The sequence below is a fragment of the Durio zibethinus genome, chromosome 26 (genome assembly GCF_047325235.1).
Source record: "Durio zibethinus cultivar Kanyao isolate XHJ-2024 chromosome 26, ASM4732523v1, whole genome shotgun sequence".
NCBI classification, from domain to species: domain Eukaryota; kingdom Viridiplantae; phylum Streptophyta; class Magnoliopsida; order Malvales; family Malvaceae; genus Durio; species Durio zibethinus.
Window position 1 is genome coordinate 17944382 of NC_143187.1, and position 144179 is coordinate 18088560.

At 30.5% G+C, this 144179-nt stretch overlaps 10 protein-coding genes, 1 long non-coding RNA gene and 1 pseudogene across 28 annotated transcripts; 3 read left to right on the forward strand and 9 right to left on the reverse strand.

Moving 5' to 3' along the window:
* Nucleotides 1-10656: 10656 nt before the first annotated feature.
* On the forward strand, nt 10657-12714 carry LOC149511397 (uncharacterized). The gene is made up of 2 exons (XR_016334278.1): nt 10657-10973; nt 12450-12714. It is a non-coding gene; the product is annotated as an uncharacterized LOC149511397 (long non-coding RNA).
* A 3917-nt stretch (nt 12715-16631) lies between these two features.
* On the reverse strand, nt 16632-31488 carry PUM5 (pumilio 5). Of its 11 annotated transcripts, none has more exons than XM_089755729.1 (10): nt 31335-31488; nt 27753-28542; nt 24975-26377; nt 24740-24881; nt 24519-24626; nt 21626-21838; nt 21407-21517; nt 20440-20634; nt 18678-18849; nt 16632-16960 (listed from the first exon to the last, which is right to left on the reverse strand). In XM_089755729.1, the coding sequence occupies exons 2-10, from the start codon at nt 28395-28397 to the stop codon at nt 16935-16937; spliced, it is 3015 nt and encodes a 1004-aa protein (XP_089611855.1). In that variant the 5' UTR covers nt 28398-28542; nt 31335-31488; the 3' UTR covers nt 16632-16934. The 11 variants fall into 11 exon arrangements, with proteins under 11 accessions (XP_089611855.1, XP_089611853.1, XP_022716409.1 ...); XM_089755727.1 differs by having other exon boundaries at nt 16632-16994; XM_022860674.2 differs by having other exon boundaries at nt 16632-16994; nt 21626-21877.
* An 8079-nt stretch (nt 31489-39567) lies between these two features.
* LOC111275352 (conserved oligomeric Golgi complex subunit 4) lies at nt 39568-46042 on the reverse strand. The gene is made up of 2 exons (XM_022860682.2): nt 44221-46042; nt 39568-40389 (listed from the first exon to the last, which is right to left on the reverse strand). Exons 1-2 carry the CDS (start codon nt 45841-45843, stop codon nt 39760-39762), a joined length of 2253 nt encoding a protein of 750 aa, XP_022716417.1. The 5' UTR covers nt 45844-46042; the 3' UTR covers nt 39568-39759.
* A 989-nt stretch (nt 46043-47031) lies between these two features.
* Nucleotides 47032-56376, reverse strand: LOC111275353 (long chain base biosynthesis protein 1-like). Of its 5 annotated transcripts, none has more exons than XR_016334048.1 (14): nt 56156-56376; nt 55034-55233; nt 54850-54944; nt 54015-54106; nt 53449-53542; nt 53049-53121; nt 52810-52942; nt 51317-51491; nt 49605-49745; nt 49431-49526; nt 49146-49287; nt 48674-48751; nt 47505-47632; nt 47032-47395 (listed from the first exon to the last, which is right to left on the reverse strand). XR_016334048.1 is itself a non-coding variant. In XM_022860683.2 (13 exons), exons 2-13 carry the CDS (start codon nt 55158-55160, stop codon nt 47213-47215), a joined length of 1479 nt encoding a protein of 492 aa, XP_022716418.1. In that variant the 5' UTR covers nt 55161-55233; nt 56156-56376; the 3' UTR covers nt 47032-47212. The 5 variants fall into 5 exon arrangements, 3 of the variants coding, with proteins under 3 accessions (XP_022716418.1, XP_089611345.1, XP_089611344.1); XR_016334049.1 differs by having other exon boundaries at nt 48948-49287; XM_022860683.2 differs by lacking the exon at nt 48674-48751.
* Nucleotides 56377-62168: 5792 nt separating this feature from the next.
* LOC111275356 (uncharacterized) lies at nt 62169-67259 on the reverse strand. Of its 2 annotated transcripts, none has more exons than XR_016333969.1 (5): nt 67125-67259; nt 65220-65480; nt 64024-64175; nt 63112-63422; nt 62169-62673 (listed from the first exon to the last, which is right to left on the reverse strand). XR_016333969.1 is itself a non-coding variant. In XM_089755059.1 (5 exons), the coding sequence occupies exons 2-5, from the start codon at nt 65471-65473 to the stop codon at nt 62506-62508; spliced, it is 711 nt and encodes a 236-aa protein (XP_089611185.1). In that variant the 5' UTR covers nt 65474-65480; nt 67125-67259; the 3' UTR covers nt 62169-62505. The 2 variants fall into 2 exon arrangements, 1 of the variants encoding a protein (XP_089611185.1); XM_089755059.1 differs by having other exon boundaries at nt 63286-63422.
* LOC111275354 (pentatricopeptide repeat-containing protein At3g20730-like) lies at nt 67255-72625 on the forward strand. 3 transcript variants are annotated; one of them, XM_089755057.1, is made up of 4 exons: nt 67255-68122; nt 68588-69914; nt 71312-71543; nt 72081-72625. In XM_089755057.1, exons 1-2 carry the CDS (start codon nt 67405-67407, stop codon nt 69679-69681), a joined length of 1812 nt encoding a protein of 603 aa, XP_089611183.1. In that variant the 5' UTR covers nt 67255-67404; the 3' UTR covers nt 69682-69914; nt 71312-71543; nt 72081-72625. The 3 variants fall into 3 exon arrangements, with proteins under 3 accessions (XP_089611183.1, XP_089611182.1, XP_089611184.1); XM_089755056.1 differs by having other exon boundaries at nt 71312-72625; XM_089755058.1 differs by lacking the exon at nt 71312-71543.
* A 296-nt stretch (nt 72626-72921) lies between these two features.
* On the reverse strand, nt 72922-74000 carry LOC111275355 (golgin family A protein). The gene has a single exon (XM_022860686.2). The coding sequence runs from the start codon at nt 73850-73852 to the stop codon at nt 73067-73069; it is 786 nt and encodes a 261-aa protein (XP_022716421.2). The 5' UTR covers nt 73853-74000; the 3' UTR covers nt 72922-73066.
* A 1278-nt stretch (nt 74001-75278) lies between these two features.
* Nucleotides 75279-79502, reverse strand: LOC111275357 (DNA-directed RNA polymerases II, IV and V subunit 12). The gene is made up of 4 exons (XM_022860689.2): nt 79369-79502; nt 79145-79216; nt 78973-79065; nt 75279-75665 (listed from the first exon to the last, which is right to left on the reverse strand). The coding sequence occupies exons 2-4, from the start codon at nt 79182-79184 to the stop codon at nt 75643-75645; spliced, it is 156 nt and encodes a 51-aa protein (XP_022716424.1). The 5' UTR covers nt 79185-79216; nt 79369-79502; the 3' UTR covers nt 75279-75642.
* Nucleotides 79503-81914: 2412 nt separating this feature from the next.
* On the forward strand, nt 81915-90775 carry LOC111275358 (V-type proton ATPase catalytic subunit A-like). Its single transcript, XM_022860690.2, has 20 exons — nt 81915-82252; nt 84224-84350; nt 84529-84584; nt 84690-84746; nt 84926-85037; nt 85116-85153; nt 85794-85895; nt 85993-86049; nt 86370-86441; nt 86512-86613; nt 86698-86760; nt 86842-86974; nt 87173-87279; nt 88231-88425; nt 88672-88758; nt 88895-88999; nt 89300-89397; nt 89516-89594; nt 90117-90205; nt 90326-90775. The coding sequence occupies exons 1-20, from the start codon at nt 82175-82177 to the stop codon at nt 90438-90440; spliced, it is 1872 nt and encodes a 623-aa protein (XP_022716425.2). The 5' UTR covers nt 81915-82174; the 3' UTR covers nt 90441-90775.
* A 101-nt stretch (nt 90776-90876) lies between these two features.
* On the reverse strand, nt 90877-92597 carry LOC111275359 (protein HYPER-SENSITIVITY-RELATED 4 pseudogene; annotated as a pseudogene).
* A 1404-nt stretch (nt 92598-94001) lies between these two features.
* LOC149511398 (7-dehydrocholesterol reductase-like protein) lies at nt 94002-96050 on the reverse strand. The gene is made up of 3 exons (XM_089755101.1): nt 95792-96050; nt 95564-95722; nt 94002-94469 (listed from the first exon to the last, which is right to left on the reverse strand). Exons 2-3 carry the CDS (start codon nt 95712-95714, stop codon nt 94207-94209), a joined length of 414 nt encoding a protein of 137 aa, XP_089611227.1. The 5' UTR covers nt 95715-95722; nt 95792-96050; the 3' UTR covers nt 94002-94206.
* A 1057-nt stretch (nt 96051-97107) lies between these two features.
* On the reverse strand, nt 97108-105959 carry LOC111275360 (7-dehydrocholesterol reductase-like). Its single transcript, XM_022860692.2, has 13 exons — nt 105720-105959; nt 104045-104267; nt 103793-103848; nt 103129-103231; nt 102980-103045; nt 102215-102328; nt 101348-101474; nt 100773-100873; nt 98864-98989; nt 98702-98766; nt 98233-98314; nt 98061-98143; nt 97108-97301 (listed from the first exon to the last, which is right to left on the reverse strand). The coding sequence occupies exons 1-13, from the start codon at nt 105866-105868 to the stop codon at nt 97235-97237; spliced, it is 1362 nt and encodes a 453-aa protein (XP_022716427.2). The 5' UTR covers nt 105869-105959; the 3' UTR covers nt 97108-97234.
* Between the last annotated feature and the right edge of the window lie 38220 nt (nt 105960-144179).

Here is a 144179-nt window from a genome sequence, read left to right on the forward strand (position 1 = left end):
ATTTATATATATTAAAGGATTTAATTAATAAAATTTAGGTCAAATTAATCAAAAGTTCTGATTGTTAGAATTTAAATTTTAATTTTTTTAATATAATTCATATAACTTTAATTATTTTATTATTTTAATTTAATAATTTCAATCTAATCATAAAATGATGTTAAAATTTAATAGTTAAAATTATTAACGTAACATTTGATTTATTAATATGTATATTGACTTAACAACGTGACACATTAATTTGTTGAGATTAACTCCAATGATGATATAAACTTAAAAATGTCATATGACATTAAATTTTCCCCAAGCCAGAATATGAAATTTTTTTTTTTGGTAAACCTAAATCATTAACTTAAAATCTTTATTTTTAAATATTATTTCAATGGGTGTTTTCTTCTCTTATCTTCTAGAAAGGTTTTCGTTTCAGTTTTCCGAGCTATTGACACGGCGACTTTATTTGCGAAATTGGAACCTCCGATACAATCTTACCAATATTTTATTTGGTATCATCTTAGTAATTTAGAATTGAATAATATTAAATGCTGAAATATCATCAAATTATGATTCAAAGATTACTGGACTTTCTATATTCATGAAGAATATAGAAATAAAGTATCAACCGGCGATCATTCTCCCCCACCTTCACAATCTGGTCATAATCATTTTAATGAATTGTGAATGGACAATTAATGAACGATTCAAATTAATATTTTTCAAGTAAAATTACAATAGTAACTAAAAGGGATAATTCATAAACTACCCAAAACCCAACTCCGAGACATCTATCAAACAACAAAGAAAACAACACAATCAACCCAAAGTTCTAACAGCATGTTCACGATAAATAGGTATGATAATTTAAAATATAATATAATAATATAATATAAAAATAAAATGATATATTTTAAAATTTTAATAATAATTATATATAAATTTAACAAAAAAAATATATTTATATATTTATATTATTATAAATTATACATAATTTTTATATAAAATATATATAAATAATAAATTTTAATATTTTATACAACACAAAAACACATGTCTCCAGGTCTACCATTGGGAAAGCAGCTCAAGCTATAAAATAAAATAAACCAAAATGAAATAGGGATAATTTGACAGCATATGTCTAGAGGTTTTTGTGGGTTTTTTGTGTTTTATGAGGAAGAGAAAGATGCCAAGAAAGAAGAAAGAAGAAAAAAAAAAAGGACAAGAAGAAAACCACCATGCACGGCAATTGGGCAATGCGAAACGGCGGAGAATAATTTTTGGGAAATTAAAAAGGTGAAAATGAAGATGAGGGGGAGGGGGAGGGGGACAATATAGTAAAATTTGAGGCCCTTTTGGAGACGTGAAAATGGAGTTTTTGGAGGAAGAAGCTGTCGGTTTTAAGCCTGGATCTAGGAGTTTTGGTTATTCTTGAGAAAGTCCACTTGATTAGGAGGAAAAAGGGGAAAAAAAATGATAATTGGATAAATTTTGGGAGCAAAACGATACTAATGGCTTGATAGAATCTGGAAAAGCAAGACTACCGATTAAATTTTAAGGAGAGTTTTTAGATTGTTTTTTTCTTTTCTTTGAGATTTGTTTTTTTGTTTCAATTAGTTTATTTTAGTTTTTTTAGATAAGTTTTGGCTCCATGTCATAGATATTTAGATTAAGTTATGACATGACATGTCATTTAATCTACGATCGCATTCTTCGAAATTTAACTCAATCAAATGTCACGTCATTTTAATCAACAAACATTTAAGTAACTCAAATACTACGTTAGCATATTTTATGAAAAAAATTGGATTGAAACTATTAAATAAAAATATTTAGATGATAAATTTTATATGAATTATAATAAAAAGAATAAATTTTAATTTTTTGTATAATACATGAATCTTCGGATAATTTGACCTAAAGGTTACATTTTAGCTATAATTTTAAACTTATACAGTAAACAAGTTATACTCATTTACTAAGTAATCTTAAATTAATTACTTTAAAAAAAAATTTCTCAAGAAATTATAATAATAAATAAGTTGATTGTGTTAGGTTGTTATAATTTAAGATAATCAAATTATACTAGTGATAATTCACAAAAAGTACTTTCTAGAATTATTAATTATTATATACTTCTATTTTGTTAAGTGTTAAAACATTATTTATTTATATATATATATATATATATTAAAAAAATTTAGCATTATTTTAACAGGATTTAATTTTAAATTTTTTTTATTAAAATTTATAAATATAAAGAAAATAAAATTTTAAAAAATAAGAATAAAGAAAGGAAATAAAATGGTAGACCTAAAATTATTATTTTTTACTATCACTCAAATTTTATTTGCTATAAAGAAATAAAATTATTAAAAAAAACTAGGTACCATTTTTGTCTTTAATTTTAAGTTGAATTTTGAAAATAAAGGTAAAATGATAGTTCTCTTTCATTTGTAAAAATTTTAAAAGTTTTATTTATTTATTTTAGTATAATAGTAAAAAGTAATAATTCTTGATCTATTATATTAAGTTATAATTCTCTCTTATTTTTATGCAAATTTCATCAAATGATCACATTGATACTATTTTAAAAATTTTGAGATTATCATGAAACAATTTAAAATTAAGGATCAAAATGAAATCCAAATAAAAGGTTTCAAACTATAGAATGCCCTTTAGCCTAATTAATTTATTAATTTTATAAATATTATCATATAAATATAACCTTTTAATTCTTTTTATAAAATCTATACTATATATTAAAACTCTTTTAGGAGGTTAATAGTTTGAGACCTGTTTAATATATTAAAACAACCATTTTGCCCTTAATAAAAAAAATAAAAAAAAATTGAAAATGTAAACAATAAGAAATTAAAAATAAACGAAAATAAAAAACATATTTGTAAATTTTTTATATATAAAAAACCTATATCTGAATCCAACAATTTCTTTTAATATGAAATCTAAACCACCAGCCCTCACTACTATCAACCACAGCCGCACTCACCAAAACAGCCAATCCTAAACTCAACCACCAATGAAAAATTTGAATCGAAAACTATCACCTAGTTAAAAAATATAGACAAAACAAAATGGAAAAAAAAATAATAACTAGCATCATTCCTTCAATAGAGGCAGCCATAAAAAAAAAAAAAAAAAAAAAAAAACTATAAGTAAAAAATAACAATACAGATAGGGGGAGTTTTGTTTTTTGGGAGATTTAGGAGGTTTTGAAATTTGAAAATTAAGAGAAAAAAAAGTCAAGGGATGGTGAAAAATATAGTAAAAGATGAGGTTATTTGAAGTGACAGAGGCAAGCATTTTGGGGGGGTTTTTAGGCTGTGACTTGAATTGTAGATCTAGAATTTTAGGGATTGATTTTGGAAAATCCAAGCTTGGAACAATGGCAAGGGGTTGGGAAGGATCTGTGGTGAGATTTTGGGATGTAAAAAATTTTGATAAATAATTTTTTACAATAGAAGCTCTAGTTTTAAAAAGAGGAAAGGGAAAAGTGAAAAAAAAAATTGACTTTTAAAAAAGCACCAACGGTGTTTAAGAATAAAAATGAAAAAAAAAAAGATAAAAAGATAAAAAAAAAATTATCTTACAGTGAAGTGCAAGCTAAATTGTTAAATGATTTTGTCATCCATTTATAAAGTATTTTTCTTCTGTTTTTATGGGGTTAAATTTTAAATTCTTTTTTATTCTATTAATGTCTAAGTTTTTCGTCCAAATCACCTCAAGACACAATGATTTGTTTTTTCCAATATGAAGTTTTATGATTTCACTTTCTTTTTTTTTTTTAATTTCCTACAGTATTGTTGACCCCACCTACTCCATCTACAGTACTTACCTAACTTACCTGTGGGAAAAGCATTACGTCTTAAACCAAGCCATCTTCAAGTGTAGAAGCTTTTCATGCCATCTGAGCTACAAGTTTAGTTTACTTGGTTAAATGAAAAGAGTGAGAAGATGAAACATTAAGTTATCAATTTCCTCCAAATTTGATAAGGAAAACTCAATTTCTCACCCGAATAAAAATAGGTTTGGATAGTGAAATTAGAGCTGATACGAGAAATCAATTTTGATAGAGAACTTAATTTCTTACCTCGATAAAAGTGGGTTTGAAGTGTAAAATTCGAGTTGATGGGAAATATCAATTTAAAATATAAACTAAACCCTAATTAAAAATAAAAACAAATTAAAAAAGAAATAGAATATGTGAGTAAGTGACAATCTTTTAATTTTATTTGTGAAATTAAAAATTTACACTATCAGTATATTAAAAATAAACTCTTAAAATATACTTCATCCAATTTTTAAATGTAAAATATTAAATATATTTTTTACAAAACTATAACTTATAAAATATATGTTTTAGTAATTGATTAATGGCTTGACTTTGTTCTTATTTATAAAATTTATTTAGTGAATTTTTATAGTTTTAGATTTATATTTGTTTACTTGTTTGCATTTTGTATGAAGGAACTTGATATTATACTTTGTTGTTATTAGAAGTTTCATTTGAAATTGTCAAAATTTTTTTATATGTACATTGTTGAATTTATTGTTAGTTAATTATATTAATTCAATATAATGAATTATTAAATATTTGTCCAAAAAAATTATTAAAAATTGAGTATTTATTTTAATTTCTAAAATTTCAAAAATATAAATGGGGAATAAGGATTTCTCATCCCAGGTATGATTCATGTGGAAATAAGGATGAGCAAGGACTTCTTCCTCGAAACAATGATTTAACGGGATGGAGTATGACTATAAGAAGCATGGTCAGGGATGGGGAATCTATCTCCTACCTAAAACTTTTTGGTTTGATATCTTTTTTGATGAAAAAGTGGAAAGAAAATAGCTTAATTAATATTTGTAAAAAAAAAAGAATATAAAAGATATGATAATTTTGCATTACATTCATCTATGAGCTCAACCCGACTCTAATTAGATTTTGATATTTATTATTTAAATAAAGCTCGTGATATTATTTTATCAATACATAACTATTTTTTAGTTAATTTTAATTCAAATTTTTACTTAAAATATCAAACTATTAATATAAAATATTTTTAATATTTTAAGATTTAAAAGCATCAACTAAGTCTAACCCAATCCTAGTCTCCTCGTTTAAGAGGAGTTGAGTCTTGGTTTCCACAAGAGTTTTCCCAAGGTGTTCTTTTCGAGGTTTTTGGGGGTCAGTCTCTAAAAGGTTTGACTGCTAGTAAAGTAAAGCTAGTGGTGAGTGCTAAGGATGGTGAAAGAGTTAGGACTTATAGAAACACTTATCGTTCACGGAAGAGGAGTTGGAGAGGGTTCAACCAGTAGAATGGTTACTGGCATGTGTAAACACAAAAAAAAAAGATATGGATGGTGGGCAAGCTTTTAACGTCAAAATCGTTCAATAAAGAAGCCTTGGTTATTACATCAAAAGTAGTCTGGAGACGTGTTAAAGAGGTGGAGATCATGCAACTAGAAGAGAATCTATTCCTATTCAAGTTTACAATGAAGGCTAATAGGAAAAAGGTTTTAGTGGGAGCGCCATGGACGTTCGACAAATACCTTCTATTGATGGAGGACTATAAGGCGCGATTTTACCCTACCGATTATAGGTTTCATAAGGCAACCTTCTGGGTTAAAGTTTAAGGCCTCCCATCGAGGATGAGATGTCAAGATATTGCCATGTACACAAGGAAAAATGCTGGAGAATTGATAAAGAATGATGGACAAGATATCATGAGGAGGTTAGGGTATGAAAGATTACCTAACTTTTGTTATAGGAGTGGTGTAATCGATTTTATTGACTCAGAATGTGAAAAGGAGGTCAAATCAGACGATGAGAGGGAGCCAAAGCTGTAATATGGAGATATGTTAAATGGCATCAATAGTAAAAAGAAGACATACAAAAGGTGAGTCTTGGAAAGGTAAGGCTGACGTGGGAAGGTGAAGGAAAATGAGAAGAATCATCAGTAGAGAGAAAGCTAGAATTCATTAGGGATTTTAACAAAAATCCAAAAATGACGAAATTCAATTGAGGGATGAGAAATCAGGGATAACTAGTAATTTGAATCACGCATTGATCAATTCAAACCTACCTATTAGTCTGTGCAATACCACCTATAAAATTATTACAAAGATTGTAACCCAAAGGCTCAGGTCATTTCTTAATAAAATCATATCTCCTTTCCATACCAATTTTGTACCAAAAAAGAAAGGTTATGATAAATACATTATTATCCAAGAGATATTTCATGCTTTTAAAAAATGTAAAGCAAAAAAGAGACAAATGGTAGTCAAATTGGATTTGAAGAAAGCTTATGATAGACTTGAGTGGAGTTTTATTAAAAAGGTTTTATCTTTCTTCGATGTACCTACATCCCGTATTAACATCATCATGAGCTGTATCTCATCACTTTCAATCCCAATGCTTTTGAATGGAAGAATGCTCAAAAGCTTTAAACCTTCAAAAGGCATAAGGCAAGGGGACCCTCTATCCTTGTACTTATTCATCATGTGTATGAAATTTCTTACCTTGAAGATTTTGGAAACATGTGAAGGAAAAAGATGGTTAACTTATAAACCATCTAGAAACGGCCTTCCTTTTTTCCATGTTATCTTTGCAGATAATATAATTCCTTTTGGAAAAGCAAATAAGGGTACTGTTAAAGTAATGAAGGAGGTGCTTAATTCCTTCTGTACTAATCTGACCAAAAGATCAACCTTAACAAGTCACATATTTTTTTTTCGACCAACACTAGCCACAGTCACAGGAAGAATGCAACAAATATCTTACAAATTCGTAAAACTGAAGACTTAGGCCAATACTTGGGGTTTCCAATTCATAAGGGCCGAGATAGTAAACATGAGTATTCCTTTATTATCGATAAAGTTAGGGCCAAGTTGACGTGATGGAAGGCGGGCTTGCTTTCTCCTGCAGAAAGATTACTGTTGATCAAATCTGTTATGCAAATGATCCAGTCCTATTATATGCAATGTTATGCACTACCTTCAAGTCTTTACAAGGAGCTCGATAGAATCAATAAAAAATTTTTATGAGACTCAAAACAGAAGAAGAAAATACACCTCATAAATTGAAAGAAAATAACCAAGAATAAAATGAGGGTGGACTAGGATTAAGGGATGCCAATATACAAAACCAAGCCTAACTAACCAAGTTGGTATGGAGGTTTATCCATCATAAAGAGGAACCTTGGGCCCTAACCATTCAAGCCAAATATTTGAGTAGTGAAAATCAAAAACCAAAACAAAACCCCTCAGTAACATAGAGAGAGATGAAGTGGATGTGACTTGTCCTTGAAAGAGGTTTTGGTTAAGTCATTCGAAATGAGGCAAACACCAATTTTTTGTATGACAAATGGATGGGGGGTGAAACAATATAATCTCTGGTCCAGGACCCCTTAACAGAAATGAGGAAGAAATTAAGGTTAAGAAAATTCTACACGTTTTTCATCTTCAAAGAGAGTGTTTGATCTCCTTCCAATTACCGTCACTAGTAATAGAGGCTATGAGAACTATTCCTGTTCAGGTATATGGACAAGAAAAAGACATACCTCATTGGATAGCTTTTGCAAACGGAGAATTTACTTCATGCTCAGCTTATGATCTTATAAAAAGAAAAAGTGGTAGTGCTAAGAAAACTGAGTGGAATGGGATTTGAAGATTGAAGATTCTACCTAAACTCTAATTTTTTTTCTGGCAATGTATGCATGAGATTTTACCTATGAAAGGTTTTCTCATGCAACATGGAATAAACGTTCAAAATAGTTGCATGTTATGTGGTCAAGGGTAAGAGGACATTCAACACCTTTTACGTGACTGCCAATGGACTAAGAACGTGTAAAGGAACCAATGGGAGGTTGCAGGCCTGTCTCTGGGTGACAATTTTAGGGTTTGGGTCCAATTCACGCTACTAATAATATAAGATCGAAATACCATTCTATTCCCTGAGGCTTGTCATTCGTCAATATCATATGGGAAGTTTGGTTAGAAAGAAACCATAGGACTTTCAAAGGGAGCAACAAAAGGGTGGATATTATCAAACATGCGATTGAGAAAGCAGGAAAATTCTATGCCTTAAACCATATAGAGGGGAGAAATGTCCAAGTCTCTTTCATTCATATTAAATGGAAATCGCTTGAGTGTGGACATTTTAAGCTTAACACCAATGGGTTATTTATAGGAAATTCAGGAAGAGCAGGGGCTGGAACCATCATTAGAGACCATACAAGAAAATGGGTGGTTGGCTCTATCAAATTTATAGGATATGGAACGAATATGTTGACTGAATTATGAGCTCTTAGGGATGGGTTAATGCTAGCTAAACATCTTAATATTTCTAACTTGAATGTGGAAATTGATGTTGTTGCTGTCATTTCTTTGATTAAAAACCAATCCACTCTTAATATGTGTTTGCAACCTTTAATTGATGACTGCAAAAAGTTGCTGCTGGAAATTAGTTGCTGCAAAGTCATGCATACCTTCAAGGAGGGGAACATTTATGCTAATGCTTTGACTCATTTTGGTGGTGATCACTTTGCAATGTATGAATATTATAAAAATTCTTTTGTGTTTTTTCAAGAGTCTCTTAATTTTATTTTGAACCTATTTATCTATGATGCAGGAAGAAAAATTTTGTATCGTACTATTTTATAATCTTTATCTAGATTCAGTTTACTACCAAAAAAAATTTGAATCAGAATACGAAAGAAATGGAGAATGAATATTCTTAATATTATCCTACGCAAACTCACGTGGAAAATGGAAAGGAGACGTCGAAGTTTAATCGTGGAAAGAAGGAAATATCTGGTGGGCCTACAACTATAATAAGCCAAACGACCAAACCCTACAAGTGCCTAGGTGTCTAACACATGATGGGATTGAGACAACTACTGTGAGACAACTTAAAACCATGACATGGGAGATATCACGACAGTTGGAGAGTTATTTAACGCGGATGCGACAACAATACCAGAGCAAAATACGATAGTGCACGAGCTTCCTCATAAAGAGAACAATAAGGAGACAAGGAGAGAGGGAACGAAAGGTGAAATTGTGCATGGGAATAAAACTAAGTGGAAAAAGCTGGCACGTAGTCGGAACCAAGCCATGCAAAATACTGCTACAGTCATGGGTTTGAAGAAGGACCAATTGGAAGCTTCACCTGATGACTTTATGGAGGTTAAAGTACAAGGGAAGAAATGTAGAAGCGGAGGGGCTGAATCATACCAAAACAAAAGTATAAGAGCGGAGACTGGCTTCTAGTCCTGCCGAGACCAATGAAAACCTTAGCATGGAACTGCTGTGAGCTTGTGAACCCAAGGACAGTTCGGGCCTGCCACACGATAGCGAAGAGGGAAGATCCTGATATTATTTTCTTGAGTGAGACATTAATTAAAGGCAATGCTTTGGATAGAATAAAGAGGAGATGCAATAAAAAGTCAATTTTTGGTGTTGATGTTGTGAAACGGAATTGAGGTCTTGGATGACATGTAAGGAAAATGTGCAGTTGTTGGAAAGATTAGCTGAACAATTCGCAAGGTCATGGCTCTGTGTAAGGGACTTTAATGAAATCTTATGGGAATCTGAGAAATGAGGAGGCAACACCTGTTCAGCCAAGAAAATGGATGAGTTTTAGTAGGCTATTGAAGGGGTCGGACTAGAGGATTTGGGGTGTAAAGGATTATGGTATACATCGGGAAAGGGGAAGGAAGCTCACTCGATGGTTAGAGAAATATTGGATAAAAGGTTAGGAAATAAAACTTGGATAGAGTTATTCTTATTGTACACGATAACAAACCTGGCATCCTTGGTGTTAGATCATAATCCTATCATTGTACTAATGAAAAATGCAAGGTTACGAGGACAAGAAGGAAGAAAAAGTCAAAGTTTTATTTCAAAACTGCATGGGCAAAAGAAAAGGAAACAAAAGAAATAATAAAGGGTAAATGGACCGAGCACATGCATGACGGGATCAATGTGAAGTTATGTCAAACCAGATTAGGATTAAAAGCATGGAATAGAATACAGACCGAAAGCTTCCAGGGTATCATTTCCAGACTAAGAAAGGAGTACGCCGAATTAAAAAACATGAAACCCAAGAGTGATTGTCTAAGGAGGGCAGAAGTGGTACGAAAGGAACTCAATGAAGCTATGGAAAAAATGGAAACAGACTGATCTCAACAAGCAAGAGTGAACTGGCTAAGGGAATAGGACAAAAACATAGCATATTTCCTTGCCCAAGCAACTACCAGAAGGAGGAATAATGTGATTAGGAGGATAGAGAATGAATAAGGGATATAGATTGAAAAAGAGGATGGTATGCGAGACTTAGCTATTTAGTATTTTTAAAAGCTATTTGAATTTTAAAAACCTAGTCATTTTGAGGACATTTTGAAGGCAATGGATGCTAGTAGGGCTGAGCATTAATCTGTTTCTACCGAAACAATCGACAAAAAATTGGTATATAAATTAAATCAATTTTGATTTTTTGATTAAATAAACTAAATCGATTGATGGTTCAATTTATTCGGTGTTGGTGGTCGATTTTTGGCCTTAATATTCAAGAACCAAATCGACCGAAATACATACTGTTAATATTTTATATTTTAATTATTTTATTTTTTCAAAACCTAATTCCTCTTTGACTTTTTCTCCCTCGAACTATCGTCCTCGCCCTCGCCCTCTCCCTCGCCCTCTTTGTCTCGCTCAGGCCCTCGCCATTGCCTACTCGATCTTGACGCCCCACGCCTCAACCGACGACCACTGACAATCATTCAAGTACCAAACCTCACCTCTATTTCTCTTCTGTCCTCTCGCCTCTCACCACCAACAAAAGGATATTAATCTTCATCTATAGATCTGCTTTCTCTTTCGTCTCCAACAAATAGTAATCGCTTTGAAGCTTTGTTCTTGCTTTTTTCTGTAACTCAAGTTAGCTGTTCATCATTAAGGTAAGATCCTTTCCTTTTTAGGATTTCTAATTATTTTCAGGCATTTTCTCTTTCATTTTCTTTTGACTCAAATGATGATTATAATAATCAAGCATATGCGTCTATTTGGAAAATTGAAGGGCAATATTTACTCAATTTCATTTACATTGCAGAGTGCTACTAGAATGTTAATATTATGATAATTAAAAGAATTTTTTTTTGTATTTGACACTATCAAGCTTTAAACTATAACCACTAGATCTAAAAATCTAATACTTTACCCTTGTCCGTTTTTTTCCATTTATATATGAAATGGTACCAATTTCTGGCACCAGCAAGAAGGAAAAAAACAAATTTTGGTTGTTTAGCCCTAAGATAGAGGTATACGAGCATTCAAATTTGAGATAATAGTCTTTGCAAATTGCTCGTTGTGAAGGGTAAAGACTTTTTAGCATTTGGAGTTGGACTTGGATAGATGGAATTTGGAATACTTGAACCTTGTGATATAGGTGAGAGGGTTTGTTGTATGAATCCTTTAGAGTTATAGAACTATTATGCCATTTGGATGGACATTTTTTATATGAAGTGGTTTTGGTGATATTCTAAATTATCCAATGAATATGGATGTTGTAAGAGATTTAAGGAGAAGAAAGAAGTGGAGCCTGATGCTGATCTTGAAAGGGACCAGAGAATTATTTTTGCTTACCAGTTAGATGCATTGCACTTTTTGCTTTCATCTTTTAAGGTTTATTTAGCATAAATGTTAAACCTATGTGTCTTCAAACATGCATTTTTTTCTTTTGCACTAATGTTTGATTACTGTTCACCTTGAATTGGTTGATGAGAGATGCCTATAAAGGCAACTGAGAGAGATGCCTATGAATTCTTCTCAAAAGCAGGCAAGGTTAGTTAGGTTTAACTTGGTTATTTTATTTCTTGTTTAAAGGTTGTACCATAATTTGTCCACCATATCTTTCAAGTATGCCAAGATTCCACATTAATTGGTTTGGGAAAATTTTAGTGGCATGAATTTGAAAATTTGAGGGTACATTTGAAATACTAGGTTTATTTTCATTATAACACTCATTTTTTAGATTTCTAGTATGTAATATGTAGCAATCTCATTTTGCATTGTCTGCTATATTTCTTCAAATTCATTTACATCTCTATATGTTTATGATAATAGCTACAAGTTGATGCATAAAACAATGTTTAGAATGATATGAATGGATAATATTGAGATACATCTGCTTCCTCTTCCAATATATATTACTCTGCCTTCAGTTCCGAGTAGTATTATGATTTCTAGTGTTTCAACATACTATATATGTGGGGTGAGTTAAAAACACGTGTTAAAGAATACAATCTTATAGACACCCTTTGATTGGTGTTTCATCATGAAGCTTGAAAGTCTAGAATCCCCCTGGATATTTTAAGTTTTTGAGGTTATTATTTTCTTTTTGATCTCATACTTTTGTTTTCCGTTATCATTTTCAGGTAGGAGATATGCAATTGATCATAGATAGAAATCCAAAAAGATTAAAGGGAGTTGGGTCTGTGCCTTTATGTTGAGCAAAGTTATACTTTCGTAGTCTTATGAAAAAAGTATTAGCAGCTTTGCTTTCAAGAATCAAGTTTAGCTGTATTCTTAAATGCATTAGCAATGTGATAATGATAAAGAATGATGGGAATAACACTTATGTTTAATCAATTCATGCTGCGTACACAGGGTAGATGATATAAACCTGAATTTTTTTCTTCTCGCCTTTCTTCTGCTTTGATTTTTCCTTGCATTAAAGGCAATTGATAAAATGATAAACAATATATCAAAATCAACTAAACCAAGAAAACCGACTGAGACCAAATGGGTTAAGTCGGTTTTCTTGGTTGTACGGAAAACTTCGGTCGGTTCGGTTTTATCCTAAGATTAAATTGGTTTTGTGGTTTTTACAATTGAATTAACCGAACTAACCGTTTGCTTAATGCTGAAGCGACATTTGGGATGAATGACCATCTAGTGGCAGAATTCAAGGCTGAAAAGGTCTATGAAGTTATTAAACAAATGCATCTAACCAAAGCGTCGAATCTGACAATATGCCTGCACTATATTACCAGAAGTTCTGGAATATTGTAAGTAATGATGTAACTAGCTTTTGTCTACCATTTTTGAATGGGACAGCTGATTTGGAGTAGATGAACTGTACCAACATTGTTCTTATTCCTAAAGTTAGAAACCCTAAAAAAATCACCAACTTTCGACCCATTAGTCTTTGCAATGTTATCTAGAAGATTATTGTGAAAGTCCAAGAGAACTGATTTAAATATGTTCTTCCACATTGTGTTGTAAGAATCAGAGTGCATTTGTACTCGGAAGTTTAATCACTGATAATGTGCTGATTGCATATGAAATGATTCACAAGCTCAAGATGAGACGCAAGGGTAGGGAAGGTTTTGTGGCTCTTACATTAAACATGAGTAAGGCATATGATAAGGTCGAATGGCCTTTCTGGAGGCCATGATGCATAGGCTTGGATTTCAATAACCAGTGGGTGACGCTTATCATGAGATGCATTACTTTTGTATCTTACTCCATTATCTTAAATGTGGATATTACAGACAAGTTCATCCCAAAAAAAGGTTACGTCAGGGAGAACCCCTCTCGCCTTACTTATTTCTATTATGTACCAAAGGTTTCCCAACTTTGTTTACAATATACTAACGAGAAGATCAGCTAAGTGGCGTGAGAGCTAGTAGAAACGGGCATAGAATCACTCGCCTTTGTTCGTAGACAATAGTTTGCTATTCTCTAAGGCAAACCAGTATGAATATGGAAGGATGAGGAGTGTGCCATAGAGGTATAAAGAAGGTTCAGGCCAACGGGTAAACTTGGAGAAATCTTTAATTTACCTCAGTAGGAATGTTAATGAGGATGGTCAAGACGAGGTGCGACAAATTCTAGGGGCGCATGAGATTTCAGACCTCGAGAAGTACCTAGGGTTGCCAACTATAGTGGGTAGAAATAAAATGAGAGCATTCAGAGACAAAGGACAGAATTCGGGCAAAAATCGAATCGTGGAGTAGGCGAACATTATCTATTAGTGGTAAACAGATATTCATTAAGTCAGTCCTACAAGCAATACCATTTTATAGCATGAGCTGTTTTCTACTTCCAAAGGGCCTTTGTCAGGAAATCAACAGCTTAATTAGCAACTATTGATGGAGTGAAAAAAAAATGGGAAAGGCATTCACTGGCTGAGATCGGAGAGGATGCATACGAGCAAAGAAAAAGGAAGCATGGGGTTCAGGAACTTTGAATATTTTAATCGGGCACTATTGGCCAAGCAAGGGTAATGGCTGGTTAGAAATAAATACTCCTTAGTATACAAAGTCCTCTGTGACAAGCACTTTCCAAATGGTAACTTCATGGAAGCCAATCTGAGTCGAAATTTGTCTCTCACTTGGAGGAGCATATGGTTGGCTAGGGAGGATTTACAGCTGGATTACGGTGGAGGGTGGGCGACGGAAATCAAATTAGAATCTGGAAGGATAAGTGGCTACCTAACAACAGGCTTACAATACCAGAAAGTCAAGCACAAAGTCTCATAGGAGACGAAGCATAGGTGGCTGAGTTTATTGATACTCAATCAAAAGGGTGGAAGAGGGAGCTAATCAACCGGTTATTCACTGTTGAAGAAGCTGATTTGATCTGCTCTATTCCATTGAGTGCAAACAGCCATCCAGATGTTTCAACTTAGTCTAGCAAAAGATCGTAGATTCTCTTTGTGGAGTGCTTATCATATGATGGTGTCTGCTCACTGCATAAATAATAGGGCTCAGATGCAAGGAGAGGAACCACAAACCGATCAGGAAAGGAAGACTTTAAAGAAGTTATGGCGAGCAATGACTCCTAATAAGATCAAGATGTTTGCCTGGAAGCTTGACAATGGATTCCTACCAACCTATAGTACTTTGTGGAAGAGAGGAATTGACGTCCAAGTTATTTGTCCAAGATGCGGCCAACAGGAAGAAACAATAGTCCATGCCGTGTGGGAGTGTGAGTGTAAAAGCTCATAAAGTCTAGCTAAAACAAAGTGGAGAAATGTAAGTCATATTGCAGACAAAGGATGGCTCGACGAGATTGCTAAGTAGGTGCATACAGACAGTTTGGAACTTGGACTGGTACTCAGTTGGGCATGTGGTACAGCAGGAACCTGGCCGTTAAATCAAAGGAAAGTTGATCACCAAAAATGGTAGTGCATTTCACCAAATGTTACCTGCACGACTTTCAGCAGGCAAACGAGAACCGGTTGGAAACAGGTGTTGTGACTGAAGTGGGATGGAAGCCACCACCTCTGGGCTACGTCAAGGTCAACTTCGATGGGGCCTTTAACCTTGCAGGAAATGTGGGTGGTATCGGGTAATAGTAAGGGATGACAGTGGAAACTTTCTGGTGGCTGCTACGACTAGGGTGAATCATGTGAAGGAAGCGAGTATTGTAGAAACTCTAGCTTCTGCAAGAGCGATGGAGGTGGTAATTTACATGAGGCTGGAAAACGTCCTCCTTGAAGGTGATGCATTGTAGGCAAATAAATGAGATCAGATTAGAAACTAAAGACCTCTCTGATGTGGGCAATATTCTGGCAGACATCAGGAACAAAGGGAAGTCCGTTTGCTCTTTTCGGGTGGGACATGTCAAAAGGGTTGCTAATGTTGTTGCCCATAGGTTAGCTAAATATGCACCGCAAGCAAGTTCAGATGAGATGTGGTTAGGGGAATACCTCTCAAACATCCAAAGCCTTGTTAGCTCTTATTACCAACTTCATTAGTAATATAACTCCTTTACTTCAGAAAAAAAGAAAAGTCAAACCCAATCATTGAACATTTCTATTTTTCATTTTATGCACATAAACATACTATTTCACATTAAAAGAGTGGAAAAGAGAAGATGAAAGAAGTGTGAGTCAGGCGCCACAAATTTATAAGATTATTCATTTTTTTATATTTTTTATTAATTTCATTTACAAAGAATATAACGATAAAATAATATAATATTTATTTCTTCATTTCAATTTTCAACTCTACAAGCAATGGATGAAAATAAAGTTATTTTTTCATTTAATTTTTTAATTTTCTTTTAAAAACGCCAGTAAAAGGAAAAAAAAATTTATCTTTACAGTCATAAAATTTTTTATAGCCTGAAGGACAATTTGACCATGACCAGGTGTACTTACGAGGTTTGCTTTGATACTTGGCATTTTATGTTAAGATTTATTTTTATTCGGAGAGTACCCCAAGGATGAAGCTCTAGCAGAGACCAGTGTGGGAAGGTTGTCAAATTAACTTTAAGAGAAACAATCATAAAATGGATATTAAGTCTTGGATTAATAATTCTATAAAGTTTGAATTATATTTATAATAAAATTATTTACAAAAATAATTCCAACCAATTTTTAAAAATATTATCTATCATATCTAACTTAATTTTGCAATTATAAACATTTAATTCTTGCATACATCAAATTTAAAATAAAATGAAATTATCTTACCCACTTTGATTCATTATCTTATGTTATCTCATCTTATCCATTCCCATAATTTTGTAAACATTAAATAATAAATTTAATTAAAGTAGTTAAATTTTCTTCTGAATTTTCACCAAAAATTATTAGCCAAATGATATGCTACAATCAAACTATAAGTTAATATTAAGATTGAAAGAGAGTCGTAGCTTTTATGCATTTACACCACTTTGAATTTGTATCAATCCCCAAGCCTTGAGTTGTTAATCCTATACAAAGAAAGATGTACATAAATACAGTCTAAAGATACATTTATACCAGGCCACTGGCAACAGAACTAGGTTGTTTACTTTTCCCTATGAACAGGAGGAGTTGTTGCCTTTCCACTTGCCGAGAGACCTCCTATACCCACCAATTAAATTTTAACAACATGCTTCTCCAACTATTGCTCCATTGATTGCTGCTAATGCTCCTCACAGGCATCACTTTCTGCATGATCCAATCAGCATTAAGCATTCCTTTACTGCTTGGTTATTTTTAGTAAAATCAGGCAAAAAAGAGCAAGACAAAGTTTGGGTTTAATGCAGATATTGAAAATGCCTTTTTTTTTTTTTTTAATTTCCATTAGAATCAGAAATAACACAAGCAAAGATCTGAAGAAGGATTAAAAGCATTCAAAGACTGAAAAAAACACCTTTTTTTTTCTTACGTGATAGGCAAACACCATCCTTGCAGCAAATCCTCCAACGGAACTTACAACTCACAAAAAGGGTATTCTCCAATAATCTTATTTTCTTCCGCACTAAAAGATGTTCTTTTTCATTTTTGGTACTGAAGTTCCGGAAAACCAATGTGCATGAAAATGAACACGCATGGAAATGAATAGAAATACTATATGAGCAAGAGTTGCAAGAAAACTTGGCTTCATGGTCTGCATATTATTCTTCTGATTTGCTGGACAGTAAGATTGCATTTGAAGTTGAGATTATTAATGAAAAAAGTGTGAAGTTGATCTAGAGGAGATTCAAGAGGCTCAGGAAAAACCAATTTAAGAACCAGTTCTTGACATCATTGATGATAAAAGGGGAATGTCATTCTAAAATCAATTGCTGACATCCTTGTCAATTGTCAAGGAGCAACAAGTGCAACATCATCAACCACTTGAAGAACTAGTACAACCTAATTTAAAAATTGAAAAGCCGAGAACATTGAGCTTGGCCTCGAATATGTGAGAGCTTCAGGAAAATGAGAACTTCAATGAGGTAATACCTAGCAAAGATCGTTCTGTTGACTATATTCTACTGATTATTGAGGTGTAAGCCCATTGCTATTGATGATAGTCCATGAACTTCATTTCAAGACTACAAAAATTGAAGTGCTGCTTTAGTCAAGATATTTGTACCACTAGTAAGTTCATATTTGACATTACTCATGGATCTTGCTGGAAATTAGTTTTGGTTCGGTTTTTAAGAAGTTAAGGTCAGAGTTTTCTCCCTCCAGGGGACAATGAAGGTGGATGGACTATACTACTTGAGGGACTACTTAAACTAGGACTTTATTTTATATTTTTTGGTTTCGATTGCAACTGTTACACATATTTAGATTCTCTTAGATTTTTTAAGTTATTTTATATTAAATAGTATTTTACTTCTTTCCAAGTTTTCGTTAGGGGTATATTTAGTATTTTGCATTTTATTAGGTTTAAGAGTTTACTTATAAATACCTATGTTATTTTATTTTGGAATAGATTTTGATTATTGATATTTTAGACAGATTTTGAATTGAAAAAAACTATAAATTAGAGTTCATGCAATTGGGACTTTTAGATTATTATTGAGTGTTTTACATCAAAATATTCGACAAATGTCAGAGCCAAGTTAGAATACAGGAATCTGTCTGTTTATATATAATTTTTCTAAACTTTTGAAGTTCACCGGAAAGATCGAAATTAAAAGAGATTTTTATTTATTAATTTTGTCAACGAAGGGAATTGGATTTGCAACAGCTAGTCCTCAGAGTAAGGTTAGTTAATAGAGCTAGCAAATATTTCATCAGGTAACCAAATACACAAAGAGCACAAGCTACTTATCTTATTTTTGGTTCCCAAATTATAAGGTACTTTGGCAGGCAAGACATCAACAAGTAGAGGAACTTATCTGTTTGTTAAAAATTTTGTATGTATATGATGAATAGAAAGTTTACGCACCTTCATCAAGCAGTTGTTCAAACCGAGCAGCTATGTGTTTCCCATAAGTATATTTCTTCAAAGCATTAAGATGAACTCTTACACGATCCAGCAATAGTTCCCGCTGTCTCTCATTGCTTATTTCAAGAACCTTCTGGACCACATAATTTGCAAATTGGTCCTTCATCATAGTCTGATATAGAAAAGTCAGAACACAATATTGTGAGCAAAAGAAGGGTTCAATTTGCATTTTAATGAATTTATAAAACATCAGGAAACTAGAAAAGATCCCCAAACCTTCATGTTTGTCAAGGCATCATAATTTCTATAGTAGGTGCATAAAATTTCATATTAGGGACAAACTGAAGAAAAGAAAGTAAGCAATACGTCTAATTCCAAGTGTAGCAGCACATTATCACTTAAGTCAAAGAAAACTATGATAGTAGAATACCTAGGGCAAATGTATCCAAATATCTCACTAACACAACTAACATAAACCATCTTTTTCCCTCTGTCATTCAATTGCAAGTTCTATTCCTTTTTCTCAGTTGAAAGATGGGAAAGCCTTTTTAGTGTAGGAGAGCTCCTGAATTTCATTATCGCCTATCACCTTTTTCCCACTTCATCTGCAGAGCGGATTTGCAATTACTTATGGCAGTTTATGGACAAGAATATTATGTGAAAAATGATCAGACCATTAGTATTGTACACCCTCACAACCAATGTAGGGCGTCAGATCTAGTCACAAAGCAAGGCTTCTCAACATATAAACATAGCATGGAAGTATTGATGATAATTACTAAGGGGACCCTAGCTTAAACTCCTTTCCTTCTACACCCAGGGGAATGTCGCCGAGTAAAGGATGTTACGAACACCCATTACGGGCTCTTCTCCCTTTTACTGGGGGACTGTCACTTAGTTTAATACAAGGACAAACTACCCAGATATCTCACTCACAAAACTAACATAAACCATCCAGTTCCCTCCATGATGATTCAGAATCTAGTGATGCATTATATTAACTCCAAATATAATTGTACACATTTTGGAAAGAAAGGAGAGCCGTATACTAGGTTTACTGAGCATGATGCATTCCATTTAGCTTCAACAAGAAACCCACTAGTTTTATAGCAACACAATGAGAAACAAATAGGGAAGGAAGACAAGATACAAATTTGAGTTTAGCAAATTTGTAGAAAGCCCAAATATACAGCCAGTACCAACAGTTTACGCAGCAAACAAAACTTCCACACACATGCAAAAACTAAATGCACCTAAAAGAAACTGCTAGCCTGCTATTATTTTCATCCCCACATAATTTGGTTCAATCCAAACCCAGCCTATTTATTAAATGTTTCATAAGAAATTGGTTAGATCTTCAAAATTATATGAAGGTGGAAGCAATAAGGTTCAAGCTGAGCAAAAAAAATAAATAAATGATTTATAGTGAATGAAGTAACAAACTTGGAAAAACTAATACAGAAATTGAAAAAATGGGTAAAGTTGAGTTATTTTGATGTGGGGTCAATGAGAAGATTTCATATGAATAGCCTACCAATGTGTAATCTACTTGCATTTATTTGTGCATGAATCCATAAGTACACATGCATTATAGTAGGAGCATGATAAAACTTGGCTTAAGAAAATAGGAATCTTCAACGCCAAGCTTAAAGGCCAAAAGAATAAAAAGAAAGTCCAATGAGAAAATATTTTTAGACCTTGCAAAGCACTGAAACTAATAGTTATAATGAGTTATATGATAAGTACATTTTATTCAACTCACCAATAAAGTGTCATTTTCATCAGATTGTCCGATTATCTCCTCAACCAAAAGCTCTCGTTCAGCACTATCACCATGCACCAAGCACTTCTCAACAACATTTGATGCATATTTATGTTGACTCATTTGTACAATTTTCCCAGTCAACTTGCTAATAATGTGGCTTCTTTCATGTGGCTTTCCCCTCTCCAAAACATGCTGCAAGTAGTAAAATCAAATAGAATGTTAATTACAATAGAGAGACCAGAAATGAAGGTGACTGAAAAAGATCAAAAGAAAAATCTTAGGAACCAACTTCTTAGACTGACTGAAACCACACAACTTAAATGCACAGAAAGGAAAGCTCATATAACATCAATCAATGTTTTCGATGTCATCGCTTGGAAGTTGTCCTAGTTCAAGGAGGTGCTCCATGAACTTAAAGGTATTATTGGTTACCAGGCAATTGCCATCATACCCTATTCCCACAGATATAAACATAAAAATGTCATCCAAACAGCCATAGAGGCAATAGCCAGCTAATAGGCCTTGATTTGAGGTTCTCCCATCTAGTTTCCCTCTAATCAGTATTATCAGTAAGGATAGATTTACGCTACCACCAACTTAATCAGTATTACAATTACCAATACAGCAACCGTCAAAAACCAGGTTTACCTTGCTCCTAAAACACTAGCTATTCTTTGCCAAGCAACTTTTACATTGGTGACAGTTCTTGTATCCCCTAAACCCCCCCCCCCCCCCCCAAAACCAAAAAACACACCCTTACATGTTAAAAAAAAAAAAAGAATGGAAACTTACAAAAGAAGCTAAACTAGAAAAGGAATAACAGACCATTAGCAGGTATGCCATGCACATAAGTTGTGATGAGCCCTCTGAAGACAATGCTTGATTTTGAGAAGCAAATACAGTGTTTAAAGAAATTATCTAATTAGCCATCAATACAACTGACAATCATAAGTTAAAAATGAACCTGTGTAACATAGTTTCCATACTGATCTTGAGAAAGGCCAAACGCAGCATCCAAAATTTCATCCACTATGCATTGACTTTGCAGTTTATCTGAACAATTCTCCAAAACTCTCTGTCATGATCCAAAAGAATAAGCAGATGATAAGAACATGGCATATAAAATAAGACTTCTTCTAACATTCAGCCAAAGACTCTAGAAAGCAACAAAATGTAATATAACCTGAATCACACGGCAACCATAGGGATGAGTAGAAAGTGTTGCGACTTGGCCACGAAAAGCAGAAATAATAAATCCAATTCTATCAGTAGGGACACGCTCTATACACTTTTGTATCACATGATTCCCATTTTGATCATGCACACATTTCATAATGTGACCATCAAGCTCCTGAACAAGTTGTGTTTTTTGATCAAGTTCAATCACTTCCAACGCCTGGGAAAACCGTTCAAATAAAAGATCAGAGTAAGAAAACTGCAATAAATTGATGAACAAGCATGTCATCTCATCTATAACAGAAACCCATTTAAAATACTTACAAAAGTTTCATAAAAGAGATACAAACTAAAAAGATGACAGCTACTATTATTATAGATTTCAAGAGAAGATCAACCATTATGACCCCAAGGAATTAAAGAAAAGTAATAATAACCACAATCTACAAATACATGGACATACCTAGATACATGCATATCTACGAGAACTACCAATTACTAATCCAACACATTAAAGAAAATATCGGGCTACCAAGCATCAGAATTAGATCTTTCAATTTTGGTCCGCACTTGACCCAACTTGATTGATCATAAAAGTAAAAAGCTTAAACCAGAAACTGAAAACAAGTCGAAACCAAAATGACCCGAAAAATTAACTTGAAATAACCTAAGAGTAAATTAAATAGAATTTTATTTTAAAATATTAATTTAATAAAAATAATAAATATAACACAAATAAAAATAATAACTATAACACAAATGATAACATTAAAATTATTGAAAGAACAAAATTAATATATGTTTTTAATATCAAATTAGTATAAATTATATATATGTTCTGTTACTTCTAAAATTTTTTATAATTTATAATATGATTTAAAATAAATTATATATTTTTTATTATTATGAGTATACATATCAATGTATCATAATAAATTATATATCTTATAATTATACATGGGTATCAATTATCATGTATTTTAAAATAAAGTATATAAAACAAGCCACTGATCTGTATATATAAATTATGTTTATGTTATAATTATATTATTAATTTTTAATCATGTAATTTAGAATAAATTATATAATGAGCTACAATCATAATAAAATCCAAAGTAAAAAGCTATTAAATAATGAGTTACAATTATACTAAAATGATTATTTATATTATACTTATATTACTAATATAAAAAATAATTACATACTAAATGTGTATAATAAATAAATATTTAAAATAAGTTTTATATGATTATATTAAATATGTAATTGTGCATTATTATTAAAAGTTTAAAATAATTTTTATATATTTATATTAGATTAAAATAAATAAAAAACTATTAAACATGTCAATCGTGACAAACATGTTTCTTGTGTGTAATACATGTACTTATATGGCATGCTTTAACTAAACGTACTTTTTATCTTACGTGTCAAAATTTGTGCTGACATTATTGTTAAACATGGAACAGATTTTTCCAAAACCTATACAATTTTTTCCATATCGTTTTGATGTCATATCATTGTGTCGTATTTAAATTTATCAAATCTAATCAAATCACATTTTTCATTATATAAAATTAACTTTAATTTAAAGTATACAAATTACAATATTTATATTTATTTTTAAAATATTTTTTTATTTTTATCTTTTAATAAAATTATAATAAAATATGACTTGAATTGATCAAATAATCTATTTGAATTTAATCTAATTTGATTCTAAGATTAATAAATTGAACCCTAAATTAATTGAATCCGAATGACCCGAACCTAAAAAACCCGGGTGTCAAACTCAAAATACTTGAACTTAAATTGACCAAACCCAAAACAACCCAAAACCAAAAATGACTAAACTCAAAATTGACCAGATTTTTAAAAACCAAAAATAACCCAAACTGAATTGGCCCAACCCAAACCCAGACCGACTCCCCCAATTGATAGGTCTAATCAGAATACATAACTGCCTATACAACAAATTTATGTGATCATATAATTCAATGAATGGATGCAGAAATATTCTTTGAACAAAGAAGCCGAAGATCTCAATAGAGGGGATATGGTCATATCAAGACTAAGAAATTTAAGAATTTATGGCATTGTTGAGAGTCCAGCTGTTGTAAAGCCTTATTGTTTCCCTCTTACATTGATATTCCAATAGTTTACAAAAGAACATATGACTCAAAAGAGAGCAGAGGCATCCTTCACTGTTGTTCAAAATTACATTAAAAAAAAAGATTACTTATGTTTTAGCCTCTTAAGCAACAGTACACTAAAATCAGGATTTATATAAGGACAAGCTAAGTAGATGAATACCAGTTGTGTTACTAAACCACTCAACCAAAATGACCTTTTGGCCAAAACAATAAACCAAAATGACTAATTAATCTAGTCAGTTTCATCAACTTGAATTTACACTACCTAATAAATTTCAACCTGACTTGGAACTCATGCCCAAATTTTGTCAATGTTTAAGTTCCAGTCATATTAAAAAATAATTAAACTACAAGTAAAACATCAACCTGATATCAGCCTATTCAACGGACATAGCTTAGTCAAGCTAAGCTTGCCAAGAATATGATTAAAGAAAACTCAAACTGCTAATTGAACAGAATGAGTCATGCTTGCAAGCCATGTCAAAGATTGCAATTCTTGGAGTTTAGACAATTTAAAAGCCTCTTTGCATGCTCATGCAGTTTCTGGTATTATCTTGATGATGCAATAGGATAATATTATCTTGATGATAAATTTGTTTTAAAGATTATTTTTTTTATTGGGTCTAATTTCTAAAATGATGAGGTGCAAGTTATTATAGGACACGGAAAAATCATGCTCTGCCACTGCAAACATCACATTTATCAGCACAGTTAAGGTGCATAATCCTCATAAAAGGTTCCACATACCTTCTGTATTACACGACAACCATACATTTGCAGACTAAAGTTTAACATATTTCCAACAAGCTGATCTGCAAGTTCCTTTCGCTGCTCAGAACTTCCATGCTCGAAAAACTGCAACACAGCAACAAAATTCGGCAACCGAACAATACATTATTCAAATCGTTTACAATTCCCATCAAAGTAATTTACTGAAAATATTCATAAAAGCACATTTAAAACCATACCTTTTGAATAACATAATTACCGAAAACATCGGTCATTAATCTTGAAGCATGTGGAAGGACTTCTTTGAAAACAGACTCCTTGTCCTCAACACTGCAATGTTCCAGCTTCTGCTGGATAAATCGACTCCCATGTTGATCAACACTGAAGTCAAACAAGTATTAAATATTTCTCCCATTGGAGATCATGATCATATTATATATAGAGAATGAAAACAAACTTGATAGAGAACACTACCTAAATTCAACTATATGCCCAGATATATTAGAGAGTTCAAATTTTCTGGCATTGCCAGATTTCAGTTCTTCGAGAAAAGAATGCCTTTTGGAGTCCTCAAAGCTGTTGACTCTCTGTCCTTGCCATCCAGAATATGGTCCTCCTTTTGGAGGAAACCTGATGTCACTTCTGCGACCTAGAGGACTCATTCCACCTACCGGTGATGATGGCATCAGTGGACTAGCAAGAGGCGATGTTGGGTATTGGGCAATGACACCCATACTTGGGTGACTTCCATAATAGCTACCACCAAAACTTCCAACTTTCCCTGGATTTGGAATGCTTAGCCTTCCATTAGTTGGAGGCTGAAGTTTTGGATCACCCATATAAGCAGCAGCATTCGGCTCTTTCTGCACAAAAGAATCAACTTGGCCCCCAGAAACACCAGTTGATGCCAAATGACCATGCTGAACTGAAGCACCATAGACGTTGCTAAAAGAATGGAGGTATTGCACATGAAGTGGATCGACTAAGGAAGGTGGCAGCACTAATCCCTGCTGCCCATAAAAGTGGCCAAGATGCTGCAAGTCACTTGTATGTGGAGTGCCTTCCCCATTTGAAGCACCAGAAGTTCGATTATTGAAGCTTGAACCAGAAGCAGTAGAATCAAAAGGCATGGGAACAACACCATGAGAAGGGTATCCTCCCATAAATGGAGGAAGAAGTGCAGGATTCATAGCATATCCACCTACATTGTATTGTGGAGCATATAGACCAGATGGCTGAAAATTAGGGTAAAGTGGATTTCCAGAAGTCATATATGCTGCTGCTGTTGTATACATGGTAGGTGAGAGTCCAGAAGAAGGCAATAATGGTTGTGACCCCACAGAAGAGAACTTAGGATGGCTATACAGATGGCTCAGTCCTTGAGAAATGGACTGAGCTGCAAGCGCTTGGGCCTGATGTGGGGAACCTTGTTGAGTGGATGAATAGTGTTGAGGCATATTCCTTCCACGAGACTGCTGTGCTTCTTGTTTCTTTTTCATTCTGGACTCTACAGTGGAGACAACTGACTGTGGAACATCATCAGATGCATCAGTATCCACCTTAAAATCTTTCATGTTTGTATCTTCTTTTGGAGGCGTTGGTAATCTCCCCACCTGTTCAGAACACAACGAGCTTGGAATTGAGGTGTCTAAAGAATCATTGGGTGATATCAAACCAATAGTATGAGCATCCAGGGCACTTGTATCCCTGCAAACATCAGGAGAACCTAATTTTGATTCTGGAACTTTTGAAGCGTTAATAGAAGAAATATTTGACGAGATTGCATGAACATCATGATCTATTGGCTCTTCTGCTGTTGAAATGCCTGATGAACGAGACTGATTATATACAGGCGAAGGGGTGCGGGGGAAGTCTTCCTACACATTCACCAAGAAAATGAAGCACAACATCAATATAAGATAACACAAACAAAAAAATTCATAGGCAAAGTGTTGAAAACTACTTAATGGACACAAACTAATATTAAAAAAACAAGCATGCAATACATTTAAAGCCCAACAGCTTTAAATTGAATTTCACAGGAACATCCATTGCAGCATAAAGTACATTCATAAGAGGTTAAGTTTGAATTTGATCCTTCCACTAAATCAATTCAGCGATTTTGGTTCTCTATCCCAATTTTAATGAATTTAATCCCTTTACTTTTATTAAAAGTCAATTTAAGGATAATTGATAACAATATTAAAATTTTGACATTAACATCAATATAAGACAACACAAACAAAAAAATTCAAATGTAAAATGTTGAAAATTACTTAATGGACACAAACTAATAATAACAAAACTAGTATACAACACATGTAATATCCAACATCTTTTAATTGACCTTCAATGGAACATCCATTACTACATAGAGTATATTCATAAGAGGTTGAAGTTTGAATTTGATCATTCCACTATTTCAATTTGGTGATTTTAGTTCTCTATCCTAATTTTAATGAATTTGATCCCTTAACTTTTATTAAAAGTTGATTTAAGGAAAATTGATAACGATGATAAAATTTTCCCTTTTACTTACATGATGTGCCATTTGGTGATAACATGACCTGCTAAGGTGGATTAATGTTTTGGCTACATGGCACATATCAGTCTAAAAAAACCATAATTAATTTTTTTGTTAATTCTAAAAAAATAGTTTTTATTAAAAATAAATTTTTACATATCAGTCTAAAAAATCATAATTAATTTTTTGTTAATTTTAAAAAATATTTTTTATTAAAAATAATTTTTTTGGACTAAATTCAAGATACCACAATAGTAAGCATTACATTCCATGAGACAACAGCTGTTACACACACTTTATCTCAGTTGTAAAAAAGCAATTACTGAATAAACTACCAAACAATATTCAATGGGGAGCATTAAACACACATTAAATACTGAATATACACCGATTACTGGATTATCTTGTCTCAATTATCATCGGAGTAAACTAACAAACAATAGCTTTTCTCTCTTTAGACGAAAATATTGAACAGCACTTACCCCTAACTGATACATTAATGATTAAACCTTAAACTTAACTGCATCACTGCACTTGCTACCCACCCCAACCATTATTAATCAAAGATAATGTGTCAAAAAATAATACAACTTAAAGTTATATGCTTAATCTAGTAAATAACAGTGCATACTTAATAGTCAACTCACCAATATCTATCTGGTCATGGTGCACAATATAATAAACAAGTAAATGGAAGAATAAATAAAAAATATAAGAAAGGTCTATACCTGTATCAGATCAACTAAACTCTTGTGCCGACCTGTCAAAGATGCTGAGTCTTGTTCCAGCAAAGACACAGTGCTATCTTCTACCCACTTGTCTGAAGATTGTCCAGGGGATCTATCATCCTCAGGTTCCTCCTTATGTGGAAAAAGTGAACTTCGATAAAAAGGTAACCCATTGCCACTATCATCTACAGATGTTGCTCTCCAGTTATTACCAAAACCACCAATATGGCGTGCCAAACGTCGATTTTCACGTGAGATGAGAGGTGGTGGAAGCCTTGGATTTAAGTTGATGTTGGAGCAATAGTAAGCAAAATAGGCTGGGTCAGAGCGCAGTTGTTCCTCGGACTCACAATTCTTGATGACACTGCTCAAACTTGCCAAGCTTGAAGTCAGACTAGTATTCTTTTGGGCCAAAAGGTTGCCAAGAGCTGCAAATGAACCTTCCATACTTGGCGGAGCACTACCACTTCGATTTGGCACTGTGTCTGTTTGATCTCCATGAATTCTTTGCCCCTTCAAAAGCAGCCTCAACTCCTCTACTTCCACATCTTTCAATGGTGAACCAAATACTAGAGTATCCTTTGAAGAGTGCCACTTTGTGGCTCCACTACTTTCTATCATTCTCATTGGGCTCTCAGTTGCCATGTTTTATAAAGAAAGATCAGAAACTTACTTTCCGTAATAAAAGTAGCATTCACATTATTCTCTTGGAGTATAGATAGCCAATGTAGATGCAATACCTTGTCCCTCAACTAAAAGTTGCTAATCATCCAAAAGATGTATGAACAGGCTGCAAAAGCTAGCATTTCATGGTAAAAAATGAGATGCTTCTAGCATTAACAGCAAAGCAACAAAAATAAGTAATCAAGTTGGTCTCAGTATGAACAACAGGAATATGATATTCAAATAAGAAAATGATATATATTTCAAAGAAATCAAGCAAAGTATCATATCATATTTGAAGCATAAATATCACATATCACTAGCCCTCACTGCAACAGTTTGTACATTCTCAGTATGAACGACAGGAAAATGACATTCAAATACGAAAATGATACATATTTCAAAGAAATCAAGCAAAGGATCATATCATATTTGAAGCATAAATATCACAAATCATTGGCCCTATTGTAATAGTTGGTACAATTAGATTTAATATAAAATTAGGGCTCATATATATTGATCATGAAAGACCATGTCAACTTCATGGTCATATTTATTCAGAAATATCGGATATATCTGCCACAAATGATTCACAATGGTCAAACTAGCTGCAAATCACAATTACTCGTCCAGCCACTTTGGATCGCAATGCACATAAAATATGTTAAATGGGCTGCTTTCACTAAGCATTAGCTTGTATCTGAAAGCATCTTTTAACAGAAATGAAAAAACAATATGTCGTATATCCCCACGTTTAATCAAAAGGACAAGAAAAGAAAAAAAGAATAAGCCACTTTCCTTCAGTTTCTATATAGGGTTATCAAATTTGCCGGCTCCATAATTTAGCCATGCCGCATGAAATAATTTCCTTCATATATTATCCTACCATTTCTAGTAAAAATGCAGGAGAGTAAAGTTGAATACTGTTTTCTACAAATTTTTTCTAATATACTGGACACTTGCAGGCAAGAAAAACTTTCCACTTTCCTGCACTTTTCTCGTCAACTGTTTTCGTAAACTTTCAGACATCTAAATGGAGCCCTAGAGAAAACAATTGTTTCAGCATTGGGCACAAACATGACAAGAACCTCCAGAAATGAAAGCAATTTCAAAAATTAGGGGAAAAAAGAGCATGGAATGCAGAAAATTTTTGCCAAACATACAGAATTGACATAGAACAAGGAGGCCAGAAAACACAGAATAGAGCGAAAGGGGAAGAAAGAGAGAAAAAATGGAGAGGAATAGAAGAACTAGAGGTAGAAAACAAGAGAGAATCAGTAGAACATAAATATTTAAAATCCTACTATAAACTCATATTCATCAAAAACCTACTATAAACTCAAAAAACATACATATTTAAAAGGAGGTAGCCTTTTTCCATCTCATAAATCCCACTCTTCCTTCCCAAGATCCAAAGCCGAGATCTCGAAATTGGAGTCTCAAGTTATGACTATTAGATGTCTCTTTGGGGATGCAAAAAAATGCCAAATATTAACTAACACATTACATTTTTTAAATAATCTTAAATCCCTACATCTATGCGAAAATTACAATTAAACCAAAAAAAATATAAGAAAATAAAATTAACCCAAAATACTTAAGAAATTTATGAAACAAATTTTTAATCAATTCAAAGCTGCATATCTGTGATGTGAGAATTAAGCAACTTTTTTCTTAATTCCTCCCAACAACCACCCAATAATCCAAAATGCCAAAAATTTGGAGGACAATCTAATCCAAATATCTTTCAAATAAACAGCTATACATTTTTATTTACTTGCAGGTCTTAAAACGTCAAGAGTCTGCAAGAATGTTGACAATACCGCTAAAGTGTCATTGTTATAAGATAAAGTCCCACCAGAAGGACATTGGGCTTAATGCAGCAAATTAAAATTTCATATAAGTTACAAAAACAGATTTGTTCTTCTATGTATAAGAGGAAATATGGTTAGTTCATATAAAAGATAACATATATATTCCTTTGACATATGGCTTTCTTCAGACACCAGAATAGTATCATAAAGAATTATAGAAGTTAAGTTCTTCTAAGGTATTTAATGAAGATGTGTTTATTATATGCAAGAAAGTATTGTATGGGGATGGGCCATGACTTGAATATGTGGTTCATTTTAACACAAGCTACTAGACAAACGAAATAAAGGTTCCAAAAATGAGATTTCCAAGATAGTGTCACCGGCAGAGCAAGCTAAGACATCAAAATCGGAAAGGCTGGAACTAAAAAGTAGAGATCGGGATCAGTAACAAGACATAGACATGGATAGACACCAAGAGAAAAGAGGTGAAAGACAAAATTAAATTGCAAACAGATAAATGGGTCAATCAAATTTGCCACAGTAAAGCGAAGGCAATCATGGAAACCATCAACCAGCTTGACTCTCATCCCTTTAGAAAAATGAATTGGAACTACAATTCATCATCCGCTCAAAACCAGTAAATGATGCAACACATCATAATCTATACATGAATTCCTTCAACCATACCAGCTGTTTCGCTCATATAGTTCATAATTCTGTTGCAAGATTATTCCAAAACTCCATAGAGACACACAGCTAACAGCTATTGACCGGTACACATATAGCCTAGTGATCAATTTTCATTTCAGAAGCTAAGAAAAACTAATAAAAACAGAAAGAAAACCAACAAAAAGCAAGTCAACCAAGAAAAACCCAAACTATATCAACCAAAAAAACCCCAAAGCTACGCCCATTTACTTCAAGAAACATATCATCGAAGAGCCATATTCAACAGAATTAAACAAAGCCCATTGATCTTAAAGCAAGAAACAGTCTTTACTCAACAATCAACCCAATCCAAACCACACCAAACAGCGAAAAAAGCAATGACCAAATATCCCATTAAAAAAAAAAAAAAAACACATGCTAAAGTAAAAGACCAAACCTTGGAGTTTGAAATGAAAAGTCTTCTTCCCCAAGTCTGTTGGAAGCTGTTTGAACTTCTAGAAATGCCTAATAAACCCAAAGTCTCAGACTTGAGAAAGAGAGAAAGTTTGTTGCTTTGGAAAAGCAAAGCAAAATGTTTACTTGTAGAATTTGCCTATGTTCTAAGGGTTTCTAAGTTTTGGACTTTCATTTTTCTTTTTTTTTTAATAATAATTTAGTAAATTTTATAGCGTGCAAATGTAAAAATAATGAATAACAATGTATACTTTTACTTAGAGATTTTTTCAAATGACGGAATTGCCATTCTGTATATTTTTTGCTCTTCAAGAGCTTTATTGTGGTTTGCAATGGTTATTGGTTAATGGTACAGGTTGTAAATTTGGATGAAAATTGAAGGCATTTTGTTTTTGGGTGAGACTGTGAGTGACTGTGAAGTTTGAACACGTATCCATGCGAATTTTCGAAGAAAGAACTACCGTGGATGTCTGACATCAAAGCTTTTGTTCCAAGGGCGTGTTTGGAATTTAGTAAATTTTAGGTTTTTTTCCTTCATAATTTTAGTATATAATTATTGTAAAATTATGTTAAACGTCTATATATTATAAGTGACAGTGATTTAAATTGGATTTGATTCATTTTAATTTTTTAGATAATATATAAAATTATAAATTTTTAAAATTCGATTTAAATTTTCATACTATCCTATTTTAACCAAATTTTATTATTTAATTTGATTCATCAATTTTTTTATTTTTAATTTTTTTATTTTTATATATTATTTTAATATAATTTTTAATATATTTAAATGTATTTAGGTATAAAATAATTATTTTTATTTTATAAAAATTTAAAATATATAAAAACTAATAAAAATATATAATTTAATTTGATTTATTTTTTTTATTTTTTACTTTTCGATCTAAAATTTAATAGATATTTAATATTCAAATTTAATCCTAATCGAATAAGAAAAAATTGATTCAAACCAAACCGAACACTATGATTTCAAATCGATTTTTAATTTTTTCAATTTTTTTCACACCTTTATTATATATTCTGTCAAATTTTGAAAATTAATTTTTACAATATAATTTATATAAATTTTATTTTCATATTATTTTGATTTGATAATATTAATTCAATCATTAATTTTGTTAATTTTTTATTTATAAAAATTTTAACGTGTTTGTTCATTTAATGAATTAACATTTACTTTGTTGACGTAGTATTGACTTTGATTATATGATGATTTAGATAAATTAAATCAATTATTAAATTATATAAATAGTAACTATACATATATAAATTTTGAAATTTATTCCTTATAGTTTAATTTCATAAAAATTTCATTTTTTGATATCTTAAATTTAATAATGTTAATCCAATTACTAATAAAATAATTTTTTTTTACTTTTTTTAAAAATCATATATTTATTTTTTTTTAAATCAACATTCGATTTTTTTTAGAAATTTTTCATATTTTTAAAATATTAAATTTAATACATTTAAATATATTAATTTTTCAAAAAAATCATGTTTTTTTAAACAATTTAATATTTTAAACTTTTTACAAAATTTCTAGATTTTTAAAATATTAAATTTAAAATTTTTAATAATTAAATTTTAAAATCAAATTCATTTTTGAAATTTTAACATTTTATTTAATCAAATTATTCAATTTGTTGTTTTTAATTAATTTTTATAAAATTTTTTGTTTTTTATTTTTTTATTTTCTAAATTTTTAATAAAGAATATAAAAAATTTATAAGTAACGTATATAGAAAATTTTATACAATTCAAAAAATTAAAAGAACAAATTGAATATTTTGTTAAAAATGTTGAAATTTGATATAATATAAATAATTTCAAAAAAAAATGAAATTTTAAAATTTTGAAAAAGTAAATTTAATATTTTTTAAAAAATCTTAAAAAGTTGTAAAAATTCGAAATATGAAATTTTAAAAAACTAAAATTGATTTTAAAAATATGATGTAAAAAAATGAAAATATTTTAAAAATTAAAAAGATTATAAAATATGAAAAAGATTAATTTTTAAAAAAAATAAAAATTTGATTTAATAGAATAAAATAATATTAATTTATTAGTAATTAAATCAACATTATTAAATTCAATTTATACGAGGATCAGATTTTATGAAATTATATTAAAAAGACTAAATTATAAACTTTTTGTAAGTACAATGATCATTAATATAATTTAATAATTGATTTCATCCATCACTTTTATAATTTAATAATTGATTTAATCCATTCAAATTATCATCTCAACAAAATTAAGTTTTTTTAATGACAAAAAATTAATCGAGTTAGTTATTAGATTAATATTATTAATTCAAAATAGTATAAGAATTAAATTTTATATTTTGACAGATTATTTATAATTTGATTTTTTAATATAACTAATATTTTTGCATTTGTTTCACATATATTTTGATTTTTTTTAATATACGTCAATAAATCATATAAATATGAATTAAAGATTTTAATGAAGTTACTATTTTAATACTCTGGAACTTTTTTTCATACTTTTTCTTAAAAAATAAGAAAATGACATTTTTAGGAAAAAAATAAAAAGTGATTTTTTTTCATTTTTAGATAAATATTTTTCATGAAAACTTTCCAAAAATAAAAATTAAAATAAGCTTAACCTAATTTTTTTTATTTTTATAAGATAAAGAAAATAATCTTATTATTTAATTATTTTTAAGAATCATTTAAATTTTTATAATTAAAATTATATAAATTTTATAATAATTATTAAAAAATTCAAAATTAGGGGAAAAAGAAAGAAAGCAAAGGAATCTATGTAAAATAATAATAATAAAATTATGAGAAAAAATCATTACTTCAGGTTATTGTAATAAACTCTATAAATTTAAATACTTATAAATATAAAATCTTGTTATCATTATACAAAACATTATTATAAATTTGATATCATAGATTTATTTTTTATTTTTTACTGTTAATTTGTACAAGAGATATTTTATGATAGTAAAATAAAGTTTAAAATACTCAAATAAAATTATAATTGAATTAAAATTTTTATTTTTTTATTAACTTGAAAACCAATTAAATCCATGATATCTATAAAAATGTATTCTGCAACAGAATCATATATATTATTTATTATTTAAGTAAAAAAATGTTAGTTAATATATTAATTTCAACACTAAAAAATGTCAACATTAATTTGATTTTTATTAAAATTAATTAAAATTTTTTAACACACAAGTTATATGTTTATTTTTGCTCTTACAAATTACCTAACATTAATCAATACAAAAATAAAATTTAACTTTTAAAAAGACAAAATCATCTAAACATATAATAATTTTAAGTTGAAAAATAAATTGAGGTGACTCCACAAAATTTTGAGTGTTGTTGGGAGACTGCTTTTTTTAGTGCCCCTATCAATCCTCAAAGTGCTAAGACAAGTACCATTATTTTTTATAAAAATTAGTTATTTTCTTTGGATTTTTTTTAGTTTAATAATAAAAATAATTTTTACTTTTAAAATAATTGTATATAAAATTCACATTTATAAATAATAATTTTATTTATAATTTTTGTTGCAATTAAACAATTACAAATTTATTGTAAAAAGAATTATTGCTATATGCTTCATTAAAAAATGAGTTTATATAATATATTATCAATAAATCATATGATAATAAATTATTAATGAGTAAATTATTTTAATTTATGTATATTTATTTTAAATATTAATAATTATTCATTAATAAATTATCATTATCTAATTCACTAATAATAAATATAATTTATTCATCGATAACATGTCAAATATAAATTCTTAAAAAATATATATCATTACCATTATTATAATCAAAGCAAGAAATAGTAACTTAATAATTAATGTCTTTGTCCTCTTAATATTGATGATGATTACGATGATAATGCTGATTATTCATTAACACTTTTGACCAAATTAAACTGTCTCCTTAAACAACCATAATAATAATTAAGGTTAAACAAGGACAGGAGAAATTAGTGGTAAGCAATGAAAACATCATTTTCACTAAAATTATTCTCAACATAAATTTAAATTTAAATTTAATTAATTTATATGATTTTTTAAAAAATGTAATATTTAATATATTCTTTTATAACAATCCACAGCCTCTTTCATAAAAGGAAAAAAATTAATCGGTTGCTTAGGTTTTCAAAAATTAAAAATTGAATTAATCAATCTCTTTTAAAAAATAATCAAAATCAATCAATTTATTTTGATTATTATTTAATCAGTTAATTATAGGATTAATATTGTTTTGTTCAACTTTAGTTTGTTTGATTATTATTTACATAAATTAAAGTAATATAGTAGTTGCTAATAAATTCTTTTTTTTACAATACAATAAATGGTTAAATTATGGTACCAATTTTTTATGGTGTAATTAAATTAAGTATAATTGATAAATGTAAGCAATTGGTTGATTAGGTCTTCAAAAATTAAAAATTAAATTAACCGATCTCTCTTAAAAAAACTTCAAAATCAATTGATTTATTCTTATAATAAAAAATAATCAAATTGAAATAAATCAATCAGTTGGATCGGTTTTAAAAATTAAATTTTTATTTTTATTTTCATAATCTATTTTTATCTGCATTTCATTGCAGGAGTATAATAAAAATGCTAATTAATGATGAAAGTTAACATAAAAATCTTTATTTCATTTACTTAAGGAAATTAATCTAATTGACTTTTTTTTTTATCTATACATTGTTGTGAGAGTGAAATTTTTTATTTAAATAAAAAATTAAATTTACAAATTTATTAAATCCTATCTTTTTTATTTTTTATTATCAAATAATTAAAATATATTTTTAATAAATAAAATAAGTAAATAAATATATAATAAGGCCTCTGTTTCAGGTGCGAGCAGGGGATTGAGACAATTTATTATGCTTGGAAGGGGTTGCAAAATTGCAAAAGAGGTGTGAGACCAACTGCATTATCACTGGCCTGTAGCAGAACCAATCCCAACTATAGACGAATAATGGACATAGAAATGGGTTGGAGACGCGAGCAAGGAACAATTGCACTATAGCCTGCTGGGCAATATGGAATGATCAAAATAGAGAGTTACATGGTGAAGGTAGACAACCGCCCATCCATGTAGCTGATTTCATAACGAAGTACAGGCAAGAAAATATGGCAGCATAGGTAACAATGGTGCCTGAACAACCTGCGACTCAAAGACCATGGTCCTATCCGGACAAGGATATCCACAAAGTGAGCTTTGACGAAGGTTTAAACAAACAAGAACACAAAGGCAGGATAGGGGTGGTCATACGAATTGCAGAAGATAGAGTGATTGGAGCCTGTGCAATGAACTGGGAGAATGTCAATGATCCATTTGTTATTGAGCCACATGCAGTGGTGACAGCCCTTCTGTTAACATCAGAAATTAGATTACAAAAAATAGTGCTCGAAGGAGACGCCTTGAGCATTATAAAGAAACTGAATGCCAGTGACAAGGACTTCTCTTGCATAGGACATATCATTGAAGATGCAAAAGTGATAGCCAACAAATTTCAGTACTGCACTTTCACGTACAACAATAGAGACAACAATATTCTAGCCCATAGAATGGCAATGTTTAGCAGAGAGACAATAGGGGAAAGAGCTTGGATGGGTGAGGTACCTGAGTTTTTGTGTAACAATGTTTCTGACACTGCGTACCAGCTTTAACATGAAATGAATATTATTTCTCTCTCTCTCTCTCAAAAAAAAAAAAAAAGAATAATACCAAAATTTTGGAGTAAAAGCTCCGAGTCAAACCAACTTTCTATGATGTTTTGTTTTGATTTTTGCTATCCACCATAAACGCAATCGTTTAACATATGAGCACAAAAAAACTAAAGCCCTAATCATTTTGCTTTTTCCTTTTCTTTCTCTGGGGACATCATCTTCTGCCTCTCTCTTTCAAACGTTTTGAGACCTTAGTCACCGACCATCCTTTCAACTGATCATCGGCCATCGTAAGGTCCACCTTTTCCCTTCACTCCATTCTTTCAATCCTAGCTACCGGAAAAGGAGACCCCAAAAAGGAGATCAAAGCTTAGAACCCGAGGACCACAATTTCTCTTCGTTGCCGATTACTGCTTCTAATGTCTAAAACAACCTCTTCAGCTCCGAAAACGTTATCTTTCTCTCTTTCTCCCTTTTTTTTCAATCCTAAACATTAAAAGAAACTCATGAATCCATCCCGCGAAACCCCAAAGAAAACTCCATGCTATTCTATTTTTGCTGCATTTTTTGCCGAGCGATTTTAATGGAACGACGTCTGTTACTTATATGTTTATTGTGTAGTAGTTGTGGTTGAGTTTGCTGATATCACTTTTGTGTTGCTTATGGGTTGTCTCGATGATTCCTTGCATTTTGCCTGTGATTATTTCTGCATGATTGATTGTAGTTATTGTGTGACTGCTTTGCTTGTTGTGCTCTTTGAGTTTGATTGCCGATTGTGGCTGCTAATTGTTCTTGCATTAGGTTCCGGAAATTGTTTCTGTGTTCTATGGATTTGGGTTTTTATGCTTATTGTTAATTCTAGGTTTCTTGCTACTAACAGTCGATTATCTTATTGATTGTGTCCCTGAGTTTCTTTTGACTTCTGCGTTGTTTCCCTTCCCTAATTCATTCCCTATCATATCTCAGTTCTTTCCAAAATTCATCCTTCAATCATTTTTTAATATCAAAACTGATTTAGTTTTAAATTGAAAGGAAGGGACGACTTTAATATATTATATAGATTTGATTTTGTGAAAAAAAAAAATGATGATTAATAAATGCTTATTTCCACCTGTTTTTATTTTTACACCTATTTTTTAAAAATTATTTTTAAGTGAAATTAATTAATATTTTTAAAAAATTTAAAAATTTTCTAAATCTCATATACAAAAGTTTTTAAATTTTTTAAAATTTAATTGGTTTAGTAATTTCATTGTCATTTCCCTTCTCTCAGACGTTGAAATTTTAAAAAAATTCAAAGATTTACATGTTGTAATTAAATGCTTTTTTTTATTAAAGTTATAACTTTTGTTTATCATCGATTTGTAAATAAATTGATAATTATTTTAAATAAATCGTGTTTTTTATTTGTAATGTCGTGAAAATTTTTTAAAAAATAAGAGTTTTTTTTTTCAATTGAATTTTTAGACTTAAAATTTAGAGTTTAGAATTTTTTGATTTATCATAAATATTTGGAATCTTTTAAAAGTAAGAAAGATAATTAAGTAATTTTATTTAGAAATAATTTTAGAAAATAGTATAGAGAAAAAAAAAAGTGTATTTAGAAGTTTCCAGTTTTTATTTGTGCTTTTTTTTTTTTTTTTTCTCATTTCCCCATTTTTCTCTTTCATTTCATTTTTAATTTTTTTCTTATCCTATTCTGTATGCTACATTTTGAACATTCCGATCGGTTGGACTGCATCCAAATTTTGAAAAAAAAAATCCCAATTTGATTCCATTTTTTTTTTTTTTTTGGTTAGAAACTAAATACAGTAATCGGATGCATAACTATGGAATTCTTTTTTGTGATTTGGCAAAAATGCATAATTAGAAAGATATCATCTATAATTATTATACTATAATTAATCAATTACAAATTAAATTTGTATATGAATATTAAAATTTTATATGAAATCTTACTTATAAATAGTGAATTTTTACATAAATTTTTATTATGATTAAATAATTATAAAATTATAATAAAATTGTAAGCAAAATGCACTTGCATAACCATACGTTAATAATTTTTTAAAACAATGCTACATCAATCCATGATCAAATTAAGTACGGTTCTTTTACTACTTTTTTGGGAACAACTGTATTTTCAAGAAACAGCAGCCTAAACCCCGGTATTGTCTACCACCACAAAGCCCTCCAGTTCAGCTGGATATCAACAGCTCTCGAGAAGAATAATATCCTGTAAAATACTTAAATACAGTATATCCTATACGGGCACAACATCTACTGACAACAAGGAAACCTGCAGGATAATTCTTCTTGATGTCAAGAAAAATCTGAATAACAGATGGTATGGCACTTTCCAACACCTTCACTTATATGGACAATACACATCATCAAACAGCAACACTTCTACTCCAAAAGATATACAGATACTATATTTGCTAAGATTCAAAATTGGAGTGTACAAGCTAACTCTTGCTCATCAACATGTAAAACAATGACAGAAAAGTAGTATCATGTGTATTCCAATTTTGAAAAGTAGAATTGTGCAAAACAATAACAATATTACACATCGCAAGATATTCGGAGCTTGTCTTGGTGGATTGGTGGACAATCGAGGCAGCACCTCTTGAGGTGAGATCCTATAGGTTTTTACTCTTATAAAAGACAAAGGCAAACATAGATATGGATTACAATTTCAAAGCAGCAATGGCTTCAGGTTTAAAATCAACCCTTAGACTCAAAACTCTCCTAACCTCAGCCGGGGTCAGTCTCCAGGTCATAGGTCCAGAGTTCTCACCCCAGAAATCCAGAATCTCAGAAACCTTTTCCAAGTTGAGGATGGTTGCCATTTGAGTAAGACGAGCAAATTTGTCTCTCACAGTCCTCTGTGTCATCCCAGAGAAATGGCTTACCAAAGCTCTAGTATCTCTATCAAGCTGAAGGCCTCCAAGCTGACTAAACCTTTTCTGCATCATAATCACTTCCAACCTCTTCACAATGAAGTCAATCACCAGATGTACAAATGAATCATAGTTGTTAGCAGTCATTAGGGGTTGCAGCCAAGCCACATTGATTTCAACAGCATGAAGAAGCCTCTGTACCCATGGATCATTCACCTCATTATCAGCATATTCAAACTCTGATAGTTCATAGCTGATGGTTGCTACACTGTCAAGTACAGGACGGATTCGAGGTGTCACAGTTGCCACAAGTTGCTCCATACCAGCATTCAGGGTTTGCTTGAAAGTGTTGCTCAAGTCAGCTAACTCAGACAAACAAGATTTCACCTTTTCCCTTTCAGCTGGTGCAGGAAACACCTGAAGATAATGAAAAAACCAAATTCAGTGCAGTAGTTGGATAACAGGTTGAGGCACAGAAACACAAGCAACAGAAGCTAAGTTAAGTTTACAAGTAGCAGTAAATACTATTATAGTATTATGAAAAAATATTTATCACAAACCCTGAATTAATCATGAGAAAGTGCCTAGGGGTGAGTAAATGGTCAATTCGGTCGGTTCGGTTTGAAAAAATCAATAACCGATTTAACCGACTTTCATTTAACAAATAACCGAACCGACCAAAATCGGTTCGGTTCGGTTAAATAACCGATTTTTTTTATCATTTTTTTTCCTATTATGAATAATTATTTAACCATAAATTCAATTCAATAAAATTCAAACTCTAGTATCATTCAAACTAAATTACTAAAGAATTTAATAATTTCAACAATATTTTACCAAAAATAAATAAATAAAAATATTTATCTCAATTTTTTTATTTTTAATTAATTAAAAAGTCGGTTAATTCGGTCAGTACGGTTATCAATTTTAAAAACCGAAAACCGACCGAATTAACCAATTTAACCGATTTAAAAAATCGATTATAATTAAAACCGAATAAACCGAACCGATTTAACCGAATTCACTCGGTTTTGGTCGGTCTAGTCGGTTCAAACCGACTTTTGCTCACTCCTAAAAGTGCCCAACAGTAACCACATAGCTCTTATCATGCTATTATAGGGATCACTTTTTGGTACAATATAACATATAGAAGTTCTAGCTTAGCTAGTAATAGAACCAATCTGCATATCTCAATTCCAACATTAAACAAAAGGACTACAGGATATCAAAGCTTTTTCCGGTTAGTCTGAATTCCAACACTGCACTGTTTCTCTTTTTGGGTACATGAGCCATTCAGTCATATGCTCAGCAAGAAGCAAGAACTGGCACCAAAGCTGGCTCAAGAAAACCCATAGAAGATTATCAAGTTCTTACTTGCATAATCTTCAACATGACTCTAGTACTAAATCTTCAGTAACTTTTGGATGCATTAATGCCAACCATTTTACTTTTTCTAAAATGCACAACTGTAAAATGGTTTACAGTTTGAAATATTACAGAAAATAAAAGTTCAGCATCAAAGCTTTATCATGTGTTGAATATCTAACCTAAAACATTTGCTTGAATATAAGACCATAAGAAACCCAATACTTAACTGATGTTAATAACACCACCAAAAAATCTACCTCACCTGTTGATTCAGTACTAACAACAAAAACAAATGAGCCTAACCTGTGGACAAAGAAATAAGTAGCAACAAACAACACAACAAACTTGGGCCATGATACTGTTTCATGTCAAGCATCCAACCTAAAACCAAAGCAATAAGCGGAGAGCCCCAACTTAAATATAAAAGCACATCAAACATGATACTTAACTGATGCAAGATAACACCAGTTAACATTATATAAGAACCATTACAAAACACAGTGAAGTAGTTCTTCTAAAATACCATCCCTACATTTCAAATTATATATCTGCAATAGGATGAACCACTGTCTCCAATGTAATAAAACACTGCAATAATGCCTTGGCCAATGATGGAGGGCGGAATTTAAGCAACAGAAATGTACACATTTTGGGCCAAAAAAAGAGGACTTGTACTTTATTATCTATGTGGAATTTGACCTACTTATATGACCCTTTGTTAGGGTTTTATGGAGCTCATAAAAACAAGGTTAGCTTTAAACTTGGGGATTAAATTGTGGTTCGTGGCCATTGCTCTCGTGATTTTTTTTCTTATCTTGCACAATTTTCTCTAAAATACCATAACCATAACTCAACAACTCTTTTTCATAACATTTAAGTTAGTTATTACATTTTCACTCAAACTCATAATAGCATTAAAAAAGCTAAATATGTATCTTTTAATATTAAAATCAAGTAAATATTGTTAATTAAAGTTAAAAAAAACTCACTCAAAAGTTTCTGCCTTACCTCCAAACCAATCTTCCCCTTGAAAGATGAATTTTCACACAATTGGTTACTAACACTTTCCCGTTCAAAATACCCTTTTTCCCTCCCACCAATTTGTTTGCTTCACCACTCAATCCCTCCCAATTCCACTTCTCCCTCCATTACATATAGCATTTAATCCTTTATCTACCACTGGCCAGAGGTCTGCACCTTTATTTTCTTCAATTTCATTAGTATGTTTCCTTATTGGAACAAGGCCCTAGCCTCTTACAGTCTGTTTACATCCTCTTATCTCCCTTGACCGGCAGTCCACAGTCAATGAAACTAGCCAAAAGCCATCAGCAATCCTCAAAGAGTGCTCAAAGTAGCACACTTTTCAGCTTCTTCCTTGAACAAGTATCATAGCAGAGCAGTGAAAAATCTTTCCTCAATTTGCAGAAGCAAGTTCCCACCCCTCCCCTCAACCCAAGGCTGCCATGAAACTCAAAATAACAAAGTAAGCTCTCATGTGTTTATACAACAATTCTTCAGTTGAAAATTTTTGGGTATAAAGAGAGATTGTTGATAAATTTGTGGTTCTTTCCTTGAAAATTGATCTGATTTCTTTAGACTGATGCTCCAGATTGATTGTTTATGGTAATTTGTTGAATAATTGTAGTTCCAAGGTTGTTTCTTTGTGGGTATTAGGCTGTTTTCTAAGACAATTTTCTCTAGAAACGGAAATGGGAAAAGGGGAAACCAGCTACATGCATGGGAAAGTGGCTGCTGCAGTCCGCTATTGTTGTGAGCGACTGCTAAACCATTTTAATGTCGCTAAACTGTAGAGGCTGTACATGCCACTAAGTATGTGATTCACATTTACAGAGGAACAGTGACTAAAAGCAGATGTAGAGGCTGCTGCTACTGCAATATAGTCAATACGCTACTATTTAGTACCCTGGTTAAACTGTATATGGTAACTTTCGATGATTGAGATATTGAGACTTTGTTCAGACTACCAAACTTCAGATATTTGTGTTACAGTTTGCAGTTAACAGAGGAATTTCAGAAAATTGTTTCCAGAGTTGAGTTTTAGAATTTGAACCTTGATTAGTTTTCCCCAATAGTGTTTAGAAACCTTCTATATTTCACACGACTCAATGGCAGGTACCATGCCTGAAAGAATGTGAGGTGTGCCAGCTTATTCCTAAACGCAACAACTGAGCACTTCATGGGAGGAGGATCAGAAACATACCATAATTGGCTATAAACTGCTGTACCAGCATACTCATGCAGAAATTTGATATCTGCCATTGATTCCAGATACTTGGAGAGATATATAATTTGGTTGGTATCACTGAGGTAGTTTTGCTCCAACATAAACCTAGGGCTTGGTCCTGATGGTTTGCCCACCCCCCTTAGGTGGTAGACTTCCTGCAGAGCTGGGATTCTAGGCCCAGTTCCTACGTATCCCCAGAACTCAGCCTAACACTTACATAGCAAACTCCCTGAGCATCAAGTTCATTTTATCCAAACATTAGACAGTTCATACAATCATAAGAACAAAATCCCACCATTGGCAGCTAAATCATGTAAATTTTATTCATTGAGAAAGGAGATAATAATGATCCTTTTATTAATATTATTTTAATAGTTCATTTCCTTCTTTCCTTTCCCTGTCTGTCTCTAAGAACCTTGTCTCTAAATCTGAGCCTTCTTAAACTGTAATGCTTCAATGCATTATGGAGAACCATCAATGTTCTCACAACTCCCAACACTAGAAAGAAATAAGCTAGTTACTTGAAATAAGTAAACAACAATCTTGGAAATTCCCTATACAACGCAGGTGATAAAAACATAAGCAATTTGAAGCATGAGCAAATTAGAAGAACAAAAAGCAAGTAAACCACTGACCTCAGCACACTGCTCTTCAATTTGATGTTTTAGTTTCATGACATACTCACTGCTCAGATCTATATTATTCAGCGCTGTAGCTATCTCGGTCCCAGTCTTCTGAACACCAACACCACCCAAGAACAACTTTGCCCCAAGATTAGGTTCTCTTATTTTCTGTTGCAAAGCTTCATAGTATTCATTATTCAGCAAACTACTAGCACCACTCAGTACTGCAACCACAGAGCTAATATTAGAGGTAGAAATCCCCCTCCGCAAGCAACTTTGCAAAACATAAAACACATCATCCACCATGGAAGTAGTAAGGCTATCAGGTACATGCTCATCTATCCCTATTGCCTTCCTCACATTTTCCACCATAAAGAATCCCTCTAAAATCACATAAAACCCAGTAACATCTTGAATAACTTTGCTAAAACTTCCTGTCCTAAAATCTTTAATGGCCCGTGGCACTAAATCTGGATCCACAGTTGTCATCCCCTTGATCTTTGAAAGCATATATTCTGTGTAATCTTCACCAAGTTGCATCAACGACAATATTTCTTCTAAATACAACTCAATCTCCCTCGGGTTGGGTCCTTCGGATGCTCCAACAGTTAACAAATTCTTATTCCGAGCATTGATCTCAGAAGACAACTTAGCCAATTTCCTATATTCCATATATTTTTTCAAGATCAAAGAACCCCTTGAATCACATTCCTCTTGTAACTCAAAAATAGCATAGACCACTCCATATTCTCCACAAAGACTCCTTAAAATCTCATCATTTTCCTCAACAGCCAACACAATATCTTTAAACAAATTAGTCAAACACCCAACAAAATTTACCTGATTACTCTGATTCTGTCCATGGCTTTGTTCCATCAACTCCACCAAATGCTCATACTCCAACCTAGATCTCATCCCAATCACTTTCTTCAAATACCCAACATAAATTTGCAACCCTTCTTCCTCTAGCCCCAACGGCGAATAAAGCTTAATGAATCTCAAAATTGTTGGATGATCCCTTTGATCCACGGCTGCCATTAGTTTTTTCTTTACAATCCCTTCCAGCTGCTTCTTCGACGCTAACAATTGTTCCCTTTGGTCCGATCCAGAATCCTTAAACTTACTATCAATCTCCAAAAATGTCCTTACGTATGTGGTGGCTGACTCGTAATCCTCAGCGTCGAGAGCGCTTTTGACGCCATCGATGCAACTCCCTCTCTCTACAATGGCGTCGATGCGGAGGAGCGTGGAGTTGACGCGTGACTGAGCGAGGTCGAGTTCGCGGACCTTGCGGCTGACTTGGTCGGCGAGGTCACAGGTTGAGGTGATGTTGGAAAGCATGTGGTCGGATTCGGCCTTGACAATTTCGAGAACGTCGGCGGATCTTTGGAGGCTGTTGAGGTTCTTGTCGAGGTCGGTGCGCTGGGAGAGGAGGGTGTCGAGGTCGACATCGAGGGCTCGTTGGTAAGCGATGCACTCGTGGAGGAGACGCGTCATGGCTCCGACGTCGGTAAGGGAGCGGACGTAATCGAGGGCCTCGGGAGTCCCGAATTTGATGGAGGACGTGGTTGTGTCATCGTGCTGGTCAGTTGATTCGGAGAGTTTGGGGATGGAGCCGTTGGTGGTCGACGGCATTTCTTTCTTTCTTTGAAGAACGTAAAATTACAAGCAAACGTAGATTCAGATTCAGATTTATATTGGGTTTTGATTTTTATTCCAAGGTTTTAAAGAATTTTCACAGACTAGAGAGAGCGACTGGAAAAAGGGTAGAGTTGTGCATTGCGGAAAGATCGTCATGCGATAATTAAAATTAGATTTAGTTGTACAAAATATTAAAATTTTGGTATTCTATATGTATTATATAAAATATTAAAATTTATATTTGGACAACATTTGATAAAAATTTTGTATATTAAAATTTACGTTGATATGTAAATATAAAATTTATTTTTTTATTTTATTAAATTTATATATAATTATTATTAAAATTTTAAATAATATTATTTTTATATTTTATTTTCGTATATTCATATCATATTTGTATTATATTATTATATTATATTTTAAATTAATAATTTAATTAAAATAAAACTAAAAAAACTATCTTTTAAATTTTTAATAATATTTTATTTTCCAATTTAATTTTAATTTATTTCTCTTTTATAAAATTTTTTAATAAAATTAAATTAAAATAATATATTGTATATTATATTTATTTATTATAATATATATATAATATAAAACTTAACGTATCATAATCTATGTCCAAACATAGAACATATTTTTTTATTTTATTAAATTTATATATGCTTTTATTAAAAATTTAATTTTTTTGTATTATATTATTATACATATTTAAAATTAACGTGCCTATAAAACTCGAACTACATTTTAAAAAAAATATTTAGATTTTCTCCTATACATAAAACTAATAAAAAATACTTAACATAGATATTTATACGTGAAAAAAGAAAAACATTACGATAGTTTAGAAGATATAGAAATGATATTATTTACTGATAGTATTAAGTAGTAAAAGTTTTCATTGTTTAGATGAATTAAAAAAAAATTGCTTTTGAAGGGCCTCATATAAAATCTCATTAATTATTTTTACGTAATTTTTACTTTAATTGTTAAGAAGATTACAAAAGATAATAATAGTTTTGTTTGATTTTGAGGCTTGAATCAAAAGACTTTATTTTTCGAAGTAAGGAAATTATTATGTTTGGTAAATGATATGATAAAACAAATTCATATTTTCCCAAAAAAAATACAGAAATAATTTTGTCATTAACGCTATAACTAAATTTAAGTAGCTTGAAATGAGGGCAAACTTAATTCTAAATAATTTTTAAATTGTAGTTACATATGAAAATAATTTTAAGTTTCTTATGAAATAAAAACTTTTTAAGACAAAATGAACAATTCCATGAGAAATCTTTCAAGGCACTTAAAAACTAAATCTTCAAAAATGATTTATACATGAGCATTGAGGATGAAGCAATCATGAATGAATGTGATCCCTCAGCACAGCAGCTGCAACTGTCTTCAACGATGCACATGCCTTGAGCAGATCAGATTCTGAGTGGGCAGCAGACACAAACAGTCTAATTCCCACAGGCAGAGGGCACTTATCAAGAGTTGATCTTTTTGAAACTGCTACAAATACGGACTCTTCTCTCAAGGCCTGTAATTCATGAATGTTTCAAATCGGGAGATGGAACTCAATACAGGCATCTATCAAACATCAACCACAAGCGGACTAACAAGATGAAGCAAAAGAATGGTGTACTCACACGGTCAGCAATGTCCTCAAGGAGCTGGAGGTCACTTTTCAGTGAACCTGTTGATTTTTCAAGTCGAAGGAAAATGATGGGTGACTCCGGATTGCTTGCTATCGACAGCCCCTGCATACCTGAGAGTCCTGTATTTTTGCAACAAGTTCGGAACCGGAAGTGGTTTGGTTGGTCAGTTTCACAATAATCACCAAAATCATGTCAGCACAGTATCAGCTATTATCTACCACCAAAGAAAGGCGTATACAACAAAATGTATGATGTTTGTATCATGAAGTCTTGCATGACATCTAATACACCAAGAAATAAATCACCAAAGTGCTTTCTAATCTAATTTTAGCATGTTGCATTGGTTAATGAGAAATTCAAGAAATAAATCACAATAATCACCAAGATATAAGTTTGCACCTATATCTTAAATTATGTGAAATTCAAGGCACTTTAATTTTCTTCTAACGAGAAACAAACATCAAATCTTTGATTTGCCTAATAGGAACATTTGCTATGTCCCGCACATTATATACTCAAGACCCATTACACCAAAGGAAACAAGAAAACCACAGTAGGAATTATACCATAAATCCTACTCAAAAGCCCGGTGTATACCATGTATGTAGCTATCCTACATCGAGCAGGTTACGATCTCTACATTTTTTATCCAATAAAACTAAATTTTGAGAACCCTTTGTTTACAGAAATTTCATGAGACCATGATATATGAACCAAGTATGCAATTAATAGTGCATTAGTTACTAGGCTTGGTGTATTCAGTTTTGCCATTTTAGGCAGTAAGGATATTTATCAAATATTACATTCAGAACAGGCCATTTTTGTAGGAGGGAGTAGTGTTATTATATTTAATTGATTCCAAATTGAACTATCAATATCAGTAACTTGGACTGTAACACGTAATAATGCAGCTTGTAATGTGTGCATGCATTTTTGTAGTGTTATGGAGGGGGAATTATTAGATTAGAATTTAAAAGTCCTGTTTTTTCTGGTGATTGGCTACAATTTTCAAACAAACCCTATGGCTTCACATCCTTTCCACCTTTTCATCTCTTGATTATCCATTCTCCACAATTAGATACAAAATTCTAAGGTCTAGAGGTCATATTCTAACAGTTTCATATTTTCAATGATCTAAAACTTTTCTGTAACTGAAGTACCTTCATAGTCCGTGTTGCTATCCTGCTACGATTAAAATTCCTTGGTACTCCAAACTAACATTTCAATGCCTATGAAACCTGCATTTCAAAAATGTTATTTTGCTTACAGACCTTGGAGCACTCACACCTTTTTAATGTACTTTGATTGTCCTAATATTCAATTAGACAGGAACCTTAAAGCCCTGCCTAAGTGTTATGTGATCTTTCTAAACTTAGTTACTCCAAAACTCTGCCCAGTTATCTTACAGAAATCATAGAATCAGATTATTCTAACCAGATTCCTAGTAGCAGCTGATTGCACCAAATCGCCAAGTACTTTTTCATGTCTGATTTTGATTTCAAATTAGCTCTTAGCACACCTTGAGCTTGACCCATGTGTAGATTAGTTGAAATCAGAACATGAGTATCATCACAGAAACAAAAGAAATCCTTAAAACCATATAAAAAACCTAATGGTAAGCTCAAAACCAACCTTTCCATAAAATGGCAATGTTTTCCTTTAGCTTTGATGTCAGGTCAGGATTTTGCTCTAGGACATCAATAGCAGTAATAGCAGCACTAGCTAAATATGGGGGTAAAGATGCAGAAAAGACGTAACCAGAACTGCTCAACCGCTGCCAAAGATCAGAATAACATTAGCCTTTTAGAAGTGAATTAGGAGGGCTGTCGGTTAAAAGTAATGGTTATGACAAGTAAGACTAGGTAGAACTTCCACTGCTCAACACTACTAGAAGGTCATAGTGTAAAGTCTACATACTTGATGATCAATGACCCTAGCACTTCCAGTGCAGAATCCTCCTTCTGTCGCCAATGCATGCCCCATAGCAGCAGTAACAATGTCTATCTTCTCTATCTGCAATACGTGCGACCATTAATAACCAACAGAATCAAAGCAACAATGAAAATGGAACTAAAAAAATTATAAACACACCGGAACCCTGCAGGATTCAGTGAGACCACGTCCTGAATGACCAAGTACACCAAATGAGTTACTCTCATCCAATAAAACACGGAAGCGATACTTCTCTTTCAACCTGATGATCTTGTCCAAAGGAGCTATTTGACCAGAATTCTACATGTTTAACCATGAAAGTGTTGGCTACAGTAAGTGAGATTAGATTTAGGAAAGAAAGATATGTCTAATGACCTGAACCAATCATTACAAGTTATCATCTACTTTGACCCATTGGGCCTCATGGTTTTTTCCTCGAAAGGAGGCTCACAAGGTTAGTTCCAAGTCTCTTCATATGTACCAAACCAAAGTCTTTTTACAAAATCTGCTTTAAGATGGGTGTGAAAAAACAATTGCACATCAAGGAAAGTACCAAAGATAGGAAACAGTTAACAAAATCTATAATTGCTCTTATACCTTGAAAGTGTTAAGTGACTTCTATAGATTGAAGATTGCTACTTGTCAGCAATTCCATTTAAGGAAAATAACCAACCAAAAACATATAAAAGTAAGCCATTGAAACAGCAAAAAGGTTGAGACCATTAATTGGTGGTGAAATTAGTAAACTTCAAATAGTGAGAAAACGGTTTTATGGCTTCAGGTGGAACATCTTTCGCATGGAACCTCATATTCCATGACTTCACCAGTTGCAGAATTTGACAGCTAAGGTACTCCTCAACAGGGAAAAAGAAGCTTCCTAAGGAGTACATATAGGTACCATAAATGCATGTGCATGTGGCATGCATGCATGCATGCATATAAAAAATAAAACAAAAAAAAAAAAACCTTAGAAACTTAAAAACTCAACTGAAGAAAAGGAAAAAGAATACTGCAATTTGCAAAGTGGAAGATAACCAACTAAACACATAAAAGTAAGCCATTGCAACAGCAAAACAAGTTACGACTGATTATTTATGCAATTACTGGACTTCAAATTGTGAGAAAATGGTTTATGACTTAAAAAATGAAACATGACATTACAACATGCACTTCAGGTGAAACATCTTTCACAAGGAATGTCAATTTCCATGACATCGAATGTGGAAGAATTTGACAGCTAAAGTAATCCTCAACAGGGGGAAAAAAGCTTCCTAATAGAGATGATTTTATGGTGCAAATGATTCCATAAGAGGATCAAAGGATGGTATTTGCTTTTTTGCAAGGATATAAGCCTAAGCAATATTGTTAAGCAAAAAATTTATGTTTTTCACTTAACTAATGATTAATGGAAGCACTCTGCACAACTCACTCATCCTATTTTATTCTAAATTTGATATACCAACAAAAGAGGAGCAAGGTTCAGATGAGAATGTTGTAATGGATATGTAATTATGCTAGGAAGATTATGTCACAAATGAATGCACAAAGTCCATCACATTGACATGCAATGCTAAAAGAATGTCAACTCTATATGCTAGCACCATGCATGTTACTTGTCAGAAACATTTAGAAATAGTCTAATGTTGAAACCCTAAAAAACATTTCTGAAGGAAAATTGCACCATAATGAGGAACTTGAGTGTGATTTTTCACCACTAGACTTATTTATACCAATGACTCATGGGCAGTAATTCAAGGCAAGAACCATATTTATTTGTCAAATCCTACAGACACGGCTATTTATGGACAATGGGGAGGGCATACCAAAAATACAAATCATTAAAGCTTATACGTACATCTGACATAAGATACCTGATACACAGCTTCAACCACAATGTAGCGGCGCAATTTCTTTGCCCGCTGATTCTCTGCTGTAATTTTCTCAAGAGTTTTCTCTAGAGATTCCATATTATTGTGCTTGAAATAAACAATAGTGCTTCTAGAAAGGTAGAGGCCATTTTGTATTCCCCAGTGAACTCCCTCATCCCTGGATAACCAAACACAAGCATAATATTTATAATAATGAGATACAAATCCACACCCGAAATTTTCTAAAAAATATTTTAAAAAAAGCCATAAATTTATGCTAAGATAAGGAAGGCGTGATAATTATTAAAAAAAAAAAAAAGCACGGACTGGAATGATCATACAAATATATATACAGACCATCAAAGATCAGAAAAATAACACGAAAACTGAAAAGATGGGACAACAACTCAAGAAGCAATTTGGGCCTCCGAACACAAGCTTTATCCCTTTAAAATTTCAGCTGTTCCATTCTTACCAAATACACAAATCAAACAATGGGCACTAAACCCCAATCTTCATGTGGTTTCCTCCAAACTTCCTTTCCAAGCATACAACAATGTGGTCTACCAGGAATCAGCATACGACACACCAAAAAAAGAAGATACTAATACCACAACTCCCTAGCAACCAAATAATAAAGCAAAAGATGATCCACTTTCTAAGCATTATTCATACACATACAGCACCAATCTTTCTCTTAATGAGATTATCCATTCATGAAGTTTCATGCAAAACTGCTGTTTAATCATATAAAGAAATTTGCCCCCAAAAAAAAACACATAAAGGGATTTTTGAAAGCACTTTCCCAACATTCTAAAAAGAAGCACCTCCTTCTAATTGCTTTTCAATGGAAATAAAACACTGCCAATTTTAGAATGAAAGGAAACTGTTAAACATTAATATAAGGGATAAGGTCCAAATTTACCATTCTACTTGGGGTGATGGGTCAAATTTACCAATGTACTTTTTAATTTGGTTCAAAAATGGTGAAAAGTTAATAGTTAAAGAAGATTTCATGAGAAATTAAAAGAAAATTTCACATAATATTCTTTTTTTTTTAATCATTTTTTAACCAATTTAGAAAGTCCAATAGTAAATAATTTTAAGAATTTGTTCTATAATCTAAACCGTGCATTAAATTAATTAGTTTAGTGTCAACAATATTGTAAACAGCTGGGCCTCACTTATCAACAGGCACATTGCAAAACATATTATAATTCAGCTTGTGAAAACCATCTAGTAATAAGACGATCAAGTTGTTAATTCATCAAAGAAGCCAGTAGGATACAAGAAACAAATTTCTATTTGCCTTGCATAGGAATTCCAAGTATGTCAATCAATCAATTTTAACTCATGATGCAAACATTGAGAGAGAGAGAGCATAAAAAGTAAGGAGAAAGATTCCACAAGTTATCCATGCCACAGCTTACCATGTCAAATTCTTGCTAATAGCCATACACATAACCAATTAAAGCAATGAAAAGTCTTTTACTTACACAACAATTATGTCGCCCTTTTTACAAAAGCATGGGATTGCACTGAACATGGTGGAAAGTCCATAAGAATAGAGTATGGAATCAGGTGTTCCCAAAAACTTTGCTATTCTGGCCTCGCAATCAAGGTGGACATCTGAACAACATAAGATTGTAACAATCTGAACCATGCTCTTATAGAAGATTTACAAAGAAACCTCCAAAAGTACACCATGTAAAGTTGCTTCAGAATTGATGCTTACCAATTGTTCCATAGAATCCGCGAGGACCACAAGAACCAACACCATATTTCTCCAATGCAGAGGTACATGATTCCTGAAATAAACATTTTATTTAATGGCTTAGTTAAAAATATCCTCTTGAAAACATAGTCTATCTATAACTTACCCCAATGCTTTAGAACATATATGCTTCTCGAGAAGCCATTTTTTAAATAATGCTCAACACCCTTCATAAACACAATTTAGATGAGATTAATGTATATTCTGAGGAAATATCAAGAGGAAAACGTATGTTTTGAGGAAACCTTGGAGAGGATTGTAATTCTGCTATCTAGCTATAGGGTTTTTGCAATTTATTCTCTGTTCCTTAAACTTCTAAGAAACTAGAAGAATAAATAAATAACAGCAACAGATTCCTCACAAGTAACTTCTTGTGCCCTATAAATCCAAGATAATTTGCAGAAGCAAAGTTGACAACTTCTTTGCCATTGATTATTGTATGGGGCCCTGCAGCACTGCATAAAGATGAATTCATAAGCTAGGACACCTTGGAAAAGAATGTATTTTAAGTATTTTAACTAATATAACAAATCATTAGTTACTAAAATTCTACAAAATTCCCATGCAAATGACACCGTGGAAAAGAATATATTTTAGGTATTTTAACTAATTTAACAAATCATTAGTTACTAAAATTCTACAAAATTCCCATGCAAAAGCATATATCAATAAAGATAACATAAGGAATAATTATATATTTATGATTGCAAATGAAAGAAAATTGGGAAAGCAGGGAAAAAGGAAAATCCACATTGGAAAGAAAATCAATTCAGTTTGGGAGAGAAAAAAATGAAAATAATATTTGAATGAAATACATATCTCACAAATCTTCAAAATGGAGGACAAAAGGAATATAGTTAAGTGGAAAATTATTTTTTGAAGAGTCAAATGCAATGCAAATTATGTAGAGATGACAATTACATTCACCTTTCTAAAACTGGGGGTTCATTCTGCATCTCTTCCGTGATAGGAGGAATAAGAGATTCTGGGACCCATTCATCACATAGCTCATCTATTTCCTACACACATTTAGGAGACATTTCAGATTGTTAGGCTGACACAACATCATCAACATAAAAATGAATAATAAGGAAAACTAAAAAAAAACAAGAACAAGGTTAAAATCCGACTCAAATGCACCATTTAGCTAAGTTAGTATAAAAGTAAAAACGTATATTGGCAGAACACCAAAGCACTTGATCCAACACACACCATCAAACACTTCAGCAGAAAATTTTAAGCTCAAACATAACATTATGTATATGGCTACCCTTGCTACAATCCCATGATGATGTAGACATGCGAACTAGGAACTTTTTTACTTAATAAAATAAAATTTATGGCAGAATGTAAGAAAATTTTTATTCAAGCAAAAAGAATAAAAGGAGGTGAAGCTAGACTGCAGATTACACATGTTAAAGGAGTAAATAATGGCTTGCCAGTATTGGACTGTTCATTATAATCCTTAATCAAATGGGATTGAAAAAGGATATGATTCAAAAAGGTGTCAAACAGTTATCAATAACGGTAAGGTTTCACATAAGGCAACACAAATCAGGCTACAGTCACGAATGAAAATTCTTTTAATCATTAAACATTCTGGTCCAAATAACACAAAGGGACAAATCCTAGCTATGAAGAATTGAATTGAAACATAGGACATTAATGGGTTCCCAGAATTATAACTCCACCACCCACATAAACTTGAAGCAGTATCTACCCAGGGGGGAACAAAAATTGAAATTAGAATTGCAACACAAACCTTCTTAGTTAAAGGTCGCTTAGGAGGCTTGTAACTCTTTTGGGAAAGCAGAAAAAGAATGACCACCAAAAGAAGAAGCTCCACAAATAAATGTCCTATAATCAAAGTTCGAAAAAGTTAATGAACATATTGAGCATGAATAGGAGAAAAGACAGCATCATGTAATTAACATTCAAGAGAGTACCGCCAATGTGGACCCCAAACACTACAGCCCGAGCAGAAGGGGCATCCAAAGCCAAAGTGACCCAATTTAAAGTGGCATTAACTATGTTTAAAACAGCTGATTCCATCACAGTCGGTATGGCCACCATGCAAATAAAAGGATTCAATGAAGAACTTGTTTTGTTCTAAAGCAATGAGGAATGAAGCTCACTGACCCCAACCCTGCAGCCATTAGTAAACAACTTAAATTTGAATTCTTTTATACTTCCAGTAAAAGTAAAAGCAAATGATAGAAAGTAAAATCATAAGTCATTGATTAGAAATGAATAAATGAATAAAATACAACATTAATTCCAACATAATTGCTCTAAAAAAAGACACTTTGATCATGTTTGGTGCATAAGATGACAGATAAGATAGACAATAACCATCCTATACCATGTTTGGTTTGCATTTAAAGAAGGGGATAGGATTGCAAGAAGGATTAATCATCCTCTTGGCATAGGAGGATTCAATCCTCCCAAAATGGAAAGGATTATTTTTAACCCATGGGGTTGAACTTACATTTAAATTACATGAATAATTTAATTTGTATAAATTTTGAGAAAGGATAATTTTGACCAATAAATAAAATTATCCTATCATAATCTTTGCACACATCAAACACAAGATAGGATTATATTATTTAATATAATCCTATTCATAATATCATCTTACCCTATTTAACATTAAATTCTTCAAATTTATTAACTTAGATATGCAAATTCGCTTTCTCACCAAAAAGCACGTAGAAAATTAACAACCAAACAGCAACTAAGCTAATGAACATAAGCCAACACCATCAATCAAACAAATACAAACAGAAAATAAAAGCAGATATTGAAGGATTAATAATAAAATAAAAAATTTTATATTTTTAAATGTTGACATACAGAAGAAAAATAGAGAATTTTTTTAGTTTCCAAGGAATGATCTGTTAATATGTTAAAAAAAAAAAAAACGAAGAAGAAGAAGAAGATTAGGAGATCAGCCAGATTTGGTTGATCAATAATTTTAAAAATTATTCAACCATGAAGAATCGGGCATAATTTTAATGGGATAATTAAAATGAAAGTCGTAAAAAAGAAAAAAAAAAAAAGAAAACCTGATGTGGGAACCGATAAGCCTCTTGCTTCAGTTTTATTTTATGGCTTGGCTTTGAAATCAAAATGTTGAAAGCAGCCTAGATGAAGATGAAGAATAGATTTGGACACTTAAGGTGCAAAGGGGAATGGGAACATAGGATATGGTCAACCCACGGTCCAAACAAATTTATTTCTCTTTTTGTGAAAAAGGGAAGAAAATATCGTGTTGCTAATTAATTTGACCCTAACATTTAATATAATATAAGGGGTGGTCTATATACATTACAAAATTTTTTTATAATTTTTTAAAAATATTCATATAGTAAATATTAATTTTAACATTTAATAAATGATTAAAAATATTCTCAATAATTTATACACTAATTTTTATTTTCTTTTGAATTCCACGATGAGAGAATTATATTATATTCTTAAAATTTTATTTTTGAGAATGCAAAATTATTGTCTAAAATAAATTTTTGAGAATGCAATGTAATCTTGAAAATTTATTTTTAAAAATACATAAATATATGTAATTTTAAAATAAATAATACATTTAATTTAAATAAAATAAATAAAATAATTTTATTAAGATAATAAAACAAAATAAATACAATCTTAAAATAAATAAAGCAAATGTGGGAATATTAAAAATAAATTCTCAAATAAGTATGGGTGGGAGAGGTCAAGTCATCGATATGCTCATTCTTATTTAATTATATGTGCGAATAAAAGAAATATTTTAATTCTTAAGCATATATTGGCATAAATGTTTTTTTTTATCTTTAGACCATAAAATTAAAAATAGCCTTTTACCCATACAAAATTAGAAAACCAAAAAAATTGCATTCTTGATTTTTTTGAGTCCCAAGAGAAATAAAAAGTTTGTGCCATACATGATTGAAAACATTAATTTTAATTCCATCGATGCACATAATCAATTAAATGGGTTTATAAGAGCATATATTTTTAATTAAGTCATTTTTGAATAACTTATGAGACATTAATCTACATTATTAAGGTTTTCAATAATTAAAGGTAAGAAATTCATTTTTATAAGTGAAATCGAGCTTTTCAAAAATAAATATTTGAGAAATTTTAAGGATTTTCATAAATGAATATCCAAAAATTTTTAAAATTTTTTAAAAATCTATTTTCAAAAAGCTTTAAAGATTCTCGAAAATTCATTTTCGAAAAACTTAAAATTCAAAAAGTGAAAAGAGAAAAAGATAGAAAAGGAAAGAATGAAAAATAAAAAGTGAAAGATGGAAGTGTATTTAATAAAAATAGAAAATTAAATTTTGAATTTATGATATATTTAAAAGTAAGATGTATGAAACAATAAATGAAGTGCAAATAAAATTTCTCTTAAAATATCTCAAAAAAAAGTTTATTTTAACAATTACATACTTCTATTATCTTTTTGTTATAAAAATTAATTTATAATTGCCCGTGAATTATATCATTTATTGATTTGGCTCTTAAAAGAATTGTAATTAAGTACAAGAACTTCTATTTCATAAAATAATAAAAAAATGTAATTAAGTACGAGTACTTCTATTTCATAAAATAATTTAACTCGAATAATAACTATTTTAACAATAAATTGATGTGATAAAAAATCAATAAAATTATGATACATGATAAAAATAACACATTAGATTTTAAAATTTTAAAATTAAAAAATAAGTAAATTTAAAATTAATAAAAAAGAAAAAGGAAGAATCAAGGAAGATAACAGATAAAAAAAAAAAAGAGGGAAAAGGGTAAAAAAGATGACAAAAGGGTAGGGAAAGGTCGATCAGCAACAATTATAGTTAAGCCAAAGGCAAATCGATTTGACTCATTTCACAATAGGCGGATCAATATTGGTCTAGCTTTTTTCAATAAAATCAATTACAATGTGTTTGGCCTAAGGCATATCAAGTTAGTCTATCCTTTAAACAATCTATCGATGCCTTACTAGTCTTTTCTTTACCACCCTACCTTGTTCCTATTTTTATCTTTCATTTCTCTTTCTCTTTGACAACCATTTCTTTTTTTTTTTTAATTTTATTTAAAAATGAAAAATAATTTTTTTCTTTATTTTAGTTCTTTATTTTTAAAATTTCTTTTAATTTTTAAAATAAAATTTTTAAGAGAAAACATATTTTTTTTTGTTTTAGCTTTTTTTTTAAATAAAACTTTACCAATTTAAAAAAAAAAAGAATTTTATTTTTTTTCAAAATTTTTTTTTAATTTTTAATAAATTAAAAAAATAACATGATTATTTTCATTGATCAATATATGATACGTCAGTATTTTGACTGACATTGTCATTCAATGGTGCAACTTGCTTAATAAAATGAAAGTAAAAATAATTAATTGTGAATTTAATGAAATACAAATCTAAATATTTTAAAAAGTTCAAAAAATTTGAAGTCCAACTTGATGAAAAATATAAAGGAAAGAAAGGGTTTACCAAAAATAATTATGATAAAATTGAGGGTAAATCAGACTAACCGACCTCAAACAAGATAGATCGATATTATTTTAATTTTTTCCAATTAAATCGATGTTGATGTACCTGATTTGAGGCAAATAGAGTCAATATGTCCTCAAGACAACTTGCCGAGACCTTCCTCTCCTCCCCTTCCCACCCCATCGTCTTCCTTTCTCTTCTCTTTCCTTTTTTTTTTGCCTAATAGCCATTACTCATTTTTTTCTATTTTTATTTAAAAAAGAAAAGTAATTGTTTTAATTTTTTTTCTTTGTTTTTCTACTTTTAAAATTTCTTTTATTTTTTAATTTTATAAATAAAATTTTATTTTTCTTTTATTTTTTGAAAAAAATAATTTTTATTTTTCATTTTTGTATTCTTTATTTTTTAAAAATGTTTTTTCTTTTTAATGTTTTAAAATAAATAACATGAGATATTTTTATTGGTCAATATTTGTTATATCCACATTTTGACTAATATAATTATTAAACGATGTAAAATTGCTTGACAAAATAAATATGGACGTATTTGATTGCGAATTTTTTAAAAATATCAAATCAACAAAAAATGGTATAGTAAAAATTGAGGGGTCGTTTGGTATTATTGTGTGTTTTATATTTTATGTTTTTGAATATTTTATTTTATTTTATTTTTAATTAATTGAATTTGAAAATAAAAACATTTAAAGGAAGTGGTTAAAGTTTTTAAGCTCAATTTGTTATTAATAATATAATAATATTTATTTTGTAATACAATAATATTTATTTATTAATATATTATTTATAAATATTATATTAATAAATAATATGTTATTTATTAATATATTATTATTTATTTAATAAATATAATAATATTTATTAATATAATATTTATATAATAAAAATAATATTTTATTAATATAATAATTATAGCGTCACTATAATAGTTTAATTGTAATTTCTATGATGCATGCGTGATAATAGTGCTAAATTATTTTTAAAAACTCAAAACATCATTTTTCTGATTTCAATAATTTCTAACATTTTTCAAAACTTTGTTTTCAGTTTTCAAAAACAGAAAACAAAAATAACTTACCAAACCTGTTTTTGTTTTCAATTTTCAGAAAAACTAAAAACAAAAACAAAAACTAGAGAATGGAAACAAAAACAAATGAATCTTATGATCAAATTACACTTTTACTCTATAAAGATATACAAAAAGTACTATCATATATTATATATAATATTTTATTACAAGATACTTGTTTACCTAATAAAATTTGCTTACATGAAAGGTTAGATGTAGAGCCTATTTATTTAACACATAAGGTAATTCTAATTTTTATGTTATTTATCAATTAAATTAAATGAAAGTATTTAAAATAATTATTAGTTATCTAAAGATAAATTATTTGATATACTATTAATAAAATTTTTTAATTTCACAAATAAGATTAATGAGGTTACAAATGTCACATTTTTTTTAAATTATTTTTTTATTTTAAAAATATTCACTAAAGAGTATATGTCACCTTATTAACCCTGTTTGTGGAGTGAAAAAACTCCATTGTCAATATATTTGATAATTTTTTTTATCTAAAACTTTTTTTCATGAAAGCTACATTACTAGTAAATTAGAACTCATTAAAAAATAAACTATTAAAAGCAAAAAAAAAAAAAAAAGTTGCTACTTGATCTAATAGTAGTAAAAATAACTATCTTTGATAGGATCAAAATAAGAGCGTATACTATCAAAATGTGCATGTTATTTTAAAATTGGTTAGATGAAAAAATTCGAGCACAATATATAAGTAAATTATCATATGATGAAAATAAGAAATAGAATAAGAGTTTTGTATCTTATAATTTATTTTTTGTATGTTTTGAAATATTAGTATTGTAAATTTTAATATTTTTATATGGTGGATTCTATTATCCCTTCTTGTATATAACGACATTTTGCATGATCATGTAAATTATTTGTCCTTTTTATTTATCTTACATGATATTTTTAATAATAGATGACAGATGAAAAAAATTTTAAAAATAATAAAAATTTTGAAAAAATATTAATGAATTGTACTTGACACAGTATGACACAAAAAATAATATTATGCCTAGCATGGCATTACCCATGAGAATTAGAGGTTATATACTATACTGAACCATACCCTTAATTTTTATAGGTCGTACCAATATGATTCGTTAAAAAATAATATTAGATTGACACGATCTATTAACATATAAATTGATATTTAAATAAACTGTGATAGCACAATAAAATCAATTTGACACCTTTGTTAATTAAATCTTAGAATAAAATTTTAAAATTTTAAAATCTCAAAAAGATATTTTTATCTTAATACAATTCCTCATAATCTTTTATTTTTTAAATTCTTTAAAATTTAAAATCATAATATCACTTATTATTTTTTTTAAATTTGAAATATATTTATTAATTTAAATTAAATAAAATTATTTCGAAACTCATTATTTTCAAATTATAAAAAATATAATAAAAAATGGGTTAAAAAAAGCTAGTTTCATATATGACTAATATATTTTTAAAATTAAATTCCATGAGCAAATTTATGTAATTGATCACAAGTGCTCATTTTACAATCATGTTAATTTATTAATTTTCTTAGTTATTATCTAATAGATTTTTGTCAACTTTGTAAATTTGTATGCATATTTTAAGCCTCCAATCGTATAAAATAAAATTTTTCTATTTATTTCATGCAAAAACCTTTTAAAAGCTCTTGAAATAAAATTTAATAATCATCTAAATCTTTATTATTATTATTTTGCAATTAATCAAATTTCAAACATCTATTTTCGTCAATTGAATCATTATTAGAGGAAAAATGTTTACCTATTTTTATCCATTCTAGAGATTAATTAAGTGAAAATAAAAGTATAAAAATGTTTAAGGGTTTAATTGATTTGAAATAAAAAATTTAGAATTTAATTGATTACAATAAAATATCAATAACTTAAATGATTATTAAATTTTTATTTGAGTGCTTTTTTACCCTTATGCCTTTAACTTATTTTTATACTAACAATTCCTTTTCGGTGAGATTAGTGATGTTAGATTATTCAACATTGTTAAAATACTAAAAAAGGTTTTTGCACTTTTTAAAATTTCTCAAATAATTCTTTATTGTTCAATTGACTTAATACAACTTTTAAAATATTATTTTTATTTAATTAAACTCTTATTTTGCATGAAAATCATTAAAATCTATTAGACAAATAAGAAATTAATTAAAAAATAATATTTTAAGAATTTAATCAGACAATAGTAATAATATTTTAAGGGTTTAATTATATACAATAAAAAGATAGGGACTTATTTAAAAACTTTAAAAATTATAAAACTTTTTTAGTATTTTAGCCATTCAACATCAAAGTATAGAATATGTTTCCTTTGTTTGCCTGTTTCATTAACTGGTACTAAAAGGAACTTCAAGAAATTGAATTTGCTTGCTTACAATATGCAACAACTCTGTCTTCTTCACATGAAATAGATGTAATAAATAGGATGGTTTTACTAAGAATAACAAGCTGAAGTAGAACAACAAAATATAATGGTTATCGAAAAATCCCAGCGATATCAATGTAACAAACTTCTTTTCACAAACTGTGTAACTGTAACAGTCTAAGAATTCACATTAAGTTTGAGGTGTAATATTCAACATTTACAAGAATGGTTGATTCATTGAATACAATATGCACTTCTTTATGAAACAGGGTAACGACAACTTTACCCGATGAAGTTGCCGAGGAATGCAGAAGGCGTTGAGTGGAGGTAAACACTCGTGTTCATATGCGCGAATTGGTTGCCTGATCCAGGAGGATATACTCTTCGTCTTTGGGGATCAATAATCCATGATATACATTTGGAAGACTAGTAACCTAGCCATGCAGACGGTATTGGTTGAAACTCATTCTTTGCCATTGCCAGTAGATCATAGTAATCTGCATGATTGACGCAGTCACGAAAATCGGTGAAAAGCTTCTCAAACACCCTCCATTGGACTTTGATTGATCTAGAGTATGGGAATGGAAGAAAAACCTGCAGAAGATGAATGAAGCATCAGAAAAAATAGCTCACCTGCATCTTGTTGCTAAAATGTTGGGAAACTGATGAAATTTCCAAAATATTTTTACTATCAAAAGATCTTTTAACCCCTGCTGCAGACATTATATCATCATCAAACTTTTCCTCCCATCTTTCCCAAGTTCTTTCTTAGTGACATACACAGAAGTTATGATGTAAAAAAGCAAGTTTGGTGCCGTGAATAGGGTCAGTCTTTCTAATTTATTCAATCTGCAATTTCTTTTTGCTACGTGTGCATGTGCAAGTGTCACGGACCTAAGGGGAGTCCTGAATCCCACATCGAACATAAGAGGAGGGTCACTGGGGTATAAAAGGGTTCACACCATCTCCGCCTTGGGAGGCGCCTTTTGTAAGACAAAACCGTGAGGCCAGGGAGGCCAGAGCGGACAATACCTCATAAGGGTGTGAACCGTGGCGGTCAGGCTGATCTAGGACGCCGAAAGGGTGAATGCCCGGGTCCCGGAGCAGCGCGGGTTCGGAGCTTGAGTCTCGACCCGTGACACAAGCACTCACACACACATCCTATATACACATAAAAACACAAATGGGCACCGTATGGCAACTTACGTCCCCCTCCAGAGCAAGACGCTTAAGTAAAAGAAATGTGTGCTGATTTTCTTCCAAATTGTCAAGAACTGCCAACCAAATCTGTGAAGCAAGCTCATGGGTGACGTCTCTTGATTTACCGCAAGCAATAAACTGATCTGCTAAAATGAAGGAAAAATGAGGAGGTAGTAAAGGAATCATTTTTTGTCATTCCAGAAAGAATATATATATTGGTGCTAGCTACGATCATTAACATGATGAGATAAGATGCCAAATATCATAGCAGTCTAAAACAAAATTTGCAGTTTCAAGGCTGGATTATCAGATACCAGAAACTTGAATGCATTAGCAGATTTTAAGCAGAAATACTTTTAAAGTACCTCATCAAAACTCACCGACATCACAAGAGATAGACATTCAAGATGCATTTATCATGAATATATGGTACAACATTTTTCTTACCATGAAAAGGAAAGGGATTAAGCATGGCAACAAAAGAAGTATCAAGTGATAAAGCATGCTAAATTATTATTATTATTATTATTATTATCATACAACCGTTAGTTAAAATGGAACAAGAATAAAAAATATCGAGACATTTATAGAGGATGAATATGAAAGCAGAAATTTAAGAAAAATGAATCATCAATAGAAAAGAAATCTATATCACCTTCCATCCTTATATGAGGAATTAGACATCCATTTATTGAAACTTAAAATCTTGTAGGCACAAAAACTGGAAGAGGATAGAAGCCATACCAATTATGGTTCCATGGAGTATCCCAGAATGAGGTGGCATAGTTGAAAGTTCAAGCTGCTCTTTCAAAAATAAATATGTATGGCCCACAATCTCATCTATCTCATCGTCTAGTGCAAAGATGTGTTTACTTACATATAAAGCAGCAAATCTCCTGAACATTAGGCAATAATCAAGTTAAACTTAACAACTAGGGTGAGAAGGAGACATTTTTGAATTGCTGTAAGAAGCAGTTCATTTTAATGTTATTAGAACACAAAACTGATCTTGTGATGTTCAAAAGAAGATCACAGTTGCACAAGTAAATTAACCTTGAATGTTTACAAAAATATTATCCTTGTTCGATGGCCAAATTATTTAAATGCATCTACAAAAAATTTATACTAAAGATAATCTTCTAGAAAGAAAATAAATCTTTGAAGCCAATCACACAATGCAATAATTTCTATCCGAGGAAAAAAAACATACAAGCAATATCATCCGATTGATATCATTTGCTCAGAGCTTCTACCTTAAACAGAAAAAGAAGAATGAAGACAGTAGTTGCTCAAAAAATATATATATAACAACTACGTAGTCAGCTCAGTCCATATTTCCTTCAGGATCTCAGTTGCCGTATCAAATCATTTGCAAAACATAGGCTCAAGCATAAGTGAGGCTGCCATGTTCCTGGCTTAAAAAAGGAACAAACTCTAGATGTAAAACTGCATTTTTTAATTGCTCTAAATTTTTTTTGGATAAATCAGATTTGAATTCATCCAAAGAAGTAGGCAAGCCTACTAAACAAGCTGCATTGCTCTAAATTGTTATGAACTCTTGGCCCAAAAAAAATGTTATGAACTCTATCACTTGAAGCAACCAGCAGAGGTTTATGAAAGACATCAAGGAATAGAAACTAGGTCTAAACCACACGTAATTTTTCAATCTTGAAGTTAAATTGCAGAAATGGTATATTCCTAAGAAGGCAGTCAGTTGTCTACAACAATTTGGACAACCAAGCCTTGTTAACTATAAACCAGAAAGTGGGAAAAAATAAGTTTCATTGAACAATCGCCTAATATGTAGTACCAGAATGCAAGGAATCACTAAACTTAGTTGAAATTGGGGGGAGGGGGGGGGGGGGAAGGTAACAGGAGGAGGAGAAGTGAAGAGAAAGAATAATTAAGCAAGAAAAGCTGTTATTGTTAGTCCATTCAACCTTTTGCTTAGTTCTCGAGGAATAGGTCCAGGCCACCTTTTATCTTGGCTAGCCAAAGGAAATGTCCTCACTAAAGCAGCTTGCCACAAGCATTCTCCATGAAACAAGTTGGCCCACTGTTTTTTGACACAAGATACTTTTGCCCACTCTAAAACTGGCACTCTGATGAAAATTTCAATTAGGAGATGATCAGGAAGCTTTCCAAACGAATTATCGGTTGATGTTAAATTGTCATTATCCCTATTATCTGTCATTACAGTTCTGCAAAGCAAAAGCCAACTCCTGGAGATTAATTTTCTGAAACGAAAAAGTAGGAAAAAGGACAGCAAATGAAATGGAATATTCTTCATGGATACAATTTCTGCTGAAAGTCAGAAGGCAGAAAAACATTATTCTTGAGACAGGAAAATTAACATCATGGCAATATAAGATTTTGATACCATAGAAAGTAGAGCCCCCCATATTAATTTTAATAAAACCACGTTAAGATTTTTCCAAAAGAAGTTAATAAAAAAAAAAAGAAGGTGATGAGATTAAAGATTAGAGAACAAGGATACTCAAAAAACCCTCCAAAACTAGTAAGACCAAGATTAACTTATGAGAGCTTTACACAAACCCATCCCCCAGTAAAAGAAAAAATAAAAGAAGATATTTATGCTAAATATTCATTCAAAGTGTTTATGGTAAAACTATCTACCATAAGCAATCAAAAACTTGACTAAAATATTCTTCTTTTTAACAGCCAATTCAAGAAACACCACAGTCGCATCTATACCAGGGCCGGAAAGGCAAAATACAGCCTCAAGCAACAGTGTAGGAAGCACTAAGATGCAAGTGCCACAGATTCTAAACCAACATCTCCGATTAGGAGATCTTAACATAACTGAATCCATTATAGTGAAATAAGCTCCACTCATCAGAGTTTATTTGAATAAACTGGCCAATAAGCATGTTGCCTAAAACAAGTCTAGTAATTTCTAGCAAATCTGATGTGTCCATTCTATTTCTCATAGCATTTGAAGGAAAAATTGACAAGAATATCAGAATTCATTCTATGATGGGTCTGATAATTGATAATGAAGCAATGCAACAGAAACTGTATTGGTGTCAATTTCATTAACATTCTACAAGAAACAACTAAAAGGAGAAGCAAATTATGAAATTTGGAGTAACTAAGAAAAAAGCGACATGTGATTAATAGGTATATTATATATGAATAAATTGAAGCAGAAATGAATCAATTTCATGAATATAGAGATGAAACAAATTGATTAAAATATGACAAAGTTGTTTGTTATAATCTGAAAGCATTCTGGTTAGAACAATGAAATATAAAATGAAATTGGTATGAGCTTGAATAATACCGAATTCAAAATTCCTATTAATTTAGGGTAGACAAAACAATCAAATTCAAGTTGTCTTTCTATAAAAAAAAAAATCACATCAATATTCAAAAAGAAATACAAAATCAGTCCATCCCATAACAGAAAGTGTTAATGGAGGCAAAAAAAATAAAAAAATAAAAAAGAAATTAACACAAACTCCATAGTACTGAAAACAATTTTGTAGAGAAAATGAAACCCAGAAAAACCCTTTAACAACTAGGCTGAATTATGATTAAAAAAACCCACCTTTTGTTTGATCATTGCGAATTCAAAACCAAATTCAGCCCCACAACCATATATATTACACTTTAAGCTCACCAACAAAAGAAAAAGAAATTAAAGAAAATTAAAAATTATAATAATGATGAAATGGAAGTAGAATGAAGAATGGGGTGTTCATTTCAATACATTAAGTAAGAAGATTATCGAACCAAACATAAAACAAAGTGTATAACACTTGTCAGACAAAAGAATTGCATTGCATGAGATGAAAAATGAAAATAATAAAAAAAAAGATTACCTGGGTTTTTCTTGTTTTTCACTTTTCTTCAAGTCTTCAGCTGCAAAAGTTAGAACTTTGAAGAGATAGAGACAGAGTAGCTGAGGGCTGAGGCCTTTGTTTTTGTTGTCCGAGAGGGCAACAAGGGTATGAAAAAATAAAATAATTTATATAAAAAGAAGAATTTAAATAAAGAAGCGATGTCGTTTTAGATTGCCGGGTATGTTAACGTTGATTTCCTTGTGCAGCAGGCATCCAACTTTTCTAGTTCCCTGTTCCCGTGAGAATACCAGAAAAAACCATGAATATTGTACGTACAAAAACATCTAAAGCCATTAGCTTTCTTAACCAAACCCAACTCGGAGGCATCAGATCTATGTGCAGCAGAGGTGAACTTAAACAAGATTCCAAATTGATTCAATTAAATTCTTCTTTTTACAAGAAAATTTTGCAGCTTTGCATCAATTCTAAAGCCAAAAGGCAAGGTCTTTTAGTTCACAGCCAACTTATAGAAAATGGGTATTTTTCAAATGTCCATTTAGCTACCAAATTAATCATTTTTTACGTTAAATTTGGTGACATGTTGGCTGCAAAGAAAGTGTTTGATAAAATGGTTGAAAGAACTGTTGTGTCGTGGACAGCTATGATTTCAGGGTATTCCCAAAATGGGTTTTTCAAGAATGCTCTGTTGGTATTTTCGGGGATGCGAAAAACGGGTTTTAAGGGTAATCAGTTTAGTTATGGGAGTGCATTGAAAGCTTGTACTGGGTTGAGGTGTTTGGAAAGAGGGTTGCAAATTCAAGGGTGTATTGAGAAAGGGAGGTTTGTTGGGAATTTGTTTGTGCAGAGTGGGTTACTTGATTTGCACGCAAAGTGTGGAAACATGGAGGATGCTAATCGGTTGTTTAATGGAATGGGAGAAAGGGATTTGGTTTCTTGGAATGTGATGATTGGTGGATTTGCTCTTCTGGGATTTGCTGACAATGCATTTCAGTTGCTTCAAGAAATGATGAGAGAAGGTTGGCTTTCATTGCTCGTTTTTATGATATACCAAAATGTACTTGTTATATACAATTACCATGTTTTGTTTTGCTTATTTGGATTCTTTTTTATCATAATATTAATCTTGATGCAGAAGCTATTTTAATGTTAAATAATTGGTTTAAAAGAAAGAGAAGGGGGGTGGGGGGCATAAATTTAATAGAGAGAAATAACTGCAATATATAGAAACTAATCCGGGCTTAGAAGGAGCACTTGTTCCTCAAATATATCAAATTTATAGAAAAGTCTGAAAGTTCCTACACATATCTTAATAACTACTAAATCTTGTTATCTCCATTAGTATATTGTTGATATTATTCACAATTTATGGTTTTCCCGTAAGCAATTGTCTGATTTTGGCATCTCCTTGTTGCATAATCCGATTCCACTTTCAATTGACATTAAAAAAATGACTCTGATTCTGAAACATTCTAATTCTATAGGAAAGATCCCTGATTGCTTCACCTTGGGCAGTGTTTTGAGAGTCTCAGTCGGAGGTGTTGGTCTCATGATGGTCAGCCAAGTACATGGACTGATCAACCGGCTAGGGTTTGAATCATATAATGTGTTGGCTGGATCACTAGTTGATGCTTATTCTAAATGTGGAAGTCTGCAGTGTGCTTCTAAGTTATATAGATATATGCCAGCCAAAGATGTTATATCCTGCACGGCCTTGATCACTAGCTTTGCACGTGAAGGCAAGCATGATAGGGATGCATTGGATCTCTTTAAAGAAATAAAATCAATGCAAATGGGAATGGACAATATGATACTGTGCTCTGTTCTTAACGTATGTGCTAATGTAGCGGAACTGAGCTTGGGAAGACAGATCCATGCTTTTTCTTTGAAATGTCAACCCTCTAATGATGTGGCAATGGGCAATGCTCTAATTGACATGTATGCAAAATCTGGGGAAATAAAAGATGCTAACAAGGTATTTAATGAAATGGATGAGAGAAATGTGATTTCATGGACATCACTTATTGCTGGATATGGAAAGCATGGATGTGGACACGAGGCAATTGCATTATATGAGAAAATGGAGCATGAAGGGATGAAACCAAACGATGTAACTTTTTTGTCCCTTCTCTTTGCTTGTAGCCATACTGGGTTGATTAATAAAGGATCAGAATTGTTTAATGCAATGGTTAGCAAATACAAGATATTGCCCCGAGCTGAGCATCTTTCCTGCATGGTGGATCTTTTTGCACGTGGAGGTCATTTAGAAGCTGCATATAATCTGATACATGAGATGAATATTGAGCCTACCACATCACTTTGGGGTGCCATTCTTGGGGCTAGTAACATCTATGGCAACATTTATATAGGAGAAGCAGCAGCTACACACCTTTTTAATATAGATCCAGAGAAGTCAGTTAATTACATTGCCTTAGCTGGCATATATGTGGGAGCTGGTGCATGGGAAAATGCTTGGGAGACACGTAAATTAATGGATGAAAGAAGTGCTGTAAAGGATCCAGGATACAGCTTTCTGAGCTCTACAAAGAAGGAAATGGTTCTTTTGAAGGCACATTGAACTGGTCATGTTGTCTTATTATATTGTTAATGTGGGAGATACATCTGTATTTACAAATTACAAGAACTTTTTAGACACTTAAATTTATGTTGATGGTACAGAAGAGTTGGAGTATCGATTTTGTTTATTTTCATTTTTCTCAAAGGACATCAATCTGGTTGACTAATGTCCTTCTGATGCTGCATAGCGTCTCAACATCATGGTATTTACTCTAACTGGAGCTCTATGGTCAGGTATTTTCTTGTCCATACTGATTTCAAACAAGTATTAACGATAGTGTGCTAATATATGTGCATGTAGATGTGTGTTATGCAATTAGTTATGTACATTGATAACTGTTTGGATGTATGAGCATATAATTGAGGTTGGTTTGTGTACGCAAAATATCTGCAGGTATTTTTTATCTTGAGGAAATGAGGGATGAGGATTAAGAGCTTAAGCCTTCAAGTGGAAGTTTTATCTTAAGTCGATGGTTTTAAGTGAACACTGTGATAGATTATTGTATCCTATGAACTCGAGGTCAACTTTGGTTATAAGTGGGCCTACCCAGACAGTTCAATCCGGTAGATAGGTTACAGCCTTTTAGTGTACATTAACCGTGGTTGAAGATGAAAGTCAAATTGGAGTTTTATTAGTTGTTTCCTGACTGAAACCTGATGAAATGAGGGGTTTTATATGTGTTTATTTATATTGCATATTTGAAAATGTGGCTTCTTGTATGTACACCCCCTGAGATGTCAAATATGCATCTGATTCTCACTTTATACATGCTATATAACTTCCCTTTTGGTTTAGTTGTTTTCTTGTCTTAAACTATGTGCCAACTGGGTTAATGGTCAAATGAGTGGTCTAGGGCCTCTATACATATTTCTATTTGTAATGAATTAACTAATCTGTAATTAACTGCTGTGATTTTTCTATGATTTTAGTGTATTTCCTCCCTCTTGCTGTTGTCGTAATCATTCATGGCGTTCAATATTACAGGCTTAGCTTGTCTTGTTTGATGGAATATCTTTGACATGCACCAAGCTCATAATTAAACAAACTCAAGCTGGGGATGTCATTGAGGAAAAAGTTCCTATCTGTCTCTTTGCATAAGGAGACAAAAACAACAGTGTCAAAATTCTCTTACTTGAAATCATTTTTGTGTTATTTTAGACCAGCATTACCTCTAAGATAATTTGTCAAAATTTAAGTATTATTTTCCCACAAATTAGAAGGTTAGGTTGACATTTTGTGGTTTCTTGACCCAATGCTAGTATGTTTTGTTGCTGAGCTCTATCATCGGCTTTTCTTTCTGTAATAAAATATTTGGAAGTCGCCTTAATCACCACACAACCTTGATCGTTTTTGAACATTTTACTAAGCTTTATTGTCTTCCTTGACTACATAAACTGAAGGAAAATACTTTAGTGCATCTGAGCTGTAGCTTCCCCTCCCCCCCCCCCCCCCCCCCTTTTTTTTAATACAAGAAACTTTTCTGTTGGAAACATATAAATCCGTCTAATATTCCTTACTTTTAAAAGCAATTCATAGAAGCATGATAATACAAAATAATTACTTGTTTAGATGCAATAGCTTTGGTTTATCTTGATTTTTAGGATAACGGCTGATATTTTTCTTGCCTCAGCAAACAAGACATAAGTTGGAATTCCAAGCAAAGCAACTTCAGGCATAAATTTAAGCCCAAAGAAAATTTGGAACTACCACAAATTGAGGTGTAGACTGTGATACAGCAACTACTTCTAGCATTGTAAATTATTTTTAACCAGATTGTTTGAGAAATTCAACTAGTAACATTTGATCGGCCATGTTTTCCTCAATTGGATGATGCTTGGAGTATCAAAGTATCAACTTGGATGGTAAGTTGGTAATGCAAGATGAACACATCTTACTCAAAGTGATGTACCTTTTTGGCTTTTTTCTTTTAAGGATGTACAAGGAAATTGAAGAAGCTGTTCTTTTTATTGTTCTTTTCTTGTTCTTTTTATGTGGACTGATGTGACTGAGGAGAAATGGCACTGATTTAATTTGCAAGGGAAGAGATTTTCATTAGGTGGAAGAGGATAATGGTCACTGCTTGTTTTTAGTGAATTACAAGCAATCCTTATTCTGGGACAAGAGAGTTACAATCAGCTAACTTCACAAGTTAAGGGCATCAAAATTTTCTTATGTCTATTCTACAGGTCTTAAAAGGAAGCATAAACTGGATCATATCACAACAAAATTAGAAACAAAAAAAATGTCACAATCAAAAGTGCTTGGCTGGCCAGGCCTGGTTTAGGGGCTTCTTGCTGCTTCTTTTTTGTGGACAAGTAGAAAAGGCATGGCTTTATCTATGGTTGTTATGACTTTTGAGATAGAGATTTGGGACTAACTATCTGCTCTTTCATTTCTAGGTTTATTTTGTGAATCATGTGAATGCTTCAGGAGCATCTGCCCTTTGAAACATATTTTTTTGTCTTTCATGTGCTTGGAGGGAACTGCTAAGGAGGTGTTTTATAAATAAAAGTATAAAAAGGGCTGAAGACATGTTGAACTTTACTAATCACAACATCAGACATTCAGTAAGTAAGATGACAAGAGCTGCATTTGCTGCTACAGTTTACAGAATTTGGATTGTGTAGATGTTGACTTTTGGCTACTAATATTCTTAAGCAAGCACGCAGCGCAGCTTGCGGGCAGCGCTGTGAGCTCCAGCACTCCAGCTAAAAATGTACATACTATCCATCTAACCATGAGATGATTAAAGTTCTTGTATGGGAAAGAGTTTCCTGAAACGATTAGCACTGTTGTGAGGTTGTATCTCCTTTGTTTTTGTTCCTTTGTTTTTGTTACAAAGTGTACATAAAATTCTGCAGGTTAAGTTTCAACATAAACTGAGAATGTTATAAAAAGTCTGCTCCTGACTGCTAGAAGCTTAATGCTAATATATCATTCATTTAAAACAGGTGTGATAGATTTACAGGGGCATCATCGGGAACAAAGTTATTTCTGAAAAGAACCATGTTGCTGTAACCTGTAATGGTTTATGTTTGATAAATTGAATTGGCAGCTATTAATTATTGCTGGAAAGGAAATAACCAAGATCACCATTCACCAATGATTTTTTTTTTACAAAGAAAGGGTAGTTTAAAAGCATGCGAGATTTGAACTACAAATTTGAATGGATGCTACGAGTGGCTGTGTGATTCAGATAAGTTAAAACTTCCCCAACAGCTTTGGCATTGCAAGAAGTGGTAAAAAAACGCAAGCTGTATTATGCTGTTGTTATTAAAAAGCTACTAATAATCTCTTATATCCTCATAAATTGTAAAAATACAACTAATTCTTGTTGGTGTGAACTGTTACAAAGACCAAAACTACAATCCAAAGAAAGAAGACACTACAAGCATCTTCTACGGTTGATAAGTACCTTGTTCAACAGAGCTTGACGACCAGGAAATGGGTTGTAAATCTTTACCGTCTGATCTTTATCAACCCCTTGACTCCTTTCCAACCTGACACCACCATCACTCTTCTGCTTATTCTCCAACTTCTCATCTTCTTTCTTCAACCTTGCTTTCTCCCTCCTCTCCCTCCTTGTCTCTCCCAAAACCCCATCTCCAGGTTTCACTCTCTTCACTTGTTTCTCTTCTCTTCTTCCATTCTTGCTTTCACCATCATTATCCAAAGTTCTTGGTATCCTGCCTCCTTTACTGGTCCCAAGAAGCTCAAAGTTAATCTTACTCCATCCAACTTTATCTTCATTATCCCAACCAAATCTTTCACTTATCTCCAACAACATAGACACTGCAGTTTCATCACTCGACAACAAAGAGTCATTTGTTGTTACTTTTGCATTGTTTCCATGCAAAATGTTCTCAGCATATTCCCACTCAATTCTGTCCTGGTAAAATGGGTCTTGAAGCACTTGGTCAGCTAGCTTTGCCCACTGTTCAAAGTCACGGGCGCGAAGGTTTTCGGAAACCCATCTGAGATAGTTTGAAGGGAGGGTGCCTAGCATCTTGCCTTTGTGTTTGCCAAAGTCTATGACTATGTCTCTTGCTGGAATTGTTTTGGACATGGGAGGTGAAGCTGATGTGGCTCTTTTGGGTTTGAAAGAAGAGGAGCGCCTAAGACATAGAGTTATTGGGGTTGAAGAAGGAGCATTGAAAAGTAGGAAAGCCATGGATTGAGATTCAGATTCAGATTGAGATATGAGATTGAGGTTCAAATTTCAAAATATTTGAAGCAACAGCAGAAACGCTATGGCGGTGAAGATAGAGATAGAAGAACAGACACCACTAGCAGAAAGAAGAAAATGCCAAAAATTGAATACTTAACACTTAATATCTTGGGCGACATAAAAGGAATGGGTTAAAGTTGCTAATAATATATTAATTATAGGAAAATATTTAATGTGATATTTATATTTTAAAATTTTTAATGTGTTTATTAAATTATTTTTTAAAATTATATTTGTAATATCTAGACATAAAAAAAAAAGGGTTTAAAATTGCTAATAATATGTTAATTATAGTAAAATGTTTAATATAATATTTATATTTTAAAATTTTTAATGTTAATTAAATTATTTTTTTAAAGTTACATTCATAATCAATAATTATATTTATATAATCAACTATTATATCATTAATAGTGAACTAATAAATTATAATTTCATATCTGAACTCACACAATCAAACTTAAACTTAAGATCTTAAAAGCTTCCTTCTTACTACTAAGCTAAGTATGTATTGGTATTCAATTGTAAACTTATTAATTAATATGACATTCTATTTTAATGTAATTAATTTTAAATAATAACATGAAATTAACAAGTAATTCTTCAAGTATTACATTAATTAATAGATTTATAATTTAAATAACATATTATGATTTTTTTTTAAATCAAGTATCATATTACATATTTCATTATTAACTCCAAATGATATTATGCAACTAACAAATAATCTTTTAAATATTATCTTAATTAATATATTTATAGTTTAAATATCATATTATAAATTTTTATTTAAAATTCTAATATCTTATTACACAATTCATTATAATTCAATTCAACCCAAATATAATTAATTTTAAATGATAACATATAGTTAGTAAATAATCTTCCAAATATTTATAATTTAAATATTATATTATAAATTTTTATTTAAAATTTAAATCTCATTATACATTTCATTATAATTCATAAGCTATTCGTGACATTAAAACAAAAATTCTGAGCAAGATTCAATTTTCCAATTTTTTTGTCTACTCTTTCGCCTTGACTTCTTTCATTTTCCTCTGATTTTGCCTGTTTCCCGCCTCTTCATGATAAATCCCAACATTTTCTCATCTTAATCATACAGTAAAAGTTTGAAAGATTCGAAAGAGGATTAAAGAAAGAACGGGCTGGAAAGAAAGAAACAAGGCCAAAATCTGTCACTTGGACCAGCTTTTATAGTTGGCTCAAGATACAATATACTCAATATTAACCACTGGATTCTGGAGACAAATATCACAAATCCTAGCCAACTTCCCTCACCCTCTTATGCCGTGTGGTCAACGAAGAAAGAAATCTATAGGCAGTCCAGGAAACGAAACCAAGCTGCTGTGAGAATAACTTTAACTACAGATGATGAAACATCAACCATCAAATGATGATCCATGATTTTCCAAGTCTAAAACATGAAACTAACATATTAACAAAGATTTTATGTCTGCTATAACCAAATGAAACCACTTTTGACAGACACACCAAGAAACAGAACATAGACAGACCTTAGAAGTATGATTGCTTGATGTTCTAAATCAATAGACATCACTCATGTCCTAGGCAACCATAGATTGAAAATGATGTCCAAATCCTCGTAAACCACACTCGATACAATCAACCATGTACAAGGCAGAAACACTTATGAGATTGTTTATCATTGGCATGTGTGCTTATGCCCTCTCCTTCTCTGAATTCCATCCTTAGCGAGCTTCATACTGAACAACTGCAGTAAACAAAAGGTTTTAACATTAATTATGAGAATAATCAAAGAAATAGCGAGTGGATTTCCCTTTGAGATGTGCAAGGACTTAAAGGGAAAATGTTTGCAGAAGTTGAACAATTATTGGTCAACTTTTGGCTAGAATAAAAATCATAAATTTAAAACATCACACCAAGGACCTAATGCCACACATTACATAACCAAAGAACATGTCACAAACTTCAACAAAAACGTTAATGCATACCCTACACCCTCAACTATTCAACACAGAAGAAACCCTAAACTTGTATCTGGTCCAATGTCCATCAAAAGTTATATTTTTTGTGCAATCAACCCACATCGGGATAACAAAATCGAGGTTTAGGGGGGCTGTTGTAAGGCTGTCTGGTACTGTAAGTTCAGAATAGAAATAAGGAGAAATATAAAATTTTAATGGACAATTAATGAAGATTGATGAAGGTTGATATTTTCCTGGCTGAATATCTGATAACAGTAGCAGAACATAAAGAATAAAATGAAAGAAGATAAATGATCCAGGCTTCATCCTGGATTATTAAAATCATATCATTTAGAATTTGGGTTGCTTCATAGAATCTCAACATTCAAAAGAAAGCAAAATTGCAGAAATTGTTCATGAACTTGTTCAGGCTGCATATCCAAGATAGACAACTGCCAAACTTGAAAATCAAACAGTCTTTTACTAAAAGCAAAAGCCTAATAACATTAAAAGATCCAAAATAATGCTCATAAACAACTGCTAATCACAGATTCATCAAAATTGGAATTTAACAGAATACAACTAAAATAAAATAAAACCAATAAAGTCTTTAAGCATGAAACCATATATTTAAGTTATTAAAGAAGGGAAAAAATCCTCTCCACTATATAAAAAATAGTAGAAGTTTCCACTACTTTATTTAGGGGTGATAAATGCACTTTCATCTAAATTTACGGTTGAAATTTAATGATTTTAAATTAAATATTAAAAATAAATAAAAATTAATTAAAAAGGTAAAAATGATTTGAACAAATATTAACCTTAGATTTAATTGAAAGTGCCTTTATCACCTTTAGATAAAGTAGTGTAAACTTCCACTATTTTTTAAAAGTTTTCCCCTTTAAGAAGCCAATCAAATAAAGACCATGATTCTAATAGTCTTCTACTTGCCACCTTGAATTTTCTCTATTTGTTAGTTGTTTGCAGCAATAGATTTACTCCTTCAAGACAAAATAAAAAATATAAATATGCACGAAATTGTTTATTTTCAGGAGAGGGGGTATTTGATTAATATGAGAAATTTAAAAACCTTTCTTTTCATTTAAATATTATTGTTACATAGCCTAAAAATTTTCAGTTTTCCTCCCTTGTCTACTCTGTCAGAGTTAACATATGTCCCATAAACTGTATGCCACATGTTTTATGCAACCTCAAAATTTTCATTGCTGTTCAAACTAGCACTAAATGTTTTAATGGCAACTTAGCCTTAGCTTGAGAGTCTCATATAAGCTTTAATAACAATTTTTTTTTTTGAAAAGCCGGAAAAAATGGCTTAAAATTACAAATTCGTTATCCAGTATTAGATAGCAATAATCACGGGGAAAATAAATCCATAAACCAAAACAAAAAAATGTTTGCCAACTTCCTAAGTGCAACATCAAAACAAAGAAACAATTCTTGAGTCATTCACATCCAAATCACATTGCTTTTAAACACAAACTACCATCAAGTTGTCGTTTTTTATATAAAAACAATAATAATAAAAGAAACCAATAAAGCATAAAATGCCCAAAGATAAACCTGCAACTCAGATAGACAATGAGCATAAAGGAGAAAACAACCGCCAATACCAAAACCTTTGTTAACCATTAAGGGTGTAAATGATACACCAATACTCGCAAGTTAATTAGGCTCAGTTCGAATAAAACTCGAATTTGGCTTCGTCATTGTCGAGTCGAGCTCGAGCAACTCGACTTATCGAGTGAGACGAGTTCAAACATCTTAATGTTCGGCTCGAGTAGCTCGCGAGCCTAATCGAGTTTTTAAATTTTAATATATTTTTATTATTTTACTTAAAAATTACTATTTTATCCTCTTATATATATTTATATAAAACTTCAAACTCGAACTTGAGTTCAAACATATAATCGAGCTTGAAATTGAGCTCATTTTTTATTAAACGAGCCTAATTGAGAAAGCTTGAATAACTCGATTTTTATCTTGAGTCAAGCTTGAGCTTGAAAATTAAAATTCAATTGAGCTCGAGCTGAAAGTTTCAAGTCAAGCTCGAGTTGAGAGTTTCGTGTCAAGCTCGAGCTCAAGCTTCTTATTGTATTGACCCGGCTCGACTCGATTACACCCCTATTAACCGCCAAACAGTAAAACAAGCTACTCCACACAGTCAGAGACAGAAGAACTCTAATTGAAGCAGCATTTGCTGAACAACACATAGCACAAAGAAGAAAACCTAATTTAAATACCATGACCATTGATAGTTAAACCAAATTACATAACTAACCGAGCTGATTTTTTGAGTTTTTTTCTAAGAATCTTGTTTATATTTACGAACAAGCAAGTTACATTCAAGATTTCAGCTCTGTCAAATATCAGAACACTAATCTCATCTCACATTCTCTGTTATTATTGTCCCTAAGTTAAATTAGATAGTGCGTTCGCTTCCCTACTGTTCTATTCTATTTCCTGATGATGAAAATTTGCTTGTTTTAAATTTAAACATTTCCTAAAAACAGTCTTCACCGCGACACAAATAAAACTAGGGGTGTAATCGAACTGAACCAAGTCGATACAATGAGAAATTCGACTTGAAATTTACTGCTTGAAACTTGACTTGAACTCAATTGAATTTTAAATTTCAAACTCAAGTTTGGCTCAAGATAAAACCTAAACTAGTCAAGCTCGCTCAATTAAGCTCATTTATCAAATAAAAAAATTGTTCGATTCTCATGCTCGACTTCAAGATCGATTATTTCTGTTCAAACTCAAACTCAAATTCATGTATATAAGGGTAAAATCATAATTTATAATTAAAATAATAAAAATATATATTAAAATAGAGAAGCTAGATTAAGCTCGTGCGGGTATTAGGAAACTCGAACTCAGCTTAATCAATAAGTCGGACTGCTCGATCTCAACTTGAGAGCAAAATTTGAGTTTTATTTGAATCAAGCCAGAATAGCTTGCCAATACTAATATATCATTTACACCACTAAATAAAACCATTAACTATAAGAAATCATTATAAATATTAAAAATTTTAAGAAAAAGAAAAAAGTAATGAGAAAGCAGCGTTACTTCTTCGGGTTCGCTTCTTGTAAAGAATGCGGTAACCACACTCCCGGCATTGTATCACATCTCCATGCTTCAATGTGTTCTCCTGCCCACAATCTGTATAAACCCCAAAAAAGTCGAAGTCAAAGATATGGCGAATTTTGGGGTTTATTTAGGGATGGAAAGGTTGTACTACCTCCACAGATATAGGTAACAGGTTCAGGCTGCGGATCCATTGATGCTCAATCGAACAATTTTTTAGACTAACCTGCTCAAACTCAACAGATTCTTACTTTAATCATATTAACTGAAAACTTAACCAAATTGTATAAAGAAATAACCCAAAAACTGAAGTAAGCAAAAAGAAAAAAAAAGGTTAATTTTAGGGTTTGGAAGGGAAGGGGAGAGACGGAGGCTGACCACAAGGTGGCGGGCGCTGGAGTTGGAAGAGAAACGGAGGCAAGGCAACTCGTCTGGGCCGAGGTTGTGGAGATGGAACTTACAAGAAATGAAATTTTAGGGTTTTCAAAAGTGCTTATGTTGAATTAAACGATGCCGTTTTGGGTGAAAAGAGCAAAAAAGGAAAAATAAAAAAATAAAAGAAGAGAAATGAGTGGGCTACTGGTGCTGCGAGCCAACTAGATCCGACCCAAATTTTTTATTTTTCCTTGTTCAAGCCTATAGCCCAAGAAATAAAGAGATAATTAAAAGAATTAAAATACAGTAATGATAAAAATTAGGAAAATGTTAAAAAAACTTAAAATCATAAAATATAAATATTAAAAAGAAAATTTAATAAAATATGCATCATTGGTAAATGGAAATCAATTTTAAAATATCCAATTAATTAATGATGAACATTTTTAAAAAATATTTTTTAAAATGTGGATTACAGTCATTTTAAATAATAAAAGTAAATAATTTAAGTTTTTTTTTTTATATTTTAGACAAATTTAAATCAATAACAAATATATTGAAAGCATATTGCTCATAGTTATTATAATATAATTAATTATAATCATGAATTATGTAAAATGCATTAAAATATTAGGTAAAATGTATACTTATAAATTATAATTTTTTTATAATTTTGAGTTATAATTAATTAATTATAATAAAAATTGCAAGTAAATTTCTCTAAATAATTTTGATTCAAATCCTTTATTTCAAATTAAAAAAAAAATCAACTCTGTCTTTCATTTACATCTTAAAATTTTTTCTTTACATCCCGTTACTAATTACACCTTAAGTTCAAAAATTAAAAACTAATTTTTCCTTATTACGCTCACAGCCCATAAATCTCATTTCCCCTAAACAGCCTCACATCCCTATCATACCATTTTCTTCCCTCTTGCACAATTTCCCTCTAAAAAATCGATTCACTTTAATCTTTGAAATCATAAATCCTAAAAATCAATACAAAATTATTAAGTTTATGAATTAATTAAGTCACTAAATTTCAATTTTTTAATTTTGTTTTTAATTTTGTTTTATTTTGATTAAATTATCTTTGATTTCGTTAAATTTTGTGTGTGAAATCATAGGTTTTGAATTTACAATTTTTTAGAGTTTTTAAAAATTTTTGGATTTATATTTTTAAAAATTTGTAAATGTATCAAAAAATGCAAATTAATTTTTTTTAAAAGTTACTAAAAATATAAATCCAAAAACTTTTAAAAAATACAAATAAAACTTATGAAAATACAAAATTGAAACTATTTAAAAACTTTCAAAAATATAAAATTGAAAACTTTTAAAAAATATAAATCCGAATATATTTAAAAATTTTTTAAAGTATAAATTTCAAAGTTTTTAAAAATGTTCGAAAATGTAAATCTTAAAACTTTTAAATACTTTTAAAATATAAATTCAAAATAAAAAAATGAATATGCAAAGGATTAAAAAATAATTTGCTAAAATTTAATAAAATAATTTTATTTTGAGTTATTTTATAATAAAAAAATTAAAATAGAAAGAGTAGTAGTAAAGTAGAACATGACAAAAAAAAGCAATGCGCAACGTCACGATGTGAGGGTGAGAGCGACACACGGGATCTGGCTATACCTTTAGGAAACTACCTACGCACATTCAACTTTTGTCCGTGTCCCCATAAATACAAACTTCTTTATTCGGTACAAGAGCCTTATGCATTCCCGCAAATCTTCTACACTAATTTACATATCGGACATTAATTAATTACTGATAATTACACTTTGAGGATTTTCCGAATTATAATAAAATTACGATAAAATTATCCTACAAATAAGTCTAAGAGTTTTTAAATTTTTTAATGAATGGATTAAAAGAATGAAATTTATTTCATTAAAATAAAGTTTTAAAAATTAATTAAGTATTACATAAGAATACAATAATTTTTCAATTTTATTTTCAAAATTCAAAATTTATCTCTAGTGTGAAAATTATAATATATATAAGTTATTACTTATAAATTAAAAAAAATAAAAGAATGGTTTTAAAAAGTTTTGTATTTATTATGTTGGTTTTTTTTTTTTGACTAATTAAATTTAGTATGAATAATTAATATATTTTATTTAATTAATTAAATAATACTAATTATAATATTGAAATAATTAATTTAATAATATTAATATTTGTCATTTGGCATTGCAACACATTTATCTAATGACGTGGAATCTGCCACGTCACAAAAAGAGATGGTGTCATGTAGCGTTTTCCCTTGCTTCTTTTAAAGGTTCAACATTCAGCGGTCGGTTGACTTAGATTTTAGATGGATTACGTGTTTACTCAAACCTGACCTGGCATTCTGGTCCAATATGATCAAACCACGTAGCTAAACTTACTAAAATGCGGGTCCCATGAAATGTGGTCTAATCGAACAAGCCACACCATTTATCAAAATAGAAATGCACGCATCTTATCATTCACACTCCAACCAAGATCCTGACCGTTTAGCGATGAATTTCTCTCATTTCATCATCATAAGTGTCACAATTCACATTCTCTCTCTCTCTCATGCCTGCTTTCTCTCAGAATAGTTTCTTTGCTTCACTGAAATATTCTTTTTCTCTCGATTGAAACCCTAGGGTTTTGATCGTTACCTTTTATTTGTTTTTCTCTACTAGAATTGTATCGATTTTACTCTTTGATCAGATCTTGAAAATCCAAGTTAAACTCCTTCACTCAAACAAAATTGATTTGATTTGCTTCTTTTTTGTTTAATTTCATTTAAGAAAGAAAGGAAAAAATGCCGGCAGTTTACGGGGCCAGATTGACGACATTTGAGGATTCAGAGAAAGAAAGCGAATACGGCTATGTCCGTAAGGTGAATTCCCCTCATTATATCATTCTTATCTTTCCTGCCGCAATTTGATTTGCTATTAACGGTCGATTGAGTTTAACTATATATGTTACGAGTATTTTTATTGTATGATCTGCGTTTTTATACTTCAGTTTAGTGTAATGGCTTTGTTTTTAGACGTTTTTTTATATGTTTTGTCATTTCTTGATCTGTTTTTCTTGTGTTGAAGTAGAGGTTGGAGTGAATTGTTTTTTTTTTTTTTAATTTTTTGATTTCTGATCTGTTTTTTCTTTTGTCAATGCTAATTATAATGATTTGAAATTTGTGATATAATTTTCAAGGATTTTATTTCGTTTGCTTTTTTAATATATGATCAGTGAATTTTGGATTGATCTGGATGGCAATTTACATGAGTGTTCCGATGCTTGTACTTGAAGTACTTAATTTTCATTTTCGTTTCCTGTTTATTTTTTTGGTTGGAGATTTGGTGATTGAAAATTGGCTGCTAGATTAGTTTTCAATGACTGTTTATTTTTTCAAACTATTGTTGATTCTGTTAAATCAGTGACAGTATATGTTGTGATTTGTTTCAGTTGAATTGCTTTAATTGCTCAATGTGATTTGTTTCACTTCATTTGGATGCTAAGCCTGCCTCAGATTCAACTTTTCTGTCATAATTTTTCTATTAAGAGTTTGATTAAAGAAAATTGTTATTATGAATTCCATGACAATTAAAAATGAGAAAGTGACTTTCTTTGTCCTTTCTATTTGTCATGTGGATGTATATGTATTGTGTATTTGGAGAAATTGCTAGATATTGATCTTTGCTTTTTCCCAAAAAAAAAAAAAAAGAGATTATGATGCTTATGCTTCGATTGGTAAACCGAAAACAACATCTAGAAAATAAAAGATTTTCTTTGGAGAGATTTTTTGGAAAAGAAATAATTTTCCAGTGTTGGATCACTTCAGAGAAAATATTTTTCGGTATTTATTTCAATGGAAAACAAAAATATTTTCTTCACTATTCATCTTCTCCTTCGTTTAATCCTATCTTTTAAATCTTTCTTTTACTCAATATACCCATTTTAAATATATAAAAACCTACAAAAAATAAACACAGTAAAATAACCAAATAACAATATTTGAGAAAAAAAAAAGAAAGATTTTTTTTTTTCAAAATACCCATAGGCTACAAGATTAGCTTAGAGATTGAAGCTTAAAAAGGGAGATTATGGAGGATAGAGAAAGTTTGTGGAGAAGAATATGATTTTTATGAGATCTTGTGAGCTTTCTTGTTGCTGCCATAGGAATGTTAGGAGCTTTTTTGTCTTTTTGGTGGCTTATTCTATTTGAAGGAGGAGAAGAAATCAAGAAAAAATGACAGTCCATGAACGATGAAGAACAGAGCTCAGGTGGGAGAAGAAAAAGGATAATCCACATTAGCCATTTTTGTAGCTCTAGTACGGCTGATACAAAGTCCTTTTATTCTTCTTCAAGTTCTGGTTTCAGATCACAAGCAGGTGGTACTACTGTCAAAGAACAATATAGGACAAAGAGAAGGAAATTGGGGCTTTTTTGCTGGATTTGTGAAGATTGTAAGCTAAAGTGTTGTAACTGTGCTTGACTATTGAGAAAAGGAGAGATGAGTTCAGTTGGAGGAAATTGTCTTCCGGACTAAAAGAACAGAAGACAATTTCTCTCAAATGGGCATTAACGGAAGACGATTTCTCTCAAATGGGCATTATTAGCTTTTGACTAGAAACCAATTTCTGTTGACTTTCTATTTTTTGGGTCAGCCAAACACAAAAAAACGCAGAAAATATTTCTGAAAGTGATTTTCCATTGTACCAAATGGAGCCTTAATTATTATGTTCATATTTCTATTCAATCAACGTCTATTGCATTTTCTGACTGACTACCAACCTACTGAATTACCTTGGCTAATCATTCTTACTTCTTTTTTCATGTTTCTCCACTTCAACTATTACATGGCAGGTGTCAGGTCCAGTCGTTGTTGCAGATGGAATGGCTGGTGCTGCCATGTATGAATTAGTCCGTGTTGGACATGATAATCTGATTGGTGAAATTATTCGGTTGGAAGGAGACTCTGCTACAATCCAAGGTAATGCAAACATTAGTTTTTTCAGTTAAAGCTTCCCTTTTGTTTATGTTCTTTGTTTTCCTTTAGGAAAGAAGGTACGCAAAAAAATTAGTAAGAATTACCTGTGGCTTTAGTGAGGATCCTTAACAGAAAGTAGTTTCAAAAGTTATAAGAAACTTTCACTATGTTCTTATTTCAGTTTACGAAGAAACAGCTGGCCTGATGGTGAATGATCCGGTTCTGCGGACACACAAGGTGTATTGTTGTTCTTTTTTAAAATTTTAAAAGTAACTACACTTGAATATCTTGACAGTGATTTTATTGTATTTTTGAGCTTATAATTATATGTTGATGTTGCAGCCTCTGTCAGTTGAGTTGGGACCAGGAATATTGGGAAATATTTTTGATGGCATTCAGGTTCAACCATACTTTACGTGCAATTTAAATTCCTGTATTCTTTTAACTCTTCCCACAGTTTAGTTGTGTTATGAAAACCAACTAACCAGTTACCAGCTATGCTGTTAACGGTATTATTATGTATTTGCTATTTATTGATATCTGCTATTCTCTTTTCTTTCAATGTTACATCAATATAGAGGCCTTTGAAAACTATTGCTAAAAGATCGGGTGATGTGTATATCCCTCGTGGAGTTTCTGTACCAGCTCTTGACAAAGATACCCTTTGGGATTTTCAGCCTAAAAAAATAGGTATGCAACTTTAAGATGCAACTGAAATGGGTATTGGCTTGTGAGGTTGGTGTTCAATACAATGCTTATTTCCTGCAGGTGAAGGGGACCTTCTAACCGGTGGAGATCTATATGCTGTAAGTTTAATGGCCTTGTACTATCATCTTAGTAGAAGTTCCATAAGTAATAAGAAGCAGAAGGCACTGCCTAGGTACTGGGCACCTAAATAACCTTAGGTGTGAGTTGCAAATGGTGCCCAGTTGAATAAGGCACTAATCCCAGTTTTAGAGACTGGTAATGGTTTTTTAAATATGCAACATAATCAGATTATGATTATGGTTAGAGATGCGAAGAGAATCTTGGAATCAGCTATGGATTTTAAATACAAAGAAAATGAACAGATTTTGGGTTTTAGTTTCAAAAGACAAGTGAACGGGGAGGGGAAGGGAGAGGTTGGATGAGAGAGTGGCTAATTGCAATTTTCTTTGATTTTGTTCTACAAAAGTCAGCATATAGCCATTTTTCCCTTCAATAAAGTTGATAGAGACAAATGAAAATGAGGCCATCATTTTATAGGCTTTTTTAGGGTAGGGAACCTAATACCTGAATAATTAAAAATGTGACAAAGGATATATGATTTCATCGCATTGCATCTTTTATGGTGAAAATTTGTACTCCAGTTCCTTTAGAGATATAGGATGAAACTTAGATCACTTGATTTTTTTGCTTTTAACTCTTCTAAGATCTTTAAATTGATACTTTGAAATTCAAATGCAGACTGTATATGAGAACAGTTTGATGCAACATAGTGTTGCCCTTCCTCCTGATGCAATGGGAAAAATCACTTACATTGCCCCTCCTGGTCAATATTCATTGAAGGTTTGGGTGCTTAAATTTTATATCATGCCATTCTATATGCTTTAATGTGGTACAAAGCATTCTTTTTTCTATAATTGACCCTTTTACGTTATGGCAGGATACTGTGCTGGAGCTTGAGTTTCAAGGTGTCAAAAAGCAATTCACCATGCTTCAGGTTTGTATTTTCTTTCTTATGTCATTACATTTTCCATGATTATATGTGACAATAGGTGGCTTGGGTTAGGGTTCATTTTGTTGATTTTTTTTAGTCAAATTTTTGGGTGGGGCTGGGTTACGGCTGGCATCCAATCATCCCTTGTGCCAAAAGTTGGTACTTGGCCAGGTTGATTTGTGCTATTCAGCCTTGGGTCGTTGACTTTTTGGGCAGGTCACTTAAGTTGGGTCAATATTTTGTCAGCTGTACTGATTAACTGCTATTCACTTTTTTTAGCAGTTGCAAAATTTTAATTTGAAATGTGCTACACCTGTATGCAGACATGGCCTGTCCGTACACCAAGACCCGTTGCAACAAAGCTTGCTGCAGATACTCCTCTGCTTACCGGTCAGGTAAGTCTTATTGTGGGAAGGACTTTTCTTCCAAAGGTTGTGATTTGCTGATAACTTTGTTTTCAATCAGCGTGTTCTTGATGCGCTATTCCCCTCAGTACTTGGTGGAACTTGTGCTATTCCTGGTGCATTTGGCTGTGGTAAAACTGTGATTAGTCAAGCTCTTTCCAAGGTAAATTTTTTATATATTTCTTTTTACCTTTAACTTCTTCCAATGATAGATATTCATTGTTCTTATTTTTCTGATCATGTGCAGTATTCTAATTCTGATGCTGTTGTCTATGTTGGTTGTGGAGAGCGAGGAAATGAAATGGCTGAGGTGTTTTTTCATCTTTTTATTTTGGAATGTTAATCCCCCTTGGAGATTTTAATATCCTCATTCTATATTTATTTATTTCAGGTTCTTATGGATTTCCCTCAATTAACAATGACATTGCCTGATGGTCGTGAAGAATCTGTCATGAAGCGCACAACACTTGTGGCTAACACTTCTAACATGCCTGTGGCTGCTCGAGAAGCCTCAATTTATACGGGTAAAACTATGAACTGCTAATCATAGGAATTTCATAATGAAAATTGCTTGAACGGTAACCTTGGGGACCGAGAGTTTGTTTTTTGGATATTTTCCATGATAATGAGTTTAGGATCGTGTTATTTTTGTTGCTTCTTTTGTATTCTGAAAAAGATATGGGCTGCCATTAACATCATTTTTTTCTTTCGTGGATTTGCAGGGATCACTATAGCTGAATACTTCAGAGATATGGGCTATAATGTTAGTATGATGGCAGATTCAACATCTCGTTGGGCAGAAGCATTGCGTGAAATTTCTGGACGGCTGGTAAAAAACCCATCAAAACTTTGCTAATGAAACAATACTTCTCCTTTTCCTAATGCTTATAGTTCAGGCATATTGACCAGGTCCATTGAGAGTGCTTCGATTTAGTCTTTTTTTCCAATCTGATCAGAGCACGTGGTTTAATTTTAAATTAATGATGTTTAACTGTAATTTTGTTAGAACTGCTATTGTTTTTTCCAAGTTGTTATACTTGGTCCTCCAGCTTATAAATACTGTCACATAAGATTGGGGGGGGGGGGGGAAGTAGCATATATTGCTATAATTTTTCATTGGCATTTACTTCAATGAGCCTGTTTTGTGTATTAATCTGTGAGAAAAAAAGTGTCTTTTGGGTGTTTTGTCGTCTACTAGCCAATGTTTGTTGCATGTATTGGACCACAAAGAAAAAGAATAGGTGGTTGTTCACTAAAAGAGAAATATTAGTAAACTTGATTGCCATCTGGTTTGAGTTTTGTCAGCATGGTTTGAAAGTGCTCCTTGCTGATTAACAGTCAGTTCATTGTGCACTCATTTTGTCATTGTTCTCAAAGCATGTCTGCAGATAATAGAAACCATAAGTTTTCTGCTGATCCTTTTGCCTTATTGACGGCATTGTGATTTTCCTATTGACATTTCTTATCTGATGGTTAATGATGTTCCTCTAAATCTGAGTGCTTTATTTTTTTGGTAAAAAATTTATCTACTTCAAACTCTTGAAATAGCAAAAACTTTCATAAGGTTTAGTGCTTAGGTGCCATTATCTTTTATAATTTAGATGTTCACTTATTTTAGCAGGTAAATTCTTTTTACATTCTAATTTCACTTCATTAATGAAAATGAATGAAAATATTGTTGTTGTTTCTATGTCTGGTATACTTCTGGTATTCATTCTATTGGCTAACAGCTTTCTTTCTATTAAGCTCATACTAGTATCTGTTTTGATTTCTGTTGCAGGCAGAAATGCCTGCTGATAGTGGATATCCTGCTTACCTGGCCGCAAGATTAGCCTCTTTCTATGAACGTGCTGGTAAAGTTAAATGCCTTGGTGGGCCAGAACGTACAGGTAGTGTCACAATTGTTGGTGCTGTTTCTCCTCCTGGAGGAGATTTCTCTGACCCTGTGACATCTGCCACCCTCAGTATTGTTCAGGTATAAATCAAGGTTTTATACATTCATTAGGCGCCCGCCCTGTCCCCAATGCACCAGGGGATAGGAGGGAGAGAAAGGGAAAGAACCAAAAATGATAATGGAAGCAGTTCAGTATTTTTTTTTTTTCCTAATAAAAGTGCCAGCTGTGTTGTTGCTGCTGCCTTTTAGCTGTTATGACTGTGATACTTATCTACGGGAAAGAACTTAGTGCAGTATCTCCATATTCCTTGTTGGTTTGAATTATAGGTTTTCTGGGGTCTTGACAAGAAGCTTGCACAGAGGAAGCATTTCCCTTCTGTCAACTGGCTTATTTCATACTCAAAGTACTCGGGGGTATGTACATAATTCTATCCCTCTTAGTTTGTAATTATCCAATTATACGGCTTTCCTTTACTCTTTTCCTGAGCTGGCCTTTTCCCAAGTGATACAAGTCCTCCATATTAATTGGTTGTTTCTTCTATGTTCCTAGGCATTGGAATCTTTCTATGAGAAATTTGATCCTGATTTTATTAGCATTAGGACAAAGGCCAGGGAGGTGCTTCAGAGGGAAGATGATCTGAATGAAATTGTCCAGGTAAGTTTCCTTATCTTGCTATGGTTTTTGATGAAATAGAATCTTGCTATTTTATTACTGTTTAAAGACTTAAGAGGAAGAACATGTGAGTGTGAATTTTATTTGTCATTTTGACCTAGCATTGAATCATTAGACTCATCATAATGTTGCATTCTCTCTCTTGTCCCCTCCTTTGGCTTTCAGTTACACGTTCTCTTTGTAATGTTATTGTTAGTCTTTGTAGGCTGCTACTGCAAATTTTTAGCACCATCTTTTTATCTCGTCTCACTTCAGCACTCACCGGAATTTGTATTGTTACAGCTTGTAGGAAAGGATGCTCTTGCTGAAACAGATAAGATCACTCTAGAAACTGCTAAACTTTTAAGGGAAGACTATCTTGCTCAGAATGCATTTACTCCGTAAGCTTCAGCTCTTACTGTTTGATGTCAGAAAACTCTTAGTAGCTATCATTGTTTCAATGGCTTTGTTTTCATATGGTAATCCTTCTTGCACATGTTTTTGCGTTTGATGTGACAGATATGACAAATTCTGCCCATTCTACAAGTCTGTTTGGATGATGCGCAACATTATTCATTTCAATACTTTGGCCAATCAGGTAGTGCATCCTTGCTCTGTGTCACTCTTTCAACTGCTGATCACTGCTACCTTTTTGTCCAATAATTTCTATTATGGCCATTTTTAGCTACTTGGAAAAGCTAGAGGGAAGACAATGACAACTTTTTAAGTGGTTTATTACTATCCTATTTTGATTAAAGAGAAGTTGTGGATGGACATTAGTATTTTAAATTCTAAAATATATATGGGGTGAAAGATTCAGGCCATAGCGTAATGCTTCATTTTATAGTGAGAAGAGAATTACAATAGCAGGTTCTAGAAAAATAGATCTATATATAGACCTTGCCTCCAGCCTTTTACCCTTTTTTTGTTATGGGATTCTAGAAAACTAGGTCAAGGAAATGTTTTGTTTTGACTGATATATGTCAAGCCTCTAGCTTTGTATATTTCAACCAGTTCGGTGTCTATACAACTTTTGTGCTGTACTTTTTGTCTGATTATTTTTATGTCTACCAATTGGAGGGAGTGTGGGTCTAATGAGTACTGCAATATCTATGTTCAGGCGGTGGAGAAAGCTGCTGGGATGGATGGTCAGAAGATAACATACAGTCTTATCAAGCATCGTCTGGGAGAGCTCTTTTATCGATTAGTGTAAGTTAGAGCTTTCTGCTGGAAATTCACCAAAGAAAAAAAAAAGAATAAAGTGGAAATGACTAAAAAATTATTTTTTTAGGATTCTGTGCTTAATTTGTCAATTTCTTGACACCACAGGTCACAAAAATTTGAAGACCCAGCGGAAGGTGAAGAAGCTCTCGTGGCAAAATTCAAAAAGCTTAATGAGGATCTGACAGCCGGTTTCCGTGCATTAGAGGATGAGACAAGGTGAACCGCAGTCAAAAGATTCGACTTTTTCCCCAGTCTAGTCCTAGTTTCAATTGTTGGGGTAAAATCGCTAGGACTCTCTCTCTTTGTTTGAGTGAATGAAAATTCTATCTTGATAGATACATGTTGTGCCGGCATTGTAGCTTTCGTTGGCCTGAATTCTAAAGTGCTATAGCTATGAATTCATTAGTATGATTTTCTGCCCTTTCCCTTTTAACAGGGGACTGAAACTCTTTTTTATTTATGTATTTATACAATAAGATGTGTATTTTCCTTTGATTTTGGCTAGGAAAGTGATGCTACTATAATAAGAATAAGCTGTGTATTCAGTATCATCAATCTATCATGCGCTCATTGCCCTTTTTAGCATAAAATTCTATCTTTTACTGAGCTGTCAATGCCAACTCCCTGTTGCATATCCATAGGACAGGAGCAATGAATTTCTCCAACAGACAGGGACAAGGGAATGCATTCCTTGCCGTGCCTAATTTTGAATTATTGTGATAACAATTTTATTAATTCTCATAAATGTATTTAAAAGAATCGAAATAAGCAAATTCATCCTTTTCCAAAATTTCTCTCTCCGTTAAATGGGTATTAAGAAGGCTGCAGCTTGAAGATAAAGAAAGAAGTTGCGGCTTCTGGGATTTGAACTTTCGACTGACTTGGTAGATGTCATCTCGTAACGGGTTCACTGATCTTTTCATGTAGGAATTTGAGTATGCCTTGAAAGGCAGCCTTGTTCTTCATCAACTCCCCGGCAACTTCTGCAGGACTGACATTCACCTCCTCCAATAGCCTTTCAATCTGTTGGAAAACACCATGATTGCTAAGCCCCAAATAGTTAAACGCAAGTTGCTTGAATACGGATGCATTGCAGTATGACATGTGAATATGCATGTCCATACGACCAGGTCTCAGCAAAGCTGGGTCTAATCGTTCTTTATGATTGGTTGTGAAAATAATGATACGTTCTTCCCCACAGCATGACCAAAGACCGTCAATGAAATTCAAAAGTCCTGACAGTGTCACCTGATTGTCACCTTGATTTCTCCGAGATCCATTCTCCGATTCTCGATTTTCGAGCTTGATAGAGCAATCGATATCCTCAACAACTAGTATCGATCGACTAGGCATGGTAAGCAACAAAAATCGAAGATCTGAGTTGGTTTGGACTTGAGTAAGATCCAAGTCATAAATGTCAAATTTTAGGTGATTAGCCATTGCTGTTATCAAGCTTGACTTGCCTGTCCCTGGAGGTCCATACAGAAAATATCCACGTTTCCAAGCTTTCCCAACTCTTTTGTAGTATTCTTCCCCATTGTTAAAGTTTTCAAGGTCCTCCATCACTGCCTTTTTCAGCTCCAAATCCATAGCCAGTGTCTTGAATGTCATTGGGTGTTGAAGTTTGACATCATTCACATCCCACCTTCCATACATAGCTGTGTGGAGATTTATTGTTTTATTCTCTTCTCTGATCAAACTTGCTCTTTGCAAAATGTATGGCAAGTATGAATTCAGCACTATATCTTTGTTTTTCTTGTGAAAACTCAGCTCATATTGTCTAATTTCTGACCGTATAGATGCATTAAGATCACCATGGTTTGGTTTCCGAAAAGGTACAGATTCAACTTGTGTGCAAACCAATTTCCACTTCATCTCCACATTTTCATAAACATCAACCAGTATTCCATTTCTATCCATGGATAGAGCTAATTTGTCTTCCTTCTCACTTTTGCCTACCTTCAGTCTCTGAATGGAGGGGGTTGTTTTGCTGCCCAAGTATATATCAGCAGCTTCAAACACTTGGTTTACGGCTAGCCCTCTGAATTCTTCTATGACGATTGTGAGTTGAGAGGAGAAATGGTGACATAGATTTTGTAAGCTGAAGGAGAAGTAGTTTAGGACTTCTGCTGGAATAAAATCATTGGCGATGGTCCGAATCACCATTGCCGTTGCTGCTATAGATGCTGCTGTGGATAGAAGGCTCTTCGCTTTCATCACTTTCCCTTTGGACAGCATATTTGTGAAATGTGAAGTTGAAATAAGTGGTAGATATTGTTGAAAAATGAATAGCTCTTGCCAACGGTCGCCTCGACTGGTGCTAGAATGCTAAACTTTTAGTATCAGCGATTAGGTTGAAACGGGTTCAGATTCTGACAATTTAGTACAAAAAAAAAGGTATAGCTCTTTGGAAATCTTTGTGTAGGAAGAAGGTTTTGAGGGTATGATTGTGAGGAAAGGAAAAGCCTATAAATCCTGCCTTTTCTTGCCTTGCATCTGAGACGTACTCCTCGATGAGATTTATATGGTGTTTTGCTGACCATTTCAGAGGAGATATTTCCATTCCTTCTTCCCCTAGGTCTTGACATTTCTAAGCGAGACAAAATTTCCAAATTAGTATTGCTGACTTGGTTATCAAATTTATTTTTCAGATACTAGAAAAAGAAATTTCTTTGGCCACAGGCACTTGCTTTGTCATAATAGTCTTATAGAAGTTTTTTTATATATATATATATATATATATATATATATATATATATACATAAAAATTTTAATAACTGAGATATTTCATTTAAAAATATTCAAATTTTAATTAAAATTGAAATAATCAATCGAATCGAATTAATTTGATAAATTAATCATCATCAAATTAATTTCAATGTATTATCAAAAATGATTTTAAACTTTTAGATTTTGTAGAGGCTTTTATGTTTAAATGGATCAATCCATTCTTCACGAAATCAAAATTTTGGTATTTTCTTAAAGGTTGATTTTTGACTTGAAAATCATTTGACCAATATTGTGCATTTAAAAATTGTGTTTTTGAAAAAAAATAACTTAGCCCAAAATATTGAAACAAATATCGGAGAATTTCTAAATAACAAAATTCAAAGTCCAATGATAAATATTTGAAATGAGAAATATTGGACTTCATTTAGAATCATCTTTAAAAAACTAGGCTTTTTTTAATGGTATAAATTATATAACATGAAGAACTTGTATTAAATAAAGATTTATCAAAATGATTAATTAAGTTATTAGAGCTCAATTTTTTCTTCCTTTCGGGAACAAAAAATCCAATAAATCTTATTGAAAATTTTCTTTCTTGAAAAATAGAATGCTAAAATTGAACAAATTCAAGGAAAATAGTTTTTTCTTTTTTTTTTTTATATCAATTTGGACTTACATTTTCAAATTAAGGTCCCAAAGAAGCATAGGACATGAAACAAGAGCAAACAATTTCAAGCATAGCAAATAGTTCAAGGAAAAAAAAAACAATTGTATCAATGTACCCAAATCAAGAATTTAAGCACAATGTTACAGAGTCACTACATGACATTTATGAGCAAAATGATAAAAGAGCATCATACATAATACTCAACAAATCATGTTTTACACAAAATGTGCTTAGAATTTGAATGCATCAATATTTTTTTAAGCATATATTCAATAAATCATTTTAATTAAAGCAAAAGGTCATCATAGATCACATTGTGACTGTGACATGGACTAAAGTAACTAGGCAAGTAAAAACAGGTAAAGAGGGGCAGAGGGCAAGCACTTATCCAAATATAATCTTACTAAGTGCAGGTTGTAATAATGTTGGAATATAGCAACTAAAAATTAAATGCATAATCCGCAATAACCAGTCGACAACCTCCATAAAACAAAGCATTTATCTTTTGTTGACAGCAACTTTGTTTGGTACATAACACATAGAAGTTCCAAATGAAAACACTAAGGTGATCTCCTTGATGTTGCGTGAATTAACCAGGGCCAACTTTAGGAATATCATAATGCTCGCTCATGTTTGCCAGATATTGGTTGAAGTCCTGGATTCTATCTCGGTGAGATTTATTAGCTTGCTTAGCCAACCTATGGACATCAAGCTGCTCCCTTTGCTCAATGTATCGTCTCTCTGCTGGTGTGAGATGATCATCATAATGAGAAGCCTTCCCCTCCCCACTTGATTTGTCAGCATCATTGATATCTTCTTCATTGGGATCAACAGAAACTTCTTTGCTTCCACCTACATCAAGTACCGGCTAAAACTATGAGGTCTAGAAACAATTATGAAATAGGAACATCAAACAGGTTTTAACAGTGTATAACAAGTTAGAAGCAGGTTGAGTCAAATAAATTAAGTGTGCACAAACAACAGAACTACTAGTCAGTAATTTTTATTTCTTTTCTTTTTTTACTGTAAAATTACTACTCCAACCTAAATCCAGTCAAGCAAAAGGGCAACAAAATATAGATGCAGCCAAAAAGATTTAGATGTCTCAGTTAATGTACTGTTTAAAAGGCAATTTATCTAGCAAAAAAAACCAAGAATTATCCTCCCTACAACGTTAAGCCAATCTCTGCACCAGCTTTTATGGTAGTAGTAGTCACTCTAACTAAGCTCACACATAAACAATTTTCAGAAGAGGGCTTTTACTTTAGATAAAAGCACTATCAACATAGCAATAAACAACAAAATATCAATGCATCCATAAAGATTTGGATGTATCAGTTAATGTACTGTTTAAAAGGCACCTTATCCAGCCAAAAAAAAAAAAAAGAATTATCCTCCCTAAAATGTCAAGCCAATCTCTCCACCAGCTTTTCTGGTAGTAGTAGCAGCAGCAGCAGCAGCCAAGAACTAAGGTCACTCTAACTAAGCTCATACGCAAACAATTTTCAGAAGGGGCCTTTTTCTTTACATAAAAGCACTATCATCATAGCAATAAACAACAAAATATCAATGCATCCATTAAGATTTGAATGTATCAGTTAATGTACTGTCTAAAAGGCACCTTATCCAGCCAAAAAAACAAGAATTATCCTCCCTAAAACATCAAGCCAATCTCTCCACCACCTTTTATGGTGGTAGTGGTAATAGCAGCAGCAGCAGCCCAAAACTAAGATTACTCTAACTAAGCTCATATACAAACAAATTTCAGAAGGTGGCTTTCCCTTTACCTAAAAGCACTATCATCATAGCAATAAACAGAGTGTCTAATATAAAATTAAGTAAACATAAGAAAAGGTTGTTATATGATCACCACAGTGCAAAATTAAATTGAGGAAATTGAAAATAAATTAGGGTTTAAAATCCAATCCAAGAAAAAGAAAACCGACCAGAAGCAGAAGAGAGGTCATTTTGGGTACTCTGAAAATCCTGATGCTGCTTCTTATGTTTCTTTTTCTTCTTGATTCCACCAGCCTTAACATCTAAGGCTTTTCCCTTCAGCTTCAGCTTCCCACTTACTACATTGTCGTATGCTGACATTTTTCCCCCTGAAAGATTCCAAGTGTTAAGAACAATTCACCAAACCCTAAACTTAGCGGAAATCAAAATTATCTCACCTTAGTGGGATATGAATCCTGATTCAAAGAAAGAAAATTTTGGAACGATTGATTTGAAAGTCAATTTTAAGATTTTACAAAAAAGAAAAAACGCCCACTCTGATTTTCCGAAACGAGACGAGGCAAGACGAGAGACAAAAGATGAAGAATTTGGCTGTGGGATTTGAGGAAGAATTGATATGCGAAAGGGTGTGGGCCCAGAATATTTGAGTTTAATTGGTGCTTTAATTGAAAAATTATAATAGCCTCTAATATGTATAGATTTATCTACATCCGGCGATTTGTGAATTAATATTATGTAAATATTAAAATATATGTACTCATATTATATTTTATATAAAAATTATATATTATAATTTATATAAATATAAAAATACAAAATATATATTTTTAAATTTATATGTAATTATTATTAAAATTTTATATTATATAAATTTCATATCTTAGTTTTATATTATATTTTAGATTATAATATCTAAATTTATCTAATTATTGTATGACTAAAATTGAGTTTATTGGTCATTTTACTCATTTGAATAAATTTATATAAATTATAATTTTAAAATTTATGATATAAAAATATATAAAATATATATTGGCTGAATGGAAATTATTTCTCAAATCAAGACAAAAAACTTGAATTTAGATGAAATTGACATTTTGTTTTGAACAAAAAAAATATTTATTTTTTTATGTTAAAAAGGAATTATCATTTAAAATGCATAAAAAATTTCAAAAAAATTATCTTATATGCTAACTAATGGAGAAAATTTTAAAGGCTACAAAGGAATCCATAAAATAGATGCATATCTTATTAAGCAATATTTACCCAATAATATAATAACTAAATTAATTTTTAATATCATATGTGAAATTTAAAAATTCTACTATCCACATATACAAAAATAACTCAAAATGAAAAAAAAAAAATCCAATTCACTTAAACCATATTTTCTTTTGAGATTAGTAACATGAGGACAACAACAATAAGAATAGATAAAATCCTTTCTCATCTCTCATCCACTTGCATTGTACCTTAAACCCCAAACTCTTTTTTTTTTTTTTTTCTTATTTTAAGATAAGTAATTCATTCCTCTTTCTCATTACTTTTTTAGATACCTAACAAAAATTCATAACTGACATGTCAAATACAAAATAATTTTTTATTTTTTTCAAACTCATATATGATTTTTATTAAAATTTTAAATTATCATTTATATATATTTATTTTTGTATTGTCATGTCAAAATTTTGAGTAGTAGAATGCAGGACACTTTAAACATGATGCAAGCAAAAACACAAGCACTCAAAAGGAGTTTAGAAAGTGTTGGCATTTGTAAGAGAGATGATATTACATAGCACTTCCAAGTTCAACCACATGGTATAGATATGCCAAGTAAATTCAATTCAAAATGAGCAGCAGCTTCATTCATCAAACATCTCTTAGTAAATTCCAGGAATGATCTTGTAGGGAACCTTGTTGCAGTATAGTTTCCAGTACTTACCATACCTGAAAAGTAGGATCTTGTCAGAACCTTATTCAACTTCACTTTTAAGACAATTGATTACAGTTAAGAGTCTTTGTTTTTCCCTCTTCCTCTCCTATATGAGTGTGTTTGTGCATGCATTTGCATGTGTAATTTTTCAAGTATTATTGACATGCATGCCTGTATAGGCAATGAAGAAAGAACCAAGTTAAGTAGGATAATGCCAGCAAGATTTATTCATTAAGCTCATTTTCGCGAAATACACGGAGCTAATTTCTCAAGGAGAGTAAGAAAATGGGAAGGAGAAAATTACCACTCAACTGTAGACAAAAAAAAAAAAAAAAGGAAAAAAAGAAGACAAGAAAGTGACAATTACTGTGCGTAACAAGGTGAATGAAAGATTTACACCATGGCCATACACAAACACACAACAACTAATAATAGCTCAAACATTTGACCTCTTACTTTCAAAGGCAATTGGGAACCCTTTTTACAAGACCCAAAACCAATTAGCTAAAAGCCACATTGTCCCTTTAGTTTGGTTTTAGGAATTATGCCTAACCCGAATAACAATTTGAGTAGGTAAAAGTGAATGTTCCCATTAAAACGGGACATGCTCTAAAACCAATTGATTCGGATTTGACTTATGTGGGATACCATCACTTGAAAAATATAGAAAAGAGAGAGGCAAAGTCATTGGAAAAGGAAGTAATAAAAACACAGAAAAGATAATGGTTCAAAGTGATAAACAATCCAGGTAAAACACAGTTAATATTACTTACTTGGATCGACACCTGTCATCATCCCTTTTGGCTCGGTCGACTAAGAGGATGGTAAGAAATACCACATAGAAGTATGGCAGAAACTGATGAAGTACCAAAAGCAATAAAAGTCTCAGATATGATTACAAGTAGCTCCAAATAGTATACTTATGGCAATTACGAACAAGCTTACATGGTTGAACAGAGCAGGAACAGTCCAGAAAAATGCAGCTAATATTTCTGGCACATAATGGAAATGACGAGACAAACCCCACCTGGAAAAACCGTTATGTAAAATAATGTTAATGTTGTTAAGAGGCCAGAGCCCCAGCTCAAACTGTATTTTCTGGTAAAGAAAACTAGGCAAACATCATTTCTTATGAAAGGCCATTTGGCTACACTTAAGCTTGTACATGCTTATTTAGCCCGTAAATATCTTCACAACAGAAGTAATACCGAAAATTCACAAGATTCTTTTATATTTGTCAATTTTAAACCTCATATTGAAAAATTAAAGTTTACGAGAATGAAATCAATCAGCTGAGACTAACTAATGCAACTTCAACTGCCTTGTACACGATAAAAACAAGTCCTAGCAGAGAAAGCAAATACTTGTCTATGGTGGTCTGAACAAATTTCATTTTCACAGAAGGAAAACTCACCATCCTGATGTTAAAAGAAGGCTGGTTTTGGTTTCCCCAGATGTTGTTGTGTAGGTGGCCTCAATCTGAAGAAAAGACCAGACAGGGTCAGACCTGCTTTTGAACACCTATGTCCAAATTTATGAACAAGAAAATAGATATAAAAAGCTATGAAACAAGCACCTTTGATGGTGCTTTCCCCCAGACTTTGCATTTGCCATTTGTTCTGCGAAATTCTTGCCTTTGCCTATCACAATCATAGTTGATATATATGCAAAGAATGCCGGCCACAAGGATATAAACTGCAAGCTGACAAAATAAAAAGCAGATTTTTAGAATTAAGAAAAATAGAAAACATACTAACCAAAACCTTTCTTTGACCAGTGTTATGCCCATCAAACTAGGTTAATTTTCAGCGTACAACCAGGCTTAATTTGCAAATTCAAATTTTTTTTGTCCATCTTTTACCTTTTGGACTTTGATTAACTCTATAGAATTATCAAACTCATCTGGACCTTGGACAACTGGAAGTCCTGAAAGTTTCAACTATTTGGTTTATTTTGACTAATTTACCAATTTAATTGATCCAAAATTCAACTGAATAAACAAACTGCTTGTTGCATTTTGAAAATGAATCACTCAACAGGATATCTTTCCATTGAACAAGCTTTTGTTTGCATGAATGAAGATACATATAGTGAATTACTTCTACAACCCATACTATTAACTTCAGTAAAAGCTGAAAATGAGCTTTTAGGAGCTGGGAAATTGAAGCTCCAAGATCAGAGTTATTGTAAAAAGATGAAATCTAAATCTGGTAGACAATTTTAATAAAAGTTTTAAATAGACGATAAATATTGCTAGTTATTTCAAACAATTGCAACTTAACAGCTCATTTTGAAAGCTCTACTTCAACAGCCCTTTTTCTCATAACTCCAGCCTGGACCAAATAGGCTGTCTGAAAAACATACAGCTTATAACCAACTGGTCCCAGAGAATTATAGAAATTCACTGCATAATCTAATCTTGACCTTGACAACTTTACAAACTTTCAACATGTCACATAAATTTGGCTGAAAGTTCCAGTATTTTACTCTAAAAATAAAAATAAGGAGGAGAATCACCTAATTAGTCATCAATCATAAGTGGGACTGACAAAAATAACAAAGCCGCAAAAGGACAGACTCTAGAGGAAATCATTGGGATCATTGATCCCTAGTATCGGAATTGAATTATTATTTACTGGTCTATATATCCCCATTCCTATCCATGTAGAATTTCCTACTAACTTCAGTAGCTCAGTAATGAGAATGTCTACCGTTTAGACATTAGAGTATTTTATTCAACTCTTCCCTGAGAGTTCCATCGATAGGGAAAGCATTAATAAAGAAATATGGTTGTATCAAGGCCAATTACAAGAGATGGAATACTTAAGGCAACAAGAACCTTGAAGAATGTTGTTGTGCAATTTGACATATCATCTGGAGGAATTCATTATAATTAAATTCTTAGAACACTTTAGAGATAAAGTATAATTCAGATTTGGTAAAATGTTCTTTTATTGCAAACCTATTATGATGGGTTCGCTAAAAGGAGATTTTAGTCCATAAGAGGCAATTTTAGTCCATAAGAACATTTTGCAAAATTAAGTTTTAAGAAATCATTTACAAAAAATACAATGGGATGGACCAAAATTCCAATTTTTTTGGGTATTCCAAAATCATTGCAATATCCTGTTAAATCCAAAGGCCAAATGAGCAAAAGGATAAATCAATGAATTTTCACATTATCTTTCAGATATTAAAAATTGACTCAACCAAATTTTACCCAGAATAGTGCAAAGGACTGAGTTCAACTCCTTTCGCCAACTAAAGTCATTAGTTGACAATATTTTTGGAACTAAAGGAAAAGATTAATAAATAATGTGAAAATTTGGAGAATGGCATTAATATATGCAGGTACGTTAAAGGCCTAAATTATGTAGGTATCATACGCAGAAGACAGGCAAGTAACATTGGTGACCACAATCATATAATAAGAGAATGGATAACAATATATTGTTTATAATTTTTGGAGAAAGGCATTAACATACCTGTGTTCCAAGGTTCACAGGATGGTTGACAAGGTACATCCCTTGTGACGTGTACACAGATGGAACCCAAACCAAGCATCCCCAACAGATATAGAACCCAGCTGCCCAGATATATGAATTAAAAATAATATTTCAGTTATCAAAAAGTTATAAATCTGAAGAACAGCTGAAACTACAATGGCTGAGAATTTATAGTTCGGCTTCAGGTTTGGCTTACAATAAACCAGTAAAACCAAACCAGGCTGATATCTATTACTGCTTACAGATTATGCTTAATTCAGTGGAACATCAAAACCATAAGCTAAGCTACAACCTTCACAATGAATAAAGTGTCACATATGCAGAAACTCATATGCATATACCTATGAGCTTTGCATACTTAGAGAATATACACCTTTCCATCAATAGAAGAGCATATCCGGGTAAAAATCATAAAATAGGGGCTTATTTGGGTACAATAAAAGAAATGAGGCTTTTCTGAAAATTTAGGATAGTGCAGGAACTTATTTCATATTTTAGCCAACAAATGAACAATAAACAAGACTTAGAGAAAGAATAGTAGAATGAGTGTAAACCTCGGTCATGTGCAATGTCCATTGTGTTCCAATAACCAGCTTCCCACCAAAAGAACTTTGTAACATACACCAGCATCAATGTTGTATTCACAAGCATGGAATCAGAAACTTTTCCATTGACTTCATACTGATACAAAAAAGGAGGATATTAAAGATGATATCTAAAAGATTACTTTCCTAAATATAGAAGACTTCAATTTAGTTTATTATAATTCAAAGCAAAATGAAACCAATTGCAGATATGAAGAAAATCCCATCTTACACTATATCCCATAAGCTAAAGAATTTAGTTGAAAATTAGTATAATTCAAAAGCTAAACAGTTAAATCAAGGTACCTGAGACATCAGACATGGTACCATGGTAGGTAACTAGGTAACCACCTGCTCAGGCATTAAATCTAAAAGTTGACACCTGATTTTGTAATAAGAACAAGCTACTAGGTCAGGTGTAAATGCTCTCTCTAGCAAGTAATTGACAGAATGTTGAAACCTACCCAAACCGGTTTATGCTGCCATAACAACTTTGAAAATCTAACGAAAATGATGTACCAAACTTCTTGTAAATTTGAAGAAGAGAAGGCAGAGAGGATTTAAAAAGTTATATGCCTTTATTTCCCTATGCATAACCTCTCTTCAAGTTGTCTTGTTTATCAGTTCCAAAACTTACCTATCTGCTTGTAGCACCACATTAAACACCAAAAGGGAGTGTTTTCCCCCTAAACTATTGAAATATACCTAAACTTCAGAGGATATATATATATATATATTTTTTGAAAAAAGTTGGGTAACAAGGCCTAGCAATATGGGATCTTAGAGAGAGCTTATTTGCACAACCCCCACCAGCAATAATTAACCAAGAAGAGCTACCTGCTTTATGCAATATGTGACAGCAAGAACTGCCCAAGACATCAACCCAAATCTGCAATTTGTAAAGACTTTGATGTCAAAGTTTTTCCCAATTCGTGGATACAGCTCCATACCCTGCAACAAGAAGACCAAAAAATGTAAGCACCACATAACACTTTATGCTCACCACATGCACCATAGGAATGCATTCTCAAAGTTATGTTGCATAATGCACCCTATGTGCTTGTCTTTCAAGAATCAGCAGATGCTTGTAGATTACTTTCTTAGTCTCTACTTCTTCATTGTAGGAAAAGCTTGCAGAGGATTTTACAGTTTGGGCTTGCTTTTGAGTTCTTATTTTTTCACAACATTTTACCATTCCGACACATATATACACACCATAAATTTTGCATGCCTGCATATGTGGGTTTATAGCACATATTATGCAAGATTTTCAGCCTCTCAAATATGAGACAACACTAACTATTTGAAGCTCATATATAGCATCAGAAGTCTTCACTCCAATAATGGTCCGCAGATTTCTAAAACAAATAGGTCAGAAGGTTTGAATTTCAGCTAGATGTCAATCATATGCCTTCAAACCCCAGCCCTCAATGCACACCAACACACTTTCATTGTATAATCAACTAAAAACATCAATCTGCATCTTCTGTGGCAATGTTTCCATGTTTCCTATTCTACTTGACCCATACCTTTCAAGTTCAGAAAGGACCTTTAAAAAGTTACACGAGCTAACGTAAATATAAAAAGTTCATAGATTCTAACCCAATAGAAATCAATTATTAAGTTCCCAGATGACCCGGAATCAGTAGAAGAAGGTGCCACATGACCCTGTAAACATAAAGTGTAGTGTCAGAGTTATAATTGGAGCATTACTTGTGAAAATTTTGCATCAACCAAACTTATTTCCTCACTTTAATGTACAAGAAAATACAAAAAATAAAGCTTCCAAAGATGAGTGCTGAAAATATTTCTCCCAAATGATCATAAACAACCGTGGGGTTGAATATCCCAAACCTGGAGAATGAAAATTGGTAAAGTGATTAAAATTGCTTGAAGGTTAGGTCAATTAAGACCAGAAAGCAGAAAGAGCATGTCCTCTGAAAAATAAGATCAAACGAATGCTAATATTATCAATTAAATTTCCATTTGATAAATTTCCAAGGAATGAATAAGAACTTCATGCCAGAATACTGCAAGTGTAAATAGCAGTCCAGTGCAACAAAAAAGCATAGGTCTACTTCATACTAAGATTAGAAGTTGGAACATTGGCATCTAAACATTTGGCTCAATGGTATGTGCATTGTATCCCCCAGCTCAAAGAATTCCACCCCCCCCCCCCCCCCCCCACGCCCCTGCAGGGGTACAATTCCCAAATTGAAAAAGAAGTTGAAACATAGAATAAAAAAACAGAAACATTGTTTCCCAACTGATAGCAGGGCCTCTAATTGCATTTCTAGTTTTCCTTTCCCACTTCCAATGGCCAGTAAATAGAGGGTTCAGTATATTTCTTCAAGCAAGGAAAACAAATTCTGCAACTGCTTCTGATTTGCTAAAGCTAAAGAGTAAAGTCCTCACCACCAAAGACTAAGATAGATAACCAATGTCACAAAATATGCTGCCATACCATTTGCCTGCAAAATTGATAAAATGAAGCCTATGATTTATGCAATAAAATAGTTATAAATATTATAATTTAAGTGTTCGTAATTCCATTTTGGAGATATAATAAAAAAGTAAAAAAGATCACCAAAATTATCACCAAACATATAAGACGGGATGCAAAGGAATTGATAAGCATTTCCTAAAACAACATCAAGTAACTCAAACCTTGTAAACAGGTATGTTCCCGGTGGGAGATATTGGGCCCTCAACCCTCTTGCCTGGGAGAAACAATTGAAGTGCTGCTTCAAATGCTCCATAAATGAAAATTATTTTCCAGGCAGTGGCAGTGGGTTTTGGCCATATTTCTATTAATCCCTGCAGTCCACGCTGCTTTAAAAAATTCCAAGTTTGGGCAACAGACCCATCAGCATGTACCATTGTATACCATCTGCATGTAGTAAAAAACAAATTCAATATGCACTCAAGAAGCAAACTGCAATAAATTTTTTAAAAAACCAAGGAAGAACTCAATTATACAGCTACAGAAGGATCTCACATTCCTAAAACTATGGTAAAAGCTGAATGTTCCATTATGCTTTTAGAAATCAGAGAATTCTTTTTCCGATAGCATTAAAATGGTTCAGTGGATTTCCTTAGATTTGCTCAAATGGAACATAATAAAAATTCCTAATTTTAACTTCAAATCTTCTACATAATGTTACCAAAGTTTGCATATATTCATGATAAAATAAAAAGCTTGTTCTATGTTGGTTGTATGGTGCGGTAGAATCATTACCGGGGAAGCAATTACTCCAGAGAGGAAATTTTAATGTCTGGTCAGTAAGTGGGAAGGTAAACGTGGTGCCCACCTATATGCACATGCAAATGTCTGCATTCACATATATAAAAAAAAACTATATTTCCTCTTTCCGAGCCCCTCAAAAAAATGTATATTTGCTCTCATGTCATGTTTTAGATCCCAAATATCATCATGTGCCAACAAGAATTTAAGCATAAACAATTTTTACATTGTCCTATTCAACCCAGTGGAGTGGATAAAATATTTCGGAAGTATCAGCTATTAAATAAAATTGTAACCTTTTTCTTTTTTTACATTTCCCAGAAACCAAACAAAGATTTAAACTCTGAGCACACTTTTTCTTTTACACATTCTCAGGACCCAAACAGAAGAAAAAGAAAAAGCTTCATTCAAGAACGCTTCATTCAAGAACAATCATTCAAAACTCCAACAACTAGAGAAATGACTATGAGTTTCAATAAAACATAACAAAACCAAACATTAATAATAATCACAATATAAAGATTTGTTAAATCTATAAATTCACATTCCACAGGATTTTCCAAGGAAAGGAAACCCTTCATGGGAAAGTTTCTGTTCCATTCAAACAAACAAGAAAAACAATATGATTGACTTCAACAAAACTTACAGATAAATAACCAAAAGAGGACATATAGTAAAAACTGAAAAAAAATGAAACATGATGTCACCAATGCTGAATCAATGAACAGGCTTTGCTTCTATCATCCCAACAAAGAATTCAATAATGACAAAAAAAAAAAGTTAACTTTCTTGATCTTTATGCTTCTTAAAAGAACCGCCAACAATGATCAGCAACAATCTGTGGTAGTTTCAATAAGATCTAAAAACTTGTTATGTTTTGTCTTCATATTTCAAAGATTTGGTTTTTATTATCATTTCCCTTCATCTAAATTGAGTTACAGAAATGAAAAAGCCATTAAAACTGAAAAGCTGCAATGGGTATTTACATAATCACAGGATTTTTCATTCCATGAATTAAATTCTAAGAAAAAAACTCAAAAAAGTGAAAAAAAAAAAAGAAAGGAAGAAAAGATTTGAAAGAGTTGGGGTTTTACTTACAGTAAGATAACAAAAGGAGGGCAAAAAGAGAGAAGCGATAACATAGAAAAATAAGTGACCGCTGCTGAATGAACTATCTTTGCTTCTGTCGCAGCTGCCATTTTTGTTTTCCTCTCACTCTCACCCTCAGTCTCTCGATCTCTGCTCATCTTCAATTAGTGTGAATAAAAAGCCCCTGTACTGAAACTGAGACCAAGAGGTTGGTCTGTTGATCTTGACTTAGAAAAAAAATGTCTTTCTTTTTCGTATATAAATATATAAATATACATATATATTGTTTTTCAGCATTAAAAATCATGTTATAAAAAATTAAAATTTTAGCAAAAAAATAAACAAAAATGATTTTTTTTTTCGAAATTCCATGTAAATTTTTCTTTAAAAAACATATAAAATGAGAAGGAGTACTAAAATATAAACAATTTTGATGGAAAAAAATAATATAAAAAATAAAATGTGGTGTGGGAACCGGATTTTCAAAAAAATAAAATCCGATTTTATTTGTTCAGAATAAATAAAATTCATTAAATATGAATTTTTTATAATTTTTAAAAAGATAACATTTCATTTAACTTTTGAATTATTGTAATTTTTTTAATATAATACTTAAATTAAAAAAATTTTAATCGAATAGGTTAGCATTAATTTTGCATATAAAATTATCTCAACCTCTTAATATAATTAAAATAATATTAACGTAACATTTAAATATTAAAATAGATGACATATGGTTATTATATAACAATGAAATCATTATCACATATCATTTTAAAAAAATAAAAAAATAAAAAATTAATTTTTAAAAATTATATTATATTATTTTATCTTAAAAATTGACGTATGGCAATAATATCTAAATCACATGTAATTATGTATCATTCACATCAACATTTAAATGTCATATTAGATTTATTTTAACAATCTTAAAAAATAGGGTAACTTGATATATAAAAATATAATTTAAGTATCTAATTAGATAATATTTTTCTTTAAATATTATATTAAAAAATATAAAAATTAGGAAGCAAAATGAGGTATTATCCCAATTTTTAAATAAAAAATATTCCAGTTGTCCCGCATTGGATTTTTTCTTAGTTGATTGGACGAATAATTAGTTAATTACATTAGTTTAGCCTAAACTCACTATCATAGGTCACATGACATCCGCATAGGCATGTATGAAACGAATAAATACCAGCTTTAATCCCGTAACACACGGGATGCTAATAAATGTGCATGATTGACCTATATATATAAATTTATAACTAAATCTGTAAAGTAAATTATTGGCCTATATATATAAAAATATTTATATGTGCTCTTTACTTAGGCTAATTTATCTAAAAAATAAAATATTTAATAGGGAATAAGTTATCTCTTTTAATATATGAAATCAAATAAACAATTAAATAAAAGTATAACATTTAATACATTATTAATGAGAATACTTATTATTTAGAATCCAATTTTATATATATTAGTATTTGTTGTCATGTGTTTTGCACATGAATTTTTTTTATTTTTTTAATAATAATTATACATTGAATATAAATGGTTGTATATTATACAAATATTTGAAATTAAAAAAATACATATTAATTTTTTCAAAAAATAATAAAATGCATATTAATATGTAAAGTTTATACCAAATGCAAAATATATTAGATTAATATTAAGTTCATTATTTTAACGTTAATGTAAAATTGAATTTCTAAAGACAAAGGAATTTTTAAATACCAAAACTATAAATTAATAAAGTACTCCATTTTAACAAAAAAGTTTGTCCCATGGACAAAATATATTAGATTAATATAAAATTTGTTCCTTTTAATGTTAATTTAAAATTAAAACTCTAAAAGCAATTATCTCTAATATCAATTAATATGTCATTAGAGTTGACAGTTTAAGTTTAAGAGTTTAAGAGAGCTTAGATATGTAATATCTTTTTAAATTAAATATATAGTAGGGTAAAGGGGTTTAAGGTTAGATTAAGAGTTTTAAAAAAATTTAAAACTCTAAAAAAATTAATGTAAACTTTAATTAATTTTTATTTTTAAATAAATTTATTAATGAAAATACAATTTTTATTTATAGATGGTGCAAATTTTAATCATTTTTATTAATTAAAAATTAATTCTAATTTTTCCATATTTTAATTAATTATTTGAAAATAAATCAACTTTTCAAAATTTTTATATTTTTTTCTCATCGAATTTAATTAATAGGAAAATAAAAATTAAAAAAACATTTCATATTAATTTCAATCTTTTATAACCTATTTATTTTGAAAAACTTTTCATAGCATGCTGACATTGAATTTAAGAAAATGGTAAAGACACATTTAAGCACCAAATTTTGTACCATAATCACTTAGGTTTTCAAATGCTTTTGATGGCGTAAAATAATTTTGGAAAATTTGAAATTTTGGGCAAAATTGAAATTGATGTAATAGTGATGCATTAAAATTGATTTTGAAAGCATTAAGAAAATTTTACTTCAAAATTTTGACGTTGTCTGAGTTGTTCTGTAACATTTTAAATATTTGAAATTATTAGACAAACTTTATATTATTATAAAAAGCATCCAATTTCCTTTATTTTGATATATTATAAATTCAAATACGACCACTATTCAATAAGATGTGATTGAGTTACGAAGCATATTTTGAATTCTTAAGTAACTTTAGAATTTTCAAGACATTTAAAAAAAAATTCAATTCCATTGACTCCCTAAGCTTTCCAAAAAGACCATGATCATTCAATTTTGATATTGTACGAAAAAATTATGGCATTTTGAAGTTGAGCTTGTACAATGATAAGTGTTTTGACTGACCTATGTTTGTCACATTTTCTTGGTTTATTTATCATTTTCAAGATTTATCCTCCCAAAATGATAATAACAACTGTTATTTAATTTTCTAGGGGATAAATATTGAGTTTAGCCTAAGTGTTGATTAGAAATGTTTATAGACCGAATCAAACTCGATTAGCCTTTGGAATCCCTTAGAATTTGTTGATGTTTGGTGTGCATTACAAAAAAATGAAAGATTAGTGACAGTTTTGTAACGGTGTTTCACTTATAAATGCTGTTAGCTTTCGTATTTTTATAAAACTTAAGATTTTTTTTTTTTATCAAAATACCATTAAATATTCAAATAGCAGCATTTATACTTATAAATGCTACCTAAGATAAAACATAGCGACATTTATCGACTAAAATACCTTAAAATAATCTTTTTTAAAAAATTGTAGTGATTATTGAAGGCGTTTTTTTGCAGACAACGCCTTAAATAATCCCTTGAAAAAAATAGAGGCACTTATTGAAGATGTTTTTTTTTTTTTTATATAAAAAATGCCTTTAATAAATCTCTTCGTCAATGTTTATGCCAAAACTAGAATAGAGCATACAGTTGTTAACCATAAGGTTATAAGTTCAATTCTTCCCTTTAGTGTTTTTTGGATTTTTCAAGAGATTATTTCTAAGGGATGATTGAATGTATTTTTTGTCCAAAAATGCCTTCAATATTCCATACAAAAAATTTTGGAGGGATTATTGAATGTGTTTTTATCCAATAATGCCTTCAATAATTCCCTCAATAAAATTTATATGGGATTATTGAAGGCATTTTTAGCCACAAACACCTTTAATATTCCCTTTCAAAATTTTCAAAGCATTATTGAAGGTGTTTATGGCCAAAATCGCCTTCAATATTCCATTTAGGATTATTGAAGGTGTTTTTAGCGAAAAATACTTTTAATAAATTTAGGAATATTGTAGGCGTTTTTACCAAGAAACGCCTTTAATAACCCCATTTAACATTTTGTGAGGGATTATTGAAGGTATTTTTAGCCTAAAAATCCCTTTAATAATCCTATAAAAAATATTTGGTTTAATTATACATGTAAAGTCAATTATAGTTTTATACCCATAAAACATTTGAAGTCAATTGTAGGTTTATACCTAGAAAATATTTGGTTTATATATGTGATACTATGAATTACATTTTGAAATTTACATTATGCACATTGTAGTATTTAAATAAATTGACCAGACATTCAAATTTAAAACTGGTAACGTTGCCAATCTACAAACTTAAATTATCCATTTAACATGGCATGTTAAAAATATTATCACAAATGATCCTTATATATTTGCACTCAACCAACAATGTCCAACCTTAAGGTTTAGCAATAAATGATAATACATACTCACACCACTCTTTACGAACTTTATTAAGTTTATCTACCATGAAGCTTTCTTTACTCTCCCACTAAACAAAATCAGAAGTGTTAATAATCGAGAACATAATTTAGCTTTTTTTTTTAAAGATATAACGACTTTATGAAATTTATACTTACCTTAAATGTTGTGATCATAAAATCATATAAAATTATCCCTCTCATAAAACGAAGGACATAATATTTACATTCAGTATATCTGGGTTGATGAGGTACTTGAAAAATAAATTAATGGGTTTAAGAAATATTTATCTACAAAAACTCAGCATAAAAGAATAAATTTTATATTTACTAGTAATGACACCCATTTTATCTTTGCCTTTTTATCAAATGTAGATATTACCCTAAATTGAAAAGAAAAAAATTACTTAATACATAAATAAAATTACTTATGAAGAAACAGAAAATATATAATATAATAACATGTAATACTTCTTTATAAAATTTTTAATATTGGGGTTAGGCATCACCATTGGTTGAGCAGAATTAAGTAAATATGGCATTAATGAATTAGTATCAATCATAATAAGCTGTCAATGACGACTACAAAATAATAAGAATGATATACTCAGATTAAGCATAATCTCAGATTTGGATAAGGTTGGAATAATTATTTGTATGAATATAACTTACGCATCATTATATGAGAGCAAATAATAATCAATTTATTTTTTCATGCATTCAATCGCATGATTAGCATAAAAAATGATTGTGCCATTCTGCTCATTAGTGAAATTGGGGTCAACGAATCTAAATCAATGGGTCACTTGTCTCGCATTGACCTCTTTATTTAGGAAGCTACATGATAGCAATCAATAATACTAGTTAGTAATACATTGTAATATAGATTAATACATATTGAGTTTACATATTTCTATTTATAAGCTAACCTCATATAAGCAATAATATCAGCAGTTGATATTTCGTCCAGGTTATAAAATTCGTTAACCTTACCCACACCAATGTAAGAAAATAATGGTTGATCAAATAACTCATCCTCAAACTCAACGGTTATGCAGTTTCCTCCGGATAAATGATCAAGTCAATAATTAGATAACTCATCCATGGCAACCTAAGCAAAGGTCATACTCTGAGTCCTAACATCTTGTTACAATATATAATGAAAATAAATATTAAAACCAAATCAATAAATATAATAAACAAATAAATATTAAACTTATAAACAAAATCATACTTCATGGCTAGTAGCGGAGGTTGGGTTCCCTGCCTAACTTGCAGCAAAAGCTTATCCTAGGTGAATGATATTATCTGACTGGCCTACAGGCATGCTAGGCTACATTGCTGCCAACATCACTTCCAAAATAACAAGTTGTTATTATTGCTCATTAAGGCATTACTCCTGGTCATCAAGTCATTGCTGTTGTTGCTCAATGATTGCTTCATATTGTGTATTTGTCATTCGAGGGGTTTTGTATTTATTACTGAAAAAACTTTAATGGCAACACAAATTTATCAACCCCACGAACTCGACCATGCCTTTCTTTAGCTTCTAATGCTAAAGATAATGGATCTTCGCCATACTGGGTTACCACTTCACCGAATTTAACTTTAGCAGCATAATTATCCTGAAAGCCAATAATAAGATGGGCCATAACAACAAATTTATATAAGCTAGTATAGAGTTATGCATGCAACCACAATGCTAATCATACGTGATTTAATAAGTAGTTATACATATAATCTTTTTAGCCAATTTTTTGGGTGCTTCATCTGTAAAAGATCTATCATTTCATAAATATCCTTATTTTCACACATCTTATCTGAAAACTTCGATGCTAGTACTAGCTAGTTCTTAATAAATTATCACAAATAAGAATTAAAATCTATGAAATGAATGTTTATAAATATTTATTTATGAGTATAAAACAAGTGTGTAAATACTTACAAGCTTATACTTAACATTTGCATATCCTTTTCTCACTATCCGATGGTGATATATCTGTTTAGCCTGAATGTTCTTTTAGTTTTCTTTGATTTTCTACAAAAGAAAAAAATTACGTAAATTACATATAAAGATATCGAATATATTGCACAAAATCTTATAAACAAATTTTTTTGCAATGGGTTTGTGTACTGAGAAATCTTCTGATATTCGATTTCGAACAAAAATTCTTCAATCTTCAAAACTTATAATATTTGCATATGACGTAGGTGGAATAGCCAATACATCACCTTGATCAACGAGTGATAAAATATATTAAGTTATCAATATACTTTTAAAGTCTCTAAACACTTTCCCAGTAGATTACAACACAAGCTTTTTATACTAAATTAGGATGTCAAATTGTTTCTAAATAATTTAACACAATTAGTATAAACACATTGAATGTCAATTAAATGATCATTTAACAAATTTTATGAACTAGTTGAATAAACATACCATAACTGACTCCAATATACCATCTTTTAGATTATCAAAAACTCATCGTCAATTATGGTACGTAATTGAAATGCCATTATGGACCACGACACCAATATGAGTAGCCAACTTGGTAGCTCCATCAAACATAGGCTGCCCACTTTGATTGAAGTCTACGTGAATTTTTGTGTCACTCACATTAATTTGTTTATTTCGTCCTTTTTCTTTTTTTTTTGGCCTACATGTGTGTTTTGTGCATGTTCAGTAGAAGGAGAAGTATGTTGTTTGAAGTCCAAATACTTGTGATTTTAATCATAATTATATGAAATACATCAAATTGTCTCTCTAAATTTTACACTGTACGTAATAAAATACAACCAATATCATACACAGAAATACCATTTAGCAAACCATTCAGTAAACCAATATCATACAATACCATTAAGTAAATCACAATATTTAAATGAAACTACATAGAAACACTATACATGTAATGAAAGGTGCTTGGACGACTAAGGTTACGATGAAATGAATAAAAATATATATGCAGATGTAAATAGTAAGGAATAAAAAAAAACCTCTATCAAAGAATATAAATAATAAATTAATAAACAAAGAAAATAAGGACATACCGATAAATAGAGAGGTGTGCGGTGTTGAGTTGTTGAAGGTTAACGGCGATGATAAAGATAAAGAAACCAAAAGTCAAACTAAAAGTGTTTATGAGGGTTTGGTTTGGTTGATTAATGTAATTTTTAATCATTCTCTGTAATAGTAGTTTGTGATTCTAAAGTTCAAGACAGGGAATGAATATAAAATTGTAAATGAAGGCATTTTTTTTGTCAAAAATACTTTCAATAATCCTCTTAAAATTTGACTACGAGCTTTTTAAAGGCATTTTTACTGAAAGACGCCTTTAATAATCTAAAAAAACTTTTAAAAGGAAATTATTGAAGGTATTTTTTTTTTAGAAAATGCCTTCAATAATTAGGTCCATTTTTTCAATAGCTTGCTTATTAGAGGTATTTTATACCAAAAATACCTTCAATAATCTTGTCAAAAAATATTACGAGGATTATTAAAGGCATTTTATAAAAAAATACCTCCAATAATTTCTTTTAAAAATTTTCGAGAAGAGATTATTGAAGGCATTTTTAGTCAAAAACGCCTTCAAAAATCTCCTTATCAAAATTTAAGAGGATTATTGAAGGCGTATTATGCAAAAAATACCTTCAATAAATTCTTTTAAAAAATTTGAGTGGATTAGTGAAGGCTTTCATCGTTAAAATTTTAGCGGATTATTGAAGGTATTTTTGGTAGAAAATCACCTTCACTGATATGATCTTGATAAAATGGAAGGGATTATTGAAGGTATATTATGCAAAAAAAGCTTTCAATAAATTCTTTCAAAAAATTTGAAGGAATTAGTAAAGGTGTTTGTAGTAAAAAAATACCTACAATAATCCTCTCGTCAAAATTTAAAAGATTATCGAAGGTATTTTTGATAGAAATCATCTTAACTGATATTTCTTTGATAGAAATTGATGGTATTATCGAAGGCATTTTCTGTAAAAAAAATACCTTTAATAAATTATTTCAAAAAATTTAAAAGGATTAGTGAAGGTGTTTTTAGTAAAAAAATTATCTATAATAATCTAATCATCAAATTTTAAGGAGATTATTGAAAGCTATTTTTGTAGAAATCACCTTCACTAATATTCACCTAATAAAAATGGAGTTTATTGAAGGTATTTTTTTTTACAAAAAATGCCTTTAATAAATTTTTTAAAAAAATTTGAGGGGTTAAGTGAAGGCGAAGATTATTGAAGGTATTTGTTTGTTAAAAATGCCTCTATTTGTTAGATGTATGTGCGTGTGTCTTACAAACTTCAACAAAATTATCTTCAAACTTAGTGCATTCGATCCCTAACTTCAAGCTGCATCTTTATTAGTTTACTATTTTTTTTTCAGACTAACTACGGTTTATTTCCCTTTCCTTTAGCTTTAGTATTCGAGCTTCATCTTTTGAAACCCTATTTCAACTATTCCTTAGTTATGTACTTTAAGTTTTACTTCATTCTACTATTTTTTCAACTTTTACAATTCACGATTTTTTTTTAGTTTAAAATTTTTCTTCAAAACCCACCTTCATCAAATACTCATTTGGAACCCATTATCCACTTTCCTTTCCCTTTCATTTTCTTCATTTTCTGGGTTTTCTCTGAACCAGTTTTACCTTATTTCAACCCCAACTACAAATACTCTAAGCTAATGTTAGGGTCAGCAGCAGAGTAATGCTTTATATCAGGTAGTTGAAAAAATACTTCACAACAAAGAGTTTTGGTCTTCTATAAGTACTGGTATTATTATTATTTTTAGTTTAAAACATAGAAAAATTAAGTATTTAACATGTTCGTTTTCATATAAATTATTTATATAAATTTGGTCTGATAATATGACAAGTATTAAATGGATAAAAGTTAGATGCAAAAGTCAAGATTAAGTCAAAAATATCGAGATAAAGTGAAAATTTTTTTTAATTTTGCATTTGAGAACATAAGTGAAGTGTGCTACTATCGATTGACAAATGCATGAAGTTATTTTCAAACATTTAATTTGTATTGGATTTGTCTCAGAATATGTTAATGGTATTTTCACAGAAAGGTTGTACTGTCAAGGTCTTTCACTAGAGTTTCTTCAACTTCAAGGGCTCTCCAACATTAACATGATCCTTTTATAGTAGATGACATTAAAGGCATATTGCGGGATGCTTTTAACATTCATAACCAATATTTTTGTAATCCGTCTCTCCAAAATAATGGATTTAATGAGTCAAATGTTGAAATGAAAGAATTTGGTGAACATAGGATAAGTGTCGGTGACCAATAACTTAGAAGAGATGTATCAAAGTTTTATAGGTTACATGAGGATATGAATGAATAACTTTATGAGAGATTGAAGCGTTCAAGGTTATCTTTTTGCGTTTATCTTTTTCACTTGAAATGCTTATGTGGATAGACAAAAAATTCTTTGACTTTATTATTGGAGTTTATGAAAGAAATATTTTCTTTTGCAAAAATCCTTGAATCTTATAAGGAATTAAAGAAGATGATCAAGAATTTGGGTCTTGGATATGAAAAAATTCATAGTTGTATCAATGATTATATATTGTATTAGGAAGATACAAAAAATAAAAAATATTGTCATTTGTATGGTATTTCTCATTAGGTGGATAAACATCTTGATGAAAGGTTGAATGAGGATAATAATGAGGTCTATGTAAAAAAGAAGCCTATAAAGGTTTTACGTTATTTTTTATTAATACCAAAACTTCAATGACTCTTCATGTCTTCCAAAACTATAGATTCTATAAGGTGGCATCATGAGAAGCGGATGGATAATGGATCATTGCGGCATCCTGCAGATTTTTTGACATAAAAGTCATTTTATTCTAGGTTTACAGACTTTGCATCTGATCCTCAAAATATTATACTTGGACAAGCATCTGATGGATTCAACATGTTTAAAATGATTAGTACTTTTTATAGTATTTGGCCAATTCTATTAATTTCATACAATTTGTCACCATAGATTGTCATGAAACAACAATCATTTATCTTGTCTATGATAATTTTTGAGGAAAAAAATTCAAATAATGATATAGACATCTACTTACAACCTCTTATTAAAGAGTTAAAGCAATTATGGGAAGAAGTTAAGACCAATGATGCATAAAAAAAAAACTTCAATATGCGTGCTGCTTTATTATGGACTATCAATGATTTTTTTTACTTATACGAATTTATCTGATTAGAGCATAAAAGGTTGTTATGCTTGTCCATGTTATGTTGCATAAACATATTCAAAGTGGTTACCTAATGGTAAGAAGTTTTGTTATATGACACATTATCGATGGTTAGACGATAATCATCGATTTAGATTCCAAAAAATCTCTTTGATGAAATTAAAGAGTTGGGGAGATTGTTGTTACCAATTAATGGGTTGATATCTTGTCAAAGTTAAAAGATATCAATTTCACTTATGAAAAAATGACTTAATTAAGGAAAAGAGTGATGGATACTTTTGAAGGTATCTGGCTTTATATTACTCAAGTTACTGATACTGATACTTAAATTGATGATCTTGATGTTCAAAGTGATAAGAAAAATGATAAAAAAGATGACCCAAATGGGTCTGAGTTATGAAAAAAAGTATCTTTTTTAAGTTGCCTTATTAGGAATATAATTTATTACGTTATAACCTTGATTTAATTTACATAAAGAAGAATGTTTGCAAAAATTTTATCGAAATAATTCTCAATATGAATAACAGATCAAAGGATAACTTAAAGAGTCGAATTGACTTAGTTGATATGGGGATTCACTCTGATCTTCATCCGAAGTTGATTTCTAATGGCAAATATCAATTGCCTCATGCCTATTTTAAGATTTCTAAAGCTGAGAAAGGTGTGTTTTGCAAAGTTTTAAAAAATATGAAAGTTTCGAATGGTTATACGTCAAATATATCGAGATGTGTGAATCTAAAAGAGCATAAATTTTCTTCATTGAAGTTACATGATTATCACATTTTGATATAAGACTTACTTCCTCTTGCTTTACATTTATCAATGTCAAAGTAAGTCACTTTAATAGTAATTGAATTGAGTAACATATTTAAAGCTCTATGAGGAAAATTTTTAAATGTTGAAGAGCTTGACAAACTTAAAGATCAAGCTGTAATTACTTTATGCCATTTAGAGAAGATTTTTCTTCCAAACTTTTTCACTATTACGATGCATTTGGTTATCCACCTTTCATATGAAGAATTAATGGACTGATTTATTATCGATGAATGTATCCTATCAAAAGGTATTATTTGTTAATGCTTGATTAGGTTGTTAGTGTTGATCATATAACTCTAGTTAAAAAGATATATGATAAATGTTTTATGCCATAGGTTTTTGAGAAAGTTAAAGTCTTATTGTCGTAACAAACACTATCCAAAAGGTTCTATTACTGAAAAATATTTAGTAAAAGAGTGTATGATATTTTATTCTCGTTATTTGAAAGATGTTGAAACGAGATGTAATAGACCATCGAGAAATATTGGTATGCAACATACTGATTTTGCCTACAGTTATCTTTTTGAAAGTTTTGGACAACCAATAGGCAAAACTAAAATGATGGAGTTAGATGATAAATCTTAGGCACAAGTATATCAATATGTTTTTTTTCATTATGACTCAATTAAATCGTTTCGCATGCAAGTTTTTTTTGCAAGGAAATAATTCATTCCATGAAGCATAATTTATTGTATTTTTGTTATTGTTAATATTATATCATGATGCTTTGTAGTGAGTATAGAAATAATTTAAGAGCTCGTGTACATTATCGATGATCAAACCCTTGAAAGCTTGATAAGTTGTTTGTAAAAAACTTTCATGAATAGTTAGGAGCAACTATAAGTAATGCCATACTTCCCATTATGAGAAATTTACATAGAATGGTTACATTATAACTACATTAATAATATATATATTTATTTCACCTTTATAGGTTTGAAGTGAAAGGCTTGTTAGTGAAGAGGTAAAGTATTTTTCATAAGGTCCGAATAGGATTGTGAAATGATACAAATGTTTCATCATCAATGGATTTAGATTTCAAACTAAATTTTATGAGAGATTTAGAAGTATACAAAATTCAAGAGTTGTTGTTACTTCATCAACTACAAGCTATGCTAGAGCTAGGGACACAAATCCTTTAGAGGGAAATGTTGCTATTATGGCATGATTAATGACAACATTGAGTAGGATTATTATGACAAGTGAAAAGTTATCTTATTTCGGTGTGATTGGGCTGATGTGAATAGTATGAGAGGTATTAAGAAAGATCAGTTTGGATTTATACTTGTGAATTTTTCTCGATTAATTCACATTGGACAATAGCTCATCAATGAACCTTATATTTTTTCATCTCAAGTCAAATAAGTTTTTTATTTTGAAGACCTAAAAGAATTGAGTTAGTTTGTTGTTCTTCGAGACACACCTAAAGATTTATTTGATATGATGTTGATACCAGAGATGATATTAAACATGGAATTAAATGTTATCCTTTTGCTAAACAAAACTTGGATGAAAATATCTCTAGTACCTCTACTCAGTGGGTACGTGAAGATGTTAATGACGACATTGGTGAACCATGATGGATCATCTATATTTTTTCATTCGAGTGTTTAAGACATAATATAATAAATGCTTGTATGTAATTAACGTCGCATTCACTATTGTATATTTATTGTATTGTAAATCATACATTATCTTTTAATTTATAAATCGATATATTTTTTATAAATCGTTGATTATGATTTCTTAACTTCTTAATGTCTTTATATATGTTCTAAACTAATATCTTTTATATATTTGCTTTTATGATGCAACTAAGCTACAATGCAAATGAGTAGATTAAAATGAATACAGATAAAAGATATTAGTCAAAATCATCTGTGGCACCTGTTGATCTTGGCTATAGACTGAATCTTTTAGAGGGGAATGAACGTACTATCAGTTTTAATTCTATCATTTTTAACCTTTCAACTGCTATTGGATCTGGCAATATAGAAGGTTTAGGTTTTGATAGTATACTGTCAATTGATTTTGCTTTAATTTGAATGCAGGTATCATATACCCTATATTTATAATTCGATTATAATGAATAAAGTATTGGTATTTTAAAAATTAATTTTTTATTTTTTGCAATTGATAATAATGGTCAACGGAGGACCAGAAGCCAAACAACTTTAAAGGAATTGTTTGCACTACCTTCGACTAAGCGTATTGTAGTATTTGCAAACTCTGATAGGTAATTACTTGGTGAAGAGGCTTAACTGTTTGCTAGATTTCTAGGCATGATTGCCCATAATGGAATGAAATTGCCTATTCATTATAAAACATGGCATAAAGTTCCAGCAGAAGTTAAGGTCAATGCTGTAAACTTTATTGAGGTATTAGTATAATTAATTACATATAAAAATATAACTATTTTACATTTGGTTTATTGATTCAAACATTTCTTTTTGTATTATTATAGTCAATATTTGCACTTGAAATACCAACTTCATTTGTGCTTAAGTCATTAGGAAATAAATGAAAAGACTATAAGCATAATTTGAAGAAAAAATATTTCGATCAAAATACTATTGTAGAGACCACAATGGAAAATCTACCCCGTAATGTGATTAGGTGATAATATGAATAATTAGTTAGAATTTGGTTCTCAAGAAAATAGAGGTACTAATTTATAACTTTTAATATTAGTTTTAAATAATAAAAGTGTTTTATGCTTTAAGTTGGCAATATTTTATTTCTACCATATACGCAATTATTTTTCATGACAGGAAGAGAATAGATTGAGATTGATAGTAGAAAGTAACAGAAACATAGCCATACAAGTGGATCAAAAAGTTTTGCAAGAAAGCAAAAAGAAATAGTAAGTTTATGATATTAAACTTATTCGAATGAATGAACTTTTTATGCCGTTACAAGGTAAAAATGCAAGTTAACAATTATTGTTCTGTTTTAATAGTTTTGATAGTTTCAATACATGATATTAAACTTATCCAAAGTATTGAACTTAGTTTCGACGATATGTATGAAAAAATTATTGTTTACATCTATTTAGGACTTTTTATGTCATTAATAGGTAAAAATAAAAAATTATTGTTATTGTTCTATTTTAATAGTTTGGATAGCTTCAATATATGATATTAAATTGTCCGAATGAGTGAACTTGATTTTTACAATTGATATGTGTGAAAAAGTTGTCATTTACGTCCATTTGGGACTATTTTTACCTTTTAAAGGAAAAAAATACAATTTAAACTTTTGGACGGCTCTTAACAATTTGGATGGCTTCAATACATGATATTAAACTTGTCTAAATAATTGAATTTGGTTTTCATGATCGGTATATGTGAAAGGTCAAAATACTTTTATTGTTTATATTTGTTTAAGACTTTGTGTTGTTAAAGGGCAAAAATATAATTTTATGATTATATTTCTATTTTAACAATTTAGATAGATTAAATACATGATATTAAATTTATTCAAAATTTTGAACTTAATTGACAGGCTTGATATGCGTGCATAAGTTACGGTTGATATGTATTTAACAATAACATATGTTTTTATATAAGAGATTGAAATGGGTGACAAAATTAAACATGTGAAATTTTTTCGCTTAACACACATAAAAAAGGACGGATCTTGCTTGAATGTCAATACACAAGAAATTATGATAATTTATTACATCTATTTTAACAGAAAGTAAATATTTACTATTTTTAACATATTATGAATTAATCATTAAACTTGATAGTTTTATCTTATTAATTTATAGGAGAAAGCGAAAGATAAAATGGCTACTGAGATTAAAGTAACATCTGATGGTTCTGTCAACATGTAAGAATTGAAAAATTAAATTTTCACAGAAGTTGCTAGAAAAGAAAGGCATAGATGGGTCTGAGGCCTTGGATTGGGTCCAACACTATCTACCTAATATGGACATAGCTCTTAGCAATTTACATTTTTAATAAGTCAGACTTCGCAAGACATTTTCATATTAAGAGAGGAGGTGCAAACTATGCAAAAATGTCTCTAGCAAATGAAAGCATAAAAAGAACATAAGCGTGCCAAAATTGAAGAAGAACGTGCTAGAATGGACTAAGAACATGCAAAATTTCAGCAGTTATATGATTGATTCAATCATCTTATGAATTTTGTGTAACAATAATTTTCAGGAACTAATCTTGGTGGTCTATCAACTCAGGTATTATATTTAGTAAATATTTATATTTTTTAACATAAAATATAGCTTATTATTAAGCGTTAAAACTTGTATGATATTATGGAGAGTAAATTGGATAAAAAAAAAAGCCAATTAAACTACAATTTGACTAGTAAATAGCCAATCCAATCCAAAAAGAGGATGTGCATGGTGACTAATTGTGTTTTAATACCCCATCTTCCTTAGTTTTCATCTATGACAAAGATAGGCTTCTTGGTACACCTTGACTTAGTGATTATAACTTTAGGATCTTGAGGTTGATTTTTTTTTTAAAGCCATAAAGATTGTGCTTCGTTAGTAATAAAGAAAAAAGAGTACATCCTTTTTAATTAATTAATTTTTGATAAAATTATTATTAAATTTAAATATTTTAATTTTTTAGTTGATGTGAAGTTCGTTGGTATTATTTGGCATCATACAATTAACAATTAATTAAAGCATACATCATACTTATCAACAACGCAGTGGAATAAGTGAACAAATATAGTCGAATAACCTTTAGATCATACTTGCGTTTATGCCTCTGATATAGAACTTTGATAAATGGACATATGTTTAGAATCATACCAACACTTAAAGATCTTATAATCTCAAGTGAAACAACTTTTAATTGTGTTTGAAAGATGAATGAGATCAAGACTTAAGCTGCTTAAGTGTTTGACCTTCAATGGTGATCTATGCAAACATCTCATTTTTTCTAAAAATTTTTTTGGTAATAGAAAGAGCTTCATTTATGGAATTGGGACTTAATATGAAATTATGGGCCCAACAATTAAAAGCGCAAACATAAAAATTTGAACCTTGATTTCTAATTTTAATTGAGACTTTAATTTTTAATTTTGATTGTTAATTAAGATTTTGATTGTTAATTTTAATTTTTAAGTGGAATTTTGATATTGATTTTTAATTTTAATTTTAGTTTTGATTTTGTTTTTACTTATAATTTTCTAGAGAAAAAGAAAAAAGAAGGCAGAAAATAAAAACGTGTGATTTGTTTTCTAGAATATTTTGGATTCTAATTTGCCTTAGATTTAGTTTGAATTTGTGAAATTTAATAATGGATTAATTTTGAAAAAAAACATGATGAAAGAAAAGAAAGATTACAAAAATTAAATCTTAAGAAAATTTTCTAGATTCGATAGAATTTTTAAGTTTGAAGGGATTCAATTCTTATAAAAGCATCCCCAGTCTACGAACAAAAGACTAGCAACAAGCAAGAGGGGAGATAGCAAGCATAAGCAACAAAAAGCACTCATAATCAAAGCAATCAAAATTTTATGGGCTTTTGTTTTTCTGGGAATCGTGCTTGGGTTTTCGAATTTTTGTTTTTGGGATTTCTAGTTCGATATTTTTTGCAATTTAGTTCTGGGTTTTGGGAATTCAATTCTAGGTTTACTCTTAGATTTATGAAATTTTTGGTTTTCTAGAATTAGATTTAATTTTATGGAATTGAATTGTTCTTTCTAGAATTTTTTTGGTTTTTCTAGATTCAAGTTTCAATTTTTTGGTTGAATTTTAGTTTTTCCAACGAGTTTACAGTAATTGAAGGGAAAAACGGTTGTTGGATTTTGGGTTCTTGGACTATTTCTGAAAAAATTTGGATTTGTTTGAATTTACTCGTGACCAATTGAATTTCTCGACACTGGGTTCTGGAAATAGTAGTCGGTTTCTAGAAATTTTTAAAGTTTTCCATTTGGAGTCTAAAGAGATGTCAAAGAAAAAATAATCTAGAGAGAGAAGAATCATGGCCAATATGAGAAAATAGAGGATTTTTTTGGCTTTTATACAAGCATAAAATGGTGTTGTTTTAGTAAGTTATGACCCGCATTTAGCCCACTTGGTAAAACCCGACTCGATCGCAACATTTTCCTTTTTTTGTTTTAATTTATATTTTGATTTTGATTTTAATTTTCTAATTTGATTTCTTTTCTGTTTTATTTTATCTTCTGTTTTGTTTTTTTTTAATTAATTATTTTCTTATTTTAATTTTGTGATTGAATCAAAGGATGAAAGAAAAAAAGAAACTTTGATTATTTATTTGCATGACTTTTTATATATTTTCATGGATTTAACTTAATTGTATGATTCATATATCCTTATTTGCATGGATTTAACTTAATTGCATGATTTATATATCCTTATTTGCATGATTATTATATATTCAATTGCATATTTATTTACATAATTTATATTATTATTTGTATTATTGCATGTTTATTTACATTATTATATATTTAATTGCATATTTATTTGTATGATAATATATTTAATTGCAATTTGTATGATTATTAATATATTTAATTACATATTTATTTGCATGAGTTATATATTATTTGTATGATAATATATTTAATTGCATGTTTGCATGAATATTAATATATTTACTTGCATGATTATTTTATACTTATTTGTATGATTGCTTAATATATTTATGTGTGTGATTGCATGTTATTAATATATTTGTTTGCATGATTATTAATATATTTGTATGGTGTTTTATATTTAATTACATGATTATATTTAATTGCATAATTACTAATATATTTGCATGTTTTTATATTTATTGTGTGCATTATTGTATGATTATATTTAATTGTATAATTACTAATATATTTGTATGGTATTTTATATTATTGCATGATTATACATTTGCATGAGTGGTTATTAATATATTTGCATGATTATATATTTGCATGGATGATAATTAATATATTTGCATGACATTTTTGCATGAATACTTGGCATGATCTAGGCATGATATTATTACATAATATTTGGTATGATTTATAATATATTTGCATGATAATTTTTGCATGGTATGATTTTTAATATTTATTGCATGATTGCTTGATATTTTGATAGAATTTTTGCATCATCATATTTTGTAAATAAATAAAAAAAATTAGAATTGATTTATTTATATGATAAAAACCATCTTTGATAGGGTTTAAATCAGATAACACATAATTAATTTGGTATTAATTTTATGCGTAAAGGGGTGCTAATACCTTCCTTATACGTAATTGACTCTCGAACATTTGTTCTATTGATGTAGACCAAAACTTTTATTTTTAAAGACCCTTATTTTACATTTAGGACGACCTTAAAGATGGTAGATTCACATAGGTTTCCAACCACAGCTAGCTAAAAAAAATTGGTGATAACTTTATAATTTTTTATGTTTAATGAGTAGGTTCCCAATCTAAATGTATGACAATCTACATAACAACTCTCGTTGAAACCTTCTTTAAGGAAGGTTTTTAAACTCCTGCTAGCAAGTGTTTGATTTTAAAAATCAATGGAGAAATCTGTCCTATCTTGCTTGAAAGCCTCTAGGTATCAAGGAAAAGGAAAAAAATAATTTCCTTTTGATGAATAAAAACGTTCGACCAAACCATGTGGGCAACCCTAGTTTGCAGTAACTCTTCTTTTTGTTTCACAATCTTGCAATTCAGAATTGCACAATATCTCTAATGTATAATCCTAGTAAATTTTCAACCCTAGCACTTAAAAATGTAACTTTTATACATTTTATAATTAAATCTATAGAGATTTCAATTTTAACCTCATTATTATTATCTTTTATCATTTAAGTCCTACTTAATCGAATAATTACAATTTAATTTGGCATTGTCACTTTATTTGTGTAACCCATTAGGCTTCTAATATGTTGGTAATGGTATAATATCAAATTGATCAAACATCAATATATATCGATAGATCATAAACAACATTTAGCAATGCATCATAACCATCCAAATATTGGAGAGTCAAGATAATCTCGACTTAACCTTTTAATGTTCAATCTATAAGTGTAATCAATCCTTCTATCATATATCTAGAAAGACTAAAAGCATGGTGCAATGTGCAATATGTACTCATGACTACCTTTCATATTAGTTCTTGATACTCCTAGTCAACATGTATGAATTTAGCAACAAACTCTATCTTTTAAATTCATCATTGTGATTTAGTCAAAGATTTTATAAATTAACTAAAGCCAAAAACAAATGAGACATATCTCCTTATATCACTTGGGATGATGGATCTTCTATTAACCACTAATTTACCTTTGCATGCTCCAGAACATACCTAAAACCATCATTTTTAGTCATCAGGCCCCCTAACCTGAAAAAGTGAAATCAAAGTGTGATAATTTACATACAATATGACTCGGTGCTCAAGTCGAAGGACTAATTACACAAGTGACACATGAAAACATTTTCATAGACATTTGAATGCGAAACCAAATAGAGTTCTCATAACAGGTCACGTTTGAAGAAATTGTTGTTTAACAAGCACCTATATATTATCCCCAAGCATCTTTATATTTAACCTATAAAATTAGTTTTACTTCATAAGTAAAAAGGCATAACATTTACCAATCTTTAAGCATTGTTAAGGCCCCATCTTAACAATACAATGATCAAGAATAGTTTTAGGTACATAGTTTTGATGCCTAAGGATATCATAATTGTAACTCTTTACATTTCCATTGCAAGGCCATTATGTTTGTAGATACCCATTTTTTGAATCTATTTTTTTTTTGTAAGCTTCAGATAAGGATAATAAAAATAAAAAAATAAATAAAAATAGAGTTTTAGTCCTAATAAAACTATAAGATAAGGTAATTTGAATTTTGAAACTGTGCTAAAAAGGATTTCGTTTTAAAACTAGGATAACAGATGAATAGGATAAAATTTTGTGAAAAATAAGGATTTGAATTTTTGAAATCTCCGGTTGATCTTGTGTTTAAGTCTTATATAAACTATCAATCGCACACAGTAAAGGGGTAGAGAAAAAAATAATGATAGTGAGAGAGTATAAAAAAAGTTACTTTTCAGGATTAAGGGAGTTTTTGAGTTAGTTTTTTTAGGGAAATTATTTTAGGTTATGTTGGGAGATTGTGAGGAAATAGAAAGTATATTTTTTGGGTTTTCTTTTGAAAATTTTGGAAATTTTAGAATTAATGGGTTTTTTGATGTAATTGAAGTTTTTTTATGAGTTTTCTGATTGAATTCCCAGTTTTCAGCGGATCATTTTCAGAATTCGGACGTCAACCCAGACACCAAAGAGTTTTTTGGTAGCATTTGATGAAAAACAGCAACCGAAAATTAGCTAGAGCAAAAAACAAGGATAGAGAAAGGAAGAAAAGAAAATATTTAAAAAAAATTGAAATCTTGGGTTTTATACTACCTAAAAATGACATCGTTTTGGGCTAGAAATAAAGCAAGATTCGTGTGTTTCCTTTTGTTTCAACCCAACTCATTCCGCTAATCCAGAAGCCCGTTCTTGTCTGTAGACACCTCAATTTATCCAGGTTCTACTCAATTTAGTTTTTATTAATTAAAAAAATAAAAATGAAAAAAAAATCTGGCAGATTGAATTTGTGTGAAACTGTGTGTGGGAGGAGTTTAAATTGAATTTAAGGATTGAAATTGAAATTAAAACTAAATTAAATTCTATTTGGGTATAGAGTTCTTTTGATCAGAACCCTATAAATAGATGGTCCCATAAAAGCAACAGAGGATAGATAAAAAATCAGAGAAAAATAGAAAAACACCCATGAAAGGCAGTTAGAAATTTGTTGAAAAGATTTTGGGGTAAAAAAAATTCTTTTTTGAAATTTTTTTGAAAAATTTACAATTTTCCATGAATTTTTCAGCGTTGGTTAAATTTTCATGTGAATTTTTTTGTGTCAATTGAATTTTTCTATGAGTTTTCGACCACATTCCCAGATTTTGGCAAGTTTCCCAATTTTTACTGCTGATCTCAAGAAATCGATGAACTTTTCAGCAAACTTTTGACGAATAACCTAGATTCTGACAAGATTTTTTAGAATTTGGTAAAATTCAATCGGTGTTCGTGGGGTGTTTTAGAGAGAGAAAAAAAGAAAATAGGGTAAAAAAAGAGGGAAAAAAGGAGGTCTGAAGCAAAAGCTGAGATTTAGGCTTATATACCCTCTGAAAATAGTGTCATTTTTGTATTAAGAGACCCATTAGGATCTGCACATTTTTATTTGGGCCACCTGACTTGTAGCATTGACCTGTTTTTGACTCGTTTACCAACTGATCCTTTGAGCAGAGTCGAGCCACCAAGTCACATCCCCCAAGCCACTTTTTGTACCTAGAGTCAAGCCGTGATGAACCCTTCCAGTCGATCCGTTTCTTTTTTTGGTTTTTTTTTATTTTATGTACTATTTTATTTATTTATGTATTTGTTTTTTTCTTAGTATTTTTTCATAATTAAATTCGAGAAAAAATAAAAAAATAGAAAAAAATAAAATATATTTTGAGAATAAGTATTAATTATCCAATAATGAAATTTATAAAAATTTTCAAATGATAAATTTCTATGAAGTTCCTAGGTAAGAAATTTTGTTTAAATTTAGCCAAAATGGTAGAATAATTTAGATAAAGTTTCAATAACAATAATTAATATTTTTTTTCAACCCAAAAAAAAATAATAAAACTTTTTGGTTGAAAATATTTGACAATTATCCAATGATGATATTCTTATAAATTTCAAATGGTAAATTTCTTAAGAAATCTCTAAGTGAAAATTTTCTTTAAATTTGTCCCAAATAGTGAAAGAATTTAAATGAAATTTCAATAAAAAATAGTTGTCATATTATTTTCTTTTCAAAAAATAAAAAAATTTTTAAATTGACCCAAATGGTGAAAAAATTAGAAATAAAAAGAATTTTTAAATAGGGCCCAAACGGTGGAGAATTTAAAAATTCAAAAGAGAAGATATTTCTAATTTGGCCCAAATTGTGAAATAATTAGATATATTTTTGACAAAAACAAAAAATAAAACTAAAAAATCTTTCTAACGATAGAGTCTCTTCAAGAAAACAAAAGGGATTCTTGAATACTCCTGAGGTGAGAAAATATTTTTAAGAGTTTTGCCAGATTGATAGAGAGTCTTAAGAATTATTTTCAATATTCAATATCAACTTAAAACCATTAGAATCGCGACCCTAGGATAAATTTAAAATAAAATGGTACTATCCTTTGAATGGGCATATGGGGGGTACTATAACATTTTTCACATGTAATTAAACTCTTGAATCCTGTTCTGATTTGTAGACCCGAATCTATTCTTTTAGCAACCCTTATTAAGCTTAAGAGCTCCTTAAAAGGATAGATTCCTTAGGTGACCAATCATACCTAGTTAAAAAATATTGGTGGTGACTTTATTTGTTAAGTCTAATTATAAATTTACAAATCTATATGTTATGACATTATCATCAAGCCGACCGAACTGCTAATCTAGCCATCATCTTTTCTTCAACCGAGCCACTTTCCCCTAGCCAAGCCGCGCCAAGGTTTATCCCTTTATTATTTTATTTTTCCTTTTATTTGCTTATTTATCTATTTATTGGTTAAATTGATATTATTTATTTATTTATTTTGTGAATGAACATTTTTTAATTTCCAATGATTTTTTTCAAAACGACAAAAAAAATATTTTTTAGGAAAAATTGAAAGTATCAATTTTCTTTAAAAAATAAAAGTATTTTTAAGAAATTATTTTTCACAAGAAATATTTTTAAGAAAGTATTAATTTTTTTTTAAAACAAAAATTTCAAAAATGTTTTAAGAAAAAGTTGAAAATATCAATTTTTCTCGATGACGAAAATTTCAAAAATGCTCTAAGAAAAAATTGAAAGTGTCAATTTTTCTTGAAAATAAAAATTTTAAAAAAAAAATTTGAGAAAAAGTTGAAAGTATCAATTTTTCTTGAAAATGAAAATTTGAAAACATGTTTTTTTTTTTGAAGAGTTGAAAATATCAAATTTCTTTAAAAATGAAAATTTCACAAAATATTTTTTTAAAGAAAAGTGGAATGTATTAAATTTTTTAAAAAATAAAAAATTTAAAAAAAAATGCTTTTAAGGAAAAATTGGAAGTGTCTATTTTCCTTAGAAGATAAGTTTTTTTCAAAAAATTTATTTCCCAAGAAACGTTTTTTAAGGTAAAGTTAAAAGTATCAATTTTTTTTGAAAATAAAAATTTTTAAAAAAACGTCTTTTGAGAAAAAGTTGAAAGTATCAATTTTTCTTAAAAATAAAATTTTCAAAAAATATTTTTTGAAGAAAATTTGAGAGAATCAATTTTTCTTGAAAATAAAAATTTCAAAAAAAAAATTTTGAGGAAAAGTTAAAAGTATCAATTTTCTTTGAATAATAGCATTAATCTTTTTTTAAAAAATAAAATAAGAAAAGAAATCTCAAGCAAATGTTGAAGTATTAAATTTTTTTTGAATTTTTTTATGTTAAATAATCTGACAACGAAGCCCCTATAAGAAAAACAATAATTTTTTTGTATACTCTTGAGTTGAGAGAATTTTTTTAATTTTCTGTAAAAAACATTGGAGTCAATTAAGAATAATTTTTAATAATTAACTATCTGATAAGATTTTTATAGCTCAATGGATAATACAAAATCAAGCTGATACTATCTTTTGATGGGCATTATGGGAGAGCTATAATCTTTCTCACATATAATCGTATTCTCAGACCTAATTTTAATTTCGTAGATATTGAATCTAACTTTTAAAAATATCTGAGTCAAGCTTTGAATTTCTTTTTAAAACGTGATAACTTTAGTTAGGATACTAATTGTACCTAAATAAAAAAGATTGATAATAACTCTTTAAGTCAATATTTAGCTATAAGTTTACAGATATATATATTATGATAATTTTTCATGGGTTTCATTTAATTAACATCTTAATAACTCTTTATCCTTATATAATATCGAACGAAAACCTTTTAATTACTAGAATATAGTGATTAGTGTAACCTAATTGTACATCCATTGGCCAACCTATGGGCTCTAAAACACGTACACTAACAGAATCTATATGTACAATATTTCATTTTGAAAATTAAATTTAAAATTACTCTAATTTAATGCATAAGGTTAGTGAGTACCTTAGTCGAGGAAAAACTCAATAAAATTACCCATTTATGGTGGAAAGTAGGACAAGCCATCATTAATGCACATAATTTCCAAAGAAACTAAAATCCAAGGTAACCCCGTTGGAGCTGTTAGATTTCAGAAAGAAAGAAGGAACTTGTCTAAAAACTTTTTATTGGCTTTCGATCTCTGTTACTCACTTATTAAAGAGTATATATAGGATGTGTATGACTATCCACATTAATTGTTAGGTCTTACCCGTTTTTGTATATTGAAACTCCCAGTTTTATGTCATAAAATCTCACAAGTTAAAATGATATAAATATTAATATCTCAAGTTAATTTTAGTAGACAACTAATATGAAATTTATGATTCTTTTTCAAGATCATAACTCCTCTTTAAAACCATAAAACTATACCTGTACCGCCGTATCTCAGCATTCATTTCTGTTTATTTTTCTTAGGTTCAATTGAATAGTCTATTTTAGCTATATATATATTCCAAACAATATTTAATAAAACATGGAACCTTGCATCGGTGTCAAAGACACTTGGATTGATGAATATATATGGGAAAGATTTATTTAAATTAGTGTAATAGTTATATTTTTTTTAATTCTGGAATTAAAATAATTAAATGTAAGTGTTTTTAATTTAATTTTAATCCCATAATTCAAAAAATACGTAACTCTTATGCTATTATAGATAGATCCTTCCTCTATTTATATGTAGAGAAAGAGAGACTACTACCAGTCTACTGCAAAAGCCAAGGTAAATTTGTATTTGATGTTTCGCCCTTCAAAGCCCGGTCAGACACAATTATCAACGCATATATATATATATATATAGAGAGAGAGAGAGAGAGAGTCTTAAAAGTATAAATGTGGTTGGCTTTATGTGGCTGCCGCAGGGTTTAACATAGAAACACAGTTTACCTTCCTCTATTTATATGTAGAGAAAGAGAGACTACTACCAGTCTACTACAAAAGCCAAGGTAAATTTGTATTTGATGTTTCGCCCTTCAAAGCCCGGTCAGACACAATTATCAACGCATATATATATATATATATATAGAGAGAGAGAGAGAGAGAGAGTCTTAAAAGTATAAATGTAGTTGGCTTTATGTGGCTGCCGCAGGGTTTAACATAGAAACACAGTTTACCAAAAGAAATTTACAAGTCCATGCAAGACATAACGGCCTCCCGTGGAATACTCCATCAGGAGATTTTTATAACAGTCTCTTTCTAATACCGAATTTCCTTGTTTTTCTTTTAATATTTTTTAACAGTCTCTTTCTTTAATATTTTATAACTTGCACTTTTTTACTAACAGCGTTAGGAGATGAGATTGCTTGAAAGATGATATTACGGTGGATTTTCTCTTATCTATAAACTATAAATAAAAAGTACCTCCAAAAATTTTAAAGTTTGACAATAGTATTTTATATGAAATGACTATATTAATCTTTTTTTTTTTTAGTTAATGATTAATATTTTCTCATTAGAAAAAAAAAATTTTAAAACTTTTTTATTTACTTTTTAATTTATGCAGTGTATTAAAAACAATCTCATGAGAGTTGTTTATTTTTACACAGTTGATTTCAATTGGTTTAAATTTATTTTTTTTATTAATTAAAAGAACAGCAAAAGAAAGGAACAAACAAAAGTAAGTTTCCAAAGTTTCAATTGAACCTTGAAAGATTCTTGTATACAAAACAAAAAATATATTTATACATTTTTATTAAAAGAATGGTTTTTGACATATATCCTCCTTAAAGATAGGGTTGAAAATTTTTTTATTGTTGAAAGTATTAAAGTGTTTTTAATGATTATGAATTGAATTAAAAAAAAAATGGAAGCATTTAGAATTAGAGAGGGAAAAGACAAATTGAGGAAAATTGAATATTACCGAACTTTGTGATATGCTCATTACACCAATGATATTATCAAGAAATTTGATAGATATTACACATGCTGTCTTTCAAAGTTTCTTTGGGGCTTTGTTAAAAATAGCTGACCAAAATTAGTTGGCAGTTAGCACATTTCTATTTTATTTAATGTGCAAAACATCACTATGAGCTGGCGACTTTTGAGTCTTCATATAAATTACCTAAGATAGTGTTTTGGATGCTCAAAAATGCAATTAATTTGAACAAAAGGAATTGAATTTATTTCCAAATAACCAAAGCCAATAGAATTCCATTTGGTTCTGGTTCTACACAGAACCTAAATTCTCTACAATTGTCTAGAATTACTTTCATTTCTAGACTTTTAACCAAATAGGGGAAAAAGAAAAGAAAATCCAGTTATGTTATTAATTGCCATGGAAAGACCCAATAGAACCTAAACAACAAAACCATTGCATTAGTTTTAGTAACTAAGATTATATTATTAACAAATAAAACACACTATGACACTTTCTCTTGGATATGTCCAATGGAGCCCGTCCATAATTAGGTTCCGTTTGTTTCACAAAAAATGACTTTTAAAAAATAATTTTTATATTTTCAAGTGTTTATTTGGTAGAAAATTAGTTTGTCAATGGTAAATGATTTACTAACCAATGAAAAATAAGGTTATTTTTCTAGAAATTATCTTAAGGATTTGAAAAGGGGAAGATATTTTTTGAAAAAAAGCTATCTATGAGTATAACTATTTATTAATATTTTTTAACATAATTTTACTTATAAATAATATTATATTAATAAATAATATTATATTACAATATATTAATAAATAATATTGTAATATATTAATAAATAATATTACATGAATAAATAATATAATATTAATATAATATATTAATAAATAATATTGTAATATATTCATAAATAATATTATGTTAATAAATAATATTATTATATATTAATAAATATTATTATAAATAAATATATACTAATAAATTAATATTAATAAATAATATTATATAAATAAATAATATTATATAAATAAAAATATAATAATAAATATTATTAATTTAATTAATAAATAATATTATAATATAATAATAAATAATATAAAGAATAATAAATAGTTTTATTTTTAATATTTTTTATATTAACATAATATTTTATTGTTAAATATTATTATTAAAATTTGATTCTTTTTTAATATTAATAATTTTAATAATAAATAATCTAATATATATATATATATTATATTACAACATACAAGGCTATATGATTAAAATTAATTATGTGGATGCCTAGGTGGATAATCTCTTTTAATGACACATAGGATAATATTTATATTATTTTATTTTAAAATTAAAATTTTTAATAAATTATTTAAATTGAATATTTTGGATAATTATGTAAATTGAAATCAATATCTTTCTAAGATTGAAATTTTTGCATAAGATTTGAATTCAAATATATTAAATCATAAGTTATCTTTTCTTTTTAAATTTAATGGCAATTCCAAATATATATACTTAATAAAATTTTATTTTTTGTCAAATAATTCCATTTAATAAATTATTTAAATTTAAAATTTTTAGATAATTATTTAAATTCAAATTAAAATCTATCAAAATTTGAAAATTATTTAATAGATTATATAAATTTAATACTTTTAGATAAGTTAATGAATTATTGACTAGAAAACATGTATTTTTAAAGTAATAAAAGCTTACATCTTTATATGAAAATTTGAGACATTTGAATGTTGATAACAAAGTTAGATAAAAATATGATTTTGCTTTGAAAACAAATACAATGTTTTATTTATGTTCTAATTCAAATATTTTTATATTATATATTTGGTTAATTTATTTGTTTCTCTTTAGTTAATAACTTTTTTTAATTTAGCTTATATTGATTATAATTAACTTTTTGTATTATATATATTTTTTGTTTTATTCATTTCTTCAATGTTTTTATTCTCTGTTAATTTATTAACATATTTGCTTTTATTATTGTATATATTTAATCTTGATAAATTAATATGTAAATTTATATTTTCAATTTCCTTTTGTTATACTTTTTATTATTGAACTTCTTTATCTATAATGGATGATTTGAGAAGAACAATGATCATTACCGTATCTAACTCACAAAAAATAATGTTAATTATGTTAAAAATGATTAAAAATAAAAAAAATATTTCACAAAAAAGTTTTTAAGTATAACATAAAGAATTATTGTTTCCCTTTTATCTAAAACATAACTTTATTTTGTTGACATATATAGAAATAATTGTTAATCCAATATATTTATGTAATAATTACTTGAAATATGTCAAAAATAAGAACTAATAAAAAGCAAATGATTATAATGGAGTTAATAATTGTGATTTGTTGTTCAGTTAAATATATATATACATCACCTAATCAACATTATAATAAAAATAGTTATTAATTTTAACTATTTAAATATTGATTCTTGATTATTTATCAAGCAAGAAAAAAAGGGTAACAAAATTTTTAATATTTAGCAAACAAATTGAAAAAAAAAATTTTAATGAAATAAAATATTTTTATAATTTTTGAAAATTTATGAAAATTTAAACTTCTCTTAGATGAACAATATCATTTATAATATATTATGTATAAATTATTATTTAATTGTAACTTAATATTTATAAATATATAATTATATATTAGATAAATAATTAAAAATCACATACATTGTATGGGTTTAAAAAGTTAGTTTTAATATATTTTAATAATAAATAATTTTTAATATTTTAATAGTTATATTAATATTATTTGAAAAAAATAAAATTTTCAGAAAACAACCAAACAACGGAAAATATTTTTCATTAACTCATCCAAACAATAGAAAATCTCTTTCTATTCAAAAAATGTAAATATTTTCAAGAAATCATTTTCCAAAAGTTATTTTCTGTAAAACAAATGAAGACTTAATGTAAAAAAAAATTCACTTAATTCTGAGCCTTGATGCAATTCTAAGATAATGAGAAAGCTATTAGTCAAACTCCCAAATATCTTCATATTCGTTACAACTCATTCATACGTATCTTTAACTATGTTAATATATTTTAAAAGAACTATTTTCTTTATTAAGGCTTACTAAAGTACTTCTCCAAAAACTTTATCGTATGCTTTCTTCAAGTCGATAAATATCATATGTAAATCTTTCTTTTTCGCCTGAAAACTTTCTAACAAAAGCCTCAATACGTAAATTGCCTATATTATGGAGTGTCCTAACATAAACCCAAATTAGTTTTTCAAAATAGTGATCTCATGTTGCAATCTACATTCAATTACTCTTCCTAAATTTTCATAATATAGCACATAAGTTTTATTCCTCGATAGCTTGAACAATTTTGTATATCACCTTTATTCTTTTATAAAGGTACTAAAGTACTCTTCCTCTATTTTTCTGGCATCTTTTGAGTATGTCAAATTTTGTTCAAAATATCTATCAATCATCTTATCCCTATTTTACTTAAGCATTTTCAAACTTCAATCAAAATTCTATTTAGTCCTACAGTTTTCTTTACTTTCATCTTTTTCAAAGCCCTTTTAATCTCATATCTTTTAATATTATGTTTAAACACATGATTTTTATCCTTAAAAGGTATGTTAAGCTCAATTATATCATACTTAAAATTATCATTAAAGAGATTACCAAAATAATCTCCCCATCATTTCTTAATCTCTTCATCCTTCATTAAAACTCTTTTATTATTTCCTCTGATGTTTCTTACACCATTAAGGTCCTTACTTTTCTTATCTCTTATCTTAGTAATTTTGAGCAACTTTTTTTCTGCATCTCTTTCCTCTAATATTTTATATAATTTTTCATAGATCTTAGGTTTTTTAATCTAGAATAACTTTTTGGCTTCTTTATTTGTTATTTTATATCTTAGATAACTTGCCTCATCTTTATTACTTCATAAATTCTTAAATCATCCTTAAAAAATAATAAATTAAAATAAATTAAAAAAATTTTATAAACCACGACAATGTGCAAATATTCACATAATTCCTAATTAACATTAGTCACATTCTTATAAAAAGCTATTTTCTGGTCCATTAGTTCTGTCCTGAAAATTGGGAGAACTAGGTAGGAAAAATTTGGTACTGGTAGCAATAGCTATCTATGAATATTTGTTATAACGTCTAGATCCAAAGATCTATTGCTTGACATTTTAAGGAGTTAACACCAATCTTTTTTGTTTAGGTGCGATTGACCACCTAAGAAATCTGTCCCTTTAAGGAACACTTAAGCTTAAGGGTCCTTAAAAGAATAGGTTCGGGTCTACTAACCAGAATAGGGTTCGGGAGTACGGTTACATGTGAAGAAGGTTATAGCACCCTCACAACGTCTATCGAAAGATGGTACCAGCTTAATTTCATGTTATCCAAAAAGCTTTACAAATTTTACACAGTAATTTTTTTTTGGAAATTATTCTTAATTAATTCCAATACCTTTGACAAAAAATTAAAAAAATTTCCTCACCTTAAGAGTATGCAAGAAAACTACTGTTTCACTTACAGAGACTCTATCGTTGGATTATTTAACATAAAAATTTCAAGAAAGAAAACGAAAAGAAAATAAAAACTTAATTTTAGATATAAATCCTTTTCTTTTAAAAAAAAAAACTTATTTGCTTTTGTACAAGGAAAATTAACACTTTTACTTTTTCCTTAAAGCATTTAGAAATTTTTATTTTAAGAAAAATTGATACTTCCAACTTTTTCTCAAAATGCTCTTTTTTTAAAATTTAATTTCAAGAAAAAATTGATACTTTCAACTTTTTCCTAAAAATATTTTTAAAATCTTTTTTTATTTTCAAGAAAATTGATACTTTCAACATTCTCTTAAAAATATTTTTTAAAACCTTTTTTATTTTCAGGAAAATTGATACTTTCAACTTTCCTTTAAAAATATTTTTTAAAAAAAAAAAATTATTTTCAAGAAAAATTGATACTTTCAACTTTTCCTCAAAAAAATTTTTTTTGAATTTTTATTTGTGGAAAATCACTAAAAAAAATAAATTAAAATTAAATTAAATTAAAAATAAAAAAAAATAAATTAAGGAATATCCAAATAATTCTAATCAACAATAACAACAACAACAACAACAATAATAATAATAAATAAATAAATAAATAAACAAAAAAAGGAAAACCTTAAGGTGACTCGACTTAGTGGCTGGAATCGGCTCGACTCTAGGAAGAAAAACGGCTCAAGATTGCGTGGCTCGGCTTGGCTAACGCCAAAACGACGTCATTTTCAACGAGTATAAAAGGCAAAAGCTTTTTATTTTCTTCAGACGCTTTCCTTTCCTCTCTCTTTTTTTTTTTTTCTCTTTTTCTCTAAATAGAACCCAGATTCTGGTTGAATGTTCTACTAAAATCTGGAAAACACCCCGAAAACTAGGTTTTTCGTTGAAATATTCACTGTAAAACTTGAATCCCCTTGAAAAATTTCACCGGATTCCAAAATTTTTCAAGAAAAAAACTCCAAAAAATTTCTAAAAATTCTAAACTACATCTAAACATTTTTTGCTCCTGTTTCACTTCTCTGTTATTTTCTGCGTGCCCTTTCCTATATGTTTCACCACTTATTTATAGGGATTGATCAGAAGAGTTTATAATCAATCCTAATTTCTTTTGGGATTAGGATTCATTCTTTGAATCCAATCCAAACTTTTTCAGCCCCCTGATTCATGGTAGAACCTCTTTCTAGAACTGAAAATTATATATATATAATAATAATTAAAATAAAATTCAGAACAGATAAACCCAAAAAAAATAATAATAATAGATAAATAATAAAAAAATATTAATAGATAAATAATAAAAACATATATATTAATAGATTAAAAAAATATTAAAAAAATTAATAATAAAAATAAAAATAAAATGGGCCATCTTGCCCTATTTGGACCAAGCCTAATTGATCCGGGCTTGGATCAAATTGGGTATCTACAGTTGCCTCTCTTTGCATATTTTCTATGAAACAAGAATTGTGCAAAGACGTAAATACCCATTCAAGACTCAACTCGACACTTTTTTCTTTTTTTTTGTTAAAATTTTGATCAAAGCTCCTCTAAGTAGAAGCTCAATGACTTTGAGTAAAATAAACAAAATTCCTCTAATAAGAGGCTTAACGACTTTGAAAACATAAATAAAGCTCCTCTAAGCAAAGGCTCAACAACTTTGAAAAACATAAACAAAGCTTCTCTAAGCAGAGGCAACAGAACTTTTGAAAAAATAAACAAAGCTCCTCTAAGCAAAGGCTCAACAACTTTTGAAGAAACAAATGCTCATTTAAACAGAGGCAACCACGACTTTTTGAAAGTAAATTACTCTTCTAAACAGAGGTACCATAACTTTTAAAAGTAAATTACTCCTTTAAACAGAGGCACCACAACTTTTAAAAATAAATTACTCATTGACAATCATGTCTAGATGAGTCAAAAATCGTGTTTCAAAAGAATTTTAGGAGATTATGCCCAAGGGTCTTACAAATCGATCATGATACCAAGAGATATCATTTTCAAAGGATTAGAAACTTACCTCACAAGCTTTTTCTCAAATGAGAATTGAAAAATCAAAAAGTCTTCACATCTGTCTTCTTCATGCGGGATCCTGAAATACCCCTGCTACTTGAATTTATGCACTATGCTTTCTTAAATGCAGTATATGCTATGCGAAATGCAATGCGTGCGAAATTCAATACATGTTATGCAAATATTGGCTAATTAATTCCTATTCAGTTACGGTACTCAAGTTTCTCAAGCTCTTTTCTTGGGCCTCGAACCCTTTATTCTTTAAAGACCAAATCAGCATAGCTCTCAATCATTTTTCATTTAATTCTCACATTTTTTTTGCTAGAAATCCTTTTTCAAATTCAATGTGCTTATCAGAAACTGAACATCTCAAATTTGTCCTTACCACTCTCGACCTTTTCAATGTAATGTAGAAATCTTTCATGTTATTATTCATTTATCAATCATTATTTCAATATCAAAAAGTAAGAAAACATTCACAAATTTCTTCCATTGTAAGGTATTAAGGAGAAAAGAATAAAAATGGTTAGGAAGTAATCAACAGAAGAGACACAATGAATGAAATAGAATGTCTTTTATTAACAAAAATGCTGACAGACTTAGGCCAAGAAAGAATTACAAAAATAGGTATGGGGAAACAATGCCCAAAAATGAACAATCAGATAATCATGATAATAGATCTAGAGGTCTTTTTCAAAAAACTCAACCACTTGATGCATTTAACAGTTTAGAGCTCATCAGAATATGCTAGCTTCCATGCTAATAAACTTCTAGATTTGATGTTATATCTTTCTTACCTAAGCTGCCTTTTCAGGTTTTCAACTTAAATAAACCCCCTATGACTCAAACCGCCCTTTGGGGTTTTCGCATTGAGTCTACATTTTTATTTTTTTTCTCTTTGTTTTTTCTTATTTTTTTAATTTTTCTTTTCTTATTTTTTTAATTTTTTTTATTTTTCAAGCATAGTACTTCTTCACAGCATCAGAATTTATAAGACAGGGCAAATCATTTTCATTCATTTCAGCCAATATCAGTGCTCTACCTGAGAAAGTCTGTTTCACCACATATAATCTTTCTCAATTTAGAGTTCATTTTTCTCTATTATCATGCTAATTTGAAAGAATTCTTTTCAAGACCAACTCTCTTTCTCGAAAGTAGCTAGGTTAAACTTTTTTTATCATGAACCCTCATCATCCTTCTTTGATATAGTTGACCATGGCACAATGCTGTCAATATCTTTTTCTCAATGAAATTCAATTGTTCATAGCGCTCTCGAATCCATTCAGCCTCTTCTAGCTCAACTTCTTTTAGAACCTTCAAGGATGGAATTCTACTTCTACTAATAATACAACTTCCATCTCATAAATAAAAAAAAATAGAGTGGCTCCAATAAAGGTGCACACTGTCATTCGATATACATATAGTGCAAATAGCAACTTCTCATGCCAATCTTTATAGGTCTCAATCATCTTTTCAAAATTTTTTTTTATATTTTTGTTAGCTGCCTCAACTGCCCCATTCATTTTCGAATAGTATGGTGTCGAATTATGATGCTTAATCTTATATTGGGCACATATCTCTTGCATCATCTTGCTATTTAGATTCTTGACATTATCTGAAATGATTCTCTTTGATAGTCCATATCTGTAAATGATTTTTCTCTTAATAAATTTACAGACCACAGATCTTGTCACACTTCTAAAAGATACTACTTTCACCCATTTTGTGAAGTAATCTATCATCATGAAAATAAATTTATGCTCATTAGAAGCTTTTGGGGTAATAAGACCAATGACATCCATGTCCCACATCGAGAATGACCAAGGTGGTGCCAAAACATGTAGAGCAGATGATAGAGTATAAATCTTGTCAGCATATATCTAGCATTTATGACATTTTTTAGCATAATCAGTACAATCACTCTCCATTGTCAACCAATAGTACCCTACTCTCATGATCTATCTTATCATCATATGTCTATTGGCATGTGCCCCACATATTTGATTATGTACTTCTTCAAGGATCTTCTTAGCCTCGACCTTATTTACGCACCTCAACAATACTTAGTCTTGGCTCTTTTTGTATAAAACATCTTTATGCAGAAAAAAACTCATAGCTGGTCTCCAAATGACCCTTTTATCATTCTTTGTTGCTTGGATAAGATATTGCTAATTTTTAATGTACTGTAAGATATCATAATCCAGGGCCTCCCATCTTTCTCTTCTTCTATATGTAAACAGTGAGCTGGCATATCCTTGACATCTAACTTGATAGGCTGAATGTCAGTAATATCATTAATTTGAACCATTACTGCTAAAATAGCTAAAGCATCAGTAATCAGATTCTTCTCTCGAGACAAATGATCAAACCAAATCTCTTCAAACTGTTTAATCAATTCTAAGATATACTTACGATATAGGATGAGTTTCGAATCTCTCATCTTTTATTCTCCTTTTAATTGATATATAACTAGAGCTGAGTCTCCAAACACTTTTAATGCTTTCACTCTTCTATCTATAGCAGCTTGTAGACCTATGACACATACCTTATATTTCATGATGTTATTTGTGTAATTAAAATTTAACCTCGCTGTTATAGGATATTATTATTCTTTTGAAAAAATCATAATTATCCTAATTCCATCTTTCAAGGCATTGACAGCTCCATCAAAAGAGATCTTCCAACACTTTTCTTCATGCTTCCCTTTTTCTAATTGGAAAATAGTCATTAGATCTTCATCAGGGAACTCCAATCTCATTCGTTCATATTCTTCAACAGCACGATCTGCAAGAAACTCAGTTATAGCACTCCCTTTTATTACCTTTTCGCTTACATATATGATATCATATTCTAATAGCATCACTTACCACCTAGCAATTCTCTTAGATAAAGAAAGCTTCTCGAAGATATATTTAATTGGATCCAGTTTTGCTATAAGTCAAGTAGTGTGATATAGCATGTATTGTCTGAGTCTTTTAGCAGTCCAAGCTAATGCACAACATATTTTTTTCAAAGAAGAATACTTAGACTCATATTCTGTGAATTTTTTACTCAGATAATAAATAGCTCTCTCTTTTCAACCATATTCATCTTGCTACACTAGCACTCATCTCATTAAATTTTCGTACACTGTCAGGTATAAAATTAAAGGTTTTTCTGGAACAAATGGCACCAACATTGAAAGATTTGATAAGTATTGCTTAATTTTATCAAAAGTCACTTGACATTCTTTATTTCATTCTCTAGGATTATTCTTACGAAAAAGCTTAAAAATGAGATCACATTTATAAGTAAGCTGAGATATGAACCACAAAATGTAGTTCAATCTTTCTAGAAAATCTCGAACTGCTTTTGGTGTACTCGGAGGTGATAAATTTTAAATGGCCTGTATTTTGTCTGAATTGACTTCATTCCTTTTTTTACTGACCATAAAGCCTAGCAACTTTCCTGATTTACCTCGAAGGTGCACTTAGCTGGGTTTAACTTAAGTTAAAATTTTTTTAATCTCTCAAATAGCTTTTTGAGATTGGTAACATGATTTTCATCTTTTCGAGATTTTACAGTCATATCATTCACATATACCTCAATCTCTTTGTGCATTATGTCATAAAATAGCATCATCATAGCTCTTTGGTATGTTATCCCTGTATTTGTAACCCAAAAGACATGATCTTGTAGCATAAAGTTCTTTATATGATCATGAAAGTGGTTTTTTTATATCATCTGTAACTATTTTTATCTGATTATACCCTGAGAACCCATCCATAAAGGAGAACATTGAATGTTTAGCTGTGTTATCTATCAGTGTGTCGATATAAGGTAAAGAAAAGTTATCCTTTAGGCTAACCCTATTCAAATCATGATAGTCTACACACATTCATACTTTTTCATCTTTCTTAAAAACTGGTACTATATTAGCTACCCACTCTGGACACTTAGCCACTTATAAGAAACCTGTATCAAATTGCTTTTTCACCTCTTCTTTGATCTTTAGTAGCATTTTAGGCTTCATTCACCTCAATTTCTGCTGGACTGGCTTACATTCTGGTTTTAGGGACAGTCTATGTTCTACTATCTCCGTACTTAACCCTAGCATATCCTGATAAGACCAAGCAAACACATCTATAAATTCTCAAATTAGATATTCCAAATGTTTCCTATCCTTCAACAAAAGTGAAGTATCAATTTTGACCTCTTTCTTGCTCTTCTCATCCTCTAGATTTACCAAATCAGTTATCTCCTGATAAGGCTCAATTGGTTTACTTTCTTGTTCTATCAATCTCATTAGATCCGGATGTATAACATACTTTTCATAATAATATTCATTGTCAAATTCATCAGTGTTAATTGAATTCTCAAAACTAACTTCTTGATTGTTATCATAATTATCTTCTTATTCATTTAAATACTTGAAATTGAATGAAATGGGATATGTTGGCAAGATGTGTTTAGAAAAATGGCAATAATGAAGGCACAAGAAAAAATAAATGAAAATGCATCATTCTTAATTTTTATTAAAATAATAAAAGATAAACGGTCCAAACAAGAAAGACCACCCTAATGCCTTGGGCAATAGCTATTGGGATGTATAATTACATTGCATTAGTTTCAAAGGTATAGGGCATCTCAATGGTACTCTTATTGTTCAGCTCATAATCTAGCGAACAAGGGCAGACCCACTTCTCTTGTTCAAGCTTTATTTCATTTTCAATAGCATGAATGGTCAACTGGGCGAATGCCTCTTCCATAATTTTTTCTGCATTTAGGTACATGAATCTTTCAGGTTTGAAAGTCTCGTATAAGTGTGGGATGATCATTAATCTTACTGTTTTACCTGTTGATCTTCTCTTGATCTCTCATTCTGTTATTTCATAACCTAAGTCTAGCTTTTCACTATTGTCTACTACTACTAAAAGCTTTCTTATTCCTTGTAAGTTCTTACCCAGCCTTACTCTTAGATACCAGCCTTCATTGATGACTTAGCTCATCACTATCTTTAAAAAAGGTTAATTTTTAGGTCTTTCACCCATAAAATTAACCAGCTCAAAAGATTTATAAGAATATTCCACTATTTTTTCAGTAGCTTTCACATATGTAGCATTCAATGGTTGGGTCACTAACATGTCTTCTTCTTTAAACACCACTATCAATCGACCTTTTACATTGAACTTGATCTTTTGGTGTAGGGTAGAAGGCACAACACCTGTCATGTGAATCTATGGCCTTCCTAGCAGACAGTTATAAGATGGAGAGATGTTCATCACTTGAAACTTCACATTAAAAATGAATAGCCCAATTTGCAAAGACATTTTGATATCTCTCAAGACTTCCCTTCTGGTCATATCAAAAGCTTGTATGACCATTTGACTATCTTTCATAGGAGAGCAATCGATAAGTAACCTTGCCAAAGTTGATATAGGCATGACATTAATAGCAGAGCCATTATCAATAAAAAATTTAACCATGATATGGCTCTTGTATTTGACTGTGATATGCAGAGCCTTGGCGCTTCTTCTTTTCTTCGAGAAAATCTCATCATCACTGAATAATATATAATTTGGCATGACCAGGTTTCCAGCTAAATGGTTCACA

Excerpts from the sequence above, each read along its gene's own strand:
- LOC111275354 (XM_089755056.1), top strand. The coding sequence starts at position 67,405 with ATGAATATTGTACGTACAAAAACATCTAAAGCCATTAGCTTTCTTAAC. Across the intron at positions 68,123-68,587 it reads TCAAGAAATGATGAGAGAAG|GAAAGATCCCTGATTGCTTC; the intron begins GTTGGCTTTCAT and ends CTAATTCTATAG.
- LOC111275352 (XM_022860682.2), bottom strand. The coding sequence starts at position 45,843 with ATGCCGTCGACCACCAACGGCTCCATCCCCAAACTCTCCGAATCAACT. Across the intron at positions 40,390-44,220 it reads TTGAAGAGCAGTGTGCTGAG|GTGTTTCCTGCACCAGCTGA; the intron begins GTCAGTGGTTTA and ends CATTATCTTCAG.
- LOC149511398 (XM_089755101.1), bottom strand. The coding sequence starts at position 95,714 with ATGTCAGCATACGACAATGTAGTAAGTGGGAAGCTGAAGCTGAAGGGA. Across the intron at positions 94,470-95,563 it reads TGACCTCTCTTCTGCTTCTG|GTGGAAGCAAAGAAGTTTCT; the intron begins GTCGGTTTTCTT and ends TACTTGATGTAG.
- LOC111275357 (XM_022860689.2), bottom strand. The coding sequence starts at position 79,184 with ATGGATCCGCAGCCTGAACCTGTTACCTATATCTGTGGAG. Across the intron at positions 79,066-79,144 it reads TGTTACCTATATCTGTGGAG|ATTGTGGGCAGGAGAACACA; the intron begins GTAGTACAACCT and ends GGGTTTATACAG. Across the intron at positions 75,666-78,972 it reads CAAGAAGCGAACCCGAAGAA|TTGTTCAGTATGAAGCTCGC; the intron begins GTAACGCTGCTT and ends TGTTTACTGCAG.
- LOC111275360 (XM_022860692.2), bottom strand. The coding sequence starts at position 105,868 with ATGAGCAGAGATCGAGAGACTGAGGGTGAGAGTGAGAGGAAAACAAAA. Across the intron at positions 100,874-101,347 it reads GGACATTGCACATGACCGAG|CTGGGTTCTATATCTGTTGG; the intron begins GTTTACACTCAT and ends ATATCTGGGCAG. Across the intron at positions 98,767-98,863 it reads GGGGGAAAGCACCATCAAAG|ATTGAGGCCACCTACACAAC; the intron begins GTGCTTGTTTCA and ends TCTTTTCTTCAG.
- LOC111275353 (XM_022860683.2), bottom strand. The coding sequence starts at position 55,160 with ATGGTGGCCATACCGACTGTGATGGAATCAGCTGTTTTAAACATAGTT. Across the intron at positions 49,746-51,316 it reads TGGTTGAAGCTGTGTATCAG|AATTCTGGTCAAATAGCTCC; the intron begins GTATCTTATGTC and ends TTAAACATGTAG. Across the intron at positions 47,633-49,145 it reads CATTGCCATTTTATGGAAAG|GACTCTCAGGTATGCAGGGG; the intron begins GTTGGTTTTGAG and ends GCAAAAATACAG.
- LOC111275356 (XM_089755059.1), bottom strand. The coding sequence starts at position 65,473 with ATGACAGATAATAGGGATAATGACAATTTAACATCAACCGATAATTCG. Across the intron at positions 63,423-64,023 it reads ACTCCATGGAACCATAATTG|ATCAGTTTATTGCTTGCGGT; the intron begins GTATGGCTTCTA and ends TCATTTTAGCAG. Across the intron at positions 62,674-63,285 it reads GTCTTGCTCTGGAGGGGGAC|GTTTTTCTTCCATTCCCATA; the intron begins GTAAGTTGCCAT and ends CATCTTCTGCAG.
- LOC111275358 (XM_022860690.2), top strand. The coding sequence starts at position 82,175 with ATGCCGGCAGTTTACGGGGCCAGATTGACGACATTTGAGGATTCAGAG. Across the intron at positions 86,761-86,841 it reads GAGGAAATGAAATGGCTGAG|GTTCTTATGGATTTCCCTCA; the intron begins GTGTTTTTTCAT and ends TATTTATTTCAG. Across the intron at positions 87,280-88,230 it reads GTGAAATTTCTGGACGGCTG|GCAGAAATGCCTGCTGATAG; the intron begins GTAAAAAACCCA and ends TTTCTGTTGCAG.
- LOC111275355 (XM_022860686.2), bottom strand. The coding sequence starts at position 73,852 with ATGGCTTTCCTACTTTTCAATGCTCCTTCTTCAACCCCAATAACTCTA.
- PUM5 (XM_022860674.2), bottom strand. The coding sequence starts at position 28,397 with ATGGCAACTGAGAGCCCAATGAGAATGATAGAAAGTAGTGGAGCCACA. Across the intron at positions 24,882-24,974 it reads GGGCATATAGTTGAATTTAG|TGTTGATCAACATGGGAGTC; the intron begins GTAGTGTTCTCT and ends GTTTGACTTCAG. Across the intron at positions 18,850-20,439 it reads ATGAAAATGACACTTTATTG|ACTATGATGAAGGACCAATT; the intron begins GTGAGTTGAATA and ends TTTCTATATCAG.